The following is a 119,438-nucleotide window of genomic DNA, read 5'->3' as shown; positions in this document are numbered from 1 at the left end:
ACGTTATAAAATTCAGATTTGTTATAATAAAACTTAACATTAATGCATTTAAGTGTTATTATTTTTTTATAATTTTTACTCATAACATAACGTTACAATTGTATTATTAAGTTTAAATATATTTTAAAACAATTTTTTGTTTTATTTATAGAAAATCCTTCAATTTTATTCATAAAAAATACGCAGTTTTGTTTTTAATCAATTTTATCAAAACTGAAAATAATCTATATACGGACAAATGGTAATTCACGCGTCTTCTGTGAGCAGCTTTCTAGAGACATAAAAAATCAAAAGATGCCTATTATTTCAAACCATTGCCCCTTCTAATGAATACACATCATATCGTTATTAATTTCCTTTTCAGTCAAAACTCCAAAAGGAAAGAACCATCATGTCTTCTTAACTTATCTTCGAGTAAGATCAATTTCACTGTTCGTAACAATCAAATGATTTAATTTATTTATTTAAATTTACTAAAAATACACACACATATATATAGCTTGGTTTAAATTATGCTAAACTAATTTTGACCTATTTATTAAATAAGTTAATTTTCAAAAAAGGTTAATTTTTTCATAAAATGTATTTATTAAGTAAATAACTTAAATTTTAAAAAATAATCTTACTTTATTATTATAAAGTTTGTCCAAGTCACTAACACTTCCATGGTTTAAATGAAATATGTTTAATACTTCTTAAATAAAGTATTGTGTTCAAATTTTATGCGTGAAAAAATATTATAAAAATAAAATGGAGTAATTTATGCTATATTTTAAAAAAACTAAAAACTATTTTTAAAAATAAAATAAAACATATTTTAACTTTTTCAGTATCAAATTAGGTGAAAATAGTTAAAATTAATGAATTTTTTATAAAGCTTATAAATATAGATAACCTAATCTAGGATTTAATACGTGGCTATTGGGTAAACCAAAAATTGGTTGGGATTTAGGAAGAGCAAAGAAACAAAGGATCACTCTATCTGTCACTTGGGTCACCCTCACAGGCCTTACTTTTCCCTCAAGTTATTTCTGCTTCCTAATAATACTTCTTAAACAGCAACGTTTCGTATAATTATTCTTATCTTTTTTCTAATTATTGCTCTGTTCTACGTATCTTTATCTCAAATCTTTAATTAGCCTTTTAAATCGCATTATTCAACCTACTTTCAAGCTAATTTAGCCATAAACTAAACCCATTTTCACTAATCAAGTGCCCCCTTACCTCACTTCCCCTCTCTCTAGTTGTTTATACGGGCCTAATAACTCAATCCTATTTAATATAAACAATTATAATTGAATTAAAAAAAGTTAAAACCTGTAAATTTTGAAAATTTAATTAGATGATCATATTTTTAAGTTTTTTTTTAAATATATAGTCCAATATAAATCAAACTTATATGTACATATGATTTATTTATGAGGTTAACCTTTTATTTATAATTATATAACTATATATTTGTCAAATTATAATATTTGATTTTTTTAATAATTTTACTTATAAAGATATATTTATTTATTTTAAGTAATTTATAATTTTATTTATTTAAAGTTTTATGTATCATATATTTTCATGTTTTATACATAAGAAAATAAGTTTAATTTTGAAATCATATAGAATAAATAATAAAATAATTTATTTACTGGGTTCTAACTAAATTATAAAAAATAAATTATAGTCGTATTGTGATAAAAATAATTTTCTATCAATAAAATGATCTAATTCAATTTGTCAACGCGCATAGGTGTTTCTTTTCTTGGATTATGATTCATGAAAGTGAAATTTGTTCCCAAATGAAGGTTGATATCACTAACTTTTTTAAGTTTAGTATTGGAGTGACGTTGGTGTAGTAGTATTGTAGTTTTATTATTAATTTTTTTTAACGCTTACATGTGGGTATATAAAAAATATTTATACATGAATTTTTATTGAAAAATAATAGTTAATAGATTATTTATTATAGATGGTTTGGGGACTATAAATATGCATCAATAGTGTAATCATCGACTTTTGTTATTTTAGCAATATTATGTCTAAAAAATTTTGTTGCATTGTTTAATCTCTTAAAATAAAAATTGTAATTAATGATGAACACATCAACTATCAACTACTTAATCTGAACGGTTGATTCGCTGACCTTGGAATATCTATCTATGTATCTATATAAATTAAGTTTTTAAGTATCATAGTGGAAATGACTCAACTTCATAGAAAGATGCGTTACTAATTTAAGTATTGCTTAAAGGGGCATCTAATGATTGCTCAATTCGTGATTAAATAATGGATTTCCTTAGTAGAGATTAATTATAAGCATTTAAATTAATATTTTTTAATTACTAATTTCGTAATCTGTGCTTAAGAAGTGGAATTGAAAAATAGAATGAGCAAGGTTTAGTTGAGGGGAATATTTATTATATGCAACATGTGGATTTAAAAAGGAAAAAGAAAAAGAAAACTACTAATACTAATACTAATACTAGTAAGCATATCAAAGTAGTGATAACGAAGGTGTGGATGTTAAAGGAAAATGAGTGTTGTGTGATTGTCGTGGCATCAGTGGCGGCCATTGAAAGTTGAAAGCGATGCACACAACACAGATCATCCATTCATGTCAAACCCATCTCTACCTGTTTTCTATATCCAAAAACAATGTGCATTCCAATTCACACTTTACCAGATTCCAAGCCACACCCATTGGTTTTACACTTTGATTTATAAAATATTATGAAATTTAATGTATTAATAAACATTTATTGTTTATTAATTTTTAATGTATAGTTTCAGATACGCTTTTAAAAAGATACTAATCATATGCCCCTTAGCTGGAATCGACTCAAATGCATGTCAGCATGCGTCCCACGCTGCTTTTATTTTCAATTCTTTAAATAGTGTTTTTGGAATATTAGTTAGCATTTATTTGAATTTATTATTTAGCAATGCCAATATTAATCATTAATTAATGTGGTAGGATGTCTAACTAACTAACTTCATCACTTAAGATTAACACTACCTTAGTTGCGTATGCGAGGTTTGAGAAAAAGACGATTTGATTCACACCTCTGTTCAGAACAAACTTAATTAACCACTTAATTATTCATCCATTTGGTGAAATTTAAGATAATATTGTTTTTTGATTAAGGAATTATAACTATTACTTAATTAACATATATATGTAATTTGTGAGTATTCATTTTTTAATTATAATTTTTTAAAGTACTTTAAATGGACATGCTTTTAAAAGCTATAGTTTTTCTCTCTACATGATGTATTTTTTAGTTTTATAATAATTTAGTTTTTGAATTTTTATCATATATTATAAAATATATTAATTTTAAAATATCCCTATCATACATGAGAATTACTAACAAATTAATAGTGAAAATTATAATTAAATGCACGCACAAATAAAATAAATTATATAAACTCCAGCTATTACTTTTTCAATAAAAAAGTCTATAACTCTGCCTCATCACTTTTTTTTCCCTTAAAGTGAAACTTTATAAAATATATAATTTTTTAAATTTTCATAAATAAGACAAAAATAAATAACGTTTATATATTATATAAATTATAATAAAAATTAATTATATAAATCATATCATATACTATTAATTAAATATTGTAAAAATAATAAAATGACATTATACCCAAAAAACAAAACTTCTTTTAAAAAAATAAAAATTTAAAACTCATTTTAATCCCACTGAAACATTATACCGCTTAATTAATGGTTTGGTTTTAAACTAACTTTCACTACATATAAAAATTAAATATTAATATAGATATTGTAAATTTATATTAACAATGCAATATATTATACTATCAAATGATTCTGTTAGTATAAAAATTTTTATAAAATAATTTTTTTTATTATAAGATATATATTAATTAAAATAGTTTTAATATTTACAACAATTGTACTTAACTATTAATAAATAATATTGGTCCAATGCCCTGCTTATTCGTAGAGACATTATGAAAGGCACGAGTGAAAAATACTTTAGTCTTGTATTCAGCGTTGACCATACCACAGGGCCTTAGCAAGTGACCATTTCAACGGGAACTGTGGGATCAGAAGATTTTTAACTAGGAATTATATACTCTATTGGTATAATATGTGTTTTTCTTATATTCAACATTTAAATTTAAATTACTTTCAATTGAAAATTTAAAGAAAGAATTCAACTTTCAACTTTCAACCTTCTCGAAAAAGGATAGATCCTATGTCTTATTCCTAACAATAAATCCTTAAATTTAATACTTATTTTTTCAGAAGAAAATAAAAAATATTTAAATTTATTATATTATATTTATATAAAAACTGAGTTAAGTTTAATGAATATTTATTCATTAATATTTTATACGAAAAGATAAATAAAAAAGAAAATAACATGGAAGATTGATAATTAAAATTGATAGTTATAAAATTAGTGTTTTTAGAGGTATTAAAAGTAATATTTTATAATATGGGAAGCAATTGGGAGAACAAAACCTAACGGCGATGAGTCATAGGAATAAGAATAGAAGGGTATAGTCCCCACGTCAGCTCCACCTGTTCCGAATGCAAGTTAATCCAATTTCTCCATTTTTGGCTTTTCCAGATATTTCTGATTTTGTTGCCAATCACTTTTTTGTTCAGTTTTGCTTTTGCTTATTCCGTTCCGTTCCGCCGGTCAGTATATTCTCATCTTCCCTCTTAAACCTCTCTGTCTTCTCTTCTCCACGCCCTTCTAGACAACCCATTATTCCTCTCTTCAATTCCTCATCATCTTAACCTTATCTTCTCCAAACGCCCTCAATCTTTTACAATATAAAACCCACTTTTTTGTACACTCATTCACGCACAAACCAATTTGCCCTTTCCTTAAACAACCATCTATTCTGCTTATTCCATCTACCAGTCAATATTTTTTATTTTCATCTTTTTTTTCCCTGCATATTCCAATATTCTTCTTCATACATGCACCATGAAGATTTTCAGCCCCTCTAAGTGCTTTCTCACGAATGTGGTGTGTCCTTCGGACACCATATTCCTGAAACACACCAATCTTTCTCATCTGGGTGCCACCCATCTTTACCAATTCAGAATGTCAATTCTCTCTTGGCCTAATTAGCTTCGATTCCACAATCTCCACAGTTTAGCACCACCTTCTTCCTCCTTTCCTTCTCCGATGGATCCTCAAAACAGTAGCAGCAGCAGCAGTGACAACAACAACAACAACAACAACAACAACAACAACCGGAGAAGCATAATCTTCAACAAGTACGAGATGGGGCGGGTTTTGGGGCAGGGGAACTTCGCAAAGGTCTACCACGGAAGGAACCTAACCACCAACGAGAGCGTGGCCATAAAGGTGATAAAGAAAGAGAAGCTGAAGAAAGAAAGGTTGGTGAAGCAGATCAAACGCGAGGTGTCGGTGATGAGGCTGGTAAAACACCCCCACATAGTGGAACTCAAAGAAGTAATGGCAACAAAAGGAAAAATCTTCCTTGTAATGGAATACGTCAGAGGTGGAGAACTCTTCTCCAAAGTCGCAAAGGGAAAACTCTCCGAAGACGTAACCAGAAAGTACTTCCAACAACTCATCAGCGCCGTCGATTTCTGCCACAGCCGCGGCGTCACCCACCGTGATCTCAAGCCGGAGAATCTTCTCTTGAACGAAAACGAGGACCTCAAGGTCTCCGACTTCGGCCTCTCCGCGTTGCCGGAGCAACGCCGTGCCGACGGCATGCTCGTGACGCCGTGTGGAACCCCTGCTTATGTTGCACCCGAAGTGTTGAAGAAGAAAGGCTATGATGGTTCCAAGGCTGATATATGGTCCTGTGGTGTAATTCTCTATGCTTTGCTTTCTGGGTATTTACCGTTCCAAGGTGAGAACGTTATGAGGATTTATAGAAAGGCTTTTAGAGCTGAATATGAATTACCAGATTGGATTTCGCCCCAAGCTAAGAACTTGATTTCGAAACTCCTTGTTGCTGATCCTGAAAAGAGGTATTCTATTCCTGATATAATGATCGACCCTTGGTTCCAAATTGGGTTCATGAGGCCACTTGCGTTTTCCATGAAGGAATCAACGGTTGAAGATAACATTGATTTTGATGAGGTGGGTGGTGAAGAAGAGGTTGGGGCAATGATGAAACCGGCTCGGCCGTTTTACAATGCGTTTGAGATTATTTCCTCGTTGTCGCATGGTTTTGATCTTAGGAATTTGTTTGAGACGAGGAAGCGGTCTCCGTCTATGTTTATTAGCAAGTTTTCAGCTTCTGCGGTGTTGGCAAAGCTCGAGGCGGTGGCGAAAAAGTTGAACTTTAGGGTCACGGGGAAGAAGGAGTTTGTAGTGAGGATGCTGGGGACGGAGGAGGGGAGGAAGGGGAAGCTCGCCATGAAGGTGGAGGTGTTTGAGGTGGCGCCGGAGGTGGCGGTGGTGGAGTTTTCTAAGTCGGCCGGAGACACTTTGGAGTATGTTAAGTTCTGTGAGGAACAAGTGAGACCTTCTCTCCAAGACATCGTTTGGAGTTGGCAGGGTGATAGTAACTCCAACAACAATCAGTAGTTGTTGTGATGATCTGTGAATGGGAACACAAAAAGCTACACAAAAGTGAAGTGTTTTTTTTTTTTTTTAATAGTAGTTTGCTTTGGCTTCAAAATTTGATTTCATACTATGTAAATTTAAGGTTGTTATGGTGTTTGAAGTTAGTTAATACTGCCTAAAATCATCCCGCAAATTGTGGAAAAAGTAGAAACGGGGTTCTTCGCTTCACCGTATATGTTGGTTCGGTTTAAGTTACCAGATAGAATATGTTTCATATTCACGAAAGATGAAAATGATCCTAGATAATCGTGAGGGTTTGATTATAGTTCGTGTTGGGTCCCTTTGTGTTTAAAACTGTGATTTGTATTTCGGAGAGTAACGAAAGCTAAGTACCAATAGATTTTGTAAAGAGAGAATTGGAAGGCTTGGATTGGTGGATTTTGGAGCTAAAGGTTAAGTATGTACCAATAGATTTGTAAATGGAAGAATTGGAAACCTTGGCTTGAATTGTTGAATTCCAGTTGTTCAACAGGATTACTAAGTTTGATATTATGCGTCACCAACCTTAGGTTGGTTTAGATATTCAAACATGAATGAGGTTGGATGGAACGTGATGGATTCAAATAAAAAGAAATAGAATTAAAGTGGACTGAAAATATTACCCTGTTGATTGAATTTTTTTACATAAAATAATATTAATTTAATTACATATTTCTTAAATTGAGAAGAATATAAAATAAAATAAGATGAAATTAATTTTATTTTATTAGTATTTTGGTTATTTAAATAATAGAACACGCCAAGATCTCTCTCTCTTTTACTTCACTCTTGGGTCCTTACTACTGATTCAATTGATGATAGAAAGGTGATTGGGGATTGTGGGTCATAATAAATTTTTGTCAAAGTGCAAGGACCAAAAGATCCGCAAATGAGTAAATTGCAAGACAGCCAAGCCTTGGATTTTCTATGGCTTCATCATTGTTATTTATTATTACGGTATTTTGGTTGTGCCCTTTTTGCTATTCTGTCCCACTAATCCTAGTGAACATGTTTTAACCGAAAACAAACAAAAAAAAAAACAATTAAATGGGTAAACCCGTCATTGCAAACCATTTTATCCATCTTCCGTGGTACCAATTGAACACCTCGAAAGGACATTGATTTTTTTCCCTCTATTCATTCCAAAGTTTTTCTTTTTCTGTTAATAAAGTGGGTATTACCAGTGGACGTGGCATTACAAGCTGTCCCTTTTGAGCAAAGCCTCCAAAAGGAAGGGTAACCTGTGCCTACACACATACAAATATACACAACAAAAACAGTACGAAAGGGTGTTGCATCGCGGGGCCTCCACAACTTAAAACGTTCCATCAGCTGACTCGGATCATACTCAGTTTTGTCAAATGAGGCTCCAAATGCCCCATAACAGTGCATTTTTATTTTCCTTTCAATTTTTTGTTGGGAGAATAGGGGGTGATTGTGGCATAGAACAGCTCATTCGTATCAATGTTATCATTCTCAAGCTCAACTTGCCAAGTTGCCTTTGCCATATAGATATGTAAGACATTATATCATGCACTTTTCCATGACTTAAGCTAGCCACCTAGGTACCTAACTAATCCCGGCGTGAAGGATTATCAACAAAGAACATAAATGCCAATTATTTCAAGTCAATTCATATGGTTTGGTGGCTGTCATATGCTTAAGTTGTGATAATTATTTTCCTCCTCTTAATGAATTTTACATTTGAAAACAATCATGTTACTTAAATATAAATAAACTCTGTATAATTTGCACAACTTCTATCACTTTTTTTCCCTCATTCTTGCATTAATTTATTCTTCGTTATTAATTGTACCTTTGCAAGAGGTTTACTTGGAGAAGGACAACTCGCTTATTGCAATATTATATCACCTAAGTTTTCTCTCACCGGCTTGAAGTTTGACACGTCATATGATATCATCCTTTATGCACAAATTTTTCGTTTAATAAGAAATTTAAATATTCTTTAAAAAGTTGAATTAGAGTATTACAAAGGATGAAAAGACAATAATTATTAAGTTTCATCTTAAAACTAATAAAATCTAACATGTATATAAACTGTACCTCAATAAGTGTGGCAGATGATGTAAGATGTTTTCATCTCCTCTACAAACCAGAGGCTTCGATATTATGTTGACCTCTATCTTAAGACGTGAAGTTGTTCAACAAATATATTAACCCTACCTCAATAATTGAGATACGCAATGTGAAAATGTCCAAAAACAATAATAGAATAGTTTGTGTCGTTTAAAAAACACCGCAAGTTATAAGACAGGAGTCTTGAGTTTTCTGTCAAAAACATATTATAATACTACATGATTGGAGTAACTGTATATCAAGTCAAATGAAGGAATTTCTTTGGAGGGAAGAGAAAATCAAAGAAAAAAGACAACGGATTGAGAATTTCAGTGAGTATAGCAATCCCACACGCCAATCAGATTGCTTGATGATTATATAATGCTTGCTTCAAGGGTTGAAGAAAAAGACAAATTTCTTTCAAACCATTATGTGATTGTGAGATTAAAAAGCGAATTTCTTTTTCCTTTTTCTCGCGCACAAGATCTTAAAAATATAAAGTGGGTGGAGTCAAACCATGAAATGAATCACAGATTGTTGTAAAAGGGGTAACGCAAGAAAGAACAGTTGCATGATGTTAGTGGAATTCATCGAAATAATTTCAAAACACCTTATAACACATTGGTTCCATGATATTCTGATAATCTTATTACATCCATCACCATGTATCTAAGATATTAATAATTGATATTTTCGTAAAGTTTCCTTGGTGTCGTTGTTATCTGGGCATTGCTGTTCGGTGGAAGATGTTGAAAATGCTGGAAACTTATCGTGTTAGGGGTGGATTTGTGGAACAACAACAAATTGCCACATAAAGATAAAGCTTCGGCCTCTTCTGCATTTGTTGCGTCATTTGTAAGTCAAAGGATTATCCAGAGGAATAGTAACGTCAAGGTGTACAGGCCCACGTGTTTTTTTCTTATTTTGCCAACTTTTGCGTTCCCACGATGAGTTTTTATTTTTATTTTATTTTTATCCTTTCCGAAAAAAAAATCATTATAAATTATAATTTTGTAAGTATTTAATATAACTATATTTATTATAATTTTTTTAATATTTAACATAATTACATTCATTAAATTTGAATATATGAATGCTGTTTTTTATGTATAAGAATATATTTTATAATATAAAATATTGTCCAGTCTTAGTGCTTGCCTAACTAGCGCAATTCAAATAAAAGGATAAACTAGAAAGTGTCATTTTGTTAAATTGATATTTTAATTTTAGAGTAACTTTATTAATAATTGCTTGTTTAATTTAATGATACGATGATAAGAGGAACGATTTACCAAAATAAATTGTTTCTAAAAATAAAATATTAAAATAATATTATTTTAAAGCATATTACTTCAAATTTTTTCTTGTTAACTTTTAAGTTTTAATTAACCTTCTATCAACTTTTATATAGATTGGTTTCCATCCGTCCTTCCTCTCCCCATTTTGGGCCTTGGATCTGGGCCTTGGATTGGTCCCCCATTTACAGCGGCCGTTTTTCACAATTCAAAAATTGACGGTAATGGCCCATAGCTTAGGATCACCTATATGCCTGCTAATCAAATCAACTCCACTTCTTTATATATATATATATATCCATGAACACAATAAAAATGAGGGGAAATTATTTTGTAGCACGAATATTTCATTCAGATTATCAACACACTAATCAAAAGAGAAATAATTGTGATTTATTTATTATTATTTTTGGTAAGCTATACCCTATCTTAGTTTTACAGTTTTTTCAAAGTATTTATTTGTACATTAGTTTAGTTATATTATTTCTAAAATAAGTATTTACACTAATTTTTATAGTATAACTTTCTCTTCATCACATCATCCATTTAATCACCTTTTTCTCTCTTTTCTTTCTCTTTAATTTATAAAAAAAAAAACAATAAAATTATTGTAAAAACATTTTGTTATCACTGTTAGCTCCTATTCTTTATTTGTGTCGCTTAATAGAAATAATTTTAACTACAATTATATCTTTTAAGGAGTTTAATGATACAAAAGAAAAGTACAAAAAAGTTAAATGATAAAAAAAAGGTATAGGAAGGTAAGTGGTTTTAGAAAGTGTGACAGTATGAAAGGTACAAAATAATTTATCCTAATTTATTTAATGACTTGTTAATTATTAGATAAAAAAATATGTGTGATAACTTTTATCAAGTATAAACAAAATTAAGAATAATAATAATGACATAAATATATAACAAATATCTCAAAAGGGTTTGGGTAGTTAATAAAAAAGAGAATTTAAATTTTTTTGTACTATCTCACAATAGTATTTCAATAAGTATTCGGTTGATCGAATTTGTATTTATTAATTCTAACACAAAAGATTGCAATTTAAGACAGAGAAATAAAAATAGAAGAAATAGAAAGTCAGAAATGTGACAGAGAAACGCTTAAAGTAAGTTTTTTTATTTACTTAATTTAATAAATTTTTGTACATTAATTTTTATTAATTTATTTTTATATATGAATATTAAATTTCAGCCAAATTAAATATTCACTACTACTACGTAATCTTATAATTGATGTTTATTTATACTTTCAGAAAAATATTATATATTAAAATAAAGCTATTTGACAAAACATTGAATAAATTTTAAAATTCTGAAATATTGTAATCTTTATCTATTTATTAAAAATTTTAAATCAATAATTAGATATCTCTATATTTTTAACAAAATAAGTTAACCAATATTTAATCTTACAAATATGTTGAATGGATTACACACACACACACACACGTGTTGTGTATATATATAAAAGATTGGCTGATTCAATTCATTGAATTGCAAACTGGTCAAGTAATCCAAACAATTCAAACTTAGCGTAGCAATTGGTGGCTGAAAATGGCTATTTTTCAAAAGAAAGCAGATTTTGTTAATTCCTTAAAAAATTAATAAAAATAGTGTATAAAATTTAAGTTTTTTTTTTTTTAACGAGGAGTGGATTGTCATATTTAACTATCTAGTGTGCCTTTTGTTCTTATAAGATGTAACAATTTTTTAACTTATAAAGTTACATAATATCATGATTTAAATAACTTTTAATTTTAAATGTTTATATAGGGTTATATTTGCTTCTTATACATTCATATAAAACTAAATTTTTAAACTGATGTGTGTTTTACTATCGAGTTTGAAAATGACTTTTTCCAGCTTACCTATTTAAGAAATCCAATAACTTATTATTACACATGAAAAGAGATAGCAATGTTTACATTATTTAACAATTTTTTTTTCAGCACAATAGAGATGTTGCCTTTTCAAAACACATGCATGCAAGATGGTTCACCTAAAGCCAATTTGGTATAAAGTAATAACATGCTTATTCGCTAGTCCAATAAAAAATTCGTACAAGTACTATGTAAATATAAAAGAAGACCAATTAATACTTAACGTCATAAATTTATCATACATAATTATCATGATAATATTACATAATTTAATGATTTAATTAATAAATCTATTTTTTTTAAATTATTAAAGATATAAATTACAAAATTTGATAGTTGTTATCAATCAATTTACTTTTACATTTTTCTAGCTATTACTCTTGGGATAATTATTAAAAACTTAAAAATAAAAGCATAAAAATATAATATTTAAATTTATTAATATATATTTAACAAAAGTTATTTACTTATTAATTTTTCATATTTCTTTAATGTTTGGAGCCAAGTCCTGTTAGTGGGTTGGTTGTTGCTTTGTTGGTAATAAAATTTTTAATTCGGAAGTGATTTTTGTTTTGGGTCTGAGAAACTCGGATTTGAATGCAATTTTTTGTATGAGAAAGTGTGCAACTTCCGTTCTAAGGAAACCAAATAGACTTCGTGAGTATCTGATTCAAAGTGGCATTTGACGTCTTCAATAAACATATATAGAAAGAAAAACAATTTAGCTGTGATCGAAAAATAAAAGGGAGAGAGGGAAGAAGGTGAAGGAGATGACGATTGTAATAAAGAACAGCAACAAATACATAAGATAAGAAAAAAAAATTAGGTGCTGACAGAAACTTTGATAATATATTTCTAACACTAGAATCCAGTGATAATTATATATAGTACTTTTGTTTTGAAAAACTCCGTATTTGGTGATATAAGGACAGTGTCAAAGTAGCAGCTTGGAGCAGGTAGCTACGAGTTTTGTATTGCAAATAGGTGAGTGCTGCACGCAATCGTTCTCACTTCAATCCTATATATGCAATTTCATTTTCTTTTCCTCTTTCACTTTTGCCATATTTTCCATGTTTTCTGTTCATTGTTTCAACACAACCAATGAAGTAGTTTCGTCTTTATAGCCTTTTCAGTTTCTATGTGACTTCGATATTTCCATTCATTTCCATGTCTCCTTATCAAAGTTTTTAGCCTTTGTAATATTGCTTCTCTCTTGTTCATGTTTCATACTTTTTTTGGATTGCACTTATTCTTATTATTATTATTATTATTATTATACACAATCAAACTCTTCTTACAAGTATTTAATGTAATTGTATTGAAAAAAATATAGAATTTAAAACTATATTAAGTTGGAATAACCGAAGCTAATTGATTGTAAAATCTTGTATTTACTTCACTGAAGATCTCTCTCCTTATCTCTCTCTCTCTCTCAGTTTTTGGTTCAGAAAGGAGAGTGAGAGAATATGACTGGCACAGCTTCATCTTCTGGGCAGCTGCAGTTTATTGCGAGCACCGGCGGTAACCGGAGCTTGTCCAATGCGCCCCTGATTGAGAACTCCGAAACTGATCAAATTGTTGTACCTGATGTGAGTTTGATTTGCCCTTTAATCTCATGAAGCTTTTGAATTGTCCATCTAATGTCGTTGATTAACTTTGCATAATGTTGTTGTTAATTTAATTTGCACGACGAATATTGCTTTATGTTTGAGATTGAAAATTTATAATTCGAGTGGGATGCTTTATTCCCTGTCCATATCCTAATGCCGAAGTTAATCTATTTTTAGTTTTATATATTGATTTGCATAAACGAATAAGATTCTCGAGAATATCACATGGAAAACGGAAAGAGTTAAAAGGGCCATAGAATAGACGTTTGATTTGACTTAGCAAGTAAAATCAAATTGATGGTAATGCTTTTTTTAACATTAAAAGAGTATATTTTTAAATATATTTAGATGTATTTATATATAAAAAATTTAAAATAAGTGAAAGATTAACGTAATTATATACAATTTCAGATATGATATTAACCTTTTAGGTTCAAATAACGGAACCTATATGTGAATTTTAAGAGTAACCAATATCTACTTCTAACAGCGGACGAATGAACTGGCTAGAGCGACGCTACAAATTGCATAAAAATAATGTGTTATAAAGGGTTTTTGAATTCACGATTGTTAACTATACAACGCGCGTTTACTCAACAGAAGCAACTATTGGTTGCGTTATACAGTTTGTGTGCCAATCGCTGGCATGAATTGAAAGAGAAAAAAGTTAATTTTTCATTTGGCACTTCATGAAATTAAAAGAATATTGAGATTTTTTTTTTCATGAGTGACCCAATAATGGCACAATTTGAGTTAGTGATTTGATGGCAAAGTACACTTATTTGCATGATATTCATCATTTATGTATGTTTCTATTTTGCAGAGGAAAAGCTGGAAAAACTTATTTGCATACGTGGGGCCCGGATTTCTTGTTTCCATTGCGTATATAGACCCAGGAAACTGTGAGATCACTTATTCATGTCTTTCTTCTGAAATAAAAGGAATCATATACTGTTGATATAGATAGCTCAATCAATGTATTTTTCACAATAACTTGCAGTTGAGACGGATCTTCAGTCAGGGGCACAATATAAATATGAGGTAGGTATGGTATTTATATTCATACACTTGTGGAAGTTAACATGTTGAAGTCATATAGTACGTAACCCATTATTCAGTTACATTTTGATTGTTGAAATCAATTTGATGGATGTTCTTCACACTAACATTTTGCCCTTGAATGTTATTACACCATAATCACCATGTTCTAACAAAAAGTAGTTTAGTATATATACTTGCGAAATGAAGCTCAAGTGTTGCCGTTTCTTTTGTGAGGTCCAGCACATTTTCAATTTCGGTGCTCCCTTTTTTGACTTCATAAACAATTAATAATATTTTATTAAATGAATAGTAACTTTATTTGGCTATAAATAGCCGTGAAATGAAATTGAAGTAAGCACAAGCACAAGCAGCAACACACACAAGATTTCATCAAGAATTGTGAGTGTTTGTGAGAGAAAAAAAAAAAATAGAGTGTTGAGTAAATCCTAAGAGTGTGAGAAAAATACACTGGGGTGGGTATCATCTCTATTTTTTCTTGGTATTACAAAATTTGTAATATTTGAATATGAGTGGGTCTCACTGTGTACACTATATTTTACACCTCTTGTGTGATAGAGTGTTGAAAGGATATTGTAAATATCCTGAGATATAGTGGAATATTTTTCGGAGTTTGTCCCGTGGTTTTTCCTCCACATTGGAGGTTTTTCCACGTTAAATAGTGGTGTTCTTTATCTGCTTATTTTATTCAGTTAAAATAATTCTTAGTATGCTCTGTGGTTGCAGTTTAGTCTGATCTTCCACATCAGAAAAGAATTATTTTTGTTATCCTTCCGTGGCTGATTGTTGGATTGCTGGAGAAGTGTGTATTTGTATTAGTGTTGTAACTGGAAAGATTCTGGCTAAGGAAAGACCTGGTATTTAAGTGATCCGTTGTGATCCACCTCTCTTTCCTGGGAAGTATTTCAGTGCACACTTTACAAGTTACACCGCTGCGCTGCTAGATCTATTTATTAGGTCTGAATTATTGCTCGCCAGTTTACGTCAGAATTTTAATTTACACGTCCAAGTTATTCCGCATTTGAGCTCAACAAGTGGTATTAGAGCTTAAGTTGGGCTCTGTATCACCGAGTGTAAATTAAATGGAAGAGAACGTAGGTACCATGGTGAAGCTAACAGCAACAAACTACTCTATTTGGAAGCCGAAAATGGAGGACATACTTTTCTACAAGGACCTGTATGATCCTGTGGAAAAGGGAGATCAAAAGCCAGAAGACGTGAAGGATGAGGATTGGAAAAAGATACACCGGAAGGCCGTCAGTTTAATTAGGCAGTGGGTGGATATCAGCATATTCCACCATGTTGCCACAGAGACGAATGCCCAGACTCTGTGGAACAAAATTGAACAAATGTATCAGAGGAAGACTGCACAAAACAAAGCTTTTGTTATTCGGAAGCTGGTGAATTTAAAATATCAAGATGGAAGATCAGTTGCAGAACACTTGAATGATTTCCAACACATGGTAAACCAGCTAGTTACCATGGAGATAAAACTTGATGAAGAATTGCAGGCGCTGTTACTTTTGAGTTCTTTACCAGACAGCTGGGAGACTCTGGTGGTGTCATTAAGCAACTCTGCTCCTGAAGGAAAACTGACTTTGTCTCAAGTCAAAGACAGCATGTTTAATGAAGAAACAAGGAGAAAAGACTCTGGGGCAAGCAGTTCTCATGCCCTTGTCACAGAGAACAGGGGGAGAAGTAAGAGCAGAGGACGAAGTAACAAATCCAGAGATAAGTCACAGTCTCAGCCCAGAAGAAAATTCAAGTATTACCACTGTGGTGAAGAAGGGCACATAAAAAGAAACTGTAAAGCCTGGAAGAACAGAGAGAAGAAAGACCGACGAAACTCTAGATCGGATGACGATGAAAATACTGCATCCCCTGTGACAACTGGGGATGTGGTAGTACTCTCTGTTGAAGAAGAAGAAGAGTGTCAAGTTACAGACTCATGTGATGAATGGGTCATTGACTCAGCAGCATCTTATCATGCAACTTCTCACAAGGAATTCTTTACTGTGTACAAAGCAGGAGACTTTGGTAAAGTAAAGATGGGCAATAGCAGTATCGCAGATATTGTGGGAATTGGTGATGTGTGCATTCAAACCAATACAGGATGCACAATAACACTAAAAGATGTGCGTCATGTGCCAGATCTACGTCTGAATTTGATCTCTGTGCATGCTTTGGATCTAGCTGATTACGACAGCCATTTTGGTAACGGCAAGTGGAGGCTTACCAAAGGATCGTTGTTGGTTGCTAGAGGCACAGTAAATTCAACGTTGTATAAAACTCAAGTAAAGCTGATCAAGGGAGGATTGAATGCAGTCGAGGATGATGCTTCGCCAAATTTGTGGCACAAAAGATTGGCTCATATAAGTGAAAAAGGATTGCAGATTTTGACAAGAAAGTCCCTTATCCCGTTTGCCAAAAATACAAAGTTGAATCCTTGTGATCACTGTTTATTCGGCAAGCATCATAGAGTGTCTTTCAGCAAAACGTCAAAGCTGAAAGAGAATATTTTGGAGATGGTTCATTCTGATGTATGTGGACCCATGGAAGTGGAGAGTCTTGGTGGTAGCAGATATTACGTGACGTTTATCGATGATGCTTCACGAAAATTGTGGGTGTACTTCTTAAGAACGAAGGACCAAGTTTTTCAATGCTTTAAAAGGTTTCATGCAATGGTAGAGAGACAGGCTGGTAAACCTTTGAAGTGTCTTCGCACGGATAATGGGGGTGAATATACTTCCCATGAATTCAAGAATTATTGTGCTGAGCATGGCATCAGGCATGAGAAGACGGTACCTGGAACCCCACAACATAATGGTGTGGCCGAACGAATCAACAGAACCATTATGGAGAAAGTAAGATGCATGTTAAGAATGGCAAAACTGCCTAAGCCATTCTGGGGTGAAGCTGTTCTAACGGCAAGCTACCTGATTAATCGATCTCCATCTGTTCCTTTGGGCTTTGATATCCCTGAGAGAGTATGGTCCGGACATGATGTTAAATACTCTCATTTGAAAGTGTTTAGATGCAAAGCTTTTGCTCATGTGAATAAGGAACAGAGACAAAAACTTGATGATAGAGCCATTCCTTGCATATTTCTGGGCTATGGAGATGAGGAATTTGGCTACAGGTTATGGGATCCAGAAAATAGGAAAGTTATTAGAAGCAGAGATGTAGTGTTCCATGAGCAAGAAACTATGTCGGATTCTGCTTCACCAAAAATCAGAGAACCAGGTGGTAAGGTTGATCTTACACCAGTTGTTCCTCCTAAAAATGCCACAGTAGGGGGAGAGTGTGATGAAGAACTTAGGGTTGATAATGAGCCAGCAATAGAAGATGGTGATGATGAAGGTGTTGAGCAAGAAAACCCAGAAGCTCCACCTCAGCCTCGGAAATCAAGAAGACCACACCAGCCATCTACAAAGTACCCTAGTTCGACGTATATTACCATCACTGAAGAGGGGGAGCCAAAAAACTTTGAAGAAGTTCAGACTCATAAGGATAAATCCCAGTGGATGAAAGCCATGCAAGAAGAAATGGATTCTCTGGTGAAGAATGATACTTATGAGTTGGTCAAGCTCCCTAAAGGCAGAAAAGCCTTGAAAAATAAGTGGGTGTTCAAGCTTAAGAAAGATGGTGACAAGCTGTTGAAGTACAAGGCTCGCTTAGTTGTAAAAGGTTTTGGACAAAAGCGAGGAATAGATTTTGATGAAATTTTCTCTCCAGTTGTGAAGATGAGCTCTATTCGAGTTATACTCAGATTGGTGGCTAGCTTGGATCTGGAGCTTGAACAACTAGATGTGAAGACTGCGTTTCTTCATGGAGACCTTGATGAAGAAATCTACATGGAGCAACCAGAAGGTTTTGAGGAAACTGGAAAGAAACACATGGTTTGCAGATTGAAGAAGAGCTTGTATGGATTGAAACAGGCTCCAAGACAGTGGTATAAGAAATTTGACTCGTTCATGACGAGTCATGGATATGCCAAGACTGATGCAGATCATTGTGTATTTGTCAAGACATGTCCAGGTGATAAATTCATTATCCTTCTGTTGTATGTAGATGATATGTTGATAGTGGGACAAGATGTGAAGCTGATTGGTGATTTGAAGAAAGAATTGTCAAAGTTTTTTGATATGAAAGATCTGGGCCCTGCAAAACAAATTTTGGGCATGCAGATCATGCGAGACCGAAAATCCAGAAGGTTGTGGTTATCGCAGGAACGGTATGTGAATCGGATTCTGGACAGATTCAACATGAAGACGGTTAAACCAGTTAGTACACCGTTGGCAAATCACTTCAAACTCAGGAAAAGAAGTTGTCCCACAAGTCAAGAAGAAAAAGAAGCTATGGCGGGTATTCCATACTCCTCAGCAGTCGGGAGTTTGATGTATGCCATGGTTTGTACGAGGCCGGATATAGCTCATGCGGTCGGAGTTGTTAGCAGGTATCTTTCCAATCCTGGAAAAGAGCATTGGGAAGCAGTGAAGTGGATCTTGAGATATCTGAAAGGTAGTTCTAATATGTGCTTGAGCTTTGGAATACCTAACCCAGTTCTTGAAGGATACACAGATGCAGATATGGCAGGTGACCTGGATAGTAGAAAATCTACTTCAGGACTTGTGTTTACCTTTGCAGGGGGAGCTATATCTTGGCAATCCAAATTGCAGAAATGTGTGGCCTTGTCAACTACTGAAGCTGAGTATGTTGCCATGACTGAAGCAGGAAAGGAAATGCTTTGGTTGAAGAGGTTTCTTCAACAACTGGGAATTGAGCAGAAAAGGTACGTTATCCATTGTGATAGCCAAAGCGCATTGGATTTAAGTAAGAATGCGATGTATCACTCTCGTACGAAGCACATTGATATCAGATATCATTGGCTGCGTCAGGCAGTGGAAGAACAAGAATTCAAGCTAGATAAGATTCATACGGATAAAAATCCTGCTGATATGATGACGAAAGTTGTTGCACGAGAAAAACATCAACAGTGTGCCAAGCTGATTGGCATAGATCGCATGTGAAGATTCCAAGAGTGCACCTTTGTGCTGGAGGGGGAGAATTGTGAGGTCCAGCACATTTTCAATTTCGGTGCCCCCTTTTTTGACTTCATAAACAATTAATAATATTTTATTAAATGAATAGTAACTTTATTTGGCTATAAATAGCCGTGAAATGAAATTGAAGTAAGCACAAGCACAAGCAGCAACACACACAAGATTTCATCAAGCATTGTGAGTGTTTGTGAGAGAAAAAAAAAATAGAGTGTTGAGTAAATCCTAAGAGTGTGAGAAAAATACACTGGGGTGGGTATCATCTCTATTTTTTCTTGGTATTACAAAATTTGTAATATTTGAATAGGAGTGGGTCTCACTGTGTACACTATATTTTACACCTCTTGTGTGATAGAGTGTTGAAAGGATATTGTAAATATCCTGAGATATAGTGGAATATTTTTCGGAGTTTGTCCCGTGGTTTTTCCTCCACATTGGAGGTTTTTCCACGTTAAATAGTGGTGTTCTTTATCTGCTTATTTTATTCAGTTAAAATAATTCTTAGTATGCTCTGTGGTTGCAGTTTAGTCTGATCTTCCACATCAGAAAAGAATTATTTTTGTTATCCTTCCGTGGCTGATTGTTGGATTGCTGGAGAAGTGTGTATTTGTATTAGTGTTGTAACTGGAAAGATTCTGGCTAAGGAAAGACCTGGTATTTAAGTGATCCGTTGTGATCCACCTCTCTTTCCTGGGAAGTATTTCAGTGCACACTTTACAAGTTACACCGCTGCGCTGCTAGATCTATTTATTAGGTCTGAATTATTGCTCGCCAGTTTACGTCAGAATTTTAATTTACACGTCCAAGTTATTCCGCATTTGAGCTCAACATCTTTTTTGTCACATTTATGTTTTCAGTTACTTTGGATCATATTGGTGGCGTCATGTGCTGCTCTTCTAATTCAATCTATGGCAGCCAATCTTGGGGTTGTCACTGGTACTTGATTCATTAATTATTTTTTTTACTGAATAAATATGATCAATAATGTATGTATGGATCTATGCTTTTTCATTTTCAATTCTTTTCTGCTTGCAGGAAAGCATTTAGCAGAACATTGTAGGACTGAATATTCTCGGGTACCCAACTTTATACTTTGGGTTATTGCTGAAATTGCCGTAGTGGCATGTGACATTCCCGAAGGTATAGTATAGAGGTGGATTCGGCATTTATGGACCTTAGCTAAATATTTATACAGCAATAGTAGATATCATAATCATTAAAGGGAAAATCTTTATCTTTTATTTATTTTTGTATTGACTTTCTGTTGAACCTGTGTAGTTATTGGGACAGCCTTTGCATTGAACATGCTTTTCAACATTCCTGTTTGGGTTGGTGTTCTTCTGACAGGATTCAGTACATTGATCCTCTTAGCGTTACAGCAATATGGGGTAGTTTTTTGTATTCCATTCTACCCTCTCCTCCATTGTTTCCTGGTATCATACCAATATACCATGGTTTGATATGATACACAAATTATTATATATATCCTGAACGTATTAATAATTGGAATTTCATTGCATGTTTCATTAAGTTAATATTTATTATATGAAAACAATGTGAGAACTTTTACTTTGTTGTTGTTTAACAGGTTAGGAAACTGGAATTCTTGATTGCATTTCTAGTGTTTACAATTGCTGCATGTTTTATGGTTGAGCTTGGATATGCAAAGCCCGACGCCAAAGAAGTTTTGAATGGTCTTTTTGTTCCAAAACTTAACGGGAATGGTGCTACTGGTCTTGCAATTTCACTCGTTGGGGCTATGGTTATGCCGTGAGTTCCTCATGTTTCCTTTTCTACCCATTAACGTGATCTAATGCTATATATGTTTCTTTATGCATTTGCTTCAGCCACAATCTCTTTCTCCACTCAGCGCTCGTGCTTTCCAGGAAAATACCGCGATCAGTTCGTGGAATCCAAGTAAACATTATTCTCTTCTCTTGTATGCATGCATTATAATTTATTTTAAGATCTAGTTATAATTCAACAAAATGGTATCGTCCAAACATGAAAAATGTAGTAGTTATAATTAAAAAAGAAAAGTCTCTTTCTATTTCTCCCTTGTGTTACTTCTTTCACTTTGATCGGCTTTGTAAAATATTAGTGTCCTTTTTTGACCCGTTTATTTTCTTATAACTTTTCTGGTTAAGATTTATATCTTATTAACAATCTTCTTGAGGATTGTAGCAGTTAGGATATAAAACCCATCTTAAACCTTCTTGAAGTTATTCTTTTTTTTTCGGTCAAACATGATTGTTTGACATGGTATTAGAGTTTGGACAAAAGATAAGTTAAATATGAGCCCAAAGTATAATGGCCCCTTGCATTGTGCGGGCTTTGAGTGGTAAGAGCAAGAGAAGACGTGTTATATACAAAGGAAGCCCCTGAATACAAAAAGCCCAATCTTCATCCAATAATTTGATAATTAATTAACCAGCCTTTATTTTCTTTATTAATTATTAATTATTATTATTTTATTTTGTAATGCAGGTTTTAAAAGAAGATTCTTCAATAATATAACATAAAGCTGTATAATGACATGGGCTCTTAAAAGAATAAATATTGTTCAATTCGTCACATCAAGCAATATGAAACCTAGGCATAAATGTGAATTATGTATGGTAAAGCATATCTGATTTTACTCACCCCTTTTTTTAAAAATTTTTATTTTCTTCTTTCAAAGGAAGCTTGCAGATTTTACATGATAGAAAGTGCATTTGCTCTTATGGTGGCCTTCCTCATAAACATTTCAGTTATTTCGGTTAGTGGTTCAGTTTGCAATTCTTCAAACTTAAGTGCTGAAGATCAAGTTAGCTGTCAGGATTTGGATTTGAACAAAGCCTCATTTCTATTAAGAGTATGTAATTCCATCATATGTCTTCTTATATATTCTACTGTAATCAAATTTTATTTATTGTATGTGACACCACCTTAATAATAAACTATTGATAATAATTTTTTTATATGGGCTACATTCAGAATGTCTTGGGAAAATGGAGTTCAAAACTATTTGCAGTTGCTTTACTTGCGTCAGGTCAAAGTTCAACTATAACAGGAACATATGCAGGGCAATACGTCATGCAGGTATAATTATTATTTTAAAAATTTTAGTGTGTGTATCTGGGTAAAAAGGAGTAATTTTGCTTATCTTTAGTATAATGAAACAATAGTTTATCTATTGCACCATATGATAACTCACGTACGATAACTCCTTGTATAACATTTTGTAATTTGAGTCTCAATTGAAAATTTAAGGAGGGCGGTTAAAATATGAAGGCATGGTAAGCAGCCATTTATTTTGGTATTTTCATATTCAATTATATACCAACATGTCTTATTGTTTTAGAGCTTTAATGATGGAGACTAAATGTCCCTAATAAACTTTGAGATTAATAATTATCAAAATTACCTTCAGTTCACTTGGATAATGACCGCTACGAGTATTTTCTACTTTGCATTTTCCCCATAATTACTGTCTTATTTCAGGGATTTCTCGATTTTCGACTGAAGTCATGGATTAGGAATCTGTTAACTCGTTGCTTAGCCATTGTTCCTAGTTTGATTGTTGCACTCATTGGTGGCTCTGCTGGAGCTGGGAAGCTCATAATAATTGCATCGGTAAGAATACATTACCATTATGATATCTGTCTCTTATCATCAAGTAGTTATACGTCTTAAATTTATATTTTATTTCAAAAATATTTATAATATTAAATGATCAAATTAGTATTGTATATATTAAATGATTGAATATGCTTACATGAGTAATGTGTGTCTCGTTGATACTAATTTCATAATTTGCTGTTAGTGAACAATTTTGCATACATGGAATGAACTGTAGTTCCTGTCAGATTGTGTATTGATACATCTTGTGCATTGTAAGCTCCACTTGTGTGCTATGATCAATCTTGTATGCATGACATCATTTTGCAATGCCTGTATTGATGCATCATGTGTATGATTATACAATTGACCCTCTGAGATTATTTTTGGCTATGCTATAGTTTGTGCTGAAGTCCTTCAATTTATGCTGATCAGATGATCTTATCATTTGAGCTTCCTTTTGCTTTGATTCCACTTCTCAAGTTCACTAGCAGTAAAACCAAGATGGGAGTGCATGTCAACTCAATCACGGTAAATTTTTTGATATCATGAAAATTGAAATTTGTTACAAATAGTAAATTGATTACCAACTTAACAAATGTCAAAATGTTTATACGTGCATTGTCCTCTGAAAGCCAGAAATGCACGTGTACTAGTTACTTAAATTTGAACTAGACACAATTTTTCCTTTTGTTTTATCTGACTTCAATTAGTCATAATTCTTGAAATAAATTGATTTTAAAAAAGGTTGCTGTTGCTTCATGCAACAAAGTCACGTGTCAGGAAACTACTAAAAAGTCATGTTCTGTATCTTGTCTAATATATGATTTTCTATAAATACTTCAATTGCAGATTTCGACGGTTACTTGGATCATTGGTTCCCTCATTATGGGCATAAATATATATTATTTATTGACTAGCTTCGTCAAGTTGCTTCTTCACAGTCACTTAAAAATGGTTGTTAAAGTGTTTCTGGGGATATTAGGAATCTCTGGTGTGGCAGTGTATATGGCTGGCATTGCTTATTTAGTGTTTCGCAAAAATAAAAAAGCTACGCACCTTGTGGCACTTGACATGCCGGAAGATCAGCAAATAGCAAATGAACAAGGCAATGTATCAATGTATAGTCTCCCAAGAGAAGACATAATAAGCATGCAATTACCCCAAAGAAGTAGTCCAGCAGAATTTTACTAAGAAATATTTCAATTAGGTAGATTAGCAAGATCGTGAAGCTTTTGTCTAAGGGATATATAAATAAGATCCTATTTTATGTTAATTTGTACAAATTGAACATATGCAAAAGAGAACAGATGTGATGTGTATATATTATTTGTTGGTAACATAATTTTGCAGAAGATAAGGATCTCTTTTGGATTATTGATGAGCATGGATTCTGGTATCACATGGCTGGAATTGCTGAAGCATTTAATTTATTCATGTAATGCTTATCTTAACAACCATTTTCTTGAAATAGAAGTGGGCGCTTGCTTGGAAATACTTTGTTATCCTTAATTTCCACTTTGTTATACCAAGTTGCTCATAATCAATAGCAAATTATCATCCTTTGTAGCATCATTGGAGATTTTTCAAGATTTTTAAGTGTGGGCAAATTTTCATTATAGGACCATGCATGATTAATAGTGTGTTTTTTTCCGGGTCAACTTAAATTATTTTAATGTTGTAAGCTATAATTTTTATATTAAAATATAATTTAACGCGATTTTATTAATTTGTAAGCATTTGCCAATGTTAACTGAAAATTACTATTATTGTACCCTATGTTGTTGTCAGATGGAGATGATTAGATTGTTTTTCTCCTCGTTGTCAAGTTGGCTGTCACTGGTTTTGAACTTCGAAGGCATTGCCACGTGAAAGTGAAAAAAATAACAACTAGGCCTAGAAATAGGTTATGTGTATATTAGTATGAATAAGTAATTAATTTCAGAGAGTAAAATGTTTGTTTTTAAGTTGGCATATGGATAAGCTACAAGTTGTTGCTACTCACTGTGTGTTTAAATTTACGATGAAAGTTTTATAAACATGAATTCAATGCAAAACTTATAACTAATAATAATAATATTATTAAAGTAAGCAGAGATTTATAACTATCTAAACATGCACTAAACATCTCTTGAAGTTGGATCCAACATGAAAACAAATAATAAGACAGAAAATTACACAGGCAGCGATTTTCACAGAGAATTTTCATCTTGTAGAAGTAGTTGCCTGGACTTAACCAAACCTCTTAGCCTCTAAGGTGGAGGTTGGGATTTTAATGATGCAGATCTCCAAGGGGATAGCCATGAAACTTAATGTGGAATGATGTGAATCTTCATGTAATTGAGTAACATGAGATGATAATATTAAAGAGAAAAAGAAATGCAGAATTTTTTGACATATTTAAATTAATGTCTAAATAATTATCTATTCACATTTATTCCAATACTATTAATTATAATTTCTTTGTTAAATTTATGTATATATTTATAATTTTTTTTTGCGTATTTCTAAACATAGGATATCAAATTTAATAAGTGAATCTTACGTTTAATTATTGTAAATTTTTATTTGAGTAAATTTGTTTTTTTCCTCTTTAATATGATGAGAAGATTCAAATTATGCGGTTGAATACAAATTTTTATTTATTTTCTTTTACATTAGAAAATCAAATTTTGCAGTAATTAAGAAGGTTAATATCACTCATACAAACTGAAAAGACAACCAGCTCTCATGTTATATTATTTAGCATATATAGTTTCTCTTTTCCTTGTGCCAAAGGACAACAGTGATATTATTTAAATAACTAATAATTAGTATCGTACGTAAAATTATGTATACTTTTTATTATATATTTATTTTAAAAATACATGTTAAAAGTGAAGGGTGTAAAATTGTATAAAAACACATTATAAAAATAATTTCATGACTACACACACATTTTGGCCAAATTTTCTCTAATTTAAGCATTTGAGTGTTTCTTTTTTAAAGAATACCTCTCCTTAAAGAGTCATTTTACAGCTAAACATTACCATCATCCACCACCTGAAACCTCTTATATCGGAGGACTCACTTCTCTTGGCTAATCGATATGCATTAGTTTTTTTTGTCATATATTTTAACGAATTTTTTATTTTATTCATTTTAATATTTTTATCTTTATATTTTTACAATTTTTTTATTTGGATTATTCTTATTCACGTGACTTAAAGAAGTATGTATTTGATTATCAGATTGAGAGAAAGTGGTAGAGATAGATACAAGTTAATTTATAGATTATTTAGAAGGTTATGACTTTTTATTACTAAAACAGTCAAACTTCTCGTTACCTTATTATTATTGTTCTTTTCATTACCCCTTTTTGAAAACTACAAAATACAAAATCTTAGTGAAGAAAAACCAATTAAATGTTAATGTCTAATTATACGAACGTTGCTTGGACTTCAAAGAGGAACAAGGAAGAATTAGACAGAAAAAGAAAAATTGATGAAAAGAGAAACAAAAAAGATGTAAAAATTCATTAATATTATCAATTCTACTCAAGGCGACAATACTTTGGTACAACACAAGGCAACATTTGCAAGATTCGTGTCTTACAAATTCAAAATACATACTACTTAGGATTTCATAAAATTAAAAATAAAATCAGTTAATAAATAAAAATTTCTTTGTGCCCGAACTAAAGTTCTTGATCAATGGCAATCTAGCTAGTTAATTAGGATTTAAGTTCAATAGGAGTGTTCTGGCTTTGGAGGCAAAGGAAGGTGGCCAGTCTCTTGAAGGTTTTTAACAGTGTCATATAGACATTGCTTCACTGGGGTGAATTCCAATCCCAAATTTTTCAGCTTTTGATTTGAAAATATGTAAGGTTTTACTCTCGGATTCTTTTCATCTGAACACCTGCACAAGTGAAATGAAACATATATATATTATGGTAGGTTCCAATCTCTCTGAAAGTGAAAGGCATTGAAGAAAACAACAACCCCACGTTAAGTCAAAACAAAAATATAATATCTAAGGGGTACTTAGGTTTAATAACAGGGACATGGGCAGAACCACAAAAAGTATTTCTTTGAGGGAAATAATTTCTTTATTTTCTATCAATCGTTAACACATGTTCCTATTATATCATATTCTGCCAAGCCAAATATGAAAGCATGTCACTTGCCCATGCTTTTCATTTTATACTTTTCAAATAAATACACTCTCAAAATTTTGAGGGCTCTGGAGGGTTCGTACAAGGACAAAAGTTTGGTAGCTAAAATCTTAGCTCCACTCGTTTTTACCAAAAGAAACATTGAATTCCTTGAAGGCTTAGATTTCAAATTGACTCGACCCTCCTAAAGTCAAATTTGGTACACCTACAACTCTGAATTAGTCTACAAAATGTTTCACATTCATGCTTTTCTATTCTCCCTCTCGAGCCGAAAAAATGTAATAGATCCATAACTTTTTTATGCATCCTACAAATGTTAATGAGTTTTTTTTATCAAAAAAGTTACCAACACATTCTTGGTAATTTTCAACATAATCAATCCACTGTGATTGTTTGGATCTTTTGTTCACTAATAAAAACAATACTAATTAAGAGAAATGATAAGAAACACTTACTTGGTAGGAATTGGGTATTCGGGGAAAAACTTGGCTAGAATTTCAACTAGCTCACCACGATGCAACGAAGTTTCTGCACATATGTATCGACCGGAAGCAGAAGGTGTCTCAAAAACAAGAATGTGGGCTAATGCCACATCCCTGACATGGACATATGCCTGAGTGGCGTTTACATAAGTCTTAGCTGAGCCAGTAAGGTACTTGAGAATGTGAATCGTACTAGCATTAATGGTGGATTGCAATAATGGTCCAAGAACCAAAACTGGGTTCACCACAACCAAGTCCATCCCTTTCTCTTTTGCTATATCCCATGCTGCTTGTTCAGCCACTGTCTTCCCATAGCAATACCAATTCTGCAAATTAACCCTCATCAACTTAGAATTACCCCGTATCAAGGGTCAGTTAATTTTGTTAAAATGTTTTTTAATGTAAAAATTATATAATTTTAAAATACTATATTTTCAATAAAAATTAATAATATTGAACATGTCAAAAATCGATTATAAAAATAATAAAAAGGGTTTTAGCCAACTATTTTCATTTGATTATTAAAACACCCATTTCATATATTTGTAGCATGGACAGTTCTAACTCCTACCTAAAAGGTCACGTAATGCACATATTACTAGGCTACAACTTGAAGTCATTGAATTAATGGGCAACAAGATGAACAACTTGTTGACACTGTGCATTTGACCGATCAATAAAAAATGGAATTCACCTTGGTGTTCTTGCAGTACTCCAAATCACTCCAGAATGACTCATCAACCACCGCATCTCTACTCGTGTTGGGGTCCATATACACTGTGCCAATTGATGAAGTGAAGACCACGCGTCTCACCTTTGCTTCTGCAGCTGCTACGATCACATTTTTTGTTCCATTCACTGCTGGCTCCACCATCTCTTCCTGAACATCATAACACAAATTATTCATCTCAATTACTTTTTGTATCGTCAATTTTGTATAAAATCGAAATTTAAAATTACGCATTTAACTTTTAGCTTTTTGGGGCGAAATGGCGAAATGTGTGTATCAGAGTGACAGAACAGTTCAGCGTGTGTTGTGTCCACTTGTTAAGAAAACAAAAAACAATTGTTGGCGGTTGGGAACTTTGGGATGTTTAACATTCTTAAATCCTAAACTTTACTAAGATTGATAAAAATATGCCGAAAGTTCTAATTCAGTTGACCAATGTGCCATTTATCACTTGCCAAGTTCAGTGCTAGTAGATGTCTCAATCATAGGGGTGGGTTTAACTGCATAGGAAAAAACAGGTAAAAAAACTTCTAAACTTCACATAAATATATATTTTAGATTTTGTTTGAAAATATAAAACTTCACATGTAACTTGTTTGATCAAAATTAAATTAAATTCAAATCTACTTATTTAATGAAATAAACTAAACTGAACGCCTGTTTAATAAATTAAGAAGTAATAATCCAGCTTCATTTGCACTCGGGACAGAGAACCATGCAAATATATGAAGGATATGCAGAGATTCTGATAATTTAACTCGAAAAACAAAGTTACTAAATTTAAGATCAGATAAAGATAAAAATAAATCCAACCCAAAAATATATGAAACAAAAGGAGAAAGACTAAAGAGAAAACTGACAGGGTTGTCAGTGACCGGAGAAGCAGTGTGGAAAACCCCGTGGCAACCATTGACAGCAGCTTTGATAGATTGAATATCAAAGAGATCAACTTTATGCAGAGTTAGCCTTTCCCTCGCTCCTTCCAACTCTTTTAAATGAACATTCTTGGGATCATCTGATCATAATCAAATCAAAATTAATCCACCCATATACTCACATAATGTCAGAAATATATTTATTATGCATAGCATATCCCACGTTAAATATATAAATAATTGATTAATGCAAATTAATTTAGTTAACATGCAAGAGATTATGTGCATGCCTGGGTTTCGCACGGTTCCTCTCACAGTGTAGCCTTTCTCAAGGAGAAGTTTGACAAGCCAAGAGGCTATGAACCCGCCGGCGCCGGTGACACACACCGTTTGACCGGAAACTGGTGACGTGTGATCAGCGGGCATTGTTTTGTTTGATTAAAAAAAATTATCAATTGGTGAATGTGCAATATAGAAGAAAGGAAAAACAGAGAGAACGATTCGCAATGATCAATGTGCTCTTCAAAGACGATGCTGCTTATTGAGAGTTGCACAAAGCAATATGCACAACGATGCCCTTTTATAAACCTATAGCCCCACCTAATCTTCGTGGAATATATATATATATATATATTCTAAATGTGTTAAGTCTTAGTAAATATAACTATGTTAATTTTAAAAAATGTATTAATATTTATTTAACATATTGTGTCTTTTATTTTATTTTTTTATCACCTATTATTTTTAATTTTTTTCCTATTTATTTCCAAATTATCTTATCTAATGAGTCACTCACGTGGGCCTTGGGTTTCCTTATTTATTGAGTGCGTGATGCTAATATTATTAAACAAAATAATGCTACAAAAAAGGAAAAAGAAAATAAAGGGATCATCTACAGCAATTATGTCTTCGATTAGTGTATTTTTTCACTCTTAGTTTAAATTTGTTTACATTTTTATATGCGAGGGAACATAATTATTGAATTGGTCGGTGTGATCCGGTTTGCTAGGCTTACTTATGAGAACAGTGTTGGGAAGCATAAAAACTATTATTATGAAATTAAAGACAAAGAGGCAACTGAAGTGGATCGTGTTAAAGCATTATCTTTCCCAGTTTAGGGAGAATAATGCAACGCAATATGTTTTAATTTGAAGATTAAAGACTTCTTCATTTTATGCTTTTCCTTCAAGAGAGAGAGAGAGAGAGAGAGAGAACCTTTTGATTTTGGAAATTTTAAATTGAAGTAACATAGAAGAATAGAGTTGGGTAATAACAATGAAAATAATAACAATAAATAGATATATATTGAGTGCACATGAAAGTATTCCAATCACTTTTATAACAAGTAAATTATAAAATTAAAATAAATCTTATCTTCTGGGTAAATATTTTTTATACATCAAATCAAGAGTTTCAGGCTTTTTATATATAAAAAATAGAAAAATTATCAAAATATAGTACTTTAAAAAATTATAAAAACATGAGAACTTTTCAAAAATTATTTTTTTTAAAAATTATAACTGACAATTTTTATTTTTAAATTTTTTATTATTTGTAAAAATTACTTTTAATAAAATTTAACTTTTTATAATTTTTAAAGATTTTTAAATATATCCTTACATTTTTTGAAATTTTTTAATCTCGTATTTTCATAAATATTTTAAAAACATTATATTTTGATCTATATAAAATGATCTCAAATTTCAACCACTTAAAAGAAATTAACTTTAAAGACACTGTATGCCGGATTATACAATTCCTTCAGGAGATTATTTAGTATGTGTTTGGTTACGCGTTAAAAAGCAAGTCATAGTTGCGTTTAACTGGACGCTCATCATTGTAGCGTTGAGACGCCGCACGTGAATAGTTTTGAATGAAAACACACAACCAAACACGCTGTAAATACTAATCCAAACACCCTATTAACGTTAAATTGTAAACGCGGTTTCAGAACGCGGTTTCAGCTTAAATTGATTTGACCCAAAATAAAAGCGTAAGTAACGTAATCTGTAGTTCTGCATGCGTTTTTTTGTGATATTTTTTCTATCCAATAAATGGCTGTTCATATTGAAGAAGTTTCCTCTCTTGTTTAAATGAGAGGATAAAAAAATAAACAGTAAAAAATTAGAATTTTTTTATTTTGATTTTCATTCCTTTTTTTATTTTTTTCTCTTTACTTTTATTTATTCAAAAAGTATAATTTTTTAATTTTTGAACATTTTATTTTCTTTCTTTTATCTCCATCCAACCATAAGTTTAAGCAAAGTAAACGAGGGGTAAATATTTCAAGCACAAGAAGTTACTCTACACTTGCTTATCAAGAAGGAATTCGATTGTATTAAAATAAATTGCTGTAATTAGCATTCTCAAGTAATGTAATTACACTAGTAGCAAGTAAGCACATAAAGTTAGAAATTTAAACATCATATTTTATATTTATTATAAATCAATAATATAAATATAGAAACATAGTTACAAAATTAAAATACTATTATGTTAAAAGAATAATTAAGAAGGATGGTGTGTATTTCTTGAAGACGTGGTTATTGAGTTACTTGAATAACTTGAACTCTCTTGTAATCATTTTATTACTCTTAAATCAATGAGGAATAAGTCTTTAATATAGGAAAAACAAAACCAAAACAATAAACTAATATTGATATTCTACCATCAAAGTTTGTACATTTGGCATAAATGGCATTTTATTTTATCTTCTAATAAATGGTACAAAAGAAAAAAAATATTTCAAAATAAACATCGACAAAAGATAGAAATATAAGATTTTAATATATATCTAAGAATATACAATAAAATTAATGAATAATAATTTTTAAAAAATTATAAATTTAATGTAATTAATTCATTTAATGCCATAATATTTTATAAAATTTAATAATTCTTACTAATATGAGAAATTATAATTGAATAATAGTATTATTTTTTTACACAGTCAATATATTTAAATCAAATTTATTTTATAATTTAATTAAAAATTCTATAAATTTTTAGTGTGTCTTTAAATATATCTTTAAAAAACTATTTAAAATAATTTAACCATTACAATAGTGCAACCTGCACAAAATCACGAAAGATTTTTTTTCCCCTCTGAATTACCCAACATAAACTACTCATTTAGCATCTCACGTCAGTGGAGCTCACTGGAAATCATTATTTTGTAACCTATAATTAGTAAGGTACCCTTAAGGATAGTTTCTTAATTAAATAACTATTGCTTAAAAAATATATAGAATTAAACAGTAAAATTTAAAATTAACAAACATTAAAAATTTATAAAAATATAAAGAAATTTCTGGGACTTATTTGACATTATTTTTGAGATTTTCTTAATTAGAGTTAGGAATTTTTTAATTATAGGATTTACATAAAATTTAAACAACTTTGACAAATTTTACCATTGGAGATGTTTTTATATCTTCTTTTCACATTTAAACCTCTTATTTATCAGATGAGAAAAAAATATATAAAATGTTTCACATTTTTTAAAAATATTTATTTTTTTAAAATTTTTTAATAAAATATCTAAAGGATTAGTAATGAAACAAGTTAAGAGGATATAACATTATTCTAAATAAAACTCTTCCAATATATTAAAACAAATAGGTTTAAATTAAAAGATCTTAAATAAGATTACTAATATTACATTCGCGCATTGCATATCTGACAATAATTGAGCCCTCTAAATCATTATTATGCAACTAAAACTGGCAATTTTCACTTAAACAAAAAGGCATTATCTGTAATTCTGTATTAAATAATAAGACACTTAATTGTTTAACCCACGTTTAGCATCTTAATGCTTACAGCTTAATTAATTCCCTTTTTTCATACTTTCATTTCCATCATCCCTTTTACAAACAATGCTTCTAACCAAAGACATGCCAACTTGATCATCGAAAAGCAATCCACTGCTCCCATTTTCTTGAGCAGCTCATGATCTCCATTTTAGGTGGTTTTTGTTTTCACACGTCAATTTCTCGATTAAAAACTGGTTGAGTCTGTTTGAGAGGTTAAGATTATTATTGAAGACAAAACTCTCCTTTTAAGTATTTAATTAAGTTGCATGTTCTAGAACATGATAATATAATTGGCTTCAAAGTTGGTCAATATTAATGAAAATAAATCAATGTTTTAAAATTTGTCAAACAATCAATTTCCACAAACACTGTGAATCATCATTAACATTTGATTAATTTGTGGCTAATTGACAAATCACAAAACACACTTTTAATTTTTGCTAGAAAGAAGATAGCTGGAGAGTGGAATTCACCCCCCACGTTTTTCAACTAGTAGCATTATTTTACAATGTTAGTTTGCCCATATTTATCATAAAAGACTTTATACCAAAATAATAATAATAAAAAAGGTGATGTAATGAGCAACGATCACAAAGACTTTGCAAATTTTCTCCACTTTGTAGACACATTGGTCAAGTGAAATCTACCTATGGACAATCCAAAGAGGAAATGGGTGGGAAAAGAATCATGCTCTACTGATTCTTTTGCAGTTAAGTGGGAAAGACAAAGGTGCTGTTTTGGACTTGGGTTGGTGCGTTGAGAGATTCAAAGTCAAGCATCAAAGTACGGCCCAAAATCAAACCCAACAACAACCCCAACCCAATAAAAGCCACATGGCGAGAAAGTGGGAAACTAGCTTTTGTTTTCAGAAGGTTTGGTGAGTATATTTTATGGCCTTTTGACTTAAGCCTATGTCAACAACATCAAACCACAGCATGGATTTGACCCCATCATGCTGCACTTTCCATTGTTTTCAATTTAGCAAAATTGAACCTTAGCATATGTGATGGTGCTGAAAAATCGTTTTTCTCATTTTTCTTGTGCATAACTTTAAATGTTTGCACGTATGACATATTGTGAAATTATTTCTAGAACTGCGCAACATGTTCTAGAAATAATTAGATTTTAATTTTCTATTATTAAATAAAATCTCACATTACTTTCACTAAATAAGTTAATCTATTGATAGAACTGGTACCGAAATTCACCTATTAAAAAGAGTAATTTTTTTTTCATGTTTCTCTTATTACATATTATCAAAATATTTATATTATACTGTAAACACTCAACCATAAGTTTTAGACTAATTTGTAATTTATGTAGAACTTACTTACTTGAGAAAAATTATCTCCGTTGTCCCTTGAAAAAGCACACGTTTTACAACACTTACTGTTAGCATAGAAGTAATATCCTTTCTGACATACCTAATTTTAGCAAAATATAAAAGGTGTGTATTATATATATATATATATATATATATATATATATATATATATATATATATTAGCTAATGCACAACAAATAATTGTGTTGTATAATCTTCAAGATATTAAGTAATGGGGAAAGAGTTAGTAATAAGAAAGTGGGTTGGTTATTTTTATCTTTGAAATAATGTTAAAAAAAATATAAGTAACACAAACATAATTTTTTTATTATTTATTGATTAAAATTTATTTAAAAACTACAAAAATATAAGAAAAAAATATTAAATTAAGAGTAAAAAAAAAATAAAACCTACATGATTTTTATAATTTCTAATAAATTTTAACTTCCTCACTGTCTCATAATTTAGTGAATAACAAAATTTCAGAGTTTTATCCTGTCCTCATCTCCTGTTGTCCCCGTGTCCATTTTTCAAAATCAAACATGAAACAAATACTTTTGCTGTGTCCACTCTTTTATTTATTTATTTTAGCAAATCAAGCAAGTTGAGTGTGTTTGGTACTTTTGAGCGACCTAAAAAACATTCATCATTTAACCCTATGAAGTGAGTCCCTTACCATGCGGGATCAAAGGTGAACTGCATAGAAATCATTTCCTCTCTTATTGAAGAAATACTTGTCTTTCCAATCAATAGGAATGAAACAAACCCTTCTACTTCAAATAGATGACATCATTTGCCTATATGGAACCAAGTTCTAAAAAGGGTGCAAAACAAAACCTTTTGCAGTATATAATCTTAGACACCATAATATATCAAAGCATGCTAAAGACTGACCAATTTGCAGGGTTTTTGATATTAACTATGAAACAAAACAGACCAAAATGATAATCACTATGGTAAAGCCAAAATTATGAGCTTTAGAGCCAACTAATAAACACTGAACAGCTTCAGTACATTGAGGCAAGAATCTAGTAACCTTCTTTCATGCCCTCATTCATCTTTCTGACACATTTCCTTACAGCAAAATTCAAGCCCTTTGCGCTTTTTCCTTTTCAGGGTCATCAGTCTCAGATTTGTTCTTTTTCATGTCTGAACCAGTTTTTATTTTTTTGGTTTTAGGCTTCCTCACAGAGTCTTTCCCCCCAACTGTTCTAGGTGGATCATCAATGGATTCATCAGCCAAGGCAGGTAGGTCAACAACAGAAGTATCCACAGATTTGACGGCAGATTTTATGGATTCCGATTTGGGAATGCTGGCAGAAGCTCTACCCCTGATGATCCATTAAAACATTTCAATAAGGATCCAAATAAAAGACTAGTTAAGTGCTAAAAATGTTGCCTAGCATGCAGACTAACCTGGACCGAGACTTGATTTTTGCACCCTTGGTTGGCTCCATTTCTGATTTTTCTTTGCTTTTTTCGGCTCTGGACATCATTAATAACTTGACAGTATGAGAAAGAAAGATCCATTGAACTTAATTGAGGACACCAATGTAGCAATCATATAAGATAAAGTCAAGGGTATGAAATCCAAGATAGTTTGTCTGTTATAGATATGACATAGTTAAAGGGATTTAAGGTACTTTCAATTGAAACTGGATTGGAAAAGAGAAAATGGCAGAAGCCTGCACATTGATTTAGTAAGAATATAAAGTTACAAAGAAATAAAAAGACGAGAAGTCAAGAACAGTGCTCTGTCAGTGGCAAAATTTGAAAGCATCTGAAATGTATTATAGAGATACTTAGATAAAGAGTCCCACAAGGTAAACCTGCTGGTGAAGAGATTATACTAATAACCAGTTATTTGGGCTACCAAACGGCACAACAATGACCTCATTATTATGTAGGACTAATTGCATGTGGTGGAGAAGTATTTATTGTTCAAGGAAGGCATAAGTATTTGGACAAAACAGGAGAGGTCCTTTACTCTTATGAGATCACTGAAGTGTTTTAATTCAATTGTCTCTAGACTTAAGGGCTCAAATGATATGAAGCCCCTAGATAAAGAGCTACTCATTGATAAATCTTGCTCTTGCAGAAGTAAAACATAATGCACAACAAAACCCAATATTCATTAATACGGACGGCAATCATGACAATGGGCTCAAGCCAATTTTATCCTACCAGTTGCCCTATGACAAAACTATCGCATTGTAGATAATTGATAAAGGTCCAAGGAAGTATCTTGGTTTTTAGAGAGAAAATCATAATACAGTACCAATAATATTAGGCATTAATGTCCTTCAGACCAGATTATACTTACATGTCTGATGCTTCTGCAAGCTTCTGAAGTGCAAGTCCTCCTTCCTGGTAGCAGAACATCCGTATTCATAAATTAAATTTATAGTATGATATCATATAACATGCACCCATGTGTACATACAATGGTTAAATAAGCATCAAAGCTTGATATTCACCTCATCTAATGAAAAATCAACAGAAACATGCGTGCATGCACATACATGTACATACAAATACAATACTTAGATAAGCATCAGAACTTTACACTCACCTTATCTAATGAAACATTAACAGAAACTAGTTCCCAGCGCTGTTTTTTGAGGTTCAACACTTCAATATCCCCATCAGCATACAAAATCTATTGAAAAGCAATTCAAAATATTAACATTTATAATTATCAAACTTATTCATGGTTTGTGCTTTTCAAGTTAATGAGTATTAGTCTAACTCACATTAATAATTATTTAATAATATATACATGAATTTCAACTATTACTTTTTGTTTTAAATAATTGAGCATGAAAAGAGTGTGAAAAAAATGAGACGATGAGAATAACATTTTCCAATCAACTCACTAGTAAGGCAGTACATGTCACAGTAAAGTAGCTGGAGGTTTTAAATTCCAGCTCTTCTGTATTCATCTAACTTAGAAAATGGGTTTTACATCAGGGAAGCCATCAGAAAGAAATATTAGGACCTATTTGGTTTGAGAAACCATTTGCTGATTTTATTTCATGTACAAATTTTTGAAAACAAAAGCAAGGTGAAAAAAATGTAGCCTTTTTTTTTTATTACTGAAAGTGAGTAATGAGAACAGAAAACAATTTCTTAAACTCAGTCCCTTAAGCCCACTTTCATGAGGAGAAACTAGGCACATCAATAAATAAAAGTCTTACATAGTTGAAGTCTTTAACTAAGTTGAACTTGGTATTTGCAAATCCCAGTAAAGAAAAATAAAATTTATCACAGAATAAGTAAGATTGAAAATAAGAATGGTTTAAAAGGTCATTTGCCACCGGGATATTATCAGACTCAATGCAACTGTTTGTTTCACGGATTAGAGTATGTTCAATCAAAATGTTATGCTGTTTTGGCATAAAGAATAACATGATGCATTCCAAATAAGTACCAATATAAAAACCCTACATATGCATTATGCAAAGGTGCATCAACAAATCCTAGAGCTAATAAGTCTCAAAATAAGATCAGTAACAGACATCTCACCTTGTGCTTTCCTTTGATAGAATCATAAGAATCGACAACACCTTCATAGAACCTGAAGTAAAGAATTATACATGCACAAATTACTGGATATAATAAAGCAGGCAGCAGGCGCATGTGTGGATAAACTGAAACTGACATTATGAAACAAGATAAACATCTGGTGGGTACTTGGTTTAGGCAAAATATTAAATAACAACTTACTCATATCTTTAAAGTGCAAAAACTTCCACAACATAGCATGTAGCTCTAAAGGTAAAAAAAAATGATCTGATTCAAATTCTTTACTAAATCACCAAGCATGTTTCGTAATTCAAAGGTCTAACACAATCTAATAGGCCAACCTAGAGAAAAGAGATAGTGGATGACTATAAGTACCTACACAGTTCACTCTACTTTCGCAAGCATATGCAACTATTGTATAAGCCTTTCAATGAGTTTGTAAGACTGTAAAGATGGTGATTTTGAAGTCTGAAAATTTAAAAACAAGGTATCAATTATAAACCTTTGCAATTAATTTTCTTTTAACTACCCCCACCAACAAAAATAACATGCAATTAGAACTTTATTGAGTATTGACAGAGGAAGTCTGGAAATTGGTAACTGAAGAATGAAAAGATAAAATTACATTGAAAAATATGCTACTGCAATACTTACGTTCTATCCATTGGCCACCAGACCTTGATTCTACTACCAACCAATGAGTTATCAGGGTTACGAGATTCAGATGCCTGAAGAAAAAAAAAATAAAGTGAACAATAATTTATTGAGCACAGGCTAATAGGGTATAAATTTGAAGGAAATTTAACAAGTGGAAAAATAATCTGATTCAAACTATTCTGTCAAAAGCCTGAAAAGCATATGTTATGTCAAATTTTATAAGTCATTTTATTAGTTTAGATCGCTATCACTATGTAGTAGTAAGGAGACTAGGGTAGAAATTTTACAGTTGACAGTGGTCAAACACACACACATAGGGAGAGAGAGTGAGAGACTGTACCAAGAGATATAATCTTTTTATGAAGTCATAAGCAACAATAGGAAAGCAATAAACTGACATTAGCTTTTCCAAGGCATATCAACTTGCTAGTACAGTTGGCAAAGAATCTTACAGAGTATAACATGTTAAGGACCTTCAAGAGTAAACCAAAGAAGAGTATAGAGTCTCATAAAAATTGAAATGGGACATCTCAAGGGGTTTATTAGAAAAAACTGAACAATAACTTTTCTAGATTTCAAACCTCTACACTGACATTGCTGTGCCTTCTCCTCAGCCTTGCTTGCGAATTTTCCTCGACTCCATTTAATGTTTTACTTGCAGACTCTATTTTCAGCTCCTGTACCGTGGTAACAACATGGACCCCAAAAGACAAAATATGTGAGATTTTCCTAATATTGTGTTGTTCTAGAAGATTTGCAACACTCACTATACCTTAACAGCTGATGATTTGTTGAGACCTTTATTAGGAGTCACATTAAGTCTCCACTTTTTCTCAACTTTTGTTTGAGCTGAGGACCTGTCTCCTTCAATATTTGCTAACTCAGTATTTGTACCTAACTCATGTTTCCCCTCATCTCCACAAGAAAAAATTGGTTCTGTCTTAGCAACTACCAATTCTGGAGCTGCAGCAGTTTTTCCATCAATCTTCATAGAAAATATAATTTTTCTAATAGGTTTTACTTCAGATTCCTTTTGCAACTCAACCCTTGGTGAATCCAAAGAAGTCTCCTGAAGCAAAGGCTTCAATTTGTCTTCCTTTAGCATTGAGACAGCACTAGGAAAAATATCCTGGTTCCCAGTGTTTTTTATTTTCCTTCGTCGACCTCCTTTGGTGTGGAATCCATCAGGAATGTCATTATTTGTAAAAAAAGCAGCAGCATTGGTATTCTCACTAATTTTATGTTTAAATGCTAAAGCTTCACAACCTTTGCTTGTTTCCTCGGGCTTTGACAGCACATTTTCCATGTCCGAAGCAAGGTTTTCATAAGGTGGACAGTCGCTGCCAATATCTTCAGTCCTGGATTGGACAGATTTTGTTATCTTCTCACTTTTCTGCTCAGAAACTAGAGCTTCACTAACAGTTTTAGGCTTTGGATGCAATTTATCCTTTCTTCTGGAAGTAATTTTATCAGAAGGTGGAAAAGCAGTGCTGCTATTGCGAGCCTTTCTGGATACAGCTGATTTTCTGGATTTTGTTCCTGGATAAATCCAAGAGCGATCATAGCCTTCCTCTGCATTCATTAAAGAATTCGGCTTACGGCCCCTCTTCCTTGGCATAATAGTCAGCTGAGATTCTGATTTTGCTTCCTGAATGGACTCTAAATTGCTAGTTTCAAAATTATTTCTTCCATTGCTTCTTTTGGAGTTCTTAGAAATTTCAGAACCTGGTTTCATTTTTGAACCAGACTTTTTTATAGCTTCACCATCTGTAGAAGCACCAGCACTTCTTATGCTTTTTGTGTCATCCATAATCAGGACATCCCTTTCACAAGTAATATCCAGTACGTGTCCCTTGGTTGCCTAATTAAGAATGAAGTTAAAAGTTATTGCATTAACATTGATAGATGCTTTAATGAAGCAAGCATTACAATTGTAAAGGAAAAATTAATATTCAAATAACACAATGAGAAAGGCAAAAGATAATTTACATCAGACGGTTGTTCATATGCATCTTTAGGTACATCAAACTTGTCCTCAACCACCTGAACCTGAAGCATTGCAACACAACCAATCCTAAGTTCAGTCTATCACAAAGCCTAAAACCAAGAAACATCTTGTTGCCAATAACAACAAAAATATGAAAATGTTAACATAGGAGTGGGGTTAAAAATAAGCATCATCCATACTGCCCCCTCCCCCAATAACAGATGTCAAGTGGTTATTATATACTTGATCAGAAATTCCTGTGAGTAAATGGAGCACAGGTGACATGGTTAATAACTGCTTATTTCCTACTTGAGTTTTAAGTATGCATATGCTTTTGGGAATGTTTCACGATGGAGAACCAGTCTGCTTATGATTTGAAACATTTAATCAGAAGCATAAGTCAAATTGGCTATTTGAGTCCCTACCCCCCACCCAAATAAAAGGAAGAGAAAAAATCTGACCATGTTTTACTGTCTTCCACTACCTAATTTTTTATTCCTTACATTAATTTATTTTTCCCAGTAGTTCTTAGAAAACATACTGATGAAACAAGTTACAACAGCAACAGTCAAGGTTCTAGAGAACTTGCAGAAATAAGAATAGAAGGACAAGTAACATATTGAGATTAAGCAAGAATATAACATTAGCTATAACAGTTTATCTGATAGTATTGCATAGGACAAGTAGAACAGACCACTGTCTGCTTAGAACCACTTGAATGATCACATTGAGGGGATTCAGATCCATTCTGGCAGATTGAAGTTACTATTGGAGCATACTCATTTAGCGCTCTGCCTGAGAGCTCTACCGCTTTCATCATAAAAGGCTTTAGGGTAACAGCACAGTTGGTAATTACTTTCTCCCCCAATGCCCAAGAAATAGGTGAAATAGTCTGTAGAAAATAGATTAAACAAGATTGACAAAGTTAAATAGAAGGACATGACATAACAAATAAATAAATAAATAAAAGAAATAGAAAGAAACGAATAAGAGATGAAATTGATGTAATGTAAAGCATGTTACCTGATTTTCATTCCTAACACTGTCTAATAGAGGTCTAAGAAGATGTACAGTGATGTTTTCACTTTGGGCCAAGAGCAGGGTCATTATTGATTCCATCGAGTCAATTGCTTTACGGGGATGGTCAGACCTTTAAAATGAGCAAATAATTTAAGTAATAATTCTAGAAGTGGATGAAGCTTTTAAAAGAAGGGGGGGGGGAGGCAATTAACTATTCCTTTTTGTGTTAAGCGATTTGCTTTTTCATCAGCATTTATTAATGTAAAACAACTCCAAAGTTTCATCTACAAGTTATTTGCAAAAGGAAAGCCCCAATTTCTTTGGGTAACCCGCTTCATCATTGATATGTAAAACACAAAAGAATTCACAAGAAAGTAGCTTCATCTTCAGAAGCACCCCTCAAGTAAATTGATAGGACACAGGAAAACAGAGCACTTTTTACTGAAAACATTCACTAAAATTTCTTCACTTTCTACTGAGACCAAGGTGATATTTGTATCAGAGGGAGATTGGTATAAGAACTGATGCCAAACACTAATGAAAGCAGGAAAGAAAATAGAGTGTAAGATATAATATCATTCATGAGCCGGCAGCCACTTAAGATGTTAGGTGAAGACTAATAAATAAGTTTACATCTAACAAATACACCGCAGACACTTCAGGATCTGGGAGTCCACTTCCTCCCTTTGCTTCTTAGTCCTCATGCTTAATACTCACTCACCCCCTTCCTATCCCTTCTCCATTCCTCTTATTGCTTTCATTCTAAAAGATTCTAGTTGTTACATTTCAAATATCAATAATGATTATCTTTACTACTCTCCTCATTACCCTCATGACACTCATTCCCCTGCTTCCCTTCACTACCTTCCTAGCTTACACCCAAGTAACAGGGAAGTGTCTATCATATGTATCAAGGATAACTAACAGGGACAGTGTGCAGAAAAATGGACACGTGATTAAAACGTCAATATGATGATATGATCCTTTCGTTATGTGATAAACTTCAATGTGTTTCACCAAAATTGCAAAACTGTTTGAAATGTCAACTATTTCAATGTCTCAGATATCCACTTAGAAGAAATAGAAAAGAAACCAAAAGGTGGGTACAGGAATTTTATAGAGATGATGCGCATTTACTAAATATTTAATCAGAAATAAAGAAAAACCTAATGGAGATATTAAATTTCACCCAGTTGAGTTTGGAACAAGAAGCAAATAAAAGATATATTCTCAAGGCTCTAACCTCGTAAATCTCAAGAAATGCTGAAACATTTCAATAATCAGGTCCTCACACTCAAGGTCCAGCATGACCAAGCATAATCTGATATTTGAAACATTGTCAAGTATGGCAAGCGCTTTGTCATAGCCATGGCCAGATACATGAGACAATTTCTCAAAAGCTCTCACTGTGACCTTGAACATTTCCTGTTTTCCATGAAATGAAATGCCATATATGTTAATTCAAACAAGAAAAATGTGTATAAAAAAGCATAAACATCCTCTATAATAAACACTGTACAAAATACTTCACTAGTTTGATAAAAAAAAGACTAAAATTAATACCTTCATTTGCTCATCATTATAAGGGACCTCTGGTGCTGTGATTCTTGTAATCTCAGCAAGGCAAGATGCAACTGAAATCTGAACACCCTGGTCTCTATGGTGCAAAAGTTCATCAGAAATCAATGCCTTCATTGAATGTACAAGTGATTCTTTAAGTGGCTTGGCTGGTCCTTGATTCAAGCTTGATAATATGAGCTCCAATTTCTAATAGTTCGAAAACCCAAAAGAAAAAGGGGGTCAGATTTCAATCAGGCTTGGAAGCCATATACTAAAAATGTTTTTAAAACTTTGTTCCAACATTTATAAGCGCTAAAATACATGGGGAAAACTCCTAATTTATGTTGTTAATTGAGAAGAGTTAAACTGATATTCCATTTCATTATTTCAACTCAATTGATGCATATCCAGTCCTTGGATCCCTCTCATTACAGTGTATATTCAATTCATTCATGTGTCTCTTTCGCTAGAAGCTTGTTAGGAGTCACTCTTTGTCCGTGTCTCATTACACTGGCAATTGCCCTCTTCACCACCTGGGATGTCACCTCTTTTTTATATAATAGAAGAATCATAACATCCTACAGAAACAGAAAAATAAAACTACAAATAAAAAGACAAAACATCTGAAGCAAAGCTGCCCAATTCCTTTGCATATCAATTGGGAGTAAATGGGATTTTATTGTTCTGGTTTGGAAGTCTGTTTCATTCATTGTTCAAGGCAAGGATTTTATAAAGGTTCAAAAGGAATTCCTAGGACATTGCTCTCTGCCCTCTGGTGAAGGGCATACCTACCATGATATTAATGTAAGATTGGTCCCTGACGAGTAAGCATGCTATGCTGAAAGGAAGTGTGAGCTTCCTAGTACCAGGTTAATGACTGCATTTGATAGCTGATGGTGTAAAGTCTTGACTCTTGAGCGAGTGTAGGCATTATATGGAGGATAGAGTCAGGTTAACAAAATTGATATGGTCATAATGCTTTACAGCCACGCAGTGGTCAAGGCTTTGCTAACCACACAAGGAAAACCTTCCCTTTTGTTAAGGTGGTGAGTCCTTGGTGCAGTCTCCTTTCCATAAAATCCTAGCAATAAACTGAAAGAGTAGTGCATTGGTGGATGGGAAGTTGGCTTCATTTGCAAGGCATCGTCTTTTGCCTTACTCTTGCCAATGTATCTGCCTCCTCATGGTGAAGCTCTCTGACATGGCATCCCAGATTTCTATCTGTCAAGGGAAAATAGCCCCCTAAGGAATCTGGGAAGCACCCAAGTGCTACCTCAGTAAAAAGTCTTATTCACTTTAGTTATGCAATGAATCAACAAATGCCATTAGTATTAACTATTAATTCTATTAAGCAAGTCAGTTCAAATAAAAGATATGATCTTCAAAGGAGGCTCTGGACATCCAAAAGGGCTTATCAAGATGGACAGTCATTCTGTTCAACCAATGAGTCAGAAATTGAAAGGGGATTTGCAGGAACAAACCCCATTAGACAAATGAATAGAGCCACTAAGACCCAAAGAGACTCCAACTCAGAAACTTCAACAAAAATCAAAACTTGAATGCTATAGAAAAAGTGGAACACCAGTTAGACCTTGAAAACAATCACAACATAGTTTTGAAAAAAAATTAAAATCTACAGAATCTCTTTGGAAAATATCCAAAATTGGGGGTGCCAAGCCATTTGAGGTTAGAAATACCAAACATCAAGGCAAACAATTGTATCACAGAAAAAAAAATGTTAAGAAAACATATATCTGCATCAATCAGGGGAAACTCAAGCCGCTAACAAATGCACTCAACAAATGATCATCCAATTGATAGAAAATTCATGATCAATTCAGAAGACACAGTGAAATTCATGACAAAAAAATCCACCAAAGAGATATACATGCGCATATGAAAAACAGAGGAAAGGCAAGAGGAGACATTACATCAAGTAGTTCCAGAAGTTTATCAGCCGAAGTCAGGTACTTGAGGAGCTTCCTTCCCATATGTTTAAGCAGTTTTGTTGTATTCCTCTCAGTCAAAGAGCCAGTCTCATTAGGAGCGGCCATTTTCTGCCGAGAAAGTTCGCACATTCACACTGCAACGAGGCACTTTATATAGCCTTGACCCTGTCAATGCGAACAACTCAGCACAACTGAATTTAGGGGTTTATGGCAAGTGTTCGACATGCAAGCAGACACACACAAAAAATATCGGTTTCAAAATCCGCCAATGTTTTCTTTATACCCTTCAGTTTCTGGGTTTGAAATCTGGTATACAGTGTACTAAGATTATTTTTTTATTTTTTTCCTTTTTTTGTTACCTTAAAAGAAAAAATACTAAGAAAAAAATACCTTAAAAGGGTCCATTCCCTTGTTCTCTAATTGGCGCTTTAATGCCTGTTTTTGAGCGTTGAGAGCAGTGCTGATGAACTGAGTTTTGTTAATCATCTTCCTGCAATTACCGTTATACCCTTTGATCATTTATTATTTTTGAATTCAACTCTTGCATAGTTGCTACGCATAGCACTTACGTGTCACTGACATTCAATCACTAACCTCGTTTGGTCATTGGTGTCTATCTGCCACTGTATTCTGCTGACAACTACAATTTGCACTGAAATGTGCAACAGAGATCCTTGTTGTACTTCCCTGGGGCAACTCAAAATCAAAATTTTTCACATATTAGTTATAAGAAACATTTTTGTTGTTAGACACTATTAAGGCTCATGAAACATTCATCTTCTAGAGTAATAAACAATATCTTTCAAAAGCTTAAGAAACAAAATGAAGAAAAAAAATACTTTTATTGTAAAATGTTATACCGCTTATTAAAAATCTCTATAACTAAATATCAAATAAAAAAAATTGCACAGATAATTTTTTTTTCATGACTTCCACTAACAATGTTATGCAAATGATCTATTCTAATATAAGTTGTAATTTATCCAAAATTTTGATCATGATAAAAAAAAAATGAAATATCATACAAAGAGAAAAATATATATAAATGCAAGTGTCACATTTTTTTGTGCAAAGAGGCTGAATGGAATCTACTTGCAATCTAAACTTGAATTCACATTTCTGTATATAAGTTCTGAAATAAAGGTCATGTTTCACAACTAAGGAGTGCAATGTAGTTTCAAATGTCAACATGCACGTTATGTAGAAATTATATCAGAATACTTCTTATAAAGTTTTTTTCTAAACTACCTTCTAAAAAAATAAATTACACTTAATTTTTTAATATAATCTTACAAATTTCACACCCTAAATGTTTTATCCTAGTGGAAACAAGTATTAAGATGTATTTCATGTTAACTAAAAATCAGAACAAAGACTTAAAAAATTCACTATGAACTAACTTTAAAAATAAATTAAATATAAATTTTTAATAATGTTTCAGCACAATTAATTAGACTTAGCTATGGTCATGGCCTATTTAGTACATTAGGTGCTCCTTCTCAGAGAGTTATGGCACCATACTTGCACCTTAGTTGCCCCTTGGTTTCCAATTTATCATATTACAACTTCGTAGTTTCATACTCATTTTACATGACCTATGTCTTATCCTAGTACCCTTAGAATAGTCTCAACTTAATTGTCTTTTACTAAAAATATCGAAAAATATATAAACTCTTGTTCACATGACACATACATGTAAATTATTAGTTTAAAATTACCTAAACATAAACAAAAAGGCATCTAAATTCAATTATATATATAAAAACATGATTTATATACAAAACTAGCTGAAAAATTACATTCGATCAACTAATAAAATGAAGGAAATTTACTTAAAGGGATAAAGCATGCAAAGTACTAAGAAATGATAACATTGAGTTCTATTAGAAAAAAAAATCATATAATATTTGTTAAGAAAATAAGAAATGATAATTAGGCTCTTACCTTGTTACAAAGAGGTGTTCGTTCTTTTCTGGAATAGGTATCAGTACACACAAAATATAAAGTAGAGAAATTCTTCTACACATACGTATGCTTTTAGTAAGCTTCATGATGTGATTAACATGAAATAAATTTGGTGCTTATGATTCTAGAATTAGAAAAATAATTTTCAAATCACAAATTTCACAACAAAAATTGATGCGAGGTATAGAAGAAAATGATTTCAAGATTAGAGACTTCACAAACTGAAGTAAGGAACACAACAAAAATGTAAATTAGATATTTGAATAAAATAGGTGTTAGGTCAATTTCAGATTAAGAATTTTACAACCATAAAGAAATATGAAAAGATTATTTAAAATTTGTAGATTCACAGCAATTAGAAAATAGAAGATTTTGATTTTGACATTTCAGAACAGTGACGTATGAACACAATAGCTATGAGATTAAAGAGTTCATAACAACATCAACAACAAACAACAAACTATGTAAGAAAACTATTTTGAGATTTGGATACAAAACTAGAAGAAGAACAAATTTAGAATTAAGAATTTTTTAAAAATTAGGGTTTTCACAATCATGAATCGATCAATAGGTGAAAGAACTTGATTTTGAAAAACAAAATTTTACAAAAATAAAACCACAATAAAATATGAAATTGAAAATAATTTAAACATCTAAAGATTTCAGAAAAATAACAAAGGATAGAGATGAAAAGAAAAACTCTCTTTAAAATTAGGGATTTCAAAATGATAAGGAAAGGAAAAACAGATAGAAATGAAAAGAAAAGCTCTTTTAAAATAAAAAAAAATTATAAGAAAAATAAGGAATTTGAAAATGGCAACAAGAGAAAATATCAATAAGATATAAGATTTTTAAATAATAAAATAATGATAAATATAAAATCGAAAGTAATTAAACATTGTAAGATAGCAAACTGATTAAAAAAATAAAAATCTAAAACAACTCTTTTGAAATTAGGAATTTTAAAATGATATCGAAACGATATAAAAAAATTAAGATACAAGATTTTACAATAAGAAAAAAATATTTATAAAATCTAAAATTAAAAGTAATTAAACTCTGGAAGATTCTAAAATGATAAAAATCTAAAAGATAATTCTTTTTAAATTAAGAATTTCAAAATATCATAAAAGGGGAAAAATAGTTTAAGATATGAAATTTTACTACAATAAATAATGTTTTAAAAATAATTTATATAAAAAAATTATACTTTTAAAATAATATGAAAAATATCATTTGATATGAAATAAAATGTATGATTTATTTTTACAAAATTATGTCTTTATATATGGTAGGTTAAATAATAATTAAAAAAATAGAGACTTAGAAATGGGTATTCTTCTTGCCCTAAATGTGGGCAGGCCTTGAGTCCATAATATATGTTCTCAGAGATTGTTTTTATGTCAAATCTGTCTGGGATCATTTTCTCTTTCCTTAGTAATGGGTACCTTTCTTTTGTAAAAGAACACTTAATTGGTTGGTCTTTAACTTGTTTAACCAAAAACTGCAGCCTTCTCCCTGATTGACAGAATATTTTTGGAATCATAATTTATGGAAAGATAGGAACAATTTTGTCTTCCAATATGTGTCTACCCAATCCATGAGCCTTATTCAGAGGATTTGTTGTGATTTTAATTATATGTTTTCTTGCAGCAGGGCTCCCATAAACATCTTAAACAGAGAATTTCTGATCAGAACCTAATTACCTGGAAGCCTCCCCCACCTGGCCAAATGAAGTTAAATGTGGATGTGCTGTTTCTAGGCTATAGGGTGATTCTGCCTGTTGAGGACTAATTCGTGCCTGTATAGGTCGACTGGTTGCTAATCAGGTCCTTTTCCCCTTTGGAAGCTGAGATTTGGGGCATTTACCATGGGATTCAGCTTGTTCTGCAGCAAGGTTTCCAATGGGTTTGAATTGAAAGTGATTGTAAACAGGCTTATTGGTTATTGCCTCATCCAGAATGTTCAATCCCGGTTCCATCCTTTGATTGATGTAATTAAAGAAATTAGAAATTCTATTGAGTGTATAAGATTAAGCCTTATTTGTAGGGAGGCTAATCAGTGCGCAAACAGTCTTGCTAAAACTTCATTGGATGAGTCTCTTGACTTCTCTTCTCCCTTTCTTGTGTATTAATTGTTCTTTAGGGCTTTTAGCCCTTTTATATAGCAAAAAAATAAAAATAAAAATAGAGACCTAGAAATCACAACTTTGTATTGTGATATAATTTGAAAAAAAAAATTAAACTATGCACAATTCTCTTATAATAGCAAGATTTAGGAAGTGAGTGTTAATTATGTATTTAGTAAGAAAATTATTATGAAAATAACAAATCTTGACTCAATAACTGTGCATAGATGATTAAAATTAAAGATAACTTAAAATCATACGATTATTTTAAATAATTTTGTAACTTTTTAAAAATATTATAACTTTCTATATTTGATTTTAATTATTTCTAATAGAATTTATTAATAAATATTTAACATTAATTCCATTTTCTCTCTCCTTGAGAGTCGAGTGTTTAAAAACCGTCTTTAAGTTGCGTAATTTCTAGTCTGAAGTCAAGATTATAGCTCTATTCTCTGTCATTTACTTCTTACGGGTGTTTAAGGATTGAGCTAAATCTGATCACAAATAGGTTGGATTAAGTTTATTTTAAATGCACTGATAATAAAACCGTCATTTAATTATAAATTATTATATAAATAAAATCATTTATTTAAATAATAATAAATACAAAAAAAATATTATAATGCATTCTAATTGATTGAGAACATAAACATCTTTATTAACAAAAAAAAAGTGAACCCAAATTTAACTAAAAATTATCCTTAAATAAATTAGACCCAATAAAATAGATCTATCTAGCAATATCGTCTTAAAACACATTCAAAAAAACATTATTATTCTGAGTCCACATTAAATTCACCCTTTCTTTTACCCGACCCACTAACATTCGTCACATGGGTTACTCTAAAAGAAGCTAACGAATCTAAACTTATAAATATATAAAAAAAATTATTATTACTATAACGACTGTTAATATCGTTTATTTACATAATATGACTAAATGTTTTTTTGTTGACCTGAAACTATCTATTTTACCTAAAACTGAACCTTCTCAAAAATATATAGCTAAGCCTCTTCTTAGAATATAAAAAGTCTACATTATTAACTTTCTTTTACCTACAACACTCAAATTCATAATCTTTTAAAGTAAAAACTAATTAAATTGAATCCGTTAAATTTTCTTAGATTTTCCTTTTTCTCAACATACACTAATCCAAATAAGTAAATCAAATCAAAGGTTCCCGCTTAGATTAGAGTAGCAGTAATGTATAAAAATAAGAGTAAAAAAAAAAAGGCATAACAGTAACATCGAGAATGCGGCATAGTGTCATTAAACAATCAAAACCACAGTTAAAATACTCCAGCTACAAGGCAAAATTCATTCTCATGGAATAACCTTCAAATGAAAAGTCAAGCACAAAATCTATGCAACTTGAAAATCAATGCGATTTCACATGCTGCAGAACAACATTATAGGCTTCATGTTCCTCCCCGAAATCCTGAAAGAAGCCAACAGTTTCAATACTGTTAGAAGGGCAAAAAAAAAAAACTATTAATAAACATTTTTATTTCAATAATATTCATACCTTGACAACCACACAGGAGCAACCGGTTACCTTCCTAGCTTTTCCTTCTGAATCGATCTTGCACAACTGCAGGAGAAGGCCCACCACAATTAACACAATAAAATGCTATAAAACTCAGCAGTTTGAAACTTGGATTAAATGAAATTAGAAATCAATATGTTTTACTATCAGAGGCACTTACACCAGCCCATTCTCCAAGGGTCTTTGCACTTGGAACTGTCAGCAAGCTAACATTGTGCTCTGCACAGAGGGCCTTAACAAGTTTAACATAGTCAGGTTGGTCACAGTCTTCAGCTAGAACACATAGCTGTGCAGCATGTTTCTCAATCACTTTCGCACCTTCGTGAAGGCCTCTCGCAAGACCACCATAAGCCAATGATTTTCTGAGCACAAGTTGTAAGGCAGTCATGATATCCATTGGCTCACCTGGAATTGAAGCAGCTGGCTCAGCTGCAACAGCAACTTCCTCACTGCAGAGGGAAAAATACCATGAAAATAGGAAAGCAAACAAGAATTGCTACTCAGACAAAGATAATATATTCTCAAGAGAAACAGAGTCCAGACACAGTAACAGAACGACCAGGACAAGTTTTACTAACAGCCCACTGAAGAATCATTATTAATTCACATCAGAACAATTAAGAGAACTTCTACAGAACTAACAGCCTACAACAACAACAACAAAAAATAATTTTCCATACGTTCATAAATATGTAACACATAACAATAGTTAGTCTGTAGGCTCTCAAATTCAATTCTCTAATCATCAATTCAAATAGAAGGAATCGAACCCACCGATTTCTGAGCAACAATAACTACATTGACAGGCCCCTACTCACAGAATAATCTGTAACTTAAACAATATGTCCTATCTACCAAATTTTTCCTGTAAGCTAGAGAAATGCAATAATAATAGAATCACACACAGAAGCAAAATTATCATACCCTGACATTTTCCTTGTCGATTGCGAATAACAATCTCTCTTCTGCACAAACAAATAATGAAAAAAAAAATCAGATATCAGGCCATGAAGCAGCATTCAGACGTTAATGCAAATGATTTATCTTTTTTTGTTTTATTTTACAAGTTACTAAACACTATTGAGAAAATGCAAACCAGTTAAAATAAAATAGGGAATAACCAAATCTCCAACACATACATGCATGTGATGCTGCAACAAGAAATACCAAAACCTAAAATCATTCAACGTAAACCCAAAAGTACATGCAAGAGATTGAACTCAATCCGCTATTCATCAATGCTTAAAACCACAATCATGTACATGGAGAGAGAAGGAGAAAGAGAGAGAAACCTTGAAGCTGAAGAACGATGCCGCCGAAGTGAGTTACAGAAGGAGTGAGTAAAGATTATATAATCAGAGAACCCTAAAATCTAAACTCCAAATTGGGCCTCTTGTGTGTGTGGTTGCTCCCAAATGTGGCCTTCATAAGCCTAAGCCCATGTTGACCAAAAAAAAACACCAAGAAAATGAGTCATCTGTGATCTGTGATCAGTGAAAAATAAATTTTTTGGTTAAACTATTTTGATATGAACTCTTCTCTAGTTAAACCTAAATAATTTTTAGGGTCCACAAGCTGAAATTTAATTTTAGGGTTAGTTAATCAATTTTTGCTCATGACTAATTATATGTAGTTAATTATTTTTGTAATAAAATAAATAATTAGATTAAAACATTTAATTTAAAAACAAACATTTATATGCGAAAAATATATATTTAGATGTTATCATAACTGTCTCAATTTGTTTAAAAATCAATAATAGTTTTATAGTCCTTCGGTGATGTAATGTTTTTTATGTTTAATCAGTATTTCAATTTAAAATACATTAACAGTAATTATACATTATTATATTTGTTATATTTGCAGTTGGTTACCTGTCTGTCGTTTTATTGTTCTGCTTTCTCTTTTGTATTTCTTAATAGGAATTTGTTAGGATAAGGTATTAATTTGAGAGAAGGGAATGGCAAAACGGCATGTTGAACTTGGAAACAACGTAGCCAATGATAAATACAGATCGTGTACACAATTTCGACCATTAAAACGTGTCGTTTTTATCATTTTAAATAAAAAAATGTATATATTTATTTTATCTCTTTTATTTGTAGAGAGAAAGATTTGTTTGCTATGAAAACAAACAAACAGATTCTCCACAAAAATAATAATAAAAATTATAATAAGAAAAGTAAAAGCATTTGAGAAACCAACACAAGAAGCAAGAAAAAGCAATTCCACCACTAATTTATAACAAAATATCTTTTCCTCCTTCCTTCTAGCCTCTAGCTAGCCCACTTCTTCTTTTTCCCCATTTCATAACCAAAAAGAAAAAAAGAAACCCTAGAACGGGAGAGATTTCCCACCCCCTCAAATCTCTTCCTTCTCTCTCCTTCATTCTCTCTGTTCCCATCCAAATTTTTTTTCCCTCGATTCTGAATTCCAGTTCCCTGGCTGTTCTCTCTTTATTCGGCTCGAGGTCAGAATCCCCCTTCCCCCCCCCCCCCCCCCCTAATTAATTATCTGTTGTCTAAAGTTCCAATTTTTGATCGTAAATTGGCGAGCCTGGATGTGGAATTGCATGATATTGACGCTAATTTTGATGGGAATTTGACAGATCTGGTGGATTGTATGGTTAATTATTGCGGGTGCAAGGAATGCCGCTAATTTTGCCTAAAAGCGATTCGATCCAGATTCGCGAGGTGTGGAACGATAACCTGGAAGAGGAATTCGCGTTGATTCGGGAAATCGTTGACGATTACCCGTACATCGCGATGGACACGGAGTTTCCGGGAATTGTTCTACGACCGGTTGGGAATTTCAAGAACAGCTACGATTACCATTACCAAACCCTAAAAGACAACGTTGACATGTTGAAGCTCATTCAATTGGGCCTCACTTTCTCCGACGAGCAAGGGAATCTTCCCACGTGCGGAACCGACAGGTTTTGCCTATGGCAATTCAACTTCCGCGAGTTCAATGTTAACGAGGATGTTTTCGCCAATGATTCCATTGAGCTTTTGCGGCAGAGTGGCATTGATTTCAAGAAGAACAACGAGGAGGGCATCGATGCTCACCGTTTTGGGGAGCTTTTGATGTCATCTGGGATTGTGTTGAATGATAATGTCATTTGGGTCACTTTCCATAGTGGCTATGATTTTGGGTACTTGTTAAAGCTCTTAACTTGCCAGGATTTGCCTGATACCCAAGTTGGGTTCTTCAATTTGATCAACATGTACTTCCCCACTGTGTATGATATCAAACACCTCATGAAGTTTTGTAACAGCCTTCATGGTGGCTTGAACAAGCTTGCAGAGTTGTTGGAGGTTGAGAGGGTTGGGATTTGCCATCAGGCTGGTTCTGATAGTTTGCTCACATCTTGTACATTCAGGAAGTTGAAAGACAATTTCTTTAGTGGCTCTTTGGAGATATATGCTGGTGTCTTGTATGGTTTAGGTGTTGAGAATGGACAGAGTGCTACTTACTGAGAAGGAAAAAAAAATGAAATTAGAAGAGAGAAAAAAAAAATTTGTTAAAAGTGGTAGATCTCTATTTGTTTGAGCTGCTGTATATCTGGTGAAATACCAACTTCTATGTAAACTTCGGCATTAAGTGTCTTAACTTATTAATACTCTTGTTACTACTTATCCTTTGTGTTCAATATTTTCCTTTTACATCTTCAAGCCTATCGATTCGGTTTCACTTGGGCATTATGACAGGACTACGCAAAATGACACTCGGATTAAGAAATCATTTGGAGCATTGTGGTCACAATTATTGTCTTCCAGAGGTTTTTTTAGGGAGGGGGTTGATGTGGAGGTTTAATAGCGTATTTGTTGGGAGTCAGCAATTGGATTTTGAGCCATTTTTTGGTCTCGGCACTTCCCTTAAAAATGCCATCCATTTCTTCGTGGCTGAGATGCTATATAACATAAAAGGAGCTTCAACCTCTGGTGTCATTTTTTAGTTTCATTTGAAGAAATAGAAAATCACGTTGCTACATTTATATATTTCCTAGCCTGTCATTGGAGTATACCAAATTAGAATGGTAAATGATAACTACTTTGGAAGAACTTTTGCATCAGATAGAAGAGGAGGCAAAGCGTTTATTGTCTCACCTTGTGTTTGTTGTTCGAAGGTAAAGCAACTTATATAGTTTTACTGCATAGATTAACTACTTCAGCTAACAACTTACCCTCTGGTTTGTTTAGGATTTTGCAGCCAGAAAACGCGGTTCGGTGGAAGCAATGTTTCTTTATTTTGTGGTTCCTCCCCTTACTTTTGTTGCAACAGGAAATCAAACAACCTTTCATCAGTTTTGTAGTTGCAGATTTAAGTTTATACATTTCCTGAAGCATAGGGAGAGAAAAGGTGGCCATAGTTGTGCTGTTGTTTTCAGTGTGCCATGAAGAATGTTCTATTCGTTTTCACAGAAAGCATATAAAACTTGTTCTTCAGAGAAAAAGAAACTGCAGGATATTGGCGTCAACATCAGACTAGAAGTTTCGTGTTATGAACTGTGAAATAATTACTTGTGCAGTAAATCAAGATATTACTTCATATTAAAAAAAAAAACAAATAAACAAATGGGTTCTTCGTAATTTATAACTAATTTTTTAATTAAGTCCCTATTAATTATAAAAATTTATAAACTAAGATGTTAAAACCAAATGTAGCAACACCCAGTAACTCAATAATTGTAAACGTTTATAAATGGAGTACAATAATGATCGTTAAAGTAAAACTTATTTAAAACTTTCTAAAATATAATTACTTCAGTAAAAAAATTAAATAAAAATATTTAAAAAGAAAAGAAACTGTTAGGATGTTCATTGGTTTGGATCAACTTATTGTCAACAACTTAAGAACTAAATCAAGCCCATTTTGGTTTGATTTATACGTTTAGATTCACATCGAATCGAATCAAGGAAACTTGATCATTTATAATTTGAATATCGGTTTCACAAATTGGAACTTAATGGCTCATCACATGAATCAAGCAACCTAAACTCTCCTCCTTACGTCACTTGTATAATTTTGGACTCAAGGTGAACAATACAACGTTTCGGGTAAAAGAGATTGTTATTTAAACTAATCAACTCAAATATCTCATTTGATTTTATCCTAGTTTTATTTAATGTATAATATGATGTCATTTTGTTTAAAAGGAATATCAATGAATTCAATTTTTCTCTCCAATTTTCAACAATAGAAATATATATTAAAATCTGTTCAACTAAGCCAAACTAAACTATTTAACCAAAAAAAATGTAAAACTAAATTTGATAGAAGCAATCCTTTTTAATTAAAATTTTACATTGTAGTTTTAACAAGTATAAGAAGTTAATGTTATATTTTATCATACTGTTTGAAAGTATTCAAAATTATAAAATTTAGATATTTTAATTTATAAATTTTCAAAGTTGTTAATGTTTAAATAAAATAGACTTTAAGATTGTATGAATGAGATATTTTAATTTCTTCAAAATTTGTTGATAATTATTTTCTTAAAGATTTTAAAAAACCTTATTTAAATACCAACTTCATAAGAAAAATATTTATTTTAATTATTTTTATTTTTCAATGTCTTTTTTTTATTTTTAAAAAGGGACTAAATTAAATAACATTTTATAAGAAAAACTTTAAAACCTTAAGAACTAAAATAACCTACTCATTATTTCAAAAATTAATTTGAAAATTTCCTCATGGGTGGCACTATGTAAATCCCTCCATTTCTTTGATCCTAAAATTTCGCTTCACACAGCGCAAAAACAGCGAATTTGTTACTGTTTCATATAAATACAATCGTTTTGCCTGTTTAGGCACAAGAAGAATTTCCAAGTGTAAATCCCCATTTTCATGACAGAACGAAGGTTTCTCGAAGTAAAAACCTCTTCTTCCAGCCAACGGAGGCCGGCCAAGTTGCATGTTTCACTTGAAACACTAGGATTATCATTGTCTTCCTTTTCGTAAATGGGGAAACAAAATAAGATATTTAAGTTTCACGGAGTTTTGTTATTTTCTACTCTACACAGTATTTTCTATCCAAAATTAAATGACTCTTATCATGTTTATAGCAAAATTGCGATCTTATGATTATCCTCTTAATTTTTTTCTTTCCAAACTTAGATCGTTAATTATATGTGTTGATCTGCATTGAGTGAATTTTTAGAAATGAATGAACTTTGGCGAACCCAACTTCGGAAAAAATTGATTCATTGATAGCATTGAGTGAAATTTTAGGAATAAAATCATCATATTACAAATCTTCAAATCCATTATTTATGAAATGTTTCACATTCAACTCAAGTCCAGCACAAACCCATGAAAACGCTCCTATTTTCCATCTTCCCATTTATACAAAGCCACGGAAAAAAGGTCCATCTTCCCCGTTGATATATCATGCATTGCTCCCCTGCAAAGACTAAAGATGGAACAGTCATTCAAATTTTAACAGACAACTAAAATGTGTATACATCTGAATTTCTTTTCTTTCTGAATGCAAATTAAACAGGAATATTTAATTCTATCAGACATCAACATTTCATTTCCATCTTTTGCTTCTAAAATTATTCGTAAAATAAACAGGGATATTTGAAATACCCAACTTTGAACTAACAAAACCAATCGACGCAGTGATTAAATTAAACAGAAGCAACCACCACATGGTGTTGCAGTTGCAGAGCTTAGGGAATAGGGGGTGTCAGCACAGTACTATCTGTAGATAACTTAACCTTAGTCAGACCCGCAACTCCAATATGGTAATCAATCACTTCATAGTTCATACATAGATTTTAGATTAGATTGATGCACTAGCTTTAGATACTCAATTAGGAATAGCTCATTCTAGGTATTAGAAATTGCTTAATAAGAATCTAATTATTTATTACAGCACCAAACAAGAGTCTAAAAGTTTTTACATGCACATACAGATGCATCCAAGTTCTTTATTTTTCCTTCCTTTCCACATTCTATTTTATTCAGAGAAGCCATCACAGGGATATCAATGCGTGCTCATTAATCAATCACTCAAGGCACTGCTCAACCACAACTCAAATGAAAGTCTGAAACAATAACCTTTTGCCTATGCTCTCTTGCGCTTAAGTGGCTTGATATGATCCATAATATAATTGATAACTTCTTTCAATGTAGCCTTCCTTTTCTCCTTGAAGTTCCATAGCTCCAAAACAGTATACCCGCCGCTTGCATTGTATTCATTTATTTCTTTCAAGGCTGTAACAACAGCCGAATGTATCTCATCTCCCCATTCCTGCTTGAGACTTCGTAACTTATCATCTTCCTCATCTATAATTTCCTGTTTCAATGCATCATAATTACATGGGTTCAGTATTATACTATATTTCTCTGCTCTAGAGGTACTAATGAAACTAGCTGAACCAGGAGCTAAAAGAGTATATCACGGGACCTATACATATGCCAAGCGATGACTGTAACTTAACAACAAACTAAATAATTAGTTAATTACCAACCATGAAAACCATTTTTCCAGGCACAAGAGAGCATAAAAAGAAATTTTCTGCCATGTGTAAACAGAAAACTACATGTAACCAAGTCAACCAAGCCCACTGAATGGCATAGCTATGTTATGAAATGACAAACATGTCATGATGGTGCATACCTCCACTTTATCATCAATTTTGATGACTTTAAAGGGATGCCAAGCTGAATTCTTTACATTCTCCTGCCACAAAGAGCAAAGTTCAACACCCTTTGTTCCAGCTTCTTCAAGAGGATATCTTTTCTTGCAGTTATTCACAAAAATCTTCTGATCAAGCTCACCCATTCTCTTGAGCCCAATATTAGTTCTAGGACCATTCAGCATATCCTCTAAGCCCTAAAACATTAGGAATAAAAAAAACTTAGTATCCGTAATCTACTCATGACACAATAATAGAATATCCAACTTCTTGTTTCCAACAAAAAGATGAAGAAAATCTTCTTGCAGACATTTTTAGAGCTTAGCATGACTAGATGCAGGAAAAGAAGCAGTTGTTAGAGTGATTATCTTCAAGAATCAGTGAAGAGAAAGGTTTAAGGATGTAAACTAAATGGATCATACTTTTATTAGTTCTTTACGAGCTTCCTGTAGTTCATCATTGCTCTGGCGCTCCTTGACGATGAGGGTTTGATTCATGGCCTCCATGTTTTCTAAATTATCTATTTTTTCTTGCAATTCATCATTCATTTCTTTTATCTTATTCTGGACAGCTGCATCATCTTCATCTCCAAGATGCTTCATAACTTGCAATTTCCCTTTTAACTCTTCAATTTCCATCTCCAACTTCTGTTTGGCATCTAGCTGTTTTTCCAACTGAAGTATCTTGTTATAGGCCTCCTCTTTCTCTCTCTGGAAATTTCGAAATCCATGGCAGGAGGCATTTATAATGTATAGGAATTAAGTGAAGAAAAAAACATAAGCTTTTTATAACAAGACACTAAATAAGAGGCAAACCTTTTGCTCCTCAACGAGCCTTAAGACATTCTCATCAGCTATCTTTTGTTCCTTTGAAGCCAACATGAGTGATTCATTCCTCAAATCTTTCTAGAAATACAAAGAGAATAAATAAGAATCCTGAAAAACAGCATTACAAATGCTAATGATTTCAGTCTTTACTCTTTAGGCACCTTAAGCATGAGAAAGATGGAAGGTGAGATATCAGGTAACACATCTTCTGGGGGGCTGTCAATGGAATGAAAAGATGCTGCTTTTTTTTATTAAAAGAAAATTGACTCTATAAAGTTTAAGGTTTCACTTAACATATGAATGTGCCAATCTTTTTCAATAATTATTGTCATAAATGGCATAGTTAAAAATGAAACCATATTTTTGAATTGTTATTCCCTCACAATGATGGAAGCGATAAATTTGGCAATATTGACTTCAGGTCCAATTTAAAGGGAATGGATATGATCAAAATAAAATAGTTGGCTCCAATCAGGGAAACTGATAATATTAGAACAGGCCAAAGACAAAAGACATGCCTAAAGTTTTGAACTGTCAATTACAGACAAGGCAGAAAGATCAGGAGTATAAAATACATATTTAAAATGTGTATCATATTAGGCAAAAGAAAAAGTAACATCAATTACCTTCTTCTTGTCCTCTTCAAGTTTCTGCCTCTCTTGATCTGTTAGTACCTCACGTTTGTTAAGATCTCTGCTCCAGGAATCGAGCTTCCGCCTTTTTTCCTCCAATTCACTGCTCAACTTTTCTTGTTCATCCAAGATCCTCCGTACCTCGTAACGAGCTCTACGTTGCATATTCCTTGATTCTGACAAAGAAATGAAACAACTTTGTGGCATTATCAACTACACTTTTTGATTTTCTTCTGTCTTTGTAATTGTAAAAGAATGTATCTCGCCAGCCACAATAGCAAAACATACGTATCACACTCAAAAATTTACACATTTGCAAAGGCCAAATCAGATGCTACAAACAAAAAGTATACAAACCTTCAACAAAAGCATTGTGAAGCCTGTCTTTCTCTTCAAGCATCCTACTCAAGGACATAGTCTTCTCATTATATTTATACTGCATTTTGTTGAGGTTTTCATTTGTAATATCAATTTCATTAGCTAGGTTTGCCACAATACTATTTCTGCTTTCAGATGCTTCTTGAACAATATCTGAAACTGTCCTCAACCTTCCTTTGTTGCGGAGGTATTCCCCTACCGGCCCTCCACAATTATAATCATCTTCCCGCGCAACCCATCCATAAATGTTTGAGCCAGCCTCTAACTTCCTTGAATTCCAATTCTTTTTACCATGATGTGCAGCTTCAAATGATTTCTCAAATTCACTAGCATTCATGAAACCATTCCAGTCATTATTAAAGTCTATTACGGCTTGAGCAATCTGGTCACCATCTTGCAAGAATAAATGAACATCTATTGGTCTAAATTTAGCAAATTCCTTCAACCAGTATCCAGAATCATTCAATTTACCGTTTATGTTAACAATTATGCCAGTCCATGGCCAAACATAAAGATCATCTTGCTGTAGAGGCTGATTGACAGCTTGGGGGGCTGGCCGCTGGATTGGCTCTGCTTCACTGGCTAGGTCAGTCTCCAAATACTTTGCTAGAGCAAGGTGGTTTGCCTTTTGTTTAGCACTTCTGTTAGCAGAACCCTTACCTACTCCAGCCGCATGTTGATATAACTCCTTATATTTGTATTCTTGTTTTTTCTTTCCAGCACAGAAAGGACATCTAAGAGTGCCACTTAAAGTTTTAACCTTGTGTTTCCCAGCCCTTAACTGTTCATATGGTTTCTCTGAGTAGTCATCAATTTCAGATTCACTGATATCTGAGTCTTCTTCAGAGCTGTAGTCCATTGGAGCTCTTCATACAAATACAAAAATCAGTTCAGAAAAAAGGGTTGTGTATAATTTGATGGGGTCAAAAAGTTCAAATCCAGTCAAAGCAAAATTTGCATAAAAAAATAAGGGGCATGTTCATTAATGGTATTACACCAACAAAAATTCAGAAAACAATGGAAAAATAACACTACAGAGTGACAAGCAAACAACTGTCTGCCTCGGCATATGCTGTCACCACTGACACATGCAAAAAAATAATTCATGCAATGACTATGGAGCATGAAATCCTACATAGCCACACAGATTTATGGTTAACTTGGGAGAAACTTCAAACAACACAACTGTGTTATAACTTTCTTTATTATCTGAGTATCAGGCACGTAAGTTATCATCAAAAGTTTTCTGCGAATATCACAAACCACAATTACGAAATCCCGTAATCGGACACAATATCAATCACATTTCAGTAGCAAACAGGGTAGTTTTTCAACAATGCTTCTCTTAAAACATGCAACAAAACGGAAAAACGAAAATCATACATAGAATTTCATCATTTCCAGCGCAGAAAATTCTCAACGCCATTGTCAGCTCAGGAAGAAGCGTTCAAGAACAAAATGGGAAATGCGAGAAAGAACTTGAACTTACACCGAAGAGAGTGTGCTTCACAGAGAATGAGAGAAAAATGATCAAAGAGTGAAAATTGAAAGCCCTAGTGAATGAATGCCAGTAATAATCCAGTGAAAATTGTGTGTGTGTTAGAAATTATCACCTGCGTTGGCGCTCCATAGGTCCTACGTGAACCTTTCTATTTCTATTGGTTGAAGTTAACAGAGTCAAATATGAAGAGCCTTTAGATATTATTTGTACGCCAGTAATTGGTTTATATGAGTTACAAAGGAGTGAAGTTGTGTACACCGAAGTGTATGATTACTAGCGCCGTTAACCTGGTGAATTACAATGTGTCAGAGTTTTGGAATGCTCCAAGGGTCAACAAAATGGAAAAAACCGTGACTTTGACTGAAATTTTTGGGCTTCAAATAAGGATGGGCCATTTAGGATTTTGGGTTTTCGGCCCTTAAACATAGATTGTGTGTAGCATACTCCTTTCCTTGGGCTTGTGGCTGTTTGGGCCTTTTAATGTTTTACTTTTTTGGAAAAAAAACGAAATAAGGAATATTAATATACCTATGACAAAAAAATAATAATAATAAACGAAATATTCATGTAACTTATAATAATAACCATTGGATATTAAATCAAAGATATCAACAATCTAAAGTGACTTTTGATACCTGAACAAATAATTTGCAACATAACATAGTCACCTTTATCTACACTGATTAAATGCCTAGAGCTCAAAAGAATTGCTCTCAATTTTTGCTAACCCACATAACGTGAAAATCAAATCATGAATTACTCAATTTGATAAATAAAAGCGTGTTTGATTCTGTTTAAAATTCACTGAAACGGTAAATTTATTTTAATAATGCTATAAATTTAATTAGTGTTCAAACCTGTGTAATACACAAAATAATATTTAATAAATTTTATTAAATTTATTAATCTAATTAGTGTTTTGAGCCTGCGCACGGAACACAATTCTTTTAGTCTTGTCATTACGTTTCCAAAATATTTAAGAAGGGTAATATACATATATATATATATATATATATATATATATATATATATATATATATATACAAGCATCTTAATTAAAATTAAGAATTAAAGAGAAATGAAAAACTATAAAAAAATAGTTTGTGTAATAGGTAAAACTTGAAATAAAAAAGAAATTTATAATATAAAAAATTAAAAGGAATGACAATTAAGATTTGAGGGAAAATTAAAACTTAATAATAAAAACAATGACAAAATCATTTCTTGAAAAAAGAAAAATAATAAACAAAGAATATTCTCATATTTATGAATGAGGACTTTGATTCATAATAACTAGCAAACACTTCATATATTGGACAAGTGTTTTTAAAAGTACGTAAACAGCTATAAGTGGCTTAGAATCAAGAGAAATGTGTAAATTTTTACAAAAATGAAGATAACATTTTGAAGCATAAATAATTAAGCATTTTAGATTAAAAAAATAATAACAAAATAAAAAATTAAGTTGAGATTTAAAAATTTAAAAATTTAAAATTTGAACCTAAAAAGAAGTTTTAATTTAACAAAAGAAAGAAATCTTAACATAAAAGAAAAAATTCCAAATAATTAATATTTTGAGAGTTCATTTTCTTACTATAAATATAAATCTTTACTTTTAAAGATATTTCTCGTTATACATTTTGTGATAAGTTTTACTTTATGGCAAGTAGTTGATAGTCAATCCAAAGTTGATTACAATTAATATGATAGTTTTGATTTTAAAACAAATTATCTGTGTTTGGATATGATCTTTTAAAAGAGAGTTGAAAAGGTACAATTGATTTTATTTGGATAAGATTAAGTAAAATCAATTTCAAAGATAAAATTACCAAAACGGATATAATATAATATGTTTAACAAATGGACAAAAAACAGCCTTTACAGGAGTTTATGTGCCACTTGCTAACCCATGTTTACATACTAATACTCCAAAGCATCTTTTTTCTCACTACTAACAAATCATGTTTTTCCATCTTGACGATTATCTGTATTAAGCTTGTTGATTCATCTAAACACTTGTTAAGAATTACAACAGAGTTTTCAAAAAGTGAATGAAGGTTCTACAAGTATAAACGTGTCCAAACTGGCCCTGAGTCACCCACATTTCTTTTGTGTTAGAAAATCATTTTATTACTAATGACATTGGAATGAGTTAATGGTGGGACAAAAATAAATGCACCATTTCCACCATAACAGTAAAATTCATTAGACGTGGCTTATTTTTATTCAAAACTTTCTAGAACTTTAGTGACACTGGGGGTTCCACTGAAGTTGAAAAATGATATTTGGTAACAATATATTCAATGTTTAGGTTTCAAAATTCTATATTTGGCACCTGTAACCATTGTAGTAATCATATGCTTAACTAGAGATACAGACAGAAATGTTGCTGTGCTTGAAGTGATATATTTATGTAAATTGAAGGATTTTTACGTTGGGGAGGAAAACTTGATTTTAGACTCTGAACATGGGTGAAACTGCAGGCATTTGGGGCATGGGGACTTTCCATGAAATGTAGGGACAAGATAATGGGTGGTTTTGTATTAGGTGCAATTTGAGAATGACATGGAGAAGATAGATTAGATTATTATTTATTTGTAGAATCAGATGAAAGGAAATGGCGTTGAATGAGTCAAAACACGTGTATATAGAAGGTTCATTGATGTAAGAATGTGGAAGGAAAATTATATATTTACACTATTTTGTTTTTGGTTTGGTGTAAAGTGAGTAGAGCGATGGGAGAGATAAAAAGAACAAAAATATTAATGATGTGATAAAAAAAAGAGAAATACAAAGAATGAGATGATGAAAACAATTGGTATAAAATTATAAAAAGTGTAAGTGAAAAACTGTTCTGTTAGGTTGGTTTGGAAGGTTAGGTGATGTTTAGATAAAGGTTGAAAGTGATAAATGAATTCATATGGATAAACACAAAAGAAAATACTACTTATGGAGGATTGGGTGCCCCATTTTGATAATGTTGATTTCGAGAGGAATTACAAAGTGAATTTGAATGGGTTTATTGTGCGATGTGTCAAGTTTTATGGTGAGAGAAAACTATAGCAGATGGTGATAATTTGGATGAGAAAATAAAATAATTTTAATAAAGTAGAAATAATTAAAATTTGAATTATGTGAAGGAGAAAAATAGAAAATAATTTAAACAACGCTACCTGATGCAGAGTGTGAAGTATGTTGAGTTTATAAATTCTAACAAAGATGGACACACTTTGAGTGGAGTTATAGAAAGAAAGAAAAAAGTGCAAGGTTAAAATTCTTGTTCAAGTTTATTATATTAACCAAGTCCAGCAAAGGCTCCATCAGATGTCTGAGTTTTACATAATTGAGTGGATAGCTAAGAAGAACTTGACAATGGTTTTTTTATTTTTCTTCCAATGATGGGGGGTTGGTAATGAGAAGTGTATTTATTTATGAGAAAAACCTCCAAAAAGATAAAGGTAAAATGCCATGATGAAGAAAGCGTTTAATGGTTTTAATTATTAGTCTAGGTTTTCTTTAAATAATAATAATATATATCAACTTTAGTATATTAAATGCGAGTCATTATTTTTAAAATGTTGCTAACATTAAGATTAGATTTATTAATATTTTTTATATTGTAAAGTGAGATAATATTCACCTTTCAATGTTTTAAGGATTGTGATTACGACACATAATTATTTTTTAATTAAAAATTTAAAAACTGAAAAGAGAAGAAAAAACACATTTTCACTCTCAATGTCTGGCCAGTTACCAAATCTGTTCTCAGAAAGGAAAGAAACGTAGGTATAGCACACCAGGTGATAACAGGGAGGGTGGTGCAGCTACAATATCATCATTTGATATCAAAATATAGAATCAATGCTCCAATAAATTTGTAACTGAAGAGAAATTTCTGGAACAGCAATGGATTGAAGATTAGAGAGAAATATGGTCTATAGGAAGGAAAATTTTATCTAAGAGATGAGTGTGGCACTTTCCTGATTTGATGATGTCTCCATTGTTGGTAGTGATTGTGTTCACTTCATCCTTCATCTCTAATCTTTGATATCAAAAGATGATTTTGTTTCCAAAAATTTTGGCAACTGAATAGACAACAAAAGAAAGTTTTTTGCTTTCTTTTCAGTTTTAAATTGTTTAATTAAATAATAATAATAATAATAATAATAATAATAATAATAATATGTAATAATAACAGCCCTTAAATGTTTTAAGAGTGAAGATTATCTTAGTTTACAGTGTCAAGTGAGGAAACTAAATTTAGAGGAGTCTAATATATTATCAACTTCCTTAAACAAACGTGAATGTTTTTAAGAGTTATTGTTATTTTTTTTAATTATATCATACTTTTTATATTAAATATTTATTTTTAAAATTTTTTATTCAAAAATATTTTTATTTAATAATACTCGTATAATATAAAAAAAAACTCAATAATTATCATTAATTTCTCTTGCTTTCTTTATTAACCAAACAAAGCCCTTTTTTTTTCTTTTTTGTCACTACCTCAAATAAACAAAATAAGAATAAATTATCTTTTCTCTGTATATTTCCCTCCCTTTTCCCCTTTTCCATTAAAATTTTTCGACATGTCTCATCTTTTTTTAAACCAAAAATATAGGGTAAAAGTGATCTAAAAGTAGAAGTAAAAAGAAAATGTTTTTTCTCCAAGTATTTATAGGAGGGGAGGGAAAGCCCATTGACCTTGACCCACTGTTGAACACTCTTCACCAACAGTGTCTTCCAACCATGCAATACCCAGAAAGTCGTGTATTTAATCAGTAAATGCATTACATGTTGTGGTAAAGACAAAATTTATTTGCTGGCTTCATTGCAGAGACAAACGCATCTTTTACAGTAGAAGAAGGCACAGAGAAAAAGGAACGGCCAAGAAAAAATGGAAATGGAAGAAAAACTGAAGGCACGTTCAATGGTACACATACAAAAGGTAGACATGTTGATCTGACGTTTAGGGCCTCTTTCTCAAGTCCCATATTCAGGGACAGGGTCCCTTGCATTTGTCCACAACCAAACCTTACCTCATCTTTTCTTTTCTCACCTTCAACCACTCGTTTCTTTTCTCTCTGTTCCACTACGATTCTCTAGTCAACTACACCCCTCCAATACGTAATCTTATATATGATTATTTTCATATTTGTTTGCATATTTGTATTTAAAAAATACATTCCAAAACAATAATAATAATAATAATAATAATAAACACTTTTAGATATTGGCTTAAATGCGGGGAGAAAAAAAAAACAATTTTTTTCCTATATAAATAGGTTACCTCAGTTTTGCACTCTCACACAATACAAAGACAAAACAATTTTAGCATCAATCTCCGGGTATCGCTCTGTCTCTCTCCCGCTACTCTAATTCGAGTTTCTCTCGTGTTATAATCAAATTTTATATCTATGTATAGTACTTTTAGCTATCTTTCACTTTACTTCTCTTTTTATATCACTTCATTTATATATTCATATCGTTTTTCATTCTTGTCTTATCTGATTGATTTCAGGGTGCTTGGAGAGAGAGAGAGAGAGAGAGATGGAGAATGGAGAAATCCCATCAGTACCTTCTACGCCTGCTACACCAGGAACACCTGGTGCTCCTCTTTTTGGTGGGTTCAAGTCTGAGAGAACTGGGAATGGTATTGCTAACAAGTCCTCCCTCCTAAAAAATATGAAATGTTTCAGTGTTGAAGAATGGACCTTAGAAGATGGAGCCTTGCCTAGAGTCTCTTGCTCTATGCCACCCCCTCCAGTTCCTCTGGCAAAAAAGGTATTTACTGTATAATAATGAAAAAAGGTTAAAAACAAACATATCAGAATGCAACTTGCATGTCTCCACTGCAAGCTAAGTTCTTTTTTTGTTTTCTAGAAAAATGATGTACAGAAAGACTAGTTTTTGTGTGAGGGAATCGGTAAACAATGGTCACCCATTTTCCCTTTATGTGTTAATGTTGTTGGGTTGATTCTAAAACCAGGTAGGAGCTGAGTTTATTGGCACGTTCATTCTCATGTTTGCCGCCATAGGCACTGCTATTGTGAACCAAAAGACTCATGGCTCAGAGACTCTGATTGGATGCGCTGCAGCTAATGGACTTGCTGTCATGATCATCATTTTCTCCACTGGCCACATCTGCGGTGCTCATCTCAACCCTGCTGTCACCATTTCCTTTGCTGCATTGAAGCACTTCCCGTGGAAGAATGTAAAAAAGCCTTATTTTGTCTTTTTTAGACAAAACATAAGTATAGTGTCATAGGTGCATATATATATGTTTTTAATATTATTTTTTAATTAAAATTATTGTTTCATCTGAATTAATTGCAGGTGCCTGTGTATATTGGTACACAAATTTTAGCATCAGTAAGTGCTGCATTTGCCCTTAAGGTGATTTTTCACCCCTTCATGAGCGGTGGTGTCACGGTCCCTTCAGTAGGATATGGCCAAGCTTTTGTTATAGAGTTCACTGTCAGCTTTATTCTCATGTTCGTTGTCACAGCAGTGGCCACCGACACAAGAGCTGTGAGTATCTTATTCTATTAAGCACTTTAGTCTCATAATAAGTAGACCGAATCGGTTGAATTGAAGTATGAAAAAGATGTTTTATGATCGATAAAAATAAATTACAGTCAGAAGCAATTGAGGGGTGAAGGGAACTGATAATATAAAACTCTAAGGAATGATTTTGTTCTTTTCTTGGTTTTCATATTCTTTTATGCATATATATAATGCAAGGATACGGGAAGGTTTATCGATGCATGTTTTCAATTTTTAAAGGACATAGTCTCAATGAAAATAGGAGGCCCCTCGTGATTCGTGCACGTACCTAACTCGAAATATAAGAAAAACTGAGCATTGTCCGATGACATCGCATGCATGCATGCATGCAAGGGTGTTTATGCCTCGAGTTGAGTTGTATATAGTTAATTTTAAAATTGTCTCAAATTAAATACATGAATAAGTAAGATTAATTTCTTTCTTTCCTGTCTAGTTCCTAAAGTTGTATATGTATATACCAAAATAATATGCTAATATTCGAAGATCAATTTTTAAAAATGCAACGTGACGTAGAGAATATGTCACATATTGATTTTTTGATACATAGATAGCTGATTCGAAAAGCTCATTAGATCTTAATTAACCGTTAAATGATCTAGGTTATGCGTGCAAAAGATTAAGGCTTGATTTTTGTGATTTTGTTTTTAATTTTAAAAATTATATTCTAAAATAATTTTAAATAATTGTTTTTAAAAAAATGAAAATAAAATTTATGTTAACAAATTTATTTTATTTTATTTTACTTTTAAAAAGAAAAAACTGTTTTTAAAAACAGAAAACAAACATGCTCTTAATGTTTCATATTTTTTTAAATATTTATTTATTTTAAGTCCTGATATTTAATAACAATAATATAATTTTAGTATTTAATAAAAAATTAAAATTATTTAATGTATCATTTTTAGAGACTAACAAATATAATTTTTATGAAAAATAAAAATTTATATCTTAAAAATTTAATTTTGATATATTATTAATTTTAGAAACGTATATTATCAATCAATTAAATATATAATATAAACTTGACTTTTAAATCAACAATAATAATATTTTTAATCTCTAATTCTCTTATATCTCCTTCAGACTTACTTTTTCTTTTTCATCTCTCTCTTGATTACAATACTCATCATATGTTTTGTTTTCCTTTCTTTTTTTTTTTCTCTTCTCTCTCTTACCCCAAACAACATTTCTTTAAAAGGTGTTAAAATATCACATTGTTTAAATTAATTATTATAAAAGTTAACAATTTTTATTAAAATAAGATAATAATGTAAAAACAATTATTATTATTATTATTTTAAAAAGACTAGAAGCTTAAAGTCATAAATAAATACGTTTCCTCTTTAGTAGTTGAGCCAAAATAATTTATTATTGTTTTCAGTTGTCATTGCTAGCTGCATGCAAATAGAGTCAACCCAGGCATGCGCATTTTGAGCCAATAAGAAAAAGGATATCTATGTCTTCATTAGGTGTATACCTAATGAGAACTTGAAAGAAAATAAAAAGTAAAATAAATAATATGATACAATAAAAAAGGAAAGAAAAATAGATAAAAAAGAATAAAGTAAAAGAGAGATAGAGATAGAGACAGAGATATTAATTAATATCATTATTCAATCAATAATCCAAAAGGCTATGATTAATGACACAGTAACGGGAGTGAATGGAAGAGAAATCCCGGTTGGTTTTGTTCATTTTGCGACCATTAAAACATGAACACGTTTTGCAGTGAGATAACGCTGTGTATGCATATGTTAAAAACAAAAAGGGGATCGAATTTGGAATGTTGCTAGTTGCATCAAATAAGCATAGTTTGTTCGAAGCAGCACCACTCCTTATTGAATTTAAGAACATTTTTATTCCTGCATTATTATTAATTCATATATACATGTGTTCATATACATACATATGTCTGTGTTTTATTCTTATATGTGATTATCATTATATGTAAATTATTGATAATATAAAAATAATGTTTTGATTGATTTTGGTGAGATTATGGTGGCAGGTGGGAGAGCTTGCAGGAATCGCGGTGGGAGCCACCGTTATGCTTAACATACTCATAGCCGGGTATGTCCCAATTTGTTCTATTCAAATATACAACGGTATTAACGATTATTGGTCGAGTCCAGGGTTACCCCAAAAAGAAAATTAAGACATTACAACAAGCCCATAGATCTATAGGAACATCAATTCTTCAATTATCTTTGATGCCACCTTGTTAAACATTATTACTCATTGGTTTTCAATTTTTTTCAACAATTCAGGTTTTATTTTACACAAAATTTATATATTAAAAAAGAGTGTACTTTCTTGGTGACAATATAGCTTAAGTGGTGAGAGCTGGTAGATTATATTTAAGATGATTAGGATTTAAATTATAGATTTAGAAAAATCCCATATCCTAATTCCCCTCCTTCAATGATAAATTGATTGAGAGAAGGACAAATTTTGGAATTTTTAAAACTAGAGATATAAATAATAGATTAATATATTTTTGAATATATGGTCCCCCTTTCAATTGGATTACCAAAACGTGTTAACAGAGATAAGAAGGAATAGTATAATATGCCTAACACAATTAAGGTGTGAAAAAGAAACAAGTGTTGAGTCCAATATTCGATGTAACATGCATGACCTTGTCCTTGCTTAATTAATATATTAATGATCATGTACGCACTAAAGGCAAGCAACTGGGAGTTCAATGAACCCTGTAAGAACATTGGGTCCAGCAATTGCTACAAACAACTACAAAGGCATTTGGGTATATCTCACAGCTCCCATACTTGGAACCCTGTGTGGGGCAGGTGCATACACCATCGTCAAGTTGCCTCACCATGATTTAATTGCCCAACCAAAGGCACCTTCAGCTCCTGGGAGCTTCAGAAGGTGACTCATGCATGGATTCATCGTCACACTACACAATATTTGTGCCTGACATGCATGCTCTTATCAATACTGCAGAAAGCAACAAAAAATTAGTACTACTGTTGTACATGCACGTATTATATTCATATCCGTACGTGTTCAGATGCATCAATTATCACTTGTGTACTGCAAAATATCCAAGAAAAGAAGTGTTGTCTCGTACATTTATGTGCCCTGGCCTACATATCTTGCCTTCTTTTTCTTCTTGTTTTAATTAATATATCATTTTTAAAATACTAAATGCCTATTTAAAATAAGAAATATAGTAAACGTAAATTCAATACAAAATCCTAACTAGAACAGATCATGGTTACATTAATCTGTTAGAGTTTATCGTTTTCTCAATTAATCAATGTCAAGTCAATGAGCTGTAATACATGTTTTTTTTATATGCGTAAAATATCATATATACATACTCTCTTTTTAATAAACTATTCCAAGTAGCGTTAAATAGACGGACATTCAGATTATTTTGATATAAAACAAACACTAGTATTTTGTTTCTTTGTGAAAAGTAAACTTGGGATTTTAAAAAGAATATAACAATTGCGATTAACATGTGTACGTTGGAATTTTAATTATTTTTTATTCAAAATTTAATTTATTATATATTAATAATTCTCTTTTAAAGTTTTAAACTTCTCGACTAATATAAATATTTTATTTACTAAACTTAAAATTTCATATAAAAAATAATATTATTAAAAAATAATTAATAGCATTTTAATTTTCTTATACAAATAAATAAAATATATTTTTCTTCTGTGAACAAATAAATGAACATATATTAATATATATTTTTTCCAATTCAAAATCAACGCAACTTGAGTTGGTGGCTTTCACAGCATTGATATGTAATAATGAGTGCACCAAAAATTAACTTACGTTTATCAACAACTACAACATTATTATTAAAAATTTGTTAGGGTAGGATTTAAATATATTATTTAAAAATAGTAATAATTTTTTATTCATAAAAATACCAATATTTTTAAAGATCATCTTAAAAAATATTTTAATAATTATGATAAAAATGTATGAATAATATTTTTAAAGAATTTTGTTTACTTTTTTAATTTATACCTGAAATTGTTAATTAGCACTTGCTATTTAATAAATATACTTAACTTAAACCCTACATGAATTAAGTGATTGAGTCCTGAGCCAGGAATCTCACGTATTTCCAAAATTTCATCCTTGTTTTTTGTCAACCCAATTTCTCATCCTAAAACGAACATATGGCCTTGTTTTTTATATTATTCTTTGGTGGCCCATAAACATTGCTAGACACGTCTTCTCTAAGAAAGGAAATAATTCAGATGGATCTAAAATCTGCATTAGAAAGAAAGCAAACTCTTCTTGTAAAAATAAATTTTTTCCCTCGGTGGTGGAAAAACATAAGAGAAAAAAGTGAAAGAAGGAAGCAATTGTGGAGTCGTCTGTCCCGCGGGTGCAGACGACCTGTCTTCATCGCCAAACAACCTTCTAAAGAAGATCACAAACATTCACTACTTTCCCATTAATTTTTTAAAAAAAGTTTTGATTTTTGATATTGTTTTGTTTCTGATCCATGGAGGTACCGAGTTCCTGGGATGCCCTTCGCAAACAGGTTCCAAATTTTCTATTTTTTATGCTTTGTTTTGCCAGATCATACTACGAAATTATGTTCTAAATGAAGCAATTGATGTGGGTATGCACAATTCGAGTGTCCACTTCCCAAAGTTTTGATTTTTTCTTTCTAGGACTTCTTCATTTTGTCGGTGACAGGGAATTCATGGGATGGTCTTCTATCCTTTTGCTATCTGTGCTTTGAACATAGTTTGGTTTGTAGATTTACAGGTTTTCGGTGGTGGTATATATATAAAATGATGATGTCTTAGTTTGGTTTTTGATTTCTTTTTTTTAATTGATTGAATCATGAGATTTGAAATGCTTTGGGTGAGGATTTTGTCTCTAGATTTAGGTTGATTTGATATAGGACTGGAAGGTTAGAAACGTATCTGATTTGTTTAGGAAATAAGGTTTTTGCATTGGGATCTACATTCGTAGCGAGTGAGTTTGAGTTAAACCAACGATCATCATTTAAAGGTACCTAATCAAGGTTGTTGTAATTAGTAACAGAAGGCTCTGTTGTAACCATGGGATCTTCATCATAGATGGTGTATGGATGTTATTTTGTGGTTTTACAACACAAGGACAATGATGTAAAAACTCTAGAAAATATGAAGTGATTTTGAGGGAATAAATAGTTAATTTATAAGCTGTAACAATTGTTGCTTTTGGTTCATTGCGGCATCTAACAAATAAACAAACACTGGTGACAAAGTGGTCCATGATGGAACAATTAATACAAGCTGTTAAATATATTAGTAAAAAAAATCAGTGGAGGGGATCAATGACCTGTTATGTGTCTGGGATGTAGTGATTCAAGGTTGTAGTATATTGCTAGTTAGCCCTATCACTGAGAAGATTGCCAGAATCTAGAATGCTAGAGGGGTTCACTAGAGTTGGCAGCCTCCGCATGCATGGAATTCATGTATTCTGTTCACCCTCACACTTGATCAACGTCTTCACCTGAAAATTGCTACTCATTCAGAACATAATGGAAGAGTTCCACTCCAATCTGAAAGCTGCTGAGAACTGCAAATTTGGCCAGAAACCATCACTTTCTGGCTGGTCCCTTCAATAATGGCCAACACAAAGGCGTGCTACGATTTGGGGTGGCACAGCTTGCCTGTATCAATGTCTCATGCGGTGGGAAATTTTCTATGCAGAGCAATTTGGGCGACATTTGCAAAGTTTGATGGGCATGCAGAGAAGCTCTCTGAGAAATACAAAACAATGAAGTAGTGTTGTATCTGTTGTTGATCATTGATGACGACAATGACAGTGTCGCATCCATTTTCTGTCCTTTGAAATTTGCATCCAATCACATCCTCCTTCAATTGCTGCTGCCACGGCATTTTGTCCAAGCCTCACCGAATCTGCACCACCATGTAACTGTGGTTTCCCTTTTGAACCTGGAGCTCCTCTGGCAAACCACCCTCAGTGAGCTGTCACCATAACCCATCCTCACCATCTACTGTTGTCCGCCATTCCTAACCCCAAAACATGTGCCATCATCAACAATAACAACGTTGTACAGGCCCACAGGCTTGGTGCTCATCACCTTGCATTAGTACCCATTGCTTCACACACTGATCCCTTCTTGTCGCAAGCCCATCTCAATCATAGAGGCTAAGTTGTCAACCTTGATAAGAGATGAGAAAGTGGACTATAAAACTCTAAATTGAAAAAATAAAAATAAAAAAGTTGTTAGCTGTCATTTTAGCTGGTCCATGCCAAAAGCCATCTTGGTTTATATGTATAGATGGTTGAAATCTGTGGATTTCTTTAGATAGGCTTCTCAATATTTGGCCCCCTATCCATATAAACATGAAATGGGGTAGAATGGTAAATTTGTCAGAACTTACAAATTACAATACAGATGAGAAACCTTAGGTGTTTGGCAGCATAAGTATTTGCTAGAGTCCTCATAGACTGCTTACCTAATATTGTGGAATTGTAGTTGTGTAGACCAGTCACTCGTTTACAAGCTTCTAGCATGCAATTCATGTGTGTGCATTCTGGAGAATAAGTTCCCCTATCATGGAAGAGTTGGGTAATACATAGTTTATGCATGTTTTTCATATTTTCTTAGGCCAAATGATTGATAGCAGAATTTCCCCCCAATCTTTGCAGGCAAGAAAACTTGAAGCTCAGTTGGATGAGCAAATGAATTCTTATCGCAGATTGGTTTCTGCTAATGCTTCTACAAAAGCTGATGCTGCAGAGAGTGATCTTGAGTCTTGGATTGAGCGATTACTGAAACAACTCCAACAAGTAAACTCACAGATGCAAGCTTGGGTATCATCTGGTGGTTCGGAAATGGTTTCTCATACTTTGACTAGACACCAAGAAATTCTTCAAGATCTCACCCAGGTATTCTATAGTCTGAGCTTGAGTTACCCTATATCATTTTTTGTAGTCTAAGCCATCGATGTTGATTTCATTATATTGATTTTCTCTCCGTATGCAAATAGGGATAGATATTTCATGTACCCTGATACCAATGGTTTATTCTGACAACTAATGATTTTAAATTAAATATGTTCAACTTCTGCCCTTCCATTAATGGGAAGTAAATAATGTAGGAAATTTTCCCAAGTGAATTTATAAGTAAGTTTCTGTGTAGAAGGAATCCTCCTTTTACAGCCAGGAGTCATATGTCAAACTGCTGGTGACTGTAATGAGCATCATTTCTTGCTAGTGCCTTAAACTTGTGATTGAATTATATATGATTTTGAATCTTTACTTTTTGCAACCATTGTTCAATGCTATGATCCCACTCCCTATTTTGATCCCAATTTCTTTTTCAAAGTCTTAAAGATATTTTAAACCAGCTAATACTTGATACCGATATTCAAAGTCTTACTATTTGTTTCTTCTGTAATTTGCTCTTAGATCTTTGCTTTGTAACTTTTTATTTGTGTTAAATACTTTATTTCTTCAAACCTTTAAACTTTCTGCACTAAGCTTAGATCTAATTAAACTGCAGGAGTTTTATCGTCTTCGCTCAAGTCTTAAAGCTAAGCAAGAACATGCTTCACTGTTAGAGGATTTTAAAGAATTTGATCGTACAAGATTAGACTTGGAAGAGGGTGCAGAATCTGAGCAGCATGCACTCCTAAAAGAGCATGCATCTATCAGCCGAAGTACAGGACATGTCAGTGATATGAAACACTTACATTGCTTTTCTGAAATGAAGTGCTGTTTACTTCCTTTTTAATCCTGATATTCCCAGTAGAATGCTGTAGTCCTGTTATATTATATTATTTATGAACTATTTTATTTTTGGGCAACAGCACATCTGATTTGGATATTGTCTAGTTTTTCTTTAGCTAAGTCACGTGTATGCATGCTGCATAACAGATATATATAACCTGTTAGGTTTTTTTAATAATTATAATCAGCTTTTATATATTAAATTTGAATCCTCGCTCTTGAACGGGAGGACTTCTCTTGGTCTACTGTCTCCCAATGAATGATGTGACTTTTCTTACATTAAGTACTTCATTTTTTTATCATTTGTTATTTTTCTCAAATTTTATTGCTTAATTTTAGTCAGTCCTTGTTTATCTAGTTGTTAACGCCAAAATTATCCATATCTATAAATTTGGAGCTCAAAATTTTGCTCATTTTTTAAAAAAAATTCTATTTGATGTCCAATTGTGGTAATCTTGTTTTGAACTGTTTTGCTTATTCCCGTGATGCAGATGGACACTGTTATCTCACAAGCACAAGCAACTCTAGGAGCACTTGTGTTCCAGCGTTCAACGTTCGGTGGCATCAATTCAAAGCTCAGCAATGTGAGCAGTCGCCTCCCTACGGTATGATTCTTATCATCTTGGATTTTGGTTTTTTAATCATTTTCCTGTTGACCATCTACATCGTGTGTGTATTCTGAGACTGAATAAGGATGTTAATATATAGATGAAATATGATGATGAATTTCATATTTCACGAGAATAGATTACCTGCTGAAAGATGTTGCCACCTTTTGGTTCTGAAGTCTTTAGTCTTCATGAATGTTGTCTGGATTTGCTGGTTAATGTATAATTTTTTATGATGTTGCAGGTAAATAACATACTTTCAGCAATAAAGAGAAAAAAGTCAATGGATACCCTTATACTTTCCCTTGTTGCATCCGTATGCACATTTCTCATATTCATCTACTGGCTAACCAAATGAGGGTGTTGATTTTGGAGGGTGCTCAACTTGTGTAATCTGCTGTATGCTCCTTGTCTATTGGCTTTGTAGCTTGTGTCATGCTGCCGTCACATTTTTCAGGCTAGTGTATTGTTCATTTGATTGTTTATCCCTGTAAAGATCAGAAAATTACCCCCAAAAAATTTTTCGCTGTTCCATATCTTGGTTCCGATTTCATAGATCACAGCATGTAGTAAGCGGAAAAATATCAAATAAACTTCAGCGTGCATTCTTGCTTCAATTAATTTTAAAAGAAATCGTTTTTATTTCTTTGTAGAGAGCTTTTTAAAATGAATGAATAAAAAACCTCCAGAGTTAATTTTTCTAAACGTGCACTTAGTGCAACAGATTGGAAAGGAAAAGCCTTGTCAATATTGTTGTTCCAAATGTGACGTGATATAAGCTACCCAACCAGGAACAACTAGACAAGCAGAGTCACATTATCCAAACCCGTTGAGCACCACAAACCGTGCAAGCGTAGATGCAATTGTAGTATAACAAAGTGTTATATAAGAATAAAGCAATCAATTTTTTAAGTTGCTTGTATAAGAGACAAGTGTTTACACATTCAAGCAAGCAATTCAAGATACACCTCCGTCAAATTTATGGTCTTACAAGCATAAGTGCATTTCTAGAAATGTCTTTAGCAACTCAACTAGTTCTTCGCACTCCGCAAGTGCATGCTCCAACTGCAAAATATTGACATAAGCCTAATCCAAATATGTTACATTAGGCTCAGGCTGCTTCTATGAAGACAGCGAATCAAACTATCACCATCTGCTGCACTTCACAAGTCACTACACAGTAGACAATGGAACTGCATAATATTTGCATAGGCCTGAAACGCCATTACATAATGTGCCTTAACAATGCATGGGAGTCCTATCTTGTATTCTTGTTGGGTGGAATTTCTAGGGTGGAACATTATCTCCACTTAGTCAGAATTTGCCAAGTTCAAGGATGATACGAGTCACTATTTATCCTAAAGTAATAATTATGCCATCTTATTTTGGAGAAATAGTCTTAAACAAATCCAAATAAGAAGTTCTTACATATAACTTCTTATTTAAGAAAATCCTGTGATGAATATGTTCAACAAAGATCCCAATTACAATTGTCAATAGGAAAGAAAATATCCCCCCTCATCAAATGCAGCGTAGCCAAAAGTTTTAAATTTGATAAATATTTGCTCTTACTTTGAAATATCACTGTGTCTGCTTTTCAACACTCCACATTAGATCATAGACAACTTTTGTAGTAATATGACTACAAATGGGGCATGGACACGTGCCTAGTCATATCTCTTCTGTCATATTCAGATTAACACTTCCTTGAAGCCCATGAAAATGCGATTTGCGTGGTACTGTGGTAGTGGAGATAAGTGGTGATGTTTGAGTTATCGTTGGATGTTTTGATGTTGGTATGATGGGTTGGTAATGGACAAATTGTTGAGTCCCTTATTACTTTTTGAACATTGATTGATTCATTCTGAATAAACAAGCAAGAAGATCTTATAAAAGGGATTTTGAGTCAAATTCGACCCAGCAAACGCAATAGTACAAAAGCAGAGAACTTTAAAAGCAACTGAATACTTATCCCATTACATCTTTATCTCCAACCATATCAATGCATATTTTGATGTTCCCTTGACTTCGATCAACAACGATGACTTTCACCTAGAGGATCCACCATGCAATGCTTAGTCTTTCATACAAATCACAGTATTTCTTTTTAAATTTAATTTGTACATATTGTTAGTATAACTAATACAAATGATATATTTTTATATCATTTAATGAATACAATATTCAGAAAACACATTAAAATTAAATTAACACACACTTATAACGTTCACGAGTCTAAGCAAAAATATTTTATACTTTTGCAAGGATAATTATTAAATCATTTAACTCATAGAATACAATTAATTTCATGCTAAATAAAATTCAAAGTTTTTTTCCGAAAGAATCGTAAATCTTTCTTACACTGAATCACTTCAACATCTACTTATTGGCCACATGTCACGATCTCCACGGCTATATGTAACAAGACAGTTGACCAGAAAAACAAAAGCACAACACGACAAAGCAAGAGTTTCATATCAGATTTATCGTTCAAAAGAACCGACAAACAAGTACAATTAATTTTAGAATTTAGCTCGAGTAAAAAAGACAGAAGAAAAGGGTGTAAAAGAAAAATTGTAGAAGGGGCAAATATTATATTTTATTATCTAAATAAATTTGTATTTCGTTTCAATAATTAATGCTAATTTTAGTTGTTGGAATAAAGGCAAGAGTTATTAAAATAAAATGGTAATTTTGATTAGACATCACCAATAATCCTTGTATATATATACTGTATCTAAGTTTTGAAGCTTTCCATTCTCTTCATGGTTCATTATTTTTAACAGAGATTCCCTCTATGAGTTTCCAATATGAGGCAGACACACAAGTTATCCCTTTCTTGTCACTATCCTTTCTTGTCAAGGATTTGATTCCAAGCCAACGTGAGCACAGGCAAAAGAGTTAAACAATCTTAAAAGTTATTACTTACCCATCAAATGTCAAAGAATTCTTAGCTAGGCATCACAGCATGTGTTTTTGCAAGCCAACCGTGCGGCCTCAGTTGCTTGTGTCCAACACTTTGTGTTGGTTGTTGTCACTATCACAATAAAATGAGGTTGCAAGCAAAAAAGGCTCCAACCCTTGGGAAAGGGAGAGGTTGGAAGAAGGGGGGGGGGGGGGTGGGGGGACCTGATTTCTCATATAGCATTGTAAGATTGAATCATTATCAATTGTCCTTGGTACTTAGAGAAGATTAAAATTAATTATTGCCTTATTTATTCCAAAACTTCATATGAAAATGTGATACAAGACAAAATCTACAATAGTGTTGCTTTATCATCATAGAAACTTAACCAACATTTGCAATGGACAATTCAACTTTCATCTAAACCTATGTGATACAATTATAAACAAATAACAGCTCCACTTTGAAGAAAGTAAATAATTCACCTTTTGAGAGAGGAGCATATTTTTTACAGTACTTATTTCTTTAACAGTTATTACTCTTATTTTGACTTTTTTTTAAAAAAATTATGTCATAACTATATACATCAAGTGTTGTAATTTTAATGGAAGGAAATTGAAAAGAGAAATGACTATGTACCATTTTAAAAAAATATTCTTGAATATTTTTTTATTGATCTATTTTTTAAAAAGTCAACAATTTTCGCAAAGTGTATTTATGAAATAAGTATTGCTGAATAGAATCCTGACACGTGTTGTGTGATAGAAGAAGCAAAATGGTACATGATCAAGACCATAAATGGCAGAAGCAGCCATAATAGGCAAAGTTGGTATTGGCTTCTCTTATAAGGCAATTGTTCGTGTCACTCTTTACTAGTCGATCGAAGAAAGGACATAAAACTGCCAAATGAAATTCCTAGAATAGGCTTCAATTATTAAATATTACGGCAAAACATTATCATCTTAACAAAAATACAAAGAATAAAGCATAAGAAAGGACCCATACCCAACTATGATCAAAAGGCAATTGCTTCGGATAATTCTAGGGACCTTAGTTTTTGATGTCATATCAACTATGCGATCTCTGTATAAGTAAAAGTAAGGTAATATTGGACAGTTGAAACCCCGAAGTAAACTACAATCCAAATTTCAATAGGAACATTTATGGTGATTAAGGATGAGCCTGTAACTCGTAACTCTCGTTACTTATTACGTGTTTAGAAACTTAATAAAATTATGTTAAATTATATTTAAATATGAAAATTATAATTTACAATGTTAAAATAAATTCACGTTTGAGTAAGGTTTGACACGCTACAGTGATGTTACAAAAACAAAAATTATATATTTACAGCCAACCACCTTTACATTTCGTTATTATTATTAATATCCAATTTTGAAAGCTGAATGTTATGATGCAGCTTAATCATACTATTATATGTGAGATAAAATGTAAGACAGGTGCAACTCAAGTAGCATGTAAAATAATTAAAAAAGGCATATAATATACAAAGCTGACAAAGATATCATTATGCAGCATTAGAGAAAGGTTGACACCACATGAGAGACACTATAAAATTATTTATTTATTTTTCTAAAAACAATTGGTTAACTTCTTTTTACTCCTTGTTCTGAGTTTTCTAACTTATAATCTTCTGATGAGTATTGCTTAAACAGTAATTTGAAATCATTTGTAAATAAGTTTAAGGGATCAAGACTAGTACCCTTATTATGAATCTCTGGCTGTTGCATTATGACAATCTTTTGAAGAAGAGAAACACTAGCGAAACCTACTTGTCTTATTTGTCGATTCTTAGCAAGAGCTAAAGAGAGTAGTGCACGCTGTGGATAGTGGTTGGTCGAACGACAGGTGAGAAAGTTTGGTGAAAGTGAATCCCATATTTTTATGAAAGTTCTTGGGCAACCAAACAAGCTTTAAGCACTTCCACACGTCCTTATGGTTTGTGATTCGTTCAAAGTATGATCTTAAATTGTGATCGTGATTGCAGTTGCACTAGTTTACAATTATTGAAATTAAAGAAAATTTATAGTTAATGCAGAATGTTGATCCAGATACTACAATAATTTGAAAGAACGTAGTACTGTTTTCTAATCAAAATTGAAGTTTCATTGATAATATGTGTCGATTTTTAATGTTAGTGTATTAACTTTAAATATTGATTTTAATTATGCATATTTTCAAATTGAAACTCTAATTATAATTAGAAAATAACATCAATAATACCTATAATACTAATATTTATGTTATTAGGTCTGAGTTTTGTTTTTCTTAACCTGCAATTTAATATCATGGTGCCAAGTATTGTAAAAGTACCTCACATTATGACCCTTCAATATGTTCTCAAGTATAATAAATTCTTTTTAAAAATTGCAATATATAAAATTGAGTCTGAATCATGTACTGTACACCATCTACATCCTGAGTTTGAAACATCCACTTACACTTAGGCCCTACAACATCGATATTGGGAAGTGGTGACGCGATGTCCAGGTCCAATTGGCAATGAGGGTTGCATATTCTTCTTGCATGGCTTTAAGGCAATTCGAATCTTTGGTTGCTTGTTTGTATGCGTATTGGTTTCATCAGAAGAATGGTGAACAAGTACAAAAACAGAAGGCCTTGAAACATTACATCTTGAGAGATTAGCCACAAGAAATGAAAGATGGCCTTGGATCGTTTTTGGCATCTAATACCGTGTAGAAAAATGAAGAGACAACTTATTGATTGAAGATGCTTATACATGATAGAAATATAAACTCATTCATGTATCTTTATTTAATAGCTTAAGTTTTTAAAATAATTAGTCTATGAATTAATATCAACCCCACATAATCAGTGGTTTGGACTTTTTAATCCTTTTTCTGGGAGAGCTGATTCATAGTAATGTAAAATACACACAAACACACACAAAAGAAAACATAAACTCAATCCAAGAGCTAATTATCATGCTATAATAATATTTTCTATGAATAATAATGCCTCAAAATCGAGGATAATGATATTTTTTAAAAATGATATAAATTAGTTGTTACACTGGATTCGTGTATGTAGTAGTTGGTCTAGAATCGAATCACTTCCTGTGCAAAGATTAGAATGATATAAATTTTAAGCTACAAAAGTAAGGTGCAAATATCCTCATACTATAATAAATTGATAGTGTGGACAAGTCTATTTCATATGACGAGATAAACAAACAATAATTCAGGACAAGGACAGAAGAGTTTCTGAGAAGATACTGCAAATCCACCAACAGGGTTAAGAAATTCAGAATACCACACCTTTTATAAGACAAGTCCATTCTACAATACAACATTATTCTGAAATTCAAAAGTAGGCTATTGATCTTATCTTGGATTTTTAGCCCGTCATAAGTCATAACCTATAGACATGAATATACCGATAAAAGGCAGATACCAAGACCAGAAATGTAAAGTGACAAGTGAGAAGACAAATAAAAGTAACAAAAAACATTCAATGGGGTATGCACTAGCAAGTTGTACGTGGGTGTTCTACACAAGTTCCAATCAAACACACACACTCACACATACATAAAGGGATGTCTTAATTTTTAGGTCTTGCTATATTAAGACCTTGTAACTGTAAAATAGTGCCATCTACTACTATACATAGCACGGAGCATTTATTGTTGTTACATCATTTACAAACTTCATCTTTCTTGCTGTTAAACCAAACTTGCATAACCAATACTGCTAAGTTAATCTTGCAAATTTCTTGCCATATGGATCTACAAAGACCTGAGCCATGCCCAAAACCTTCTATGGACATTCAAACAGAAAGGAGACAGACAGAAAAGGAAGATCAAAAACACCAACATGACTCAGTTCCTCATCTCTTACTAGATCTAAGTCTCTCCAACAAAGATTCAGGTGATGCCTCAAAGCCAGAACTCAACCTCCTCAATTGTTTCCATACAAATTTATCTGAAAACTCTTCAGAATCTAGTCATGGGAATGAAATGGATCCCCGGGTTTTCTCATGCAACTACTGCCAAAGAAAATTCTATAGTTCCCAAGCACTTGGAGGACACCAAAATGCACACAAACGTGAAAGAACTTTGGCGAGAAGAGGATACAAAACTGGTGCTTCAGTTTCAGTAGATTTTGGACAGAGGAACACCACTATGGCTTCTCTGTCTTCACATGGCTTATACAACAAATCACTTGGAATTCAGGTTCATTCAATGATCAATAAACCTTCTTATCAAACACCCTTTTTTGGGTTATGCCGTTCCCATGGCCAAAATGGGTGGCAGAGACAACCTTTGGATTCTCAACCAGCAATTGGGAACTTTCATGTGGGGCCAGAAACTGAATCATCCATGGCTGATACTGTTCCAAGGTTAAGCAAGTTTTCTACAAGGGTGGTGACAGAAGGATTTGGAGGTTACTGGTTGGGTAGCATTACTCATTTGAAGTCTAAACAAGAGAAGTTGCAGAAGCTTGACTTATCCCTCAAGCTCTAAGTAGTTACCCTCCAACATGCTAGATGCCATACCCAAGTTAATTCGTGTCTTTTCTCATTGGCCACGAGCTTGACACCTCTTCCCTTTTTCATTTCTTTTGTCCTCATGTATCTCTTGTTCCAGCAAGTCTAAATGCATTTTGGCTACTTACCATAGGTTGTGTTTTGCTATTAATGTTGTCTTCTTTATTTTGTCATGAATAATGGTTCTACATGGATTCATTTCCAAGTTAAAACTTCCATCAAGATTTAAATTTCTTTGTAATAGCATAATTAAACACGTTAAACTCTCTTATTTCCAAGAGATTATACGGTTGGTAGGGGAGTTAGGTCCTCGCTGCTTTTAGCTATTCAAGAATTGGTTTGAAAATTATGAAAGTTGATGAGTCTGCATGTGTTTAATTTATCCAAAATCATTAGTCAGTTCTGGATATAAAATTAGTAAGAAGACAAACAAAACCTTCTATTTTAAATATATTTTGGTCAAGCTTCTACTTAGTAATTATCTTCTATACTACCATTAAGTACTGAGCATCTTTTATTCCCATAATTAACAACTCTAATACCATATAGTTATTGAAGCTCCATTCTTATTTGACAATGCACTAGATGTCAACCTGGGACTGTTTGGATCAAGGTATGTATGTCTCACATATTGAATGACAAAGGTCCACACACTGTAGAAATTTGGATGGTAGCGAGTGTCGTTTTTTCAATTCATGTGGAAGATTGGTCCACCAAAATTCACAGTTTCAATGGCTGTGATTGTCTCACTGATTCCTACTTTGACCCACCTGCAGTTGGAAAAATGGACTATCTCTATTGGGATCAGAGAAGTAGGTGAGGCAAGCCATGTGAAAGTAAGCCAAAATGACACTCAGCTATGCTATCACATCATTTTAGAAGAAATGTTATTGATTAAAATCTTGAATCTTGATAGCCTTGATTTCTTTCCTAAAGATATCTAAGGTAGGTCCATATCCGCCTGATGTTTACACTAATCTTGTTTTAATCATGAAACATAAGCATAATGATAAAATTAAGGAGGAAAAGCAACTGAAAGTCTAGTCATTATGACAGTTATTAATCATAGTATTGTCACGCTAACATAGGATATGTAGGATCTGCGATGCTTCCAAACATGGATTCTGAGTTTGGGCTTTCTTCTTGCCATATGTAGCAGCACTTCGGTTGGGCTGTCTATTTTACTTGTGGTGGCATACCTCAGTCTTCACCATTCGTCCAATAAAATATCAAGAGCCTTTAGTTTTGCCTCCCAACCAAGAAAGTAACACAAATGGACAAATACAACTGAACACGTGGAGCTGTCATTTTGCTAAGATTTGGTGAAAATTTGAAGCAAAATTGCTTCTTGTTCATCAAGATCTTATATGATAATCAAATTTGAGTTTGTCTGTCCTCATCTTCTATAAAAAATAAGATATGAAAGGTGTATTAACATCAACATCTCAACTAGGCTAGTGACGCAGTGTATGCTTGTTCTTTTCTATTTTATTATTTTATTTTTACTTTGGTATCACTGTTGTATGTATTCCCTTTATTAAATGAGTAATCAGACTAGATTCCAACAATTGTTACTTAGTTTATTTCTCTTTCACCTAAATAAGTTAGATCACAATCATTTCAGCTATAAAGAATCACGCAACGTTATTATATAGGAAAATTGTATTGTTTTAACAATACCATGTGCAATACATCTTTGATAAGGTCTACATCTTTAATTTTCAATTTCATTTAAACATAAATAAAGGTTTACAATTACATTTTGACCGTCTTTTTTCTTTTATAGTTTTTCTAACCAGGCTAAGAATCTCAATCTGATCTTTTTATAAATTACTCCACCAGATAATTACTTGTTCAATGAACAATTATCGATAGGAAGGACTATTTTTCTTATTTTATTTTGCAACAAGGAGAGACTAGACCCTAAAACAACCAAAACTACACTGGAACTCTACGAGGGAAAGTTACCCCAACACGATCATTAAACAAAAGATTCCCATATTTCTTGTACGTACTTCTCCCATACACCAAAGTAGTTCATGATTCAAGTTTGTTCATTCCTCTAAATTTTGTGGTCATTATAGCTTAGTTTAGTTCTAGTAATTTGAACATGAAATATTGTGATATTCAAGAGAGAAAAATTGGCAATTAGTTCATTAAATTATTAAAAGAACATTTCATTATATATTATCATAATTATATGATGAAAATTTGAAAAGTAAAATCGAGAAATTAGAAAACGTAACGGATGAAAACTAGAGATTTAGGGAACCAACTTTCTGCATTCAGCAATACTGGCAACCAAATGAACAATCTACAGATACTTGTTATACACCTATGCCTGCCTTTCAGCTGTAGTCATGCTTAGATGTTCATTGGCACAGGTCTGAGTGCTGATGTGCATAACTAGCATTACAATTTACATGCAGAGTTTTACGTAGTTCTAAGTAACTACGAAAAGACTGCTTGTATTTAGGTACTATACCCGAAGCGAGTTGTCAAAATTTGTCGGATGCTAATTTTATTCTGAAGTCCATCAAGTCCTTTATTTTCAACTAAATAATCAAAGACTTCGTAAAAACAATATTAATTTAGCAGAGCAGATTCCGAAACTTGAGCCTGCACATTCCAAACCACAAATACAATACGGTCATTTCTAATCTTATACAATTTTCCACCAACACTAACTACAAATTTAAAGCAACGGTCAACAATAAACAAAAATGTATTCCCGCTTGGATTAAGACTTCCTTGCAAAATACATAAGGAAATTGATTTAATGACTTATCTAATCCAGAACATTAAAATTTCAATGCTCTCATTTCCTTTCAATAAAAGATTTAACCCTTTCCATCCATCTTACAAATTCTGCTTTATCCTTGTGTTTCATGTACTGATGCAAGAAAATGGCAAGTGCATCATTTATACCCCTTACTTCCAAGAAATCATAAAGGCTATCTTGCAAATCATCATCCAATTCCCTGTCAAGAAACAACAGTAAAAGGTATTAACACAATTATAAATCTAGCAATCATTCTAAAATTTAAACTAACAACTAGGCGTGGAAATGAATGGGTAAACAACCTGAATTCAGGACCAAAATAGGGCTCAGCTAGCATCTTATCGTTCGCACGAATGAACAGCTTTGTTATTTCTATACTGTCTGGCCAAGCAGAACACGTGATTTCCAGCACGCCGCCATCTCCTTTGGAGATGTTGACAATTAAGGTAATGTGCATCTGCATTTCATCTGAATTAGCCTCATCACCATTTTCTCTTGGAGCAGGAACAGCTCCATCAAACATGGTGACTTCAATTTTAATGTCTTCATCTGCATAGTGTCTCTTCAATGTAATCCATCGCTCCCCAGGTCGACCATCCACAACAAAGGAATTAAACTTGGCAACAGGCTGCAAGACAAGAACAGCCCTATAAGTATTCATGCCCAAAAGCACAACTTCATCAAATCCAACCAAAGTTAGAAAATTTCCTCAAATGATGTAGATTACAAGGAAAATTATCAGGAAAAAAACCTCATTGATATAAAACACAACCAAAACTATTAGAGAGAAAAACATCATCTACTGATTTCCATCAAAACATGCAGTGTTCAAGAACCTAACAGCTAGTTTGGCCAAGCATTTTAGGGGTTCTGAAACCTTCAAGTTTTTTTATTTTGCATAGTTCTATAAAAAAAACATAGGCAACTCGATGACCCTTTTCTCCCTTGATCAAGACCAATTACAGATAAGACCATGAATTACGAAAATCAGAAAACTGAGAAGTGAGAGGGAAAAGAGAAAGAAAACGAACATGGTTGGGAGGAGAAGATTGGAGCTCGTACTGAATCTCGTTGCGGAGAAGTCTCAAAATGTTTCCCTCGAAAGCTGATTTGCTCATGTCGGAGATGTAAGTTCTCCGGAATAGCTGGGGACAAATTCGTAATTGCTGCTGCTGAAGCTGAAATTGGTGTGTTAGGGTTAGGGTTTTTCTGAGGGAACGAAACAGACGTGCCATTGAACACACACAGTGTAGGAACTGGGGAACAAAAATGCAGGGTTTAGAGGAAAGGGTTTAAGAAAAAAAAATTCTCGAATAAGAAAAAAAAAAACACATGAAAGGTTCCCCAAAAAATGCAGATTTTTTTAAAAAAATTCCGAAGTTTTTATTTTAAAAATGTGTCTGAAGGTATTATTTAAAGAATTAATAATAATTTTTTTTTATTAAAAAATATTGAAGGATGTGTATTTGATAAAAGTTTTTACTTTTAATTTTTAACTAATATCGTTGTAGCATTTTCTCCCTTTTTATTTTTATATAACTTTTGGGATAAACAAAGAAAAAATTGAAAATTATTTGGATCAAGTCAAAAGAAAAGAAAAATAGATGCCTATTTCTAGATTATTTAGTCATAAATAATTTCAGAACAATTTGGGCCAGGCCAGTCTTATTTGTTATGCAGGTCAGGCCTTATATGAAACAGGCTATAAATTCTCGATTATTAGTTAACCTATATATTTTTTCACTCAAAAAAAAGTTTGACCTATTTTTTTAATTTTTTGAAGATAATTTAAAATATTTTAATATTTTATAGAATTTTTTTTATTCATTTTCAATTAATAGAGTTGATGAGAATCTAAATTAAAATAATAAAGGTAAAATGTTGATAATAGAAATAAGTTTAATGATATATGAAGATAAAATTATTATATTATAATATTTTAAAATAAAAATTCATTAAATTTGACTCTTTTTTTTTTTAGCTTATGTAATTTAGACTGAGCTTGTGAATAAATTCTTAAAAGAGAAAAAAAATAATATAAAAACTGAAATAAAACTGTGTCTGCCAAACCCAATGAGAAGGGTGGATAGCTAGGAGATGGGGTTAACACTGAAAAAAATATATATAAAAAAAATTAATTTAGGAAACTAAATAAAATTAAGCAAAAAGATTTAAAAAGGGCCACGCCGAAAGCCAAATTGAACGTATAAGATGAAAATATAAATTTTACCTAACTTTTAATCATTCTAGTTCTATTTATAAAATTCTTTCAACTAAATCAAATAGATTAAAAAAACTATTAACATTAGTTAACGTCTTGAACTTTAAAAAAATAATTACAACGTTCTAAAATTATTTTTATTCCAAGGCAAACTCTTATCATAGTAATTGCCGAGAAGTTTGAAAGTATTAATATTTATAAAAGATCAATGAGAAAAATAATAAATGCTTTTGAAAATTCGTAAAAATCATATATTTAGAACCATAACAAATAAAAATAAAAAGATCATATGAAAAAGATCCAAAAGAGTACGGTAAAGCGAACACTTCGTACGTGTTGTTCAGATTTCAGTGTTCAGATTTCACAAAAGAGCACGCTCACCTGAATATCCTAACATAAACTCTACATTTTTTGTTTAATAATCATATCCCATGAATATATTTGGAAGAATTTAAAAATTCATATGGTTCTTCCTACATGTGTTCAGAATGCATTCGTCATTAGTGAACTTGTAAATTCGAAACCATGCATGTGGTAATCGATGGAAAGAATAAAAAATCAAACAAAACGCCGTATACCAGTTACTATTTGGAAAGAAACAAAGTGCACTGTCTGTGATAAAGAGTACCATAATTTAAAGTCAAAAAATAACCTGCCTCTTCCTAAGGAAATGCCATGCATGATACATCCAAAGTTTACTCCACAAGACATTCAAAATGATCGTAGCTTAGAAGAGATCTATTAATTTACTGGATTCTTACATGATTGCAGGCAACATAAAGCCCAACAAGGAGTTGCTTTCAAGCTTCAAATAACTATTCATTTTTTAAGAATTTCAATGAAAAGCCGTACAGTTTCTGATCAATTATGTATATTGACATCAAAATTTTCTTAAGATCTTAGCACCTTAAGAAACCCCACCACTTTGATTCTGGCCTTTGGGATCCGGAAGAGGAGAATTTGAAGTAGTCACTGAACCCTTGTTCTCCTCATTTGGAGTAGCTACTGAACCCTTGTTCTCTTCATTTGGTGCAGAATTGGTGGTCTTAGTGTCCTTTGGTGCAGAAGAATTTAGTTGTTTTTTCTCATCATCAGTCGCCAGATTTTTGGCTTGGTTGTTGCTTGATTGTGTCTTTGTTTCAACCACAATCTCCTTCACAGCCTCTTCAAGTTTCTCAAGTCTCACTTTCACCTCTGAAAGCTCGGGATCAGATTTTTCTTCCTTTTCCTCAGGAGGGTTTAGCTCCATTTCCTTTTCTTTTTCTTTTGCTTCTTCTTCTTCCTTCTGCTTCCTTTTCTGCTCAACTTCCTACAAAATCATTTAGAGAAAAACCATTATAAAAATGAGTGCTATTGATCCCACTATTTAAATGTTTAAATTACAAGGTCAATTTGATATACAGATAAAAACCCAGAATTTTTTGTTCAAAAAGTACCAACAAGTAACTGGTCCAACAAAAACATAAATATAATCTAGGAAACTCCAAAGGGTTTCCACAAAGAGTACTTTAGGCAATTGGTCAGATTATGAAGAGGAACAAGATGATCATAACATCAGCATCCTACCAACATTTATATGATCCTTGAAATGAACCCTTATGTAATTATGTTACCATAATAAGGAAAGAAAACTTACCACCTCCATTTTTCTCATTTCATAACGAGCATACTGCGCCACCAAATACACAGCTGTTTGGAAAGAACTTACTTAGATGATAGCAGTAGAACTTTTTTTGGGAAATAGTAAGGTTGATAATAGAAGACAAAAGAAAGCTGAGTATCATACCCAACGAAGGCAAGCAGGCAAAAAAAAACTGTACAAGATGGAAATCAAACCTGGCCAAGAAAAACACAGATGCAAAAGTAAGAATATTTTTCACCTATCAACAGTATTAACAAACACAATAATAATATTCCTATAGCCTCTGATATTGCATGCATGGGTCATTTTAATAATTTTATCTCTGATTTTAGAAAATGCCATTTTTCACTTCCTTTTTCTTGTGAAAAATATATCAGTTATTTTATAATTCAACCACAAAACTTCGCTTTAGGCTCTAATATTACTAAAAACACATTAAGCACCAATGTGGATGATTTTTTTCTGTAAAAAAAACTGAAAAGGGTTCCTAATTGCGGTGTTGTGCTGGGAAGGTGCTCGACGAAATGCCACTGAGAGAAAACACATAAATGAAAGAAAGGGAATAAGAAGGGATACCCAAACTTCTTCTTCTGAGGAGGATCGGTGAAGAGGATCTTAGCGGCAGTCATCATGTCGAGATTCTGTAGCTGCCGATACCTTTCATCAGCAATGTTAACGTTGTTGTTGTCGGTGCTGTTGGTGTTGTTCTTAGCTGTAGTGCAAAAGGAACTGGTTCTGGCGTTGGTGGAGACTGATGTTGTGAGGAACCTTAATCGCTCCGAGAAGCGCAACCACTTTCCTCCGCCGCCAAACATAGATTGATCACAGAAAACATCAACCACGTATAATAGTGATTTTTCTTCCTTATGCTATACAATAGACAAACATTTTTTGCTTCCTTAGTAAACTCAATAAAATTAATTATTTTTTAAAAGACTTCGTTTAACCGTAAGTAACTGACTGAATTATTATTTAAACATGTGATGTATCCCTGCTCATAAATTTTGAATGTACTATACAAGAGAAAATGTGTAAAACTTTAAATTTACTTACAATTGATTACTGGTCTCTGCATTGTAATTAAATTTATAAAAAGAGCTTAATCTCTATGTTTAACAAATTGTTCAGACTTTACTATTTTATTATACAATTAATTTACTATTATATATAATTAAATTCTTTTAATTTTTAATTTATTATAAATTTTTTTGTGCATTATATGAATATTTATGAATTTAAATAAATTTTATAAATAAAAAATTAAGAATAATAAATATCTTTATTTTGATAATAAATTTTATCATGCATTAAATATAAATAAATTCAATAATTTTTTTAAAGTAGGAATAAATTACAAAAAAAAAATATTAAATTAATTGATGTCATCTTTAAAAATTAAATTTAAATAAATAAAAGTCTGTTAATTTACTAAAAGAAAATTTTGTCACTTTCTAAATTTCCTTCTTAAATTAAATGATTTAGAGAATTAATTTAATTTAATTCTACGGTTGAAATTTTTATAAATATAATTATATTAAATATCAAAAAATAAAACTTTACCTTCTTTTAATTTTTTTAATATTAGAACTTTTTTTTCTTTTATTAATTGATCTCTTTCTTTCCTTTTCAGCCTTCTAAATTTCGTTCTTAAATTAGAAGCTTTTCTTTTATTAATCACTTTTTCTTTCTTTTTTAATACTTTTTTATTTTATTTATTTTTTAAAACTTGCAAACAAACTCTAAAAACATCATTTCATTTTAGAAACTTAAAGTCTTCTTTTCACTACACTAGTTTGTATTTTAACAATCTTACGCTTGTTAAAAAAATTAGATTTGTTGAATATCTTTATTTAAAAAAACTTAATTATTTATTTTTTGTATTGTTAAGGATTCCATGGAGGGTCGTGCGAAATTGTGAACGAGAATGGGAGATAAATTTATCCTAACCTTGTATGGGTGTTATTTTATTTTTTTAATAATGTTACTCAAATTGGATAGGATAATTATGAGTGTTATCATTATTTGATATAATTTATTAATTAAAATTTAAATAAAATAAAACTATAAAAATTATTTTTAAAATGCTCAATACAAAAACTAATAAGAATAACAATAATTCTTATAAATATTATTGTTCAAGAATGCAGATTTAAACTTATAACATAGAAATGAATAATTTTAAAATAAAAAATTGATAAAATTAGAGAGTGGGCAAAATAATATTTTTCAAAAATATTGGTAAGGACAGCAAAGCAAGAAAACACAAACTTTTATAAGTACATGACTCAATTTTATTTGGGAATTTTATATTTATGATGTGGATAAATTTCATAAAATTTACTAAAATTATCATTTAAAACGTCTTAGTAAAATATAAATGCATTAAAAATATATAGAACCGTTGTTTTATTCTTAAAAATAAAGACTTACATTTATTATATGAAATTGAATAATTTTTAGAATTTCAAATAGAAAATGCCAGTCCAATTTAACCGTAATTCCCCAAAAGTAATTGCTTCAAACGTTAGAAAATGAAGTCAAATTAAGGTCATTCGCCTTGATCCATTAGAATAACAAATCCATTTTCTGTGATCACTCTTTCTTATTTATACTGTTACACATTCTTTGCTGATAATTTTATTCGAACTGGGATATCAAACCTTTTATTGCCCCCAAACCGGTTGTGGAATATCTCAATGTCTGTTTAAAAATTGACATCACGAATCTCAAGCAAATGAGATTAGAATTTGTTGGTGTTATTATTTACCACATCCACGTGAGGGCCAAGTTTGAGTCTACGATATGCATGATTATGATCACCATAAACAACAAAGGAATGAGAGAGGCCTAATTATAAACTGCTAAATACTACCACTTTAGGAGGTCAAAGTCAGTGTCTTTTCTATCTTGTTCACCTCACTTGACTTTGGAAAGAAGGGTAGATTCCAAAAAGACAAGTATGAGTTAGTGTGATTCATAACATTAACACTGTCATAATCCTAATTAAACTATTTAATCACAAAAATAATCGTTAACTAAACCCATTATCATATGTTTAGACCCACTTCCCCTTTTCCCCAAAATCATGATGACCTTCCCTTTTTCTTTACTTTAAGATCAAAACTCCACTAAACACAATTCATATATATATATATAACATGGAACCCCCCCCCCCCCCCCATACGCCACAATTATGAGTAGACGTTACTTTCTTGTGTCCTATGAATTTTTTTTCTAAAAATCAGATCTTACATCCAAGACCACCAGCTCATGCTCAGGCAAAACCGTAATTTCGCCCCAAATTAGGGGCATTCATGTACAAAAACTCCAATTTATAAATACAGTTATATGTGTATGTAACACACTATACTTTGAATGAACGCACACGCACCGGCTACACCAGCCGCCGGTGGAACCCATTAACAAGCAGAAGAAGCTTCCCATTATCTTCTTCCTCTTCTTCTCGTTCTCCATTTTTTTTTTCTTCAAAATTCAGATTCCCAATTGGGAAAATAATATATCTTGGGAAACATTCAGAGGAAAAAGCCACTTCACTTTCATTTTCCACTGGGCTCTGCTTCTTCCACATGAAACGGACAATGAAGTAGTTACCGTTTCGGAATCAAAACGACGCCGCAGAATGCTGCGCAGGAAAAGCTCCAAAAACGGCGTCGGTTCGGGGGGATCGGTGCCGGTGTACCTCAACGTCTACGATCTGACACCCATCAACGGTTACGCTTACTGGTTCGGTCTCGGAGTGTACCATTCCGGCGTGCAAGGTTCGTCGTTTTTCCCTCATTCTCTACCCCTTTTGAATCTGCACGAGGACCCACTTCAGATCTACGATCTGTGAGATAAATCGGATGATGGGTCTCTCTCTTTCTTATTTATTCGAATAAAAATTCATTTTTTTTAGTTGGGTCAGTTTACGGTGTTGAGTTCGCGTTCGGGGCTCACGAATATTCGTCGACGGGGATATTTGAAGGGGAACCGAAGAGGTGTGAAGGGTTCACTTTCAGAAAAACGATACTAATCGGAAAGACGAGTATGGGTCCCGGTGAGGTTAGAGCGGTGATGGAAGAGCTTGCTTCTGAGTACAAAGGGAATGCTTACAATCTCATCACTAAGAACTGTAACCATTTTTGCAACGATGCTTGTCTTAGGCTCACTGGGAATCCTATTCCTAGTTGGGTCAATCGTCTTGCTCGAATTGGTAAGTGATAACTCTCTACAAACATACCAATGCAGAATTTTAGTGTCTATTATTATTCTTCGTTGAAATTTGAAATTTGAAATTTGAAAGCCTGTTGCTGTTGTGTTGGTTGATATTGGGTGATTTGATTGTGTTTGCAATAAAATATAATATTGGGTGATGTGGAAATTAGTAAGATGTCAAGGTTGTAGCTAATAGCGACTACGATGGGCATGCAATGTTTAAAAATCATCCACATGGCATCAAAATTGGAATTTGTTTTGTAGACTATGGAAAAAGAATAATATAAATGAAAAGGTAATATATAGAATAGAAGGAATAAAAAGAATTTACTTTGGAATCATATTTGTCAGGTGCAACCCCATGTCATGCAAATGGATACGGAAAGTTCAATGAGAATGAAAACGACCTTAAATTTAGATTTATCAATTTCACGTGATTGATTTCATGACTGAGTGGGTTGTTGTTGTGGTTGGGATGCAGGATTTTTGTGCAATTGTGTTCTTCCTGTGACTTTGAACTCAACTAAAGTTAGGCATCACAGGATAGAAGAGAAGCAATGTGAAGGAGAAAAGCAAGCATTAACCAAAGAACCCAACAAGCTTATTGGTTCAAATTCAACATCTTCAACCTCAACTTCATCTTCCCCTGCTTCTACCTCTGGGGTACGCAGAGGAAGGAGTAGAACTAGACGTGCCCTTGCCCCGTCTTCACCTTTGATTGTTGGGTCTTCACCATCTTGATTACCAAAATCTGAAAATCTTTTTTTTTTCTTTTTATTTTGTCCAGTTACAGAAGTTGCTCTAACGAAGAAAGGCAACAAAACCAATTGAATTTTCAATTTTAAAAGAAAATTGTTATTCTTCATTCTTTACATCCAAATCCAATGACATTATAGAAATTAGAATATATATAAATTAAAACCAGCCACGAATCCCGGAAACCCATTGGTTATTTATTTATTAAATTAAAAGAGGACCCACCTTGTAGAAAAAGTTGTTCCTCCCATGTAGACGAGAGGGAAAGGAAGCAGGGTACGTTACACTTTTTACACGAATTTTATTATTTTAACCTATGCTCTTATTTTATGATATTAATATCAGGAGTTCGAATCTGGACATACTATGTCAAACATGGTAGAATTATTTTTTCGACATAGAATTATGGTATCTGAATATTATCAGATATTGAGTATAAATATTGTATTGTATAAATGTATTTAAGAAACGTTTTTTCTATATTAAGATATTGGATAACTAAATCAGATATTGGGTGTGGAATTTGACTGGATTGACTTTTTTTTTCTCTATATTGTCAGTGTTAACTTAAAAATATTGTCTAAATCTATTTAAATAATCTGTTTTGTAAGTCAAATATATTATAAATTTGTTTAGAATTATAACTTGCTAGATTTATATTATAGAATTTGTAAATTTAATATATATGTATTAAATTTATTGATATTATTTTAAAGAATAGTGTATTATACATATAAACAAATTTCATACCGTCAAGCCTCCAACTTTTTGGTTCTGAAATATATTTAGTATTAAAACAAATCCTAAAATTAAATTATATCTAAGTTAAAATTTGAGGAATATGCGGCAATTTATTAGTTTTTTGTGTTGCTTGAATCAATGCCTATTTAATTTAAAGTTAAGAATAATAGATTTAAACAAAATTTATTTTAACAAATATTATTGAGATACATATATAAATTTATTTAAAATACATGTTTTTATTAAAATGTGAGAGAATTAATTTTCGAACCATTAAATTGTTTACTATCAAACAAAAACGAAAATTATAATTTTATGTTCATGAGAGTGGGTGAAGTGATAAGACTGAACAACTTTTTAAAAGAAAAAAAAAAGTCTTAGATATTATTCCTTTCGACAACTTTTCATTTATGTGTATTTTTAGTGTCTTTGTTGGGAAACAATTGTATTTTTCTTTTTGCTCTTAAAAATTATTATGTTTAAAATGATGATGGCTAATTTAAGCTATATTGCAATAGAACCGACCGAGTCTCTTTGCAAGCAGACGTTATCTTTTAGATTCTGTCGAAATCGTAAATGATGATGAACTAATGACAAATTACAATGGCTCTGATTCATCCTCTGTTGCACACATGCTGGGATGCATAAATCATACAATGTAGAAGCCATTGCTAAGCAGTGAGACTACATAAGTTTGGTGCTGTCATTTTCTGTCAATCTCTGTCCCTATATTTCATTTTCTTTTTTTTAGGGTCATGACTTTTGCTATTTGGACATTCCACTTTTTCCTCCTTAGGCACTATTGGAGTCAACAAAGCTGGAAGTTGGAACAACAACTTTTGACTAGCAATAATGGACTCAGTGAAGCAAATAGCATTACACAGTTTTCACTTCCCTCCTTTTTTCCAAGTAAAAAATATGGCTAACAATAAGAACATGCTCAAGCAAGTAAGTCCACTATGCTTCATTAACCTATATCTGTGTATTACAGAACCAACCTAACAGTTGACATTTGTTTGACACTATTTTGACTAAGCTGATGATAGGATAAGTTTAATCATACAGCTACTTTGAACTAATTTAACGTGGAAATTGGAAATTCAACGACCGTAAAAACCGTTGTACTAGAATAATTTGAAGCATAAGAAACGTTAAAATACAAATTTTTAACACACTTTTTTAATACATTACACCTTATACCCTTTCATGATATATCGATGTGTAAGAAAATTTGTTTCCATCTCTGTACTACAAGCCGGTCAAGTGACATGTAAAATACCAAATCCTACTATGATGTGAACTTTGAACATGTAACATGTTCCAACTCATGCGTTCAAAACTTTCCCTCTCATGTTAAGTTAGAGTGCGTTGAAATTAAAACACAAATAATTCAATTAAACGTTGAAGGACGCAAAACATACTAAGAACTTTGAGATCAAGTATTGCACTTTCGACAATAAATGTTTAGATATTGATGTTATTGAAAGTGAAAGTAGTCTTACCAACACACACTCTTATTAATTAAAATTTAATAAAAAAAAACGTAAATTATAAGTGAACCTCATTAAAGTGACAATAAAACCCTCATAATTTAGTAATTTCTTATAGATTTTAGCTAATAAAAAAAAGTGTATTAAGAAGAATGTGTAAGAAAATATGCTTGTAACATTTCTTAAAGTAAAAAAGTTACATCATTTAATGAAAAGTATTTAAATAACTCTCTAATTTATTAAACTAATATTTTACCAGCATCTTAACCATCTCTTTTCATTTTCATTTAAAGAAATGTTCTCGCTTGGAAGAGTCCAAATCCGACAGAGAATGTAGATGTCAAGCAAGCCCAAAAGTACAAACAAACACGCTCGAACAGGGGTAACAAAGAACAATGTAATTGTATATAATTACGACAACATACTAAATTAAGTTCAATAAAAACTCTTATGTATGATAAATAATGTTGGCCTTGACAATGATAAAAATGTAAAAGGTTGTTTCTAGCCTCAACTGCACCAATGGCATACAACATAAATTTTAAAGAGGCGTAATAATGGTTTGTTTAAAATGCCCAATAAGAAGCTGGGCCAACAAAAAAAAAACAATAACTTTGTTAAGTACAATAAAAGAGCCACAAGGCATCTATCTGATTTAGTTGCACCAGTTGGAGCGCTGCCAACAAAGCCAATGAGCATAAGTTAGAACGTAAATTTGAAATTTCACAAAAATAAGAATAATGCACAACTGCTTAAAACATTTCATGAACACACACATACCAATGATTGCAGTACAGAGAATCCGGTGGCTTATCAGATTACTTTTGCTTTTCTCGCAACCATTCAACAAAATTATCCAGGATCAAAGGCCACGCAAGGTCAGGATCATAGTCATTAAGCATCGGAAAACTTATCTGAGAAGCGATGAGATTTTGTAAATCGGTCAGAATTTTGGAAAAAAAAAATGCTAATTAGAATACTAGCTAAGGAATAAAAGGCAAAAAAAAGGTTAGAAAATGTTATTAATGCTTCTCTTCCCATAATTTCCAATGTATTTAAACGTAATTTTTCATGAAAAAAATATTTTTAATTCCTTAGGTAGTGCTTTTAAAGCACTCGTTAGCAAGACCAAAAAAAATGGACCCAAAGAAAGTACAGAAAAGCAAACAGTTATGTGCCCATTTGGTTAATATTTTGGTAGAACTGATTTTAGACTGTTGAACAAATCTCAGTCAGAGATTGATTCTAGCTTCTAGGTGCTAATTAAACAAGCACTAAGAAATTAATGGTGTTACAACAGATATGTATTCATCTTAAGTGCTCATTTGAAAAGTAAATAATACGACATGAGATAGGTGCATCAACACGCAGCAAGAGATTAACTAAACTGCGAGATCAGTACTTTGAGCGAAAAAGGGCTAATAAATATATCTCTCTTGATAATTAACATAAAATCAATCTAGAAGTAGAAGAAAAAGAGGCTACCTCATTGCAAAACCGAAAAAATCCCATCCATTGATCCATGTTTATGACCTTGTAATCATTTTGAGTCTGCCACATAATACAAATATGTAAAAATAACTAGTAAGAACAAAAACAATAATGTAAAACTCATAACTCACCTTTAAGTATTCCACAAATGAGTTGACTTGAGCTGGAAACGTTGAACCCAGAACAAGAATAAGTAATTCACAAATGCTCTCTATATCAATGCTTTTCTGTTTCTCCTCTGGTAAAATTGGAAAATTAGATGGACATAAAATGAATGAACAAAGATAAAGGAGAAAACTGTGAAAATTAGTAGGGGCAAAATCACTTCACAGTTTACCTGTTAAACAATATTGGAAAGCATAAGAATAGAAATCTGCAAAATTGGAAGGTCTCCTGACCTTCACATTATATGTCAAATTAAAAAAGTTAGCAATTAATAGAATATTTCCAACACAAATGAGTAACGATTGCCATAAATTGAGCTGTCCATGAATTATCTATACCTCTTTTTCTAGGTCTGGGAGTGCCTTCTTCAATTTACTTACTGTATCAGCCCTTAGTGCTTTTAAGCCTCTCCTCCACTCATCCTAAAAATATTTTGGATTATGTGAGTGATTTCAGTACAAGGATGTGGAAAGAAAGATAATACCGTAACTACATGACTGTGTACCAAACATAAATGAGACTTAAGTATTTGCCTACTTTGGTGGGCTTGAATATCTCTGTGTGTGTTTGTATTTAAAAAAAAGAAAAGCTGAAATATTTTTTTTTAAAAAGTTGAATGAACAATGAGCATGATAACATTCATACCAAGGTAAAATATCCTTGCTCCCCAGCTTTCATTTTCCTGTTACATTTAGTATTCATCAACTCCAAACACAAACTTAAGATAAAGATATAAGAATATGGTATTGAATGACAACTAAGGGTAGCATTGTAGCTTACCATGCAAGCATCAAAATCCTCACATCAGTATGATCCACTTCCATATCAGCACAAAGTGTTTCAATCCCTTCCGGACTGCAATTAAAGTTATTAAAATATGATGAACCCATTTTAAAAAATGTAAACATGTTTACATAGTATGTACATTAAAAAAAGACACTTACACAGTAAGAATCCACTCATAGAATGAAATCACACTGATCAGAATGCAATTCCCCTGAATAACACCTATAGAATTCCAAGACATAATAAAGTTCAATCGCTCCTAAATGTCCCCATCTAATTTAAGAAACCACCATATGTGACATGAATAGAATAAGAAAAAGTGGGCTAAAATTGCCAGAGCACACTGCTGCTAGAGCTTCTGACATTCACCACCACACTTGTTTCACATGCCAGTCCACGCCACCACTGTCAAAGGACTTCTGACACCTAGGTGAGTGTAAATGATTGCAATTGGGAAGTACAAGATGGAGAAAAATGTGAAGGAAAATGTTTCTCACTGGAAGCATATGTGGCTGTCCATCACCAGTATGCAACTGTTTGACCACAGGGGAACTGGTAGGGGACACAAAGAATGTGAAGGGGTGAAGTTGTACAAAGTGAGGGAAAAAAAATTTGGCCCAGGCTTGCAGTTTTGCTGTGAGAAATTGGTGAGATGCCAAAGCAGATGGATGATCGGCAATGCATAAGGCTATTATAGTCATAGTAGATGTCAAATGTACTATTAAGTTGCTTAAACTATGCACACCAAATGCCAGATAGTGTACCAGTTTATCAAATTCTTTATACTATCAAGGCTTATCTTACTAATTTATACCATGATGTTTATCCTACCAGGTATAAGGTGTACTGCATGGTGATGGAGCCTAAGAGGACAAATACTTCAGTATAATATGACTAGGGATTTGTTGTCATTTTATCCATGCATATAGCCGTGTAAAAGCTGCTTGCAACCACTCATGAAATTCACCAAGTTATATTAAGTAAGCTATAACAGTTTATTCACAACAGTAAGTAACCATCGGTCGAATGCTATTTACCCCATAAATCCATGTCCTAGGTTTAAAAGTTGAACCAACAGCATAATTTAATTTGATTTATACATATTGAATGGAAAAAAAGAAAAGATCTTAGATGAAGTACACTTACTCAATCAACCCAGTAGACCCATTGCCATATGCATAAAATAGACTATCAATTCGTTCTGATTCCTTTGAGCTTGCCTTACTCGAAGCTGAAAAAAGATGCTTGTATGATTAGAATATTGAACAATTAATTGTCCACTACAAAAGTGCTTGCTTAAAACATACATGATTTAAAAAACATATAAGCAGGTTCAGAGACTAGTAATTTCAATGTCCCATATGATAACAATCCAAGTACATAGAATGCAACTCTTGACAGTTGACACCAAGGCATCGATGACCTAGTGTCTGCGAGTTTGATCCTAACACTCCATTCTTCAATTAGAGTTTTATTGAACCTGTGTCGTCCAAGCTTGAAATGTTTGATCCTCTATCAGTCTTTGATTGAAGGAATGCTAAATTGCCGAGGGAAATAAATCTTATTTTATTTTCCCTTAAGATCTAAAATCTTTTAGTAAGGATTACTATGCTGCTCCTATCCCACTAGTTCTTACCAACTACCACAACCCTCCAACCCCACCTAATCATAATAGGAAAAAATTCTTAAAATAAATAAATAAATAACCTTCTCACTGAAAATTCAAAAACAAAAACCAAAAGTAGTTTGCAGTAAATCAACTTGAAACCATTAATATAAACCCTAAATAACCATGAATTGAATTATTAACAGAGAATGAAAAAGGAAAAAAAAAAGTAAAAGAACAAGCATGGGCACAGGAGAAAGCAGCAAGCTTTAACATGAACAATGAAAGAAAAAGTAAAATTGGGATATGGGAATGTGATAGCGATGAATACCGGAGCGGAAGAGATCGGCGGCGGTGGAATTGGCGTTGGGAGTGGAATTGGATTGACCCGTCTTTTTGGATGCAGAGCGTCGCATCTTCAATAAGAAATCCAGAGGGAAAGACTCAGAGAGAACGATTTTGAATCGAACGAAGGATTGAAGGCAGAGAGAAAAGGGGTTACACGTTTTCTTCTCCGTTCTTCTTTTTTCTTCTTCTCGGAGAGGTTGAGGATGATGACGTGGATCTGAAACAGGCTTTATAATTGTGGTGTTGGTGTCTACCTTGTTTCGTTTATGTACTTCGTACCTTTCCATTCATTTGACTTTTTTCGATTTTAATATTCCTACGTCAGATCAGTAAATACTCTTTATTCAATGCCCAAATACGCCAGTAAATGCTTTTTTTAATTTCGCATTAATTATTTTAAGAATTTAATTTTAATATATTATCAGTCAACATTTTTTATATTAATTTTTATAAAACTTAATTGTTTTCTTGGGTATTAATTAGTTTTTTTTAGGATTTGTAAAGAAATTAAGATTTTATTTTTTAGGATTTATGAAAAAAGGAAGATTTTTTTAGAGTTTAAAAAATTAGTATTTAGGGTTTTTAAAAGGATTTTTTTTGGATTTGTAAAAAAAAAAAATTTTTAGCTTTTAAAAAATATTTTTAATGAATTAGATTTTTTAGTATTTAAAAAAATAAAAGAAAATATTTTTTAAGGATAGAGTTTGCAAAATGACAAGAGTTTTAGGGTTAGAAAAAAAAAATCAAAGTTTGAAAAAAGACTTTTTTTGGTAGAAAAATATTTGCACTTGTAAAAATATAATTTTGAGTTTAGGAAAAGTTAGGTTTTTAAAAAAAGATAAAAAAATAATTTTGTTTATGATAAAAAATTAAGAATTTTGCATAAACAGAAGAACAAAAGAGCAGAACACATAATAATAAGATAAAGAATACAAAAAAAATAATAATAGAACGAAAAAACCTTACTTGATCTAGCAAATTAGAGTGTTTTTGTTGACTCCCTTGATAGTTTAGGATTCGCCACTTCACCTTTAGATTTATTATCTATGATTGACTTCAAGATATCTTTAAGAATATTTAGCTCATTTGCAATTGTTTCCTCTCCCTCTTTTTCAATATTCTTTGTTTCAAAAGCTTTCTTTGTTCTAAGAGTTTTGATTCTCTATGATCTCTCTCTTAGAGTTTTCTCTCTTTTCTTTCTCTTTCTTTCTTGTGTTGAAAAAAAGTTCACTCTTCTTTGTCGTCTTCTCAAAAAAAAGTCTTTTTCGTTTTGAGTATCCAAACTTTCTATTTATATTAAATTTTTAAAATCCTAAATCTCATTTATTTATTTATTTATTTATTTATTAACCAAAATATCTATCTATTTTAAATTTAAAATCTTAACCTCTTGTAGATCTAGAATTTAAATCCTATCTAATTTTAATTTAATTTAATTTAATTTTTGTTATTTTAAAATTATCTTTAAAAGGAGTTCAAATAAAATTATGTATTCACATATTTAAATTAACTTTTTTTTATTACATTTATCCTCACTCGATCTCAACTGATCTATAGTGTCAAGATTTTTTTTACTTTTGTGATTGCTTCATTCTACTGTGCCGAGTAAAGAAATTTATAGCTATATTAATCATAAAACTTTTCACTTTTGCTTCTTAATATCAACAATTTTAAAAGTAAGGTTATCATGTTCGAGTGAATCCCGCTGATGCCAAAATGATTAAAGCTCAATTTGAGTCTTTTTAAGTATTATAAGAGAGGAATTAACTCATAATGGCACGAACGGTTTATCATGGTTATAAAAATTATCACTGCTTCGAATTGCTATGATTTTAAAAGCATGCCTAATCCTTACTTTTTTTCTTTGGTTGCTGAATGTTAATTAACTTCAAACCCCACTTCATGGCTGTTTAGAAATAGAAACAAAGTATAAAACAAAAGTAAAAGTTATCCAAATTTAATTTCTAAAAAATACATATTTTTTACACTTAAAATTTTTATATTATATTATTTACCACATTATTTGTTTAGCTTTTTCTTCCTTCACCCACTTCACATTCATTAATCTAGTTACTTAAGAAGGAGAACCGCTTGCATTGTTTCTTAAAAATCTTTAGAAATGAGATGTGGGTGTCAAATTTGAGATATCATGGTTCTAACATTTTCAAGATAGAAAAGTAAATTCATCGTAAATATTTATCATTCACTTTAATCCGAATTTGGGCTTTGAACATAGAGCATAACAAATTGTTGGGCTTGAGTCTTGGTTTCAGTCCAGGTTGCGAGCAAAATGAGAACAAAAGTTTAGTTGCTTTGACAAAAAAAAAAGTTTTAGTTCCTAAGTGTCTATTTTGGAAATATATAAAATCATTTATTCTTACTATTATTATACATGTTCAAATATAAAATTAAATTTTTTATTAAAATTTATTTAAATATACATTCTACTTATGCTTAACGCTTTGAAATTAATTCTATCAAAATTAGTCTTATCAAATTCTAAAACAAATAGGCTTAAGATTCCTTTCTTTGTTATAGTCTAATGCTCAATCCATGAACCTTTGCACTGCTTGTGGGCCTAGAACCCATGAACAAAATTGTTTATAAAGGACTGCAGGACTTTATTCAACCCATGAATGAATGTTGACAAAACAAATAAAAATAAAAAATCAAATGAACAAAACCCATTAATTTGAAGTTTAACTGAATACATTATTCATAGGTGGTTTGCAATTTCACTAAAAGTTATGATTATTTGTAGCTCTAAAGTGAAGACATACCCATCACCTTGAACTCTTCTATGAGTTCTATCCACCAAATGAAAAAACTAGTGAGAGCAACTTGGAACATTAAATCATGAAGGAGTCCTTTTACGTGAGGACTTTACATAACATGCTTATGTCAGCAATTTATTTTTACTAGTTAAATATTAAATAAGTGAGACTGGGTTAATTTTTATGAAAATCTATAAAATAGACAAGTACAAAGTTTTTCTATATGTGAAATTTCAATATGAAAAAGCGAACTCATTAAATTGAGAACTCTCTGAACTGCAATTTATTAATTGCTACATTTACTCTTGAAAAAAGTGAATTACTTCTGCAAGAACCTTTTCTTACTACACCATGTAGTGTATTGGATGTTTTTCATGATACAACATGGTTGCTTAATTCATCAGCATAAAAAGTACATATATAATCATATCATGCATAGTATTTGAAAGAATCCCAATCGAAAGTTATAGACCCCACTATCTCAAAGAATTTGGACACTGAAACTAAACAAATTATATTGCCAAGATAGTGTAGTAGATCTATTTAAATTTTGAAGAGCCAAGGAAAATTAAGTACTTATAATTGGCATCATCACTCCCATTTGCTCAAAGTTATAATTATCATTTAATTGTACTCCTTTAGTACTAGATATTGCTAGTTCGGCAAACAGGTTAACAGTGATTAAAAATTTCACGCGTTGACACACAATTAAAAGCCGTACGTGGAGACTTCATCGTTAATGAAACTTCGTGAATGTTGTTCCATCCAATGATATTGTTATAATTGTTGTTATTACTCATTATTTGATCGATATACAAAATAATGCTTTAATTTTTTGCCTTACAAATGGAAGAGCTTTCTGGCTTTGTTATTATGATAATAATTAACACACAAGGTTGAACGAGGTTGGATGGTGCACATGTTCTGCTCCCTCAATAGCCATGTTATTCAATTATATAAATAAACAAAGTCAAGTGAATAATTAAATACGAAGATGCATTACGCATATGATAAGGACAAAAACAGTAGTAACATCATGCAAAAGATACGTCCCTTAGATATAGCCAGTGACGATAATAAAAAGCCTGAAGTTGGGAAAACATAATTCCATGCAATTAATGGCCCGTCATGTTGATTCCTTTCTATCTAACACTTTGCTTGGCGTATATAACTTATCATTAGCTTACTATTCTTCTCTTTTTTAGAACTAAGAGACATGTGTCTCACACAGTGTGTGTATATACATATCCAAAGGCCTGCTCCATAAAAACCTATTAAATCTTTCTGTAAAAATCATCTTCTTTCTTGTAATTGTTTGATACTATTAAGCTTTTATATTACATAAAATAAAATCAAAATGGATTATATATAGATATGTATCCAAAAATTAAATAGATGTTATAAGATTCTTTCTCTTACAATTTGTAATAGTAAAATCAAAAGATAAAAAATTTAAGAATAAGTGAAAAATAATGCTTAATGGATATTATATGGTTATAAAACTTTTATTTTTTTATATTTAAGATCAATACATGCATGGAAATTAAAGATTTATTCTATTAAAACATAATGTATTTTTAATTGTTACTTTTCTGAAAAATTTAAAAATAACTGCACAAATTTATGAAATTAGAAATTGAAGACATGAAAAATCAAGAGAAACATATACATGAGATAAATAAAAAGTTAATAAATAAAATTAAATGAAATAATAAATTGAAATATTTTTTAAATTATCAACAATTTGAGTGGAAGGAATTTTGTATCATGTATAGATTTTTCCATGAAAAAAAAATTGTGCTTTGCGCATAAATTATAATCATGCTAGCCAGTTAAAAGTAATTAATCATACACTTGCTAGATATTTATCTGACATTTTATGAATTAATATTGAAGATATGTACGACATGGTAAGGTATTCATATATAGAATATGTATACATCTATCTCTGCCTACTGCCGGCAGCTTTTTTGTCTCTTGTGTTAAAAGTTTTTTCTTAAAAAAAAGTGAGTAATTAATTGATAAAATAAAGTTATAACAAAAGAAAAATGATAATAAAGTTTAGAATTAAGTAATCTGAAATATATGCAAAGCTTTCAGCTAAGCTTGACAAAAGCATTTACAATGTCAACGACAGACAGACAACAGTAAGAGATGACTTCATATATTTTTGGCTCCTTAATTAATTTATCAAGCAATTATAATGTCTTTTCATCCTTCGTAGAGACCCCATCCCTATCTGAGAGGGATATATAAAAAAATTGTCTTTCAGAGCCAATTCTTTTATTATTATTGTTGTTGTTGTTAGAAAAGGACTGATAAATTCTATTGACTCTGCCAGCAGCATTTAGAAATAAACATAAAGTTTTTATGTGATTTAAACAAATCACTTATATTTATCACTAGATTAAAACATGGACGGTAATCTAAAAAATTCACATACATATGTTCGTAGCAAGATCATTATAAAATTGGCTGTACACGAAAACGCAGTCTGTGGAGGTTCATTGTAGTTGTTATACTATGCTTTTGGAGTGTTTAAAAGGCCGAATATTTTCCTTGATTTTATTTATAATTTTCATCTCAAAAAAGGTACGTAACCTCACATAATTATATATTTTATTTGGACGAATTTTACCAATAAAATTAATTTGAGATTTTTTCTACACAAATTGCCAACTTAAAAATTTTAAAACACCCAATACTCAATTACTATATTTTTGCCCCGACAAAGCGATTTTAGTTTCTGATTTCAATATTTAGCTTGTAGTGTTTTCACATCTACCTTTAAAACTTACGATTATTAGTTAATTTCACCAAAAGAAATAGTGTCAATAACACTTTACAGTAATTAACTTTATTAATGTAACTGTTTTTATATACTTTTCGGTATAAAAAACGTGTAAATATAAATTATAATTAAACATTTACAAAAATTGCAAATAATATTCCATCCAGATATTTTTTCGTTGCTACTTTAAAGAACAAAAAATAAAAAATAAAAAGTTGCATGCGTACATGCTCATCCCTCACAGGCTCTAATATGTGGACACTATATAACCAATAATGTACTCACATTAGACTATGTAATTGGTTCATGATATATATACACACACACATGCCTTGAACATATCTATGAAGTCTTGTCATTTAATAACAACTGGGTTCACTTCATTATTTTTTTACATACTCACTTTATTTTTGCTAGTTCACGTAAATACGTAATGATATGTAAAAAGTGTTTCTTAACAACAAACATTATTCTAAAGTAACATTTATATATATTGCACCTCCATAGCTCATGTTTTTCACACAACAACATACGTTTCACAGGGTGCATGAGCCTTATAAAATTATAATTTCCTTGGGGCTAGCAAGACCCAAATTTGCTTGGCATGTGTGGCTAACCTAAGCCTCGAGAAAATGAGTGAAACATATTAAACGGGTACAACGAAATATATAATTCATGCAAAAATGTTACTAACATGGATTGCCTAATGCAACAAATAGGAGGTCAAAAATAGCAGCTATTACCCTACAAGGCCCAGCTCGTGCCACCAAACCAAGCATAGGATGGGCTTTAAAATTACGTAAAAAGTAACACATACATAAATGTTCTCCTATATGTCAAACGCATGTTCAAATTTCTAATTCATTACTTTACACCTAACCTTAAGCTTCTCAATTACTTATTACGTGTGTGATAAGAATTATAAAAGAAAAGATTCCGTGCATCAAACGTGAATTTGAGTCTTCACCATACATTGTGGCCTGTGGATAGGTTTCCATGAAAGCTTTGATGTGAACCACGTATATGAGCTATGTCTACCAAAATCTTCAACATTTGCCGTCATATTGAAAATCAGGGATTCATATATATATATATATATATATAGATGTGAACAACTTGGGAAGACCATTATTAAATATTATAGTTAAAGTGCCTGTTTCGTTATACTTCTTTTTGAATTTGAATATCCTAATTGTCTTAGTTATATATAGTAATAGCTATAATATGTAGCTAATTGCATGCTGATTTTGGGGAGCGTGATGTGCAGTGTACTCAAATAGACGACAAGTACGTCACACTGAAACTAAGTCAAAGAGCTAGAAGAGTGTAAATTTAATATTATTAAGACTTTCGTATAGAACAACTTCGAACTAGCTAGTGAGTGTATATTCATTGTCCCTGACTTTAGGATATGTCTTAACCTTAAGAGGCACATCTCATTATGAAGTTTAAGTTTTTCTTTCCCTAAAAGGACAATTTCTTAACATTTCTCGTACTCCATGGTATTTTACAGTTAACTATCAATTCCAGAGTAGCAACCTACTTACAGATATGTACTCGATCAATAGCATCTAACTCACAAGTCACAACCTTGTGTGACACTGATAAGGAGTGGAGAAAAGTAAACTAGGCCATTAGAGTCACTCCAAATACAAAAAAGAAATGTGTTAGTTGTTTATTTAGCAGTGAGTGAAGACTATAATAATAACTTTTGTAAAGAGTAAGGATTGGTCATGATAAAGTTCATCGATATTATTCATGACACAATAAAATGGATCATGAGTGTTTGATACTCTTTTGGAGTTACTCTATTTATACGATCCGTGTAAATAGAGTTGGGAAATTATGATGCAACATGTGATGGGAAGTAAATAATAATAATAATAATGATGATGATAATAATAATAATAATAATAATAAAGTAACACTGCCATAAAATTACTCTACTTGAATGGAAGGCTAAGATGTGTCGTAGAAAAACCCAACTACAAAATTTTTACCTTTTCTCATTACAATTATTTAAATTTAATGCTTTTTAACTTCAAAATTTATTCACTAATTGAAAAAGAAAATATTACATGTACAATTCAACTGTCTGCATATAAAAATATCATTTTAAAAAAATTATTTATTTTTTAAAATAAATGTTTACAACATAACATTATTTTGGTTTAATTTGCTGAATTAGACACGTTTATCATCTTTTAATTAAAATTAACACTGTTAACAGAAAAAATGTAAATTTTTGAAACTTTACATAATAAAATATATTTGAAAAATATAAACTAATAGAAAGTATATCAAAATTTTCAGCCTCCACGAACTGTACCGCAATAAAAGGGGGTGTGAAACATTTATGTGGGCCATTAATATATAAATTGATAGCGGGCAAGGCTGTATAAATAGCCATTTATAAATCTAGCAAAGCTCCTTCTCCTTCACTTCACTTCAGTCACCTTTCCTCTCACAAACACGTTCGAGCCTTCAAACTTGAAGTTTCTCTTTACCTCATCATCATGGCAAGACCCCAACAACGCTATCGAGGAGTTCGTCAAAGGCACTGGGGTTCTTGGGTCTCTGAAATTCGCCACCCTTTATTGTAATTTACTTTTCCTTTCCATACCTAACAAAGTGATCACATAACGACACATGAATTTGCGTTTTTCTCTATTAAAGAGAATAAATTTGACAACACAATACGTTTTATGTTATTTTTACTTTTAAAAGCTCTTCCATGTGTGTAAAGTAATTTATAACATTATTAAGCACTTGATATGGTTATTGCACTCGAGTTTTTTAGTAGTGTTAATGAAAATTGAAACATTTTGTATTTTTTTGGGATAATAGGAAGACAAGAATATGGCTTGGCACCTTTGAAACTGCAGAAGATGCAGCAAGAGCATATGATGAAGCAGCTAGGCTCATGTGTGGACCAAAAGCACGCACCAACTTTCCATACAACCAAAATGAACCACACTCATCTTCATCCAAGCTTCTCTCTGCCACTTTGACAGCAAAGTTACATAAGTGTCACATGGCTTCGCTTTCCCTTCAAATGGCTAAACAGAAACCAGCCCAAAAAGACCCTCAAGGTTCACAAAGATCCAATCCATTTCCCTCTGGCGGTGACATTGCTGGAACAAGCGCTGAGAGTGGTTTTAGATGGCCAGAGAACAGACACGAGGAATTGCAATGGCTAGAAGGGAATTGGGTTGGGCTTGAAGGCCAAGTTGAAGTTTCCCATCAACAATTTCAGCCAGTTCTTGAAGAAGATCACATAGAGCAGATGATACAAGAGTTGCTTGATTATGGATCAATTGAACTTTGTTCTGTTGGCTCAGCTTAGATACTCAAAATCTTAGCATGCTCCATTGGTCAGTGCAAGCATCTTTTTCTTTTGCAGGGTTTGGTAACTTGGTATAATTCACTATGTAATAAAAGTATAAGTTTAGTACCATAGGAGAGTCACCGTTAGTTTCATCTATCACTTCACTAATTTGTGGACAATCATGTGGAACCAGAATGTAGCCAATCATGCAAACAGTATATCATGCATATGATGGACTATAATAGAGAATTAGTATCAATAGAATACAATTTTCTTGCTTCTGTTTTTGTTTATATCTGCTATTACTCAAAGTTGCCCAAAATTCTTTAGTAAGTGTAGGATAGCCGTGGGACCTCTTTCATGTTAGATATGATATCCTAAGATTTTATTTTATATATTGTTTGTTATCATTATTATGCAGATAACTTTTGGATTATATGTCAAGAAAGACAATAACAAAAGAAAAGGGAGAGAGAAGAAAATGGGGCTAATCAAGCTAGTAGTCAAATTCATCTAACATTAGTTACAAAGCATAGGTGGAAAAACACTGAGAACCTTTAACCATTGTACTGCCACGGTAAAGGCAAATTATTTCAAACATGGTTAGCACATTGTTGTCATAAAGCCACCACTTTTGGCAGTAGCAGGCGCTAACTAAGCATCACTGACCCTTATGAGAAGATAGAGATTGAAACAGAGAAGGCAGCAATTTGAAAAAAATAATCACGCAAAGCTTATTGTCCAAATATAAAGTCAATCTCTTGGTGTTGCAGACAAGGAATGTGCACATTGATATTATATACAGCCAATTATGACCAAGTATTAATTGCCAATCTGGAGGGATCATGATGAAGCATTACTTCTTTGACAATAAACATTCCTATCTCTATTTCTACATAAAGCTTTAGGGATATAGATGATTTTAATTTACAACTATTTTTGAGCTGTAGAAGGTTGAAAGAAGAACGACACACAAAAAAAATAAAAATGCATCAAATATATATTTAATTAAAAGATTGTAATAACATTAAAATTAATTTAAGACAGCTTGATTAAAAATTTATTATTATTTTAGTCCATCTTGAACTTTTGATTAGTTACTTCTATAATTCGTGCAAGAATTATCATTTCATATTATCTTCCGATGAAAAGATTGAGATTCAAACTCATGTGATTGTCACAAATAAAAAGCTGACCATGTGAGCCTAAACAGCATTGTTCATTCCTGTTTCGTATCTTACTTTTTCTAGTTGATAACAGACCAGACGACCTTTTATATTCTCTTTTGAAGTATCCTTCCTTCCGTCTTCCATTTTGGCTCACTAACCTGACTTGTCCCATTCACAATCCACGTTACTCAACTACTTCTAATTTTAAGCACATTTCATGAAGAGTTGAATTATACAGATTTTTTTAACATTTATATAAAAGTATGTAATAGAAACAATAAATAATAATTCTTTATCAACACTATAATACTTAATACTATAAATATATCAGATATTATAATTTTCAATAATACTCTTGAACACAACTTAAAAATAATTTATTATATTATATATATATATTTTTATTTTTTTTGGGTTCATCTCTGTGAGTCATATTCAACGAGAATCATCTATTTTTCTTAAACCGTATCTTTGGCAAAGACAATATTGGATTTTAAATTCTAAAGTCATGACAAGTTGTGATGCGTGATACTTTATATACGAACTAGACACAGATACCACGTTTAATTTTTATCCGATTTAAACATAAAGGATCTCTACCACTTTAGAAATTATCAACGGATTGATTGCATCACATTGCTAACTCTTTTCCAGACCATTGTTCTTAAAAAATTGAAATATCAAGACAATTGTTAGAACGAAATTTCCTAGTGATAAAATAGCCTAGACTTGAAGTCCCATGATGCAAACAAGCATACATGATGTCTGTAGCATTTCTTCTCTTTTATCCAAAATAAACAAATATGGAGTTTTGTCTGGCACTTTGGAAATGTAATAGTTGTTAAGCAAGAAACTTTAATTATATGCACGGGGAAGTGTCCTTCATGCTTACAATCACCAACATGTTATTTCCAACATTGCGGACCCGTATGTCTCTTGACTTTGCAATCATGCTTCAGTCATGTATATTATATGATCTGCTCACAGCAAATTCGTATAGAGGAGATAAGATATAAGACAAAGTAGTGTCAAACATTGTAGCCGGTACGATCATACATAACAATAAAGTGCACATTTTCTGTCTTAAGAGATTTTCTTGTACCTAATTTTGTTCTAGCATATTTGGATGATGCGCCAACTAAGGAAAAATAAAAAACTTTGGTACTTAATTTACTGTTTTTTGAGATTAAGGTGAAAAACATGTCTCAAAGCTAAAGCCACTAGTTAAACAAACCTACGGAGAGAGAGAAAGAGAGATAGAGAGGAGAACGGGAATTAAATTTCGATCTCAATACTCTAGAGGCCGTAAAACAAATTGGATTCAATGTTCTCAGTGAAATCTTTTTGCATGTGAAATATGTAAAACAATGGCTGGTATAATCATAAAATCTCCTTAATCATTTTCTACTACTATGTTGTTTTAACTTTTAATGTTTAAATCTTTGAAAGTTGGGGTCGCAATGAATTTCACTATTCTATCCCCATGCTTAATGATTATTTATCTACCTGGTAATTGATTTTGTCCCCCGCAACCATTCAAAAGCACAAATTTGATAAGCCTAATGACATGACAAAAAAGACAATTATTCAGATTAGTTGAATAATCTCTCAAATGGTGTGTCTAGCAAGGATACAATAAAACAAAGCCATAATTTCTGTCTTAGTTAAGTTAACTAATTAGATGCTAAGCAAATGACTAGTTTGGTAAACAATATAGTAAAATGGAGGAACTATACTTAATATAGGTGACAAACAATTCAACGCCTAAAAGGGCTAGCACATTTTGTACAACATTATTGGAAATATGGGTGCTGTCAAATCCAAGACTTCTTAATAAAACCAAAAAATGGAGTCACTATTTTTAAGTGAACAATGTATGCAAACATAGCTTATGGACATTCCAATTTTTGGTTCAATGAACCCAATTTTATGGGATTTATGTAAGTTAAGCACATTGAAGATACATTTATGTCAGTAGCCATCTTCTATTACTTAAAACAAGGATTATAAGCACATTTTCTCTATATCTAAGAGACATACCGACAGAGGCACACATGAGATGTCATGCATGTTTCCCTTTCAGTTGTCCTTCTCCTTCTCCATTTCTTCACATGGTCTCTCAGTTTGGCTTATGCTATGTCCATTTGCTTATCGTTCAAAAACTAGTTCTCTCACTTTTCATTTTGATAAAATGTCATTAAAGATCATTTTTAACATATGTTTCCATTATGTTCATAATTTAATCTATCAAAATTAATTCAGCTCAATTTTAAAATAAATGTGTATATTAAAAAGAAATTGTTAATAAATAATATTTCAAAAAATTTATTTTTTGATCGTCTTCAATAAGATTGAATTAGTTGTTGTAGTTTAAACCAAATGTGTTTATAGGCATCTATTGTTGCAGCCTTGCATGTCTACTATCAGCTGATTGCAACTATTCAGAATCTGATTTTGATATTCCGTTTCCCTTCTTCGTTGATTCATGGTTTTTTTTTTCTGTGGTGTGGACCACATGATGACCAGAATTATTCAGTGTGAGATTCCAAATAATTCGGACCAGGTAAACGTCAGAGACATCCAAGTACAATGAATCCAAAGAATGTTACTCAGAGGAGTCTCTGGCTAGCTATCATATATGAGAGCTATATTTAATACCATATGCTAATAATTGAAGTGCTGGATTCAGTATTGAGAAATTGTGGCCTCGCATTAAATTATTTTTCTTTACTACTTATTTTTAAATGGCAAATCAGAAGATGTATGTATTTTGAATAAAGAAAGGAGAAAGAGTAAAAGTAGATTTTGAATATATTTAGGTAATATTTTAATTAGACGCTTATTTTATAAATTTAATCATAATTTTTTAAGAAAATTTAAAAATTATAAGTTGATTTTATAATTTTTTTCTCTAACACTTTCTATTAAGTGTATTAATCTTACAAGTTAACTTGTAAGTATTTTGGATAAAAACTAAAAAAAAAAAAGGTAAAAAAACTCTTATGGAACAAGTATATATACAAGTGATTGTATTAAAAGCTTATATGAATAATTAATGTTAATTATATAGTTATATATCAATAGTAGGGGTAGAAATAGGTTTACTCATTAGAGACTTATGACCTAATTTACATTAGATTGAACTTTTTTTTACTTAATATCAACATTTTATTAAAGGCAAATTTAGAGTAAAGATAATACTCTAACTCGTTATAATTCTAAAAAAAATTGATAATATATATACAAAAATTATTAATCTAATTCACAATTAATTTTTGAAAGAGTTTACTCCAAGCAACTTCCAAAATACATATCTTAAACATTTGGTCCAAGCTTTGATCTCTTTACAAAATTAGTTTTATAAATTTATATTAAATTCATAACTTAGAAGAATCATACTTATTCCTTTTCGTTTTGTAAAATACACTTTTAATATTAATTTTTTTAAAAATAAATTAATATGTTATTAGTTTCGTCTTATCCATAAAAAGTCTAATAATCAAGCTATTAAATTCACTAATAACTATTCATGTATAACTATTTAAAAGGCATAATAATATGATAAATGAAGGTTTTATTGAATAATAAGTTATTATATATTACATGAAAGTTTACTGCATAAATTTATTACAAATTTTTATGAAAATATATTAAAAATAATTTATAGATTATTTTATGAGATTTTAACAAAATTTTCAAAATGTCTCTCGATACTAATACTTTTCCTATCAGCAGAGGAGTAAGTATCCTGTTCGTTACGCGCATAGATTTTGTGAAAATATATAAAAACATTTTATAATACTTAAAGTTAATTTTATTGATAAAAAATATTTTAGTGACACTTAAATTGAAATATAAAATCATATATATATATATATATATATATATATATATTCATAACTTTTAATTTAAATTATTTTAATAATAATTTACAAATATATTATTCAATTTGATGTTGATTGAAAATTTTTCAATTTTGATTATAGAAAATAATAAAATAAAAACACCACATCATTACATATATAATAAAAAAATAATTTTAATTTATTAATATGACAATTCAAAATGCATGTCACAGCATGTAATCAACTTAACTCTTAAATATAAATATTTTTAAAAATTAGTAATTTAAACAATTAGTTATCTTTTTCATTATATCATGTATCTCATTGAATTGAGCATTTAATTTTTTTTTTTCAGTTTTATCCTAATTTAATTTTTAATCTATTTTACAATTTTTAAAAATTATATTTTTTATTTAATGTTAATTAATATAATAAAAAATTATTATCAATAAATAAAATTTTTAATATTTTGAAAAATGTAGAAGAGCAGAAATTAAATTATTCTAAAAATATTTCTTTTAATAATTATCAATTGACGATAAATTTAAGTAACTCTTGATTATAAATATCAAATTTTATATAAATGAAATATTTTAACATATAGATATAATAATATATTTTATGTTTTAAAAATATATGTTTGATATTAAAATAAATTTATCTAATAAACTGTTAATTATTTTTAAATATGTATAATTTTGTCAGACTTGATTTATTTTAAAAGAACTTTTAAATTTTAATATTTTCAATTCTTCAAATTAATCTACTTAATTTAAAAATTTATTTAACTAGTAATTTTTTAGTGTCATTAAATTAAAACTAAATATTATTAATGATAAATTTTAATCAATTAAATATATCATATGACCAATTTTAGGGATTTTTTTATAATCGTTTTTAAATATTATAACTACACTCGTAAAGAAAAAAAATAGTTTTTTTAACTAAAAATAATAATTTAGTTCATTAAAAACTATTTATTTGTATTTCAATGAAATTTAGTGTCACTAATTTATTTGTACTTTTTTTTATCACGTTTTGATGTATAAGTTAAAGAATAATAAACATATATTTTTAAACACTTGAATTGCTTACAAATAAACATTCAAGAATTTTTGTTGTAAATATAATATTTTTTACTTAATAAAAATATTTTTTTTCTTAACATACACATTTGATTTATAACTTTAAAATTGTTAATAAACTGTCTATAATAAAATAAAAAGTTGCTTAAATTTTATTCATAACAAGATTTTAAAGACTGTTATAAGTTTTTCTATTAAAACATGGTATAAAATATTCAGTTTAAGGTAATTAATATTTATAATCTTTATTAATTATGTTACAACTTCAGATAAGCTACGGCATATCCTAACCATTTTTATTTAGTTATAAATTAATTTATTTATCATTATTAATATTTATCAGATATTTTATTTTATTTTACAAAATATATTTTCTATAACATTTGAAAATATACAATTGAACATATTTTGAATTTAATATTTTTGTGTTATATATTATTTTTTAAAAATGTCATTAATACAGCTCTTATATTCTTTTAATACATTTTAGTATAATTTTAATAATTTTTTTTAATTTTTAAAAATTACCTTAAAATTGTACTCATTTTATTTTTTTCGAAAAAAAAAAACCCATTCCATACGTGAATTATTATAATGAGATATTAAAATGTTTTCAACAAAATATAAACAGGCATACACATATTATTTTCAAAGTATTTTTTTTATTAATGGGTGATATTTTATCTAAGGATTTGATAGAGTACTTTTAAATTATTATATCACATATATTTGAATAATAAAAAATAATATTTTTAAGAATATTATAAAATTTTAACTATAGAAATTTTATATTAAAATAGAAAGAATTTTAAAATTTTCTATTATATTTAATTTTTTATTGCTATTATTTATTACTCCTCTTACAGTTGACTTTTAATCATTACTCGTTATTGATTTCAATATTTAAAAAATTTTAAAATTCTTTGTTCAAACAAAATATTTTAATAATAAATATTATAATTATTTAAAATTTATATTAAATTTTGTCCACTAACTTAAGTTAAATTGGATGGACTCATTTAAGGAGTAAGATTTTTTTCAACTTCTATTTTTCCTTTTACAATTTTTAATAATATGATACATTTGTTAATAAAATTTCAATAATAATTAATATTACTATTAAATATTTTACGTAGCATTGTACTTGTATAAAGAAATTTTATATTTGATCATTAATACTTCTTACTGTATAGAGTCTTTAAATAATTTTTTAAAAGTAATACATAAAAATTAGTTGATTTAGTTATTAATGCTTGCAATCAAAAAAAAGTTTTTTGAAGCTGACTTGACGAATTGAAATTTGATAAATTGATCAAGTCAAATTTACTATATATAAAACTATTTTTTATCAAAATAAAAAATATTCTGTAATGATTCAACCAAAATATGATTATTTCATAATTTAAATGAATATATACCTAATCTAACATTTAAAAAATCAATGAAAAAAATTATCTTATATTTTGTGAGATATTTACTTTAATTTTGGCATAAAATAATAAATTTAACTTATTATAATAAAATTGTAATAGATTTTTGCAATTAACAAGAGTTGGTTATAGCATTAATTCGAATAATATTTTATTATATTAAATTATACTTAATAAGGCAGTGAGTGATTGGCTTAAATTGCATATGTCGATAAGAATTTAATTAAAATACTCGTGAAAGTTTTGTAATAGTTATTTTAAAGGTGATATCTATTATCTAAGGTAATATTGAATATAAGAAAGATATCAAATAAAATATATATTATATTTAAGTCACTTATTATATTACATGATGCTTAAGTAGAGTAAAAAAATCAACACATGGTAAGAAATTTGATTTTCCTTAATAAATTTTCTTGTTAAAGTTTTACGAATGAAAAATAAAATGAAATAAAATAGATGAAAGGGATTTATTTCCTTAAATTAATCTATCAAATAGTATAGATTTTATATGACCTTTGAAACAAGACTCTTAAGAAAAAA

The 119,438-nt window shown here is 31.4% G+C and overlaps 15 protein-coding genes across 22 annotated transcripts; 8 read left to right on the top strand and 7 right to left on the bottom strand.

Moving 5' to 3' along the window:
* The first annotated feature begins 4,520 nt into the window (after positions 1 to 4,520).
* LOC113857099 (CBL-interacting serine/threonine-protein kinase 5-like) lies at positions 4,521 to 7,586 on the top strand. Its single transcript, XM_027488835.1, has one exon. The coding sequence runs from the start codon at positions 5,172 to 5,174 to the stop codon at positions 6,552 to 6,554; it is 1,383 nt and encodes a 460-aa protein (XP_027344636.1). The 5' UTR covers positions 4,521 to 5,171; the 3' UTR covers positions 6,555 to 7,586.
* Positions 7,587 to 12,762: 5,176 nt separating this feature from the next.
* Positions 12,763 to 24,405, top strand: LOC113857185 (metal transporter Nramp6-like). The gene is made up of 14 exons (XM_027488971.1): positions 12,763 to 12,819; positions 13,284 to 13,424; positions 14,269 to 14,347; positions 14,446 to 14,486; positions 20,422 to 20,500; positions 20,600 to 20,704; positions 20,843 to 20,952; positions 21,153 to 21,334; positions 21,412 to 21,481; positions 22,245 to 22,418; positions 22,541 to 22,645; positions 23,048 to 23,179; positions 23,600 to 23,695; positions 24,017 to 24,405. Exons 2-14 carry the CDS (start codon positions 13,302 to 13,304, stop codon positions 24,356 to 24,358), a joined length of 1,638 nt encoding a protein of 545 aa, XP_027344772.1. The 5' UTR covers positions 12,763 to 12,819; positions 13,284 to 13,301; the 3' UTR covers positions 24,359 to 24,405.
* A 2,434-nt stretch (positions 24,406 to 26,839) lies between these two features.
* LOC113857169 (cinnamoyl-CoA reductase 1-like) lies at positions 26,840 to 29,926 on the bottom strand. The gene is made up of 5 exons (XM_027488945.1): positions 29,695 to 29,926; positions 29,390 to 29,544; positions 28,494 to 28,679; positions 27,773 to 28,125; positions 26,840 to 27,061 (listed from the first exon to the last, which is right to left on the bottom strand). The coding sequence occupies exons 1-5, from the start codon at positions 29,828 to 29,830 to the stop codon at positions 26,890 to 26,892; spliced, it is 1,002 nt and encodes a 333-aa protein (XP_027344746.1). The 5' UTR covers positions 29,831 to 29,926; the 3' UTR covers positions 26,840 to 26,889.
* Positions 29,927 to 35,210: 5,284 nt separating this feature from the next.
* LOC113857095 lies at positions 35,211 to 49,335 on the bottom strand. 3 transcript variants are annotated; one of them, XM_027488830.1, is made up of 17 exons: positions 48,913 to 49,335; positions 45,836 to 45,928; positions 45,632 to 45,731; positions 45,224 to 45,406; positions 43,296 to 43,499; positions 42,976 to 43,157; positions 41,736 to 41,862; positions 41,407 to 41,604; positions 40,715 to 40,774; positions 39,498 to 40,586; positions 39,307 to 39,402; positions 38,723 to 38,796; positions 38,069 to 38,120; positions 37,116 to 37,202; positions 36,867 to 36,910; positions 35,960 to 36,028; positions 35,211 to 35,874 (listed from the first exon to the last, which is right to left on the bottom strand). In XM_027488830.1, exons 4-17 carry the CDS (start codon positions 45,368 to 45,370, stop codon positions 35,631 to 35,633), a joined length of 2,673 nt encoding a protein of 890 aa, XP_027344631.1. In that variant the 5' UTR covers positions 45,371 to 45,406; positions 45,632 to 45,731; positions 45,836 to 45,928; positions 48,913 to 49,335; the 3' UTR covers positions 35,211 to 35,630. The 3 variants fall into 3 exon arrangements, 2 of the variants coding, with proteins under 2 accessions (XP_027344631.1, XP_027344630.1); XR_003503177.1 differs by lacking the exons at positions 45,836 to 45,928; positions 48,913 to 49,335 and adding an exon at positions 38,444 to 38,536 and having other exon boundaries at positions 35,244 to 35,874; positions 45,632 to 45,687; XM_027488829.1 differs by lacking the exons at positions 45,836 to 45,928; positions 48,913 to 49,335 and having other exon boundaries at positions 35,239 to 35,874; positions 45,224 to 45,656.
* A 1,239-nt stretch (positions 49,336 to 50,574) lies between these two features.
* LOC113857209 (40S ribosomal protein S12-like) lies at positions 50,575 to 52,203 on the bottom strand. Its single transcript, XM_027489007.1, has 5 exons — positions 52,177 to 52,203; positions 51,809 to 51,849; positions 51,045 to 51,333; positions 50,864 to 50,929; positions 50,575 to 50,776 (listed from the first exon to the last, which is right to left on the bottom strand). The coding sequence occupies exons 2-5, from the start codon at positions 51,814 to 51,816 to the stop codon at positions 50,717 to 50,719; spliced, it is 423 nt and encodes a 140-aa protein (XP_027344808.1). The 5' UTR covers positions 51,817 to 51,849; positions 52,177 to 52,203; the 3' UTR covers positions 50,575 to 50,716.
* A 901-nt stretch (positions 52,204 to 53,104) lies between these two features.
* On the top strand, positions 53,105 to 54,377 carry LOC113857108 (probable CCR4-associated factor 1 homolog 6). The gene is made up of 2 exons (XM_027488848.1): positions 53,105 to 53,354; positions 53,493 to 54,377. Exon 2 carries the CDS (start codon positions 53,533 to 53,535, stop codon positions 54,361 to 54,363), a length of 831 nt encoding a protein of 276 aa, XP_027344649.1. The 5' UTR covers positions 53,105 to 53,354; positions 53,493 to 53,532; the 3' UTR covers positions 54,364 to 54,377.
* Positions 54,378 to 57,078: 2,701 nt separating this feature from the next.
* On the bottom strand, positions 57,079 to 70,502 carry LOC113857077 (factor of DNA methylation 1-like). Of its 2 annotated transcripts, none has more exons than XM_027488792.1 (8): positions 70,495 to 70,502; positions 60,350 to 61,218; positions 59,987 to 60,168; positions 59,349 to 59,438; positions 58,956 to 59,243; positions 58,515 to 58,730; positions 57,953 to 58,190; positions 57,079 to 57,290 (listed from the first exon to the last, which is right to left on the bottom strand). In XM_027488792.1, the coding sequence occupies exons 1-7, from the start codon at positions 70,500 to 70,502 to the stop codon at positions 57,960 to 57,962; spliced, it is 1,884 nt and encodes a 627-aa protein (XP_027344593.1). In that variant the 3' UTR covers positions 57,079 to 57,290; positions 57,953 to 57,959. The 2 variants fall into 2 exon arrangements, with proteins under 2 accessions (XP_027344593.1, XP_027344592.1); XM_027488791.1 differs by lacking the exon at positions 70,495 to 70,502 and adding an exon at positions 61,860 to 61,925 and having other exon boundaries at positions 57,080 to 57,299; positions 60,350 to 61,236.
* LOC113857078 (aquaporin NIP6-1-like) lies at positions 66,711 to 71,525 on the top strand. Of its 2 annotated transcripts, none has more exons than XM_027488794.1 (6): positions 66,711 to 66,819; positions 67,393 to 67,655; positions 67,861 to 68,085; positions 68,208 to 68,402; positions 70,447 to 70,508; positions 71,124 to 71,350. In XM_027488794.1, exons 2-6 carry the CDS (start codon positions 67,422 to 67,424, stop codon positions 71,329 to 71,331), a joined length of 924 nt encoding a protein of 307 aa, XP_027344595.1. In that variant the 5' UTR covers positions 66,711 to 66,819; positions 67,393 to 67,421; the 3' UTR covers positions 71,332 to 71,350. The 2 variants fall into 2 exon arrangements, with proteins under 2 accessions (XP_027344595.1, XP_027344594.1); XM_027488793.1 differs by lacking the exon at positions 66,711 to 66,819 and adding an exon at positions 67,179 to 67,219 and having other exon boundaries at positions 71,124 to 71,525.
* Positions 71,526 to 72,651: 1,126 nt separating this feature from the next.
* LOC113857180 (Golgi SNAP receptor complex member 1-1) lies at positions 72,652 to 77,441 on the top strand. 3 transcript variants are annotated; one of them, XM_027488964.1, is made up of 6 exons: positions 72,652 to 72,975; positions 74,935 to 75,027; positions 75,108 to 75,347; positions 75,964 to 76,131; positions 76,682 to 76,795; positions 77,043 to 77,329. In XM_027488964.1, the coding sequence occupies exons 3-6, from the start codon at positions 75,141 to 75,143 to the stop codon at positions 77,154 to 77,156; spliced, it is 603 nt and encodes a 200-aa protein (XP_027344765.1). In that variant the 5' UTR covers positions 72,652 to 72,975; positions 74,935 to 75,027; positions 75,108 to 75,140; the 3' UTR covers positions 77,157 to 77,329. The 3 variants fall into 3 exon arrangements, with proteins under 3 accessions (XP_027344765.1, XP_027344764.1, XP_027344763.1); XM_027488962.1 differs by lacking the exon at positions 74,935 to 75,027 and having other exon boundaries at positions 72,679 to 72,975; positions 77,043 to 77,412; XM_027488963.1 differs by having other exon boundaries at positions 72,656 to 75,347; positions 77,043 to 77,441.
* Positions 77,442 to 83,312: 5,871 nt separating this feature from the next.
* LOC113857283 (zinc finger protein 3-like) lies at positions 83,313 to 84,223 on the top strand. The gene has a single exon (XM_027489096.1). The coding sequence runs from the start codon at positions 83,464 to 83,466 to the stop codon at positions 84,205 to 84,207; it is 744 nt and encodes a 247-aa protein (XP_027344897.1). The 5' UTR covers positions 83,313 to 83,463; the 3' UTR covers positions 84,208 to 84,223.
* A 2,684-nt stretch (positions 84,224 to 86,907) lies between these two features.
* On the bottom strand, positions 86,908 to 88,286 carry LOC113857270 (uncharacterized protein At2g39795, mitochondrial-like). Its single transcript, XM_027489069.1, has 3 exons — positions 88,044 to 88,286; positions 87,315 to 87,640; positions 86,908 to 87,211 (listed from the first exon to the last, which is right to left on the bottom strand). The coding sequence occupies exons 1-3, from the start codon at positions 88,245 to 88,247 to the stop codon at positions 87,049 to 87,051; spliced, it is 693 nt and encodes a 230-aa protein (XP_027344870.1). The 5' UTR covers positions 88,248 to 88,286; the 3' UTR covers positions 86,908 to 87,048.
* A 1,546-nt stretch (positions 88,287 to 89,832) lies between these two features.
* LOC113857248 (uncharacterized protein DDB_G0279979-like) lies at positions 89,833 to 91,776 on the bottom strand. Its single transcript, XM_027489047.1, has 4 exons — positions 91,452 to 91,776; positions 91,020 to 91,069; positions 90,870 to 90,922; positions 89,833 to 90,542 (listed from the first exon to the last, which is right to left on the bottom strand). The coding sequence occupies exons 1-4, from the start codon at positions 91,688 to 91,690 to the stop codon at positions 90,141 to 90,143; spliced, it is 744 nt and encodes a 247-aa protein (XP_027344848.1). The 5' UTR covers positions 91,691 to 91,776; the 3' UTR covers positions 89,833 to 90,140.
* Positions 91,777 to 94,261: 2,485 nt separating this feature from the next.
* On the top strand, positions 94,262 to 95,833 carry LOC113857195 (deSI-like protein At4g17486). 2 transcript variants are annotated; one of them, XM_027488985.1, is made up of 3 exons: positions 94,262 to 94,654; positions 94,801 to 95,088; positions 95,572 to 95,833. In XM_027488985.1, exons 1-3 carry the CDS (start codon positions 94,516 to 94,518, stop codon positions 95,829 to 95,831), a joined length of 687 nt encoding a protein of 228 aa, XP_027344786.1. In that variant the 5' UTR covers positions 94,262 to 94,515; the 3' UTR covers positions 95,832 to 95,833. The 2 variants fall into 2 exon arrangements, with proteins under 2 accessions (XP_027344786.1, XP_027344787.1); XM_027488986.1 differs by having other exon boundaries at positions 94,801 to 95,094; positions 95,566 to 95,833.
* A 2,624-nt stretch (positions 95,834 to 98,457) lies between these two features.
* Positions 98,458 to 102,716, bottom strand: LOC113857144 (DCN1-like protein 4). Its single transcript, XM_027488903.1, has 10 exons — positions 102,457 to 102,716; positions 101,666 to 101,750; positions 100,514 to 100,588; positions 100,379 to 100,415; positions 100,072 to 100,155; positions 99,906 to 99,966; positions 99,700 to 99,806; positions 99,563 to 99,628; positions 98,858 to 98,991; positions 98,458 to 98,753 (listed from the first exon to the last, which is right to left on the bottom strand). The coding sequence occupies exons 1-9, from the start codon at positions 102,539 to 102,541 to the stop codon at positions 98,896 to 98,898; spliced, it is 696 nt and encodes a 231-aa protein (XP_027344704.1). The 5' UTR covers positions 102,542 to 102,716; the 3' UTR covers positions 98,458 to 98,753; positions 98,858 to 98,895.
* A 7,838-nt stretch (positions 102,717 to 110,554) lies between these two features.
* LOC113857280 (ethylene-responsive transcription factor ERF003-like) lies at positions 110,555 to 111,384 on the top strand. The gene is made up of 2 exons (XM_027489089.1): positions 110,555 to 110,637; positions 110,886 to 111,384. The coding sequence occupies exons 1-2, from the start codon at positions 110,555 to 110,557 to the stop codon at positions 111,382 to 111,384; spliced, it is 582 nt and encodes a 193-aa protein (XP_027344890.1).
* The last annotated feature ends 8,054 nt before the right edge of the window (positions 111,385 to 119,438 follow it).

Source organism: Abrus precatorius, unplaced genomic scaffold (genome assembly GCF_003935025.1).
Source record: "Abrus precatorius isolate BTA unplaced genomic scaffold, Abrus_2018 Scaffold153, whole genome shotgun sequence".
Lineage (NCBI taxonomy): Eukaryota > Viridiplantae > Streptophyta > Magnoliopsida > Fabales > Fabaceae > Abrus > Abrus precatorius.
The sequence above is the reverse complement of the archived record's forward strand: the minus strand, read 5'-3'. Positions and strand labels throughout refer to the sequence as shown.

Excerpts from the sequence above, each read along its gene's own strand:
- LOC113857270 (XM_027489069.1), bottom strand. The coding sequence starts at position 88,247 with ATGGCACGTCTGTTTCGTTCCCTCAGAAAAACCCTAACCCTAACACAC. Across the intron at positions 87,641-88,043 it reads AATCTTCTCCTCCCAACCAT|CCTGTTGCCAAGTTTAATTC; the intron begins GTTCGTTTTCTT and ends CTTGTCTTGCAG. Across the intron at positions 87,212-87,314 it reads TATTTTGGTCCTGAATTCAG|GGAATTGGATGATGATTTGC; the intron begins GTTGTTTACCCA and ends GTTTCTTGACAG.
- LOC113857209 (XM_027489007.1), bottom strand. Across the intron at positions 50,930-51,044 it reads CCCTTGGAGAATGGGCTGGT|TTGTGCAAGATCGATTCAGA; the intron begins GTAAGTGCCTCT and ends CTTCTCCTGCAG. Across the intron at positions 50,777-50,863 it reads GCTCCTGTGTGGTTGTCAAG|GATTTCGGGGAGGAACATGA; the intron begins GTATGAATATTA and ends GGCTTCTTTCAG.
- LOC113857283 (XM_027489096.1), top strand. The coding sequence starts at position 83,464 with ATGGATCTACAAAGACCTGAGCCATGCCCAAAACCTTCTATGGACATT.
- LOC113857108 (XM_027488848.1), top strand. The coding sequence starts at position 53,533 with ATGCCGCTAATTTTGCCTAAAAGCGATTCGATCCAGATTCGCGAGGTG.
- LOC113857169 (XM_027488945.1), bottom strand. The coding sequence starts at position 29,830 with ATGCCCGCTGATCACACGTCACCAGTTTCCGGTCAAACGGTGTGTGTC. Across the intron at positions 29,545-29,694 it reads AGGAACCGTGCGAAACCCAG|ATGATCCCAAGAATGTTCAT; the intron begins GCATGCACATAA and ends GATTATGATCAG. Across the intron at positions 27,062-27,772 it reads GAATACCCAATTCCTACCAA|GTGTTCAGATGAAAAGAATC; the intron begins GTAAGTGTTTCT and ends TCACTTGTGCAG.
- LOC113857195 (XM_027488986.1), top strand. The coding sequence starts at position 94,516 with ATGCTGCGCAGGAAAAGCTCCAAAAACGGCGTCGGTTCGGGGGGATCG. Across the intron at positions 94,655-94,800 it reads GTACCATTCCGGCGTGCAAG|TTTACGGTGTTGAGTTCGCG; the intron begins GTTCGTCGTTTT and ends TAGTTGGGTCAG. Across the intron at positions 95,095-95,565 it reads TCTTGCTCGAATTGGTAAGT|ATGCAGGATTTTTGTGCAAT; the intron begins GATAACTCTCTA and ends GTTGTGGTTGGG.
- LOC113857099 (XM_027488835.1), top strand. The coding sequence starts at position 5,172 with ATGGATCCTCAAAACAGTAGCAGCAGCAGCAGTGACAACAACAACAAC.
- LOC113857180 (XM_027488963.1), top strand. The coding sequence starts at position 75,042 with ATGCATGTTTTTCATATTTTCTTAGGCCAAATGATTGATAGCAGAATT. Across the intron at positions 75,348-75,963 it reads TTCTTCAAGATCTCACCCAG|GAGTTTTATCGTCTTCGCTC; the intron begins GTATTCTATAGT and ends ATTAAACTGCAG. Across the intron at positions 76,796-77,042 it reads TGAGCAGTCGCCTCCCTACG|GTAAATAACATACTTTCAGC; the intron begins GTATGATTCTTA and ends ATGATGTTGCAG.
- LOC113857280 (XM_027489089.1), top strand. The coding sequence starts at position 110,555 with ATGGCAAGACCCCAACAACGCTATCGAGGAGTTCGTCAAAGGCACTGG. Across the intron at positions 110,638-110,885 it reads GAAATTCGCCACCCTTTATT|GAAGACAAGAATATGGCTTG; the intron begins GTAATTTACTTT and ends TTGGGATAATAG.
- LOC113857248 (XM_027489047.1), bottom strand. The coding sequence starts at position 91,690 with ATGTTTGGCGGCGGAGGAAAGTGGTTGCGCTTCTCGGAGCGATTAAGG. Across the intron at positions 90,923-91,019 it reads TGCCTGCTTGCCTTCGTTGG|CTGTGTATTTGGTGGCGCAG; the intron begins GTATGATACTCA and ends CTTTCCAAACAG. Across the intron at positions 90,543-90,869 it reads AAATGAGAAAAATGGAGGTG|GAAGTTGAGCAGAAAAGGAA; the intron begins GTAAGTTTTCTT and ends ATGATTTTGTAG.
- LOC113857077 (XM_027488791.1), bottom strand. The coding sequence starts at position 61,229 with ATGGACTACAGCTCTGAAGAAGACTCAGATATCAGTGAATCTGAAATT. Across the intron at positions 60,169-60,349 it reads TCACAATGCTTTTGTTGAAG|AATCAAGGAATATGCAACGT; the intron begins GTTTGTATACTT and ends TTTCTTTGTCAG. Across the intron at positions 58,191-58,514 it reads AAATTGATGATAAAGTGGAG|GAAATTATAGATGAGGAAGA; the intron begins GTATGCACCATC and ends GCATTGAAACAG.
- LOC113857144 (XM_027488903.1), bottom strand. The coding sequence starts at position 102,541 with ATGCGACGCTCTGCATCCAAAAAGACGGGTCAATCCAATTCCACTCCC. Across the intron at positions 100,156-100,378 it reads AGCAAGGATATTTTACCTTG|GATGAGTGGAGGAGAGGCTT; the intron begins GTATGAATGTTA and ends AAATATTTTTAG. Across the intron at positions 99,807-99,905 it reads TTTCCAATATTGTTTAACAG|AGGAGAAACAGAAAAGCATT; the intron begins GTAAACTGTGAA and ends CAATTTTACCAG.
- LOC113857078 (XM_027488793.1), top strand. The coding sequence starts at position 67,422 with ATGGAGAATGGAGAAATCCCATCAGTACCTTCTACGCCTGCTACACCA. Across the intron at positions 67,656-67,860 it reads CAGTTCCTCTGGCAAAAAAG|GTAGGAGCTGAGTTTATTGG; the intron begins GTATTTACTGTA and ends TTCTAAAACCAG. Across the intron at positions 70,509-71,123 it reads CTTAACATACTCATAGCCGG|GCAAGCAACTGGGAGTTCAA; the intron begins GTATGTCCCAAT and ends TACGCACTAAAG.
- LOC113857185 (XM_027488971.1), top strand. The coding sequence starts at position 13,302 with ATGACTGGCACAGCTTCATCTTCTGGGCAGCTGCAGTTTATTGCGAGC. Across the intron at positions 14,487-20,421 it reads GGGCACAATATAAATATGAG|TTACTTTGGATCATATTGGT; the intron begins GTAGGTATGGTA and ends TTATGTTTTCAG. Across the intron at positions 20,705-20,842 it reads GGCATGTGACATTCCCGAAG|TTATTGGGACAGCCTTTGCA; the intron begins GTATAGTATAGA and ends GAACCTGTGTAG.
- LOC113857095 (XM_027488830.1), bottom strand. The coding sequence starts at position 45,370 with ATGTGCGAACTTTCTCGGCAGAAAATGGCCGCTCCTAATGAGACTGGC. Across the intron at positions 38,797-39,306 it reads ACAGCAATGTCAGTGTAGAG|GCATCTGAATCTCGTAACCC; the intron begins GTTTGAAATCTA and ends TTTTTTCTTCAG. Across the intron at positions 37,203-38,068 it reads CTATCAAAGGAAAGCACAAG|ATTTTGTATGCTGATGGGGA; the intron begins GTGAGATGTCTG and ends GCTTTTCAATAG.